The following is a 107124-nucleotide window of genomic DNA, read 5'->3' as shown; positions in this document are numbered from 1 at the left end:
TGTCGGGAAGGAAGCTAAATAATGCTCCAAACCTATGCTAAATTTTGGCGCGGAAAAACTGGAATGGCCATTTTCAAAGGGGTCCCTTGACCTCTGACCTCAAGATATGTGAATGAAAATGGGTTCTACGGGTACCCACAAGTCTCCCCTTCACAGACATGCCCACTTTATGATAATCACATGCAGTTTTTGGGAAAGTCATAGTCAAGTCAGCACACTGACAGCTGTTGTTGCCTGTTGGGTTTGAGTTTGCCATGTTATGATTTGAGCATATTTGTTTATGCTAAATGCAGTACCTGTGAGGGTTTCTGGACATTATTTGTCATTGTTTTGTGTTGTTAATTGATTTCCAATAATAAATATATTCATACATTTGCATAAAGCAAGCATATTTGCCCACTATTATGTTGATAAGAGTATTAAATACTTGAGAAATCTCCCTTTAACGTATATTTTGAACAGATAAAAAATGTGCGATTAATTTGCAATTAATCACAATTAACTATGGACAATCATGCGATTAATCACAATTAAATATTTGAATCGATTGACAGCCCTAATAATAATAATAATAATAATAATAAACAGTGCAGTCAAGTAAACTTTGCAGAGTTCACCTCACCACACGTGTATTTTGTGTCAAAACACTGTTATACAGTAGCAGTAGCATTCAGACCAAAACATTTCAAGAACCATGCATTATCATGGCTCAAATAAAATTTGAGTCCAATCTTTTTTTTTTTTACCAAAACTTAATTGAATTCTTCAAGTTAATAATTACTAATGTGCAAAATGTGTGTATGCTTTTATTCCGGAAAGCTCTTTTGCTCTGAAAATCCAGACCGGAAGTTGGACATTGTTTACAAACAGAAGCTGCTTCCAGTCGGCATCTCCAAGTTAGCTCGTCGAGTGGAGCTAAACCTTATTTTCCATTACTTAATTGGACTTTTTTTCTGACAAAAACAGCCACCAAGGAGCCTTCTGCAACAACAACACAACAACAAGTTATCCTGAAGAGAGTTGTAGGCTTATAGTCTCTGTTTTTGTGTCTATAGTTAGCTCTAGTTAGCTGTAATGTCTCTCCATCTAGCCTGCTGTTAATGTCAAGTTGTTAGCTGAAGTTTGTCACACCTGGGTTGTGTGTCATGCTCCTCGGCCGCTTCTTGTTGAGCCCGATCAAATCGACGTGTTTACAAGAGTTTTGTTTACTGAGGGTTTCTGCTGTCATTGAGCTGTCATCACTTCAGAGGCTGCATACCAAAACTACTAGCAGTCTCTGTGGACACGTCAGCACCTTGAAGACATCTGCACACCTGTTCCCACTTAAGGTAATGCAATGAAGTGCTGTCCTCACCAATGATGGTGATTGTGACCTAGTTAAGGCAAGGCAGCTTTATTTGTAGAGCACATTTCAGCAACAGGGCAATTCAAAGTGCTTTACATAAACATTCAAAAACATTGCTAAAAACAAGCTAAAAATAAAAGCTAGGATTGAAGCTAAAATAGAAATATAACACACAAGAGTAAAAGCTCTAGTGCAGTATAAGATCACACGTTTAAGAGAAAAAATGTCATGATATTATGATAATAAAGTCATAAGTACAAGAAAAAAAAGTTGTAATATGAGAATAAAGTAATAAGGCAAGGCAGCTTTATTTGTAGAGCACATTTCAGCAACAGGTCAATTCAAAGTGCTTTACATAAACATTCAAGAACATTGAGACAAAGTGCAAAAAGAACATTAAGACATAATTAAAACAGTTATAAAAACATTAAAGATTAGAAAATAAAAACAAGCTAAAAATGAAAGCTGGGATAGAAGCTAAAATAGAAATATAACACACAAGAGTAAAAGCTATAGTGCAGTATATAAGATTATTATCTGGTTTAAATCTGTTTTTTTGATTTAAAAGAACTCAGACTTGGAGTTGGTCCTGCAGGTTTCTGGGAGCTTGTTCCAAATATTTGGTGCATAATAGAATAGAAAGCTTTATTGTCATTATATTAAATACAACGAGAGTCAGTGTAGAGATCTCGGAACTGGACTGATATGATCCACTTACTTGGTCTTAGTGAGGACTCTAGCAGCAACAGGTTCTGAATCAGCTGCAGCTGTCTGATCCATTTTTTAGGAAGACCAGTAAAGACGCCGTTACAGCAGTCAAGTCGGCTGAAGATAAATGCATGGACTAGTTTTTCCAAATCCTGCTGAGACATCAGTCCTCTAATTCTTGCTATATTCTTCAGGTGATAGAAGGCTGTGTCCTAGTTAACACCATTCCTCTCTGTTTTTCAGGCACAGTCCTGTCTGTATCAGGTAACAGCGTGTGATATGCAATCGGCCAGTATCTCCTATGGCAAAGAAACCACTGCGGTTGCCTCAGATGATGATGAGGAGGAGGAGGAGGGTGGTGGTGGTAAAGGTGTGTTTGAAGATAAGGAGTTGAAGAAGAAGATGATTCCAGGTCGGGTGGATGCAGGCACCATGGAGGTCCAACAAGACACTGGAGCCTCCACAACAGTGTCAGGTGAGTACATCTGACTGGCTGAGATGCCGACTAACGTGCTCCACAGACAGACTCAGGAAAGGAGGACGGTCTGTAGGACAGATAATAATGCACACAGTGCACTTTCATAGACTAAGCTACTGGAGTTACCCTGCACTATACTCATTTTTAACAGTCTCTTCTGCACTATATTCACTTTTTTAATAGTCGTGTATCACAGCTGTTACCCTGCACTATATTCAGTTTTAACAGTTTTCTTCATCTCCTTGTATTTTTATATCTGGTATATTTTTTTGTACTTTGTACTACTAACTTTTTTACTGCCTTTTTACTAACATGTTTCGCACCATGGAACTGTGATGCTGGAAACTTGAATTTCCTTTGGGATCAATAAAGTTACTATCTATCTATCTATCTATCTATCTATCTATCTATCTATCTATCTATCTATCTATCTATCTATCTATCTATCTATCTATCTATCTATCTATCTAACTAACACAGTGCCACTTTGTACCAGATGGATGGATGGAGGTCACACTAGTGATGGGCGGATGAAGCCTCTTATGAAGCTTTGGGGGTTTGCTTTCTAATTGTGCTGCAAATAAAGATTTGACAGTGCAGTGACATCTGGTGGTTTGCAAAACTTATAGCAGCCTGTCAAGACTGGGGTCTCTACAAACACCTTTCTGATTATAATAATTGATGTACAAATAAAAGTCCAGGAAACCTCCATGCTTTAATTAAATCAATAAATGCATAATTAATGAATAAATGCATTGCCCGAAAAAGTCAACATATAAAATATGTTAATGTTCCTTATTGGTTTAGTTTAAGCCCAGCGTCCACAGTGGACATCTCATATGAGTTGTGTGATGTGATTAGAGATTGTTACTTTATGACCTGGCATCATGTGGGATCATTCCCATACATATGTATTCAATTATTCTCCTCTCTTCTTATCCACACTAATGTGCCTGTCACATAGTTTAGCTGCAACATTTTTCAAAACTCAATAAACCAATGAGGCGCCTTCTGAAGATCCAGTGACATTTGAAGCTTCGGACATCATCAGACACGTGATATTCCTCATTTGACACAAGCTCCGGCACTATGTATTGAAACAGTGTGCTTCACGGGAGTGAAACAAAGTTCAGAGCTTCGGTATCATCCACCCATCTGGCCTACAGGATGGCACTTGCTGCTCATATGGCACCAAAACAAAATTTCAGGTGTACCAAGTCCAACAGCATGATAAACAGTAGTGACTGACTGGTGAACACATCTTTCTCATGGCTTGGCGGTTGAATTAAAAATAATAATAAAAACAGATCTTGTATTGTCTTTGCCAGCTCTTGAAAGTTATCAAAGATAATATTTTGACTTGAATAATGTTTGAATATAGCTTAACAGACAGCAGTTTAAAATGTTTATTATGGTGCTCCAACCAATATTTTCCTATTTCAAGTATAGCTCGTACAACTCACACTAACTCCCTCTGTCTCTGAGAATCAGCATCATAGATGCCATCTTAACTCCTTAAGTGTCTTTTTCCACCTTGTCACTACGCAACATTTGGCACGCCTGCATGACCAAACGAAGCACAGTCAATAGCATGGACTTTATGTTTACATCAACTGTTAAAACTCCCCAATAAAATGTCCTAATATGTAGCTACCAAATTCACAACATTTATGTATGCTTGTTTGCAATTCAAAAGAGAATTTGTACCTCCAACAGTCACGTCATGATTTAGTTTAATGTTTTAACCAATTAAATCACTTAAAATGTTTAATATATTGCTCTATCTTATAGTCAACCATTTCCAAAAGCTTTAGTGAAGCATGCTGACTGTATAGTTGTCTTCTTGGTGATATCAATATTTTAAGGGAACAGCCACGTGTGACAAGTAAGGAGGTTTACTGTGTTCCTGAACCATGTCCTGTGTAGCCCATGTGTAAGAGAGCTCTCCTTTTGTGTGTATTTGTGCTCCTACATAAAGAACAGTATGTGTGTTTGTAGTGCTGTAATGTATTTATTTTCTTGGCAGCTCAAGCAGGATCAAGTGAGAAGACGACGAAGAGGAAAATGAGGAGGGAGAGGAGGAAATCGATGATGAAGCAACTCAAGTCAGCTGATACTTTGGAGAATTTAATGTCAGAGCTTCCGTTTTCTCTGACCAGCTCCACCACATGGAAAGAGCTAGGATGTGTGTATATTCTACTAATAATATACAATAATATCAAATTACAACTTTTATTTAAAAAAAAAATATATATATAATATACCTTCTCTCTAGTCTCCGGCCCAGAGTCGACCCAGAAGAAGAGAAAGAGGAAGAGAGGAGACTGCGGAGGGCGAGTCGACAGTGAAGAGGACGCAGAGAAGAAGAAGAAAAAGAAAGAGATCCAACGACCCAACTACTTTATCTCCATCCCCATCACTAACACACAGGTAAGGAACCGCTGTACTATTCACTTACTTGTGTACTTTAAGGATCACACTGAAGTTTGTGCACATTGTAGCCCATTTATTACAAAATTGCAGATACTTCTAATCATATAAAAAGGTTTGCCGGCTAATTTACAGTCGATCAACATATCAATGCATGGCTTATTGTTTCAACAAGTAGCAAATTCACAATATCATTCATGTTTGCTTGTTTGCAATTCAAATAACTGATCAGAAGACTTTCCAAAACAATCTGTGTCTCCATCTATCATCATTTTATATGTGAGGGATTATCTGTATTTTAAGCACGTTTCAAGTCTTTCAAGTTCATCTCCAGACTACTAAAATAAATGGAAATTTGTGGCTGCTGGAAGGTTGTAAAACAGCATTTCAAAAGTCCAAAGCAGTAGGCAGTAAATTGAGAAAGATTTGTAGTAAATGGGTTAAAATATACAAAACCACAGCTTTCAGGGAAAAAACCCTGGGGGGGGGGTTCGGTTAAAGATAGGGTCGGTAATCCTGAGAAACCAGCAAGAGTATGCTACATTTTAAAAATTTGATTTATTGCTTGCTGTCAGGATTTAATGAGAATTTCAACACATATAACAAAACATGTTTTTGAAGAAGATTACCAACTCTAGCTTTAACTATAGTATAGAGGAGATAGGAGAACCTGTTTGAATTATCCGTTAGTAGAGAAGACTTTAATCTGTTCTCTCCAGACTATTGATGAATTTCGTGTTTGACAGTTGCTCATGGTCAGTGTAGCTCAATCCATAATCGGAAAAAAACATTCAAGATTAAATTACCTGACATGATGAGTGACACTGAAATCTAAATGGTTATTGACCAAAAAGCTCCTCTGAATGATCATCATGTTCATCATCTATTGACGCCTTATCTGTGATGTTGAACCGTCCTCCTTTCAATCTTTCCCCGCCCATTCCAAGCTAGTGCTCGGAAAGAGAGGAGTGGTGGGGAAGGACGAGAGAGAACAAGCGTTTACTGTATGTGACAGCGTCTGCTGGCTGCTGCTGTTGATTGACCATAAATGTATCCAATGACAGATCAGTTCGGCCGTGACCGACGTCCAAGAGGCGGTGCTTCAGCAGGAGCCCCGATTGGCCAAAGCCATGATTCCAGTCCCAACTCTCCACATCACGCTATTAGTCACTCATCTCGCCAGTCAGGAGCAAGTAGACCTGTGAGTGGATGCACATGCACACATGAACACAAACAAACTCAGCATACACACATTATATTGAACTGTCTAACTGAAGAGGAAAATGTACCCTGTAATTTGCATGAATCATGCTTTATGAAGAGCCTTCGGTTTTACTGATTTTTCAAGTCAGCTGAGATGAAACCGTGTGTACCACATTGCTTAGGATTAGAGTATATACAGTATATATATATCAATTCATTCATTCATTGTACATTCTAATCAAAGATACAGGCATGACAGGATGAGTGCCGATTGAAGAATCAAATTTACAGTTATAGTTATTTCTTAAGATAAGCTTGGAGGTCTGAGATAGGATAGGCCGGGTTCCCGCGGATCCTTAAAGTCTTAAAAGGAATTGAATTCATTAATCTAAAAATAAGCCTTAATTGGTATTACAATGTTTTAAATCAATCTTTCAAAAGTCTTACAAATGGAAAAGAGACATGGGGAGTAGGATTTAATGAATCTTTTTTTCTCTGACATTGCAATTTAAAATGTGACACTGTGACAAAACACCAATCATACCAGTCAAATGAGCGAGTAGGAGACTCACAATGTTCCCGAGCTCCGAAATTGCCTTCACGGAAGATAGGATTGTTCCTGTCTTTGAACCTTAAGTGAAAACAGAACAAGCAGTTAGGATATTTTTCTGTAACGAGGCCAGTGTGCTGTACACTGTATTTCTGTAGTGACTGACCGTTATGGCTAATCTGTGATTTAGGATGGAGTAGAATAAAATCTCTCCTCTGTCCTGGTTTCTCCATTTTCCTGATTGCTCTCCCAGGATATAACACACACACACACACACACACACACACACACACTACAGCATAAATACTGAACTTCAATCAAACAGAGTACCCCGCAAATTAGTTTACTGCCACAATCAGATTCTCTCCTGCTATCCCATTCAGTCTCTGTGACGCTGTACATTATCACAACATCAGATAGGCAGACAAGGTCTCGCTCGTGTTTGTTGTGTTAATGAGTTTGCAGACTGAAGTTGCTGCTTGAAGACGGGGACGCAGAGTTCTGCAGTGACTAATTACCAGCATGTCACGTCTTGTCTTATCTCTTCCTCTCAGCACTTCCAGGAAAACTGGTTGACACGAGGCCTATAAATGTTTGAGATTCCAATAATGAAACGCTGTCGAAGGAGGACAGCGCCTGAGGCTTTGATTCCAATTAATAATCAGAATAAGACGTCAATCAGAATAAAATGTCTCCTTTTAAACTCTCTCATTCTGACATAAACGTCACCCCTTTCCATTGCAATATCAAAAGATGTGTCATGTGAATGGTCATATTGTCCCACTTAAGTTAATCATCACATTGTTTTCATTTGTAATGGTAGAATGGCCCATATAATGACAGGCATTGCTAACCAAACTAGTGTCATCAAAGAGGGAAAATTCTACCAATTTGTAGTACTAGTGCGGGGCCCCAGAAGTTCTGCTTGCAGCGTTGTTGAGAACCGCAGTATGGCTGTTTGTAGCCGCCAAGTGTGAAGTTGATTGGATGAACGGAGATATGTGAAGGACAGTCATACATACACAGACAGATAATACTTCCTTTATAGTTAGATGATGCTGTTACAGCACCACCTATTGGCCAAATGGCCATGGTCATTCAGACAACATATTTACACATGTCCACCAAATGTGGTCACAATAGTACAAAGTGTTCACGAGATATGATATTTTGCCCGCAGCATTTGATCTAACTTTGAGAGCCAGCTACAGCAAAACTGTATGGAGCATCAAAAATCCCAGAAATGTTCTGCACCAAATTTGGTGATAATTGCACAAAATTAGTAGAAGTAGTAGCAAAAAATCTGGTTTGGACAAAATTCTAAATGGGGTCCAAGCCCCAAAAGATCACAGGTGGTGCGCCAGGATTTGTCTGCTCTGAGGTCATCAAAATTAGAATTGCTCATGTACTGTATAACTAAAATCATAATAACACACATACTGGATAATTTATACAAAAGTCTGTACATAAAACTATTTTAAAAGATATATATGTTTTGCTACTTGGTAGCAAAATCTAACAAAACATTGTTTAGTTTTTCAAAAACAAAATTTTCACTGCGGTCTAAAAACCTATTTGCTCTCCCGCTTGACGCACGCAAAGGGAGGCCCGCACCTGTATTAATGGAGCAGTCTAGCAGCAATCTAACAAAACCATAAATTACATTTATTTAACCACAATAACAAAAGATCTATAGCTCTAACGCTATTATAGTAAATTATTCGCTTGGCGAATCCGTCAAGACGTCATCACTTTATTTATATTGATGAAACTGACGAGTTCTATTCATTAAAGAAAGTTGATTTAATAAAAAACGACTAACTCATTTAATACACTTTATTAAAAGTGATGATTTAGTTTGAGGATTTGTAATTTTTTTTCAGGGTGATGATGTTAGGGGGGCTCAGCCTTTCTTAGATACAAGTAGGGGGGTGCTTCAAGGAAAATAGGTTGGGAACCACTGGCCTAGACTCAAATGGGCGTGGCTTACATAGATGGATTCGTCTGGACCCACAAAATCCTGGGAAAAATATTTATTTTCTGAGACTTGAGGTTCAAAAGCTACAGGCCAAATCGTAAAGTTAATTGTTATAGTGTTATAGCACCACTATCTGACCAAATTGCACCACATTCGTCATTGCACTCCCTTAGGTCTCCAGGAATACACCCGCCAAGTTGATCAGATGAGCGGATCTCAAGATACGTGAATGACAGACAGACTGAGATAGATAAATAGATAGATTTTAGGTGAACTAAAAGAAATATGAAAAACTATTTCCCACACTGAATATGTGCTTTCATATTCTGAAGTTGTATCATTTCATGACCAGTGACACAACTCAATGCAGCTCTGGAACGTGTCGGCCATGTTATGCGATGATACTGATGCTTAATCTGCATCAAGTAGAAGATTGTGTCATTACTAATCACTAGATTCTGTCGTTATGTAATATGAGAGGGAGGGAGAGAGAGGATTAAGTTGTGAATTGGTGTGTGTGTGTTTGTGTATGTGTGTTGTGTATTTATTGATGTGTGTATTTCCTTATAGGGCGGCAACCGTGCTGGCTCAGGTCAAGCCGCTATTGGCCGAGCTGCTGGGTGGGCGGGACCTGGTGCTGCCCTTCTCAGGGATCGGTCATTTCAGGAAGGAGGTGGTGTTTGTTGGGCTGGCCCCCGGACAACACAGACACACTCTGGACAGTTTGTCAGGTCGGTGATAAACGTTTAACCTTCTTCTTCTGTCCTCCTTCAACACTTCTGTCCTGTCTGTCACTGGTATATATTGAATGTTGTTCATCATGTAGTGCTTCTTGTGCTGTATTTCACTAGGGGATACATCTCATTAGAGGATGTTAATGTGATACAGCGTGTCTCTGTGGAGGGAGGTCTGAACTTGGGGTCAGCTGAGGAGCCCTGCAGCTGGTTGGAGGATTTGTTGTCTTTCTTAAGGACACTGTAGTGGGATGGATGCTATGGGAGGTCTCATTAAACGACTTCCTTTAGGAGATCATAGGCTATATTCTGGGTGTTGTTATTGGTAAACAGAGTGGGCTAACTCTCACACTGTAACATTCAAAGTTCATGTGAGAGAGGAGCGGCATGGGAAGCAGAATTATTTGACCTGTCATTAGACCCTGCACTACATGGAGTGTGCATTTGATTAAAAATTAAACACAACAAGAACATATTGTGTGTGGACGGATGTAAGCTCTAGTTCTTGAACTACACTTTCACTGATTTGATCTTCAATGCAACCACATTCACATGCTCTTAAAACCATATAAGTGGATTTGGTCAAATAATATGGTGTTTGTGTGTGTACCTGCATACTGTCACGCATCTGGGGCTGTGCGTGTGATAGAGTATATAGATATTATATCGATATCGTGATATGAGACTTGATATCGTCTTCCGTTTTCAATATCATAATACTTCAAAGGTGTTGTCTTTTCCTGCTGCATTACAATAAAGTGATCTGTTCTAGCTGTTTTTTTATTTGCCTTTACCCACTTAGTCATTATATACACATTACTGATGGCTATTTATCAAAAAATCTCATTGTGTAAATATTTTGTGAAAGCACCAATAGTCAATCCTACAATATCATCGCAATATCGATATTAAAGTATTTGGTAAAAAAATATAGTGATATTTGATTTTCTCCATATCGCTCAGCTTCTATAGCGTGTGATATGTCTTCATTCATTTTATTACATCCGTCATTTTGCATCTGTGTACATGCGCGGGGGGTGTATGCAGAAGCATTTGCGTGTGTGTTTTTGTGTTGTGCCTCTGGCAAAAACACTAAGCCAACATTTCTAAGAGGATTCTCCGCTCTTGCAACACCAACCCACACCAACACACACACACACACACACACACACACACACACACACACACACACACATAATTGCTTAATAAGAAATATGCAGGGATTTGTAAAAGTAGACACATGCATTTTTGCACACTCACACAACAGGAAATTTCCTAGCCGCTCAGCCAGTGTATTAACCGCTCAGGGCAGAGCAAATACTTCTTTTGGCATATTAGTGACGGCCCAGCTGAGACAAATCCCAAAAGGCATTTCATCTCGGGGCTTGATTTAAATGGAAAATGCGGAAAATTCGTCTTTTAAAGAGAGAGCTACAGGGGCCGAGGATGTACATAATTGCCTCAGCTATCAGGGTTTGTTTACTCTTAAAAAGCTATCCACTGGAATTGTACACAACTTTTTTTTGTAAATAGAGGCAGGCCATGTTGTTACTCTTGGAAAAGCAAAATAAGGATAAGGCAGGAAGTCAGACTCTCCTGTCTTCTCGTCTGCTCCCTCCACCGCTGTTATTGATTATATACTAACCTTTCTCTCCCTGTAGCGCTCCTCTTCTAAAAATACCTCCATGGTTTCCCTCTAAAGCTCATCAGCTGGTGTGTGTGCGTCTTCGTCTATGTGTGTGTATGTCCTTGCAGGTTGTCTACTGTATGTGTTCATGCCCTTGTTTATATGATACGTTCAAATGATATCCGAGTAAAAAGCTTTTTTTCCATCCTCTGAAACACATTATCTATGTCTGCACTATTTCCATTAAGGCTTTTACAAATCCATAAAGGGGATTTGAGAGGGTTCATTGGGAGGAAGTGGATGTACAGCATGCTCATGATGACGTTGTGGGTTTGAATCCGTCCCTCCTGTCTGTATATGTATTTTGCATTATGTGTCAAATGACGTGAAAACTGACGTTCCTTCTTTAACCTCATCAATAAAACGGATGCTCGTATAACTTTCGGTGTTGTGTACATGTGTTGCAGAGTTGTTGCGGAGTCGTTTTGAGGAGCAGGGTCTTCTGCAAGAAGGCAACCGTGGGTTTGAACCCCACCTCACCATTATGAAGCTGTCCAGAGCGTCAAAACTACGATCTCAGGTACACACACATGTCCGCTTACACATATACACACACACATTCTGAGTATTTATATAGTGTGTAGAGATGCTCAATCTATTAGTATACTACATGTTTCAATATCGACGTGATTATCAGTCCAACATACCTTTTTACTGCCAATATCTTCTACAAGTATGACAAATTGGCAGCACAATTGAAATATCATGTCAGAGAAGCCTAATGCTGCATTCACACCGAACACGAGGCAAATTTTCACCCCACGTACGTTACTCACGTGAGTTTGACCGCGGGATCATTTGTGGTCAATTGCGTCACTCGTGCTAGATGCGCCGGAGAGGAGGAGGGGTACATGTACATGTTGTGGAAGTCCCAGATACGTCGGAAAACCAAACGGCGTCGTGTCTCGGTTCATGACATCATCCGGAGGCTCTCGGTGAATTTCACTGAGCTGCATTCATTCTTGTATCTAGCAAGCCACATTTCGGCTGAATTAGTCTGGTTTGCTACGGCGGTATGAACCCACAAATTTACAAATTGTGCCGTGATTTAATTGCAATAAATGGATCATAGGATGCCGCAATAACTACACAATAATGCCGATTTGTAAAAAGTCTGAATTCATGCTTTGTCAAGTCCGTCCGCAAGATGACAAGCAAGCAACTCTTAAAATGCTTGTTTTCTGAACGGAGTTCGGATCGATCGGCGCTAAGCTATGCCAACAATGTAGCTTCTCCATCAACACTCAACACAACATCATCTAGGCATAAATACAGCAGCGACGTTATTGTTTATACCATAGACAGTCTATGGTTCATACACAGAGTTTTGTCAGGTCTCTGTAGCCCACAGAGGCTACAATATTGTTTTCTCCATTTTTGATTCAACTACGTCAGGACGGCAGTGACGACTAGAAGAGAATCAAAACGCTGATAGACTTTCGCGACAGAGCGTCACGCAAATTTCTTGCTCGAGTTGAAATATTTCAACTCGTTAATTTCGCGTATTTGCATCGCCCGGCGAGAACTCTCGTCTGTTCGCCTCTTCGCATTGACTTTGTATGTAATCGCGCCGCACAAAAGGTTTGCTTCGCGTTTTGGTGTGAACGCAGCATAACACATTAGGTACTAAGACTTAACTTTCTAGTGTAAGGGAAATACAGAGTGTCCCTCCACACGTGGATGTCAAAAGCATCATCTAACCTAAAGTTCTTGCATTGTGCAAATGTAAAAACATTTAATTGACTATAGAACCAAGTGGTGATTAAGTCACCATACAAATAAACAACAATATTAACAATTGCAGTTGATAAATAAATAAAAACATAAAGTTGCACTGCCACAGCATGCTTTTATTTTTAATGGATAATGTCAACATAGATTTGCGTTGTATTACTCACTACAATTATGCTTTCACATGCAGTCCCAAGTAGCTTTCTTGTAACAACTTACTTTGACAGAACTGCCAAACAGCCGCAATGTTACTCTTTTTATTCCCCTCACCTTCCTCTCAGTGGCTGTAAAATGTCATCAAAAAGTTAGATGACAAATCTAAGGTGGGAATAACACGTCTGCTGTGGTATTTTAAAAGAAAACTAAATGGATATAATTGTATAGTTTATTCGGGATTAGAGGGAGAAAACCCAGGAGTAAGAGAATAATAAATGAGTGATTGGGGGAGTGGGTATGAAATATATAAAGATAATAAATATGAGGGTGAGGGGGGGGAAAGACAGAAAGATAAGCAGAGATGAGCGGTGGTCCGGAGGGGAGACACAGAGGAAGGACAGCATCTATCTTTTTTTCCTTTGACACCTGATGACATCGTATCCTGACTGGCGTCTGCCGGGCGGCATCCTTGTCCTCCCTCAGTCCGTGTGTGTTTATTTGTCAAGAAGGAATGTCCTAAAAAGTCTGATACATGACATAAACAATATTTTCCTGGAGCGCCTTGGTAGCTGAGAGGTTACAGCGTATGTCATATACGGTAACTGCAACATCCAGGGTTCGATTCCGGCCTTGGGACCTTCGTTACATGACGTATCCCACCTTCTCTTTCTCGCATTTCTACACTGTCCTCTGTCGTATAAAGGCAAAAATGCTCCAAATATACCTTTTAACAAACCAAATAAAATTATATTTTCACTAGGGCTGCCCCCTCTTAATTCATTAGTCGACTAATCGGTCATTTTGGTCTTAGTTGACTTAGATTTCTTTAGTCAATTTGTTGGGTTTTTTTATGCTTTTTTCATGTTGAATGATTTATTTCCAAGAAACCTATGAACACATCTCTGATAAACACGAGATTTAAAGTGGTGCTTTTGTGTGATTCTTTGTGGAGAAACTCAGTTTTACAGATCTGTCGATTAAATCAACTAATCGATTAGTCGACAAAATCGCATGAATGTTAGTCGACTAAGAAATTCTTTTGTGGAGGACAGCTCTAATTTTCCCTTTGTGTCTCTCAGGGTATAAAGCGTGTGGACCCAGCCCTCTACTCGACCTATACAAACAAGTAGGTGCTTTTTTTTAATATAACAATTCAGGCAACCAACGCTGAGTGGCACATTGTGTAATGTTTTGTGTCCATGCAGTATGCTTACTGTAGATGTAAGCATGACATTTTAGTTAATATAGAGTAACAGGAAAGATCTACTACACTGTTTGCACAAACACTTTTTAATCAGTTTTGTAACTCACTGGTGTTTAAAAATTGTTCAAGACCCTTTGCACTTTAAATGTACATCACTTATTTGCGCAGCACCATAATGCATAATGCTTTGTTTCCAGTTTTGTAGTGTTTTAGGATAAACATTGGTCAAGTATGCTTAGCCACGGAGCTTAATTCGATTGTCACTTTTAATTCGAGTGATCATTGCTGTCGAGTGGATGCACTGACTGACATCGGCCTTCGCTGTCTGCTGGAGGCGTCGACACTCTCCTCTCTGTCTCACACTTTCTCACTGTCACTTTGCCTGTCTCACTGCAACACTCAGGTTTTTTGGCGATCAGACAGTTGAGCGGGTGGATCTTTGTTCCATGTTGAAAAAGAAGCAACAAGACGGATATTACCACACTGAGACTTCACTACAACTTGGTTAGTATGCACACACACACACACACACACACACACACACACACACACACACAGAGCCTTATTGTGTTTGTACTGTGTATTTGGCTATCAGGTGCAATATTGAGCCACCAGAGGGCGCTCTGTGCTCACATACAGGACAATGATGAGTTTCTCTTCATAGCTGATTTTGGCTATGGGGGATAATTAGTTGCTGCAATTTTTAGCGCTGCCAATGATGTTGGATGAGAGATGATATATATCTCAAAGTTGTATAAATTTGCAACTGACTTTGGAAAGGTTGTTCAATATTTTCATAACATAGCTGGTGGTGTGTCAGATTTTTGAGTATGTTTATGTTGAGGAGGCAAACTGGCCGAATCAAACACCATGGTGGATACTCAAGAGCTCATTTCCATTTAAGTCATGGCTGCCCAGTTTAGACATTCCCAGCCTGCCAGTTCTTTCACAAGTTGGCAGCGTTGTAGAGTAGCAGCTCTATAATGGCGGCTGAATGAATGCAGTGCTGATGGGCCTGAAGATGCTGCAGCAATCGTGCATTTCCTGAGGTGTAGTAGGGAAACGTGGAGGAATTGGTTCACTTTTTGTTACAATTTGATATCGTTACTGCCCCACAGGAGGCACTGTTGACCACTGTGGGACTTGGGTTGAAGCCAGACAGGCAGTATCGATGTGCTCCTAATGTCTATCAGGTGCTGGAGGCTTGTAACTGCACACTGGAGCTAACAGAGCATTTTATCACTAAAAAGGAAGATGATTGGTTTTATGAATGTATCAGTTTTGTATGTCAACAGATAAAAAACAATTTGTCTGAATCAGATTTTGAGCAGCGTCTCATCCAGTTTTGCCACAGCGAAATCGACAGTCCTCACGGGGATGTGAGATGCAACAAGTGCTGGTGCTTTGTGACCGTTGTATGCCAAGATCGATTGGCAGTGATAATTGCCAAAGCAATGTCTACTGTTTCCTAATGAGAAGTGTCTGGACGAGATGCAAAAATCACTGTTTGGAATATCATTTAATCATTAAAACTGCTTTGTTATGATTCAAAGAGGCATGCTGGGAAGAGACGTAAGTAGAATTTTTGAAGATAAGAAGGATGCATTGTTGATTTCTGAGGCTGCACAGTAACCGAATATATTAAAACCTAATGAGTCTCTGCTCCCAGTAAAATAACATATTACTGTGGAAATAGCTGACTAGTAGTGTATTGGAGGCACAAGTGGTGGCTTTTTCACGGTCTGTTATGCAGGAGTGTTTTGTAAAAGTGTTGGATGACAGGAACAACGCTATAAACTATTAGCTAACGCGGTCTTTGGTTACATTCAAACCCTGTCAGCCGACAGACAAACCACAACGAAAACGATTTTTATGCTACTTTTAGCCAAAAGAAAGCTTGTTTTATGCTATTATGGCTTGAAATTGAAATACCTTTGTAATATTTATTTTAAAAGGTGCAATGTGTAACATCTGGCCAGAATTGTTGTTTAAAACATTCAAAAATTGGACATTATCACCAGGATGTGGAGAGGTTACAGTGTTGACATTATGTCAAAGACATCTATGTATCGTGCTGCAGAGATATCTACTGAAATGAGCAAAAACAATTGATAAAACTTCTTCAATTGCGAAAAAAGGTTTTTATGCTTGCTTGAGGTGTTTTTTGCCTTTGTGGAAAAAATAGACGATGCACTAAATGTGTTATGGAAACACACTTTGTCGAATAAATTCTGACGTAGCGAACATTTAATTAGCGCCAACTTCTGACCAAACTACGCTGTAGCAGAGAAGCCGAGTTTATTCACTCAAAACCAGTCGATGGAAAAACGTCTAATTCACATTTCTTTTTTTTTGCGATATTTCAAAAGTTTTACTTTAAATTTGCTTAACAGTTGAATGGAAACACAGCTACCGTAGCGTCCAGTCTGCCCTCAGTCCAACATGAGAGGACGAAGAGGTAGAGCTGTCCCAAGGGCTTGTCAGTCACATTGAAGGTAAAGGCTCCGCTTTGATAGTTGGTTTATTGAATTAAATCCAAGGTTGCAGAAATGTGAAAACGTTTTGTATTTTCATTTCGTCCGTCCCCACCAGCAGGAGACTAGTTCCCCGGGAGGTGACGGGCCTTCAGTTAGCAGTTAGCAGTTAGCTCGCATTCAGTCAGTGCAAACCCCAGTGCCGGGGCTCTGTTCGAATTTTGTGTATTCTTACCCTGCTATTAGTAGTTGTTTTTTTTATATAGCCATTGACTGTAAATTCAGATTGTAGGACCCAGTAGAGGTGAAATGCTGCCCCCTATATTTGTTTGCGGCCGGATTTCAGACACATTGCATCTTTAATGCAGCAGTATCAAAGGAAAAAAAGGTATGGTTTATGCGGATTTGTCTTTCAGGATCACCAATATCCACACAAACATGAATAAATCATCACACTGTTACCGTGGGTTACCATGGAGTTAACAGGATTAGAGTATACCTCCAAGTACACATAAGCTACTTGACAGGGACTCCCTAATTCCCACTGTGAAGTAGCTTCTCTGATTGCCATGTGTGTGTGTGTGAGAGAGGCTGTCAGCATGGGTGGAACTAGGCTGTCACAATGTTTTGTGGATCACTGGGCTGTCTGTGAGAAACAAAGAGTGACAGTGTGTGTGGGGGAGTGAGCGACAGAGCAGGGGGATGTTTACCTCACACTTCTCATCATCTAAAAGCTTGTGTTTTTGTCAAGTGTTTTTCACAACAATACATACATATTTATAAATGCACAAAAGGTAAAGCTGAGCTCTGCATCCGGTTCTCTGATATTATAGTGCTCTGTGTACAGCACAGTGTTGCTGTATATTATAATGCTTGCTGTCTTCGAGTGAAGTGGTAGGAATTAAGTGTCTGTGTTATTTCTTCTTTTAAAATGTACACAGTGTCTGTATAAAGAGTTTATGAAATTCATAATCTTGGGGGAGAAGAAAGACTTCAACCATTTTGCCAATATTTTGGTCTGGTATAACCAGTAGCTTATGATAGCTAATGTTTACAACCTTACATAGATATTGTTGTGTAACTGACTTTACCGAGTCAGTTTGATAACTTTGTAGACCCTGCTGCAGTAAAATGAGAGGTTTTCTGAAGGGAGTCTGGCAGCTGCAGATCTTTACGAAACACTACCACTTTTGTCCACAGGGGCCGCCAGAATCAACACAAAATGAAAGTTCCTTGTACTGTAGTAGCTTTAAAACTCAAAACTAACTTTTTGCACCCTGATTTCTGGATCGAAAACACTCACTTGGTGTTTCCGAGAGAGAAGTTTGTGCTTTTTTAAATTGAGTTCTTCATTAAGATATTTCTTGGAGTCAGCATTTAGTGACCATCAAAGGAACTGCAGCTTAAAGCTTCGGTTATGCTTTCCGCAAGGACGGTCGCAAGGACATGAGCTGATGTGGAATCGTGACGAGGAAACGTTTGGATCTTTCAGAATCTGTGGGTGTTTCTCCTCGTGGGGAAACCGCCATTCTCAAAGCTCCTCAAGTTCTGCATTTTCTCCGCCCATCCTTATCCGCATAGATAGAAACATTTGAATGTGCATGAATCTGCAAAAACTTGCTGCAAGGAACCCCGCGCGAAGGGCTGTATCTGTTGTAGTGACGTCACTATGGCCACGCGGACACCCGTGACCCTCACGGATGCGTCAAGCATAAATCACGCTTCAGGCACATGGTGGTTGCTGAACTTGTCATCAGGTTGTAGTTGATGTGAAATAAGAAAATAAGCTCCTCCGAGGCGTTGGCATGCACACACAGCATGTCACTAAAGCGATACAGGATAGATAGAGTCTTAGAGGTGTTATGCACACAGGTGCAGTGGCCACAGTGTCGGAGCACAATTTTGCCTACATGACACAGAAATCTATATGGAGAGGCGAGGCTAGGTGAAAAAAAACACATTTTTCATGAATGGAAAACTGCAGCTTCATGGAAGGTAGGAAGACTCATTAATCAATCTAAAAAATCCTATGTTTTAAGAATGGTAGAGCTGTAAATGAATGTAGTATAAAGCCATGATGAGCAGTACCTTAGCTGCCAGCACTCAGCAGTCTTATTGCTCAATTTAGACAATGATGCAGCACAGATTTATCAAACTGTGAAAGTAATATTTCTTGGTTATTTATTGACTGGTTCATCCTCCTCTACTTCCCTGTTCCTCACACTGAGGTTCAGTGGGTTTTTCTGGTGGTGATCAGTGGTTAGTGTCTGATTATGTGTGTATATGTTAATCCCATAATCCACAGTACAACATAATCCGCAACAGAGCCGGTGATACGCGACCCAACAGGGTGCGATTGTGCGTGGGGATGGGGGAGGGGCCAGGATATATGAACAGTGACTGGATGGAGAAAAAAACAAGAAGGGAGTTATCATTGGATATATGTGTGATCGTCTCATTTAAATTATAATCCTTAAAATTTCAATACTGGTGGATTTGGCGACACCCTTGGCTACCATGGTAACGGCAAGTGTGGTTTAATACTACAGGTCCCAGAGTTCCGGTGGTAGCAAACACTCCTACAATAGAAGAGCAACTGGTGTGTCCGTCTACTGCTCAGCCAAGCTAATTCATGTTGTTTTAACATGAACAGCAAAGTGCAAAAAGCAGAAAGGGAGGTTGATATCTGTAAAATTAAATTACAAACAGTAACCCTGGATTACATGCTACTTACATTTCCTATGACTCCCTCACGCATAGAAAAGTCATTTCAGTCCAGTGCTGAAATGGCGGACTCCGCCACTAACATTGAAAACTACTAGAGAGGTAATAGCGGTGTAACGATACACCGATCTGGATCGATATATCAATTCAATGATCAACAATCCAATATCATTGGTTCAAAGTGAAAATATCGATACATATCATCATCTTTAAGACATACTTTTTTTTTTTTTTTTTTAATTCACACTTTATATTTTTTTTATTAAAAAGAATAGGTCGTTTTTCATTTGAATAACTGTAAGAGGTCAGTAATAAAATTGTTTGGGAGTTGATATAACCGGAACTGATTGTGTTAAATGGACAAATGATATCTCATATCGATTGCAGGCCCCTGAATTGAATCAAATCAAAATGGTATTGTGGCAGACTTTGTAATATCAGCGTGGCCGTTCGGAGCGCATGGCCACCAGGGAAGTGAAGAAGAAGCTTGGTTATAACATTAGTATATCCAGCATCCAGCAGCAGAAGTGAACTGCGGTCAATGAGCCGCGGCCTGTAAAGGTGCGGACTACATGCTCGACTCACCAAGTGTACAAAGGACACACAGACAGACAGTGATTCCTTGCTTTATAGTTAAATGTGGTGAACTTGTTAGCAAACATTTCGTTTCATTCATTTGGAGTCGTGTTTCTGGCCACCTGGCGAATGTTAGTCCAATATTCACTCTCTTTTTGCTCCGTTTTTGGTCTCCACCAACTCCTGAGGGAAACATCTGGCTCTTAAGCTGCTAAATGCTCCACTATGTTCAGCAGCTAGTGTGCGTCTGTTTGCTGTTTTGATGCTGAGCAGGTAGTACTCAGTTTAGAGCAGCCGGCTGCTTCTGAGAACAACGCTATGAAAGTGAACCGAAACACTTGAGCTGCGAGCCAGACAGCTAAACTATGAGCTGAAACTGAGCTATAAAGCTTCGCAAAGCCACGCTGTGGTTGTGAATTACGATTACAACTGTTGACACATGTTGTTCTCCTTTTTCTCGCTCTCTCCTCTGTTCTATATACTTAAGAAAGAAACAGGATGAAGTATTGTGTTGCCACTTCTGTTTAGACAGATGGAGGAACGATTATAACTCAGAACAAAAGCACACACTTAAGTCTCGTCTCATTATCCGCCGACTGCTTTGTTGAATGTTAATGTAAGCAAAAGAAGGGAGGTAATTAAAGAAGGGCGTGTTTGTGTGATAAATAAAAGGTCTGTTGTGTGGTGACAAGTCTCCTCGTCACTCAACATGTCACTTCAGAAGGAACTTGTTGGGGAAAAAAGTGAGTAATGTTTAAACTACTTTCAGTTAGCCTGAAAATCTGTTTTCTGTGAATAGCCAGTAGGTCGTTGAAAGGCCAAAAAAAATGTTGAGAGAGGAATTTGAAAATGTCGAGGCATTAGTAAAACCCCCTGACTTGTTTGTGTCCTTACATGCACACACAAATGGTCAGTGTGACATTTCCAGCTGAAGGTGGAGATAATACTCTCTCATTAGGCCCGTAGGTGTAGCTCCTGTCATGGCCTTTGGTATTTAACCCACTCACCGCTTTACATACAGAAACATTTATACATCCATAAATATATGCCTTAGAGACGCAAACACACACCGACACAAATACCCAGCACTCAGGAAGCATGCGCACATGGACAGATGAAGGTGGTTTGTTGCTCTGTGACCTTTTGGTATTTGATTCAGATAAAGTCACTCACTTCTGTACAGACTGTGCTGCTTGGCTTTTTCCCTCTAAAAACGAGTGTTTGGCAGCGCTCGTTTTCCAGTCGCCAGCCATGAGTGCCAGATGACGCAATTTGTTTATTTGCATGCAAGTGGGCTAATTTATTTCTGGAGAAATATTACACAGAAAAACGGCAGCATTTGAAACACCAATTTGTTACGAGTTCTTGGTTGTTTAACAGTATTTAGGGATTATTGAGGCCTTCAATGTAAAATGTAAAAACTCGTAGACACTGTTTGGAGATGGTTGGATTTGTTCAGAGTAAATATACACCAGAGCACTGTAAATGGGCTTAAAATGTAAACCGTAATATTGATTAAAATACTGTCAGGGGACATCATCTTGTTTCCTAATTTGAACTGTATGACATGTGAACCATGAACCTGCATGGATGGTTTTGTAGGGAGCTTTTTATTTTTTGTACCCCCATAGATGTACTCTGTTTGCATTATTATAATAATACGAAAAAGTAATTGCTTTGCTTTTGATATAGAAAGAAACATGGCAGGGGTGAAAATTGGATTAAATTGACAAAATTAATCCGATTAATACATTTCTGTGTGAAAAAATGGCACTGTAGTTTAACTGTTAATTATTTCCTGGGACTCAGCAGCTCATTTGCATTTTATCCCCTTTTTTCTTTTCACTTTGTATGAACAACGGCACGTCAATGTTATATGAGGACCTCTTTTACTGTAAACGGCAGTGATCGGTGTCCTCTTTCAGCAGGAAGTCCAACTTTTGGGTGCATTGGGACACAATTTGGTAAAAAACAAAAACGGCCAGCATGACATGTAAATATACTGTATACAGTGTATATGTACAGTATACTCTTATTGCTTTAAGCCATCCCTCATAGAAACATTGCCACATCACTACTGGGTCTGCTTCTAATAATTAATTAGACTCTCATTCCTCTTTCTTTCCCCTCCAACTTCTCTCTAATTAATTACAGTGAGAGGACGTGAATAAGGCCTTTGTTGTAGTATTGCAAATATCCATTTTGTACCACAGAGGCGTTACCAAAGTTTGTTTGGTGATGGCTGCACAGCATTTTAACACGCTTGAGCCTGAAGTACTTTCACAATTGAAGAAAGTGCTCTTTGAGATGAAGAAATATTAATGGTAACAGGCAGAGAGCTATTATAGAAATTAAAAAGGCTTGATTAAATGTGCATTGCAACAATAAGAACTCTCACTTGTTGGCCTGACGTAGGGTGTCCTGTATTCACGTCAAATTGTTGACTGTAATTACGAGTCTGAAAAAAACGGGCTTCCAGCTTTTAATTCAGAGTCAGAGATATTTCCCACTTAGTGAAAAGAACAAAGGTGTTAACAAACAGTTGGAAAATGTCTGCAAAGCCTCCATCACTGGAATGTACACTTGCTGCACTAATACAACTGATTAAGCTAAATTTAAAAAGAAAATATACACAGTTTGTTTGGTTTCACTTGTGAATAAACTGCTCAAAGTACATAACACTGTCAAAGTAACTAATTTAGGCTATTTAAATTATGTGATTACGAGGCTAGCATTGGGGGAAACCATATGTGATACAATACCATTAATGCAACGTTTTCCTGTCTTTCCCATTCTGACTCTCGAGTGAATGTTGTATTAAATTAAAACTTCTCACACTTTGACTGTGTTGGGAAAGTTGTTTCCCATAATGCCACAGTCAGACCTTGCGAAATCAGCCTGATAATGGGCCGACACAAGTGACATTTGCTTGTTTTATCCCCTGTCATGTGCCATAGTCAGTGGGCAACTCTGGGGTCTGAAAAGTGAAGCCAATGCTGAAGTGCCTTAAACTTGCATTCTTTCTAACAGCCAGCAGGGGGCGATTCCTCTGGTTGCAAAAAGAAGTCTGATTATATAGAAGTCTATGAGAAAATGAGCCTACTTCTCACTTGATTTATTACCTCAGTAAACATTGTAAACATGAGTTTATGATCTCAATCGCTAGTTTCAAGTCTTCTTCAATACAGCATGATGTTCATTTAGTAAATTATGGTAATAATATACCATAAAGCAGGGTATGCTTTAGGGCGTGGCTACCTTATGATTGACAGGTCGCTACCACGGCATTGTCCCAGTCTGGAACTTTAACCTTTTCACAGTGTGTTTTCAGTTCATGAAAGTTAATTTTAACCTTTTTGGTCGCCTAAAAATTTCTCATTCAGTGTTTGTACTTAGCTCCACCCTCTTGTGTCACTTCTGGTTGCAAATAACTAAGATGGCAACGGCCAAAACACCGAACTCGAGGCTTCAAAACGGCAGTCCACAAACCAATGGGTGACGTCACAGTGACTACGTCCACTTCTTACATACAGTCTATGGCCATAATGGAAGACAACCACCACAGCATCCGCGACGCAAAGACAAAAATGTCATGTAGTCTGATCCTGGCATTACACATCGCACTTGAGAATTAGGTGGAGGCAGCAACAACATCTGTAGGGTTGTAAAGAGGTCTCGATAGCAACAAGGCCCTGCTGCTAGTGCTTTTTAAATATTGGAAAAGCAAGAACAGCAAAGCCTGTGCATAGTAGTCTAGCGTCTTATCTCATGTTGGTATCTAAATCTACATTGAGTGCAGCAAACAATAAGCACCCGACAACATAGTGCTTGCAGTCGTGAACGTTAGGAGGATAGAAAACAGACTGGAATGAGATACGGCAGCTGTGTAGCAAGAAGGGACAGAATGGAAAAGGTCAGAGAAGGAGGAGAAAATAAAATGACAGCGACTGAGCAGAGAGGAGGATGGGAGGAGATCGAAGAGAATAGAGCAAGGAATGAGTGAGATTAAACAAGAGTGATGAATGAGTATGGGGAGAGAGAGGAGAGGAGAATAGGCTAGCAGAAGCAGTAGGATTAAACCGATAGAGAAGACGAGACAAGCAGATATAGGATGGCCAGACAAATGGCGAGAGAACACTGAGAGTCTGAGCGAAGGTGACATTAAACAGACGACGAGCGAATTGAAGTTTGATATTAAAGGGAGGGCCAAAGAGGCCGACGTGGGTCAAGACAGACGGAGGAAGATTGGATAAAGGTCCAGAAAGGGAGAATTGTCCCTCAGGTTTTCTCTCTCAGATGTGATGAGAATAAACCGAAACCCACTACAATATTTTCCTCCATCCGTTTCTCTGTCTGGCTAAACTTGTTATTCCAGTGTTGATCATTTTGAACATTTATTTAGGCGAGTTCTGTCAAACATTTTAATAGAAACTAATTATCCGGGACGGTAATTTGTTTTGCTGCAGGGCATGAAATCTGTAACTTCGAAAAACAACCAGCTGTATTAGGAAACTTGATGTCGAAACATGTTGTTTTTTTTCTTCATATTTGTACGTCTTCATGATAAAATGTGAAAACTAGAACTTAAATAATTCTAAAATTATCATAGTTTACTCTTTTCTGATTCAGATCCAATTGGAGGCTACAGTATGTAAATACAGACAACCTCAAGATGTGGGAGAAATACAAACCCACAGCAGTCAACATAACAGAAACATTCCACAGCCCTAAACTGTGTGATTGATTCAGAAAGGCTTTAACAACCTGAACAGCCGGGGTGAGCAAATAGAAATACCACAGAGCAGTAACATTCACTAACTAACTGAATGGTTAGATTGTTTGCTGGAGTGTGAGACAACGCTAGCGGGAGCAGGAATGCTTGTTCACTAAATCGATTCAACGCATTAAACCAGTGAACGGCATACCAAAGCCTGTGGTTTTCACTGCGTGTGTGTGTGAGAGAGATAGACAGAGGCTGAGAGGGATGTGTTCATTTAAAGAAGAAAACAGGCTTTTACATGATCATTTTCCCTCCCAAAGCTACAACATCTTCAAAGCATGAAGATTGATACACCAATGTAACTTACAAAATAATGTTTCCTTTGAACAGACGTAGGATATCTTAGTAACGTCACATGCATAACCCAACAGAAAAGAGGAATGTTGACCGAGGTTTGTTCCAAGCTTGCTCAACTGTTCGGAGCAAAAAGGGACGGTACTTATGAAGGCTTAATTCAAAATGTAATTGGAAAAACTCACCTGTTGCTGAACCCCCTTCAAAATACCAACAATTGAACCACCACATTGTGTACTACAATGTTTGTTTACCAAGCCCATTTGGATTTGTGTGATGCATATAAATAATCTTTTTCTTTATAAGTGTCCTATAATTTGTAGGATGAAAATCCTGCCAAATGGCGAGCCTTCTACTCTTGGCGGATTAGCAATCATAATGACTTTCAGTGTGTATATAGTGGTGATGATGGATAGATAGACAAGCCTTGGTTTGATTTGTGTCCATTTGGAATACTTAAATACACGACCAGGTATTGAAACCAGTACTAAAATGAATATCAATAGCAAAAGTAGACAGTGACTGCTGGACATCTTGTGTGTGGCTACAAGTGCTTACTTGTTGTCGATACCCATGGTCATGTCTGAAAAAAAGTCTAGAAATGCTAAAATGGCAGGCATGTCACACACATAACACACACACACACACACACACACACACACACACACAGGTGCTTATTTTTGTGCTTGCACATCATGTTGTTGTGTGCGTGTGCATTCCTTGTTTTTGTTACATATGTATAAAACAGTAAGCCATAATCAGAGCCGACTGAAGTCCCTGATATCTGCAGCATGCAGTTGTCTTATTCTCTTTGTGTGCATAACCTATCTTGTGACAAAGTGCTGAGGCACCATGAGTCGACCTTCAGCGGAACAAAGTCAACACTGTTGCAGTGTTTTCTTCAGCCGTCTCCTAATCTCTCTCTCTCTCTCTCTCTCTCTCTCTCTCTCTCTCTCTCTCTCTCTCTCTCTGCATTGTGAGGCCTTTTAATTAAAGTGTGCTTCTGAATGTGGCTCTTAAACATGGACTCACAAACTTACACATTACACCATAGCAGCGGTTTTATAGTTGAACTTGCGGTTAAGAAATGTGCACAAGAGAGTTAAAATACCCACAAATGACATGTTGTTTATTTGGGGTGTAAATCACAAGTTTCATCACAATATGATAATATATTTATTCTTTGGACAGCGATACGTCATTTGCTGATATCACAGTCTTCCACGATACAATTTGATTCAATTCAGGGGTCTGCGATCAATATGAGAGGATATATTCCCATTTAACACAATCAGCTACGTTTATATCAACTCATAAAAGCAACTAAAATATGATTTGACAATTTTATTGCTGGGCTCTGTAGATAGGAGGTGCACTTCAACGGGAACGGTAACAGAAACGTGCCTTGGGAATTTCAAAATAAAGGCGTGTCTTAAAGATGACGGTACGTACCGATGTTTTTCGCTTTGCATCGATGCTATTTGATCGCCGGTCATTGAAGTGATATGTCGATCCGCATCGATGTATCGTTACACCCTTATTGTGTATAGAGGCCTGGTACCTGCTTCTGATTAATGGGTTTGGATAATAAAATTAACCTGATTTGTACCAACCATTAAAAAGCACAAATAAATTAGCTTATGCGTATGCAGGGGTGATTGGTTCATGTACACATGTGGGAATAGTAAAACTGACGCTCGATAGCAATTTGGCCTCGTCAATGACAACACTTAAGCACCACAAATAGCGGTCATCACAGCTATGTGTGTGTGTGTGTATGTGTGTGCGTGTGAAAAGTGGCAGCTGTGAGCTGAATGCTGCTGTTGGAGACAGGCCTCCACTGTCTACTCACCCAGCTGAGCTCAGTGCATAATGCACTACAATGTTTGTGCTTGTGCGTGTCTTTATTTGCTTTAACATCTCCCTCACTCTTCACGCTCACATCCCCTTATCCCCCCCCACCCCCCTGTTTGTAATCCTCCATTTTCCCTTGAGAGTGGTTGAGATTTGTATTTCTTAACTAGGCGTCCTCTTGGGGGTTGTACACATGCAGCTACAAAGACGCGTCCCTGGAGCTGGTGGAGATTCATAGTTTTACTCAAGGACTCATCAGCAGAGCTGCTGAAGGTGGATGTGGTGAGGGCTTGAACCTTCTGGTTGAAAATGAGTCTCTTGTCACCTTTCTACCTGCATTCCTCATCATTTCATATAGTGCAGCACATTGAAACAGAATAAGTAGTAAATGATATGTTGTTTTTCTTCATATTGATATCAGTTGTTCCAACATTTACTCACATTGGGATTATAGACAGACCAATAGAGGGTTTTTTGAGGCCAATATAGATCTTGATTGATTGCTTTGATTTGAGACAGTCTGATAATCTGATAGTGATATATTTTTATTTTACGGGTTGGGTAATTTTCTTTACACAACCCATAACAAATAAACATTTTTGATGAGGTTCCCTTGAATTATTTTATTTTATTTATTTATTTTTAACAATTGCAATCAAAAGAATATACTGGGCAGAACATTTTATGGTTGAAAAATAATGGCGACATTGTTTCCAAACATGTCTTTGGGACATTGCTGTACTACATTTATCAGCTGACATATATGATGATCTATATATATATACCGGACAGTGTGTGTGTCTTGGCTAGAATGTGAATGCGGAGCTGAGTAGTAACAAGTTGCGTTTTCATAGTTATATGTGCTTGAGTAACTTTATTGAATAAATTGTACTTAAGGGAAGACACAAAAACATTGTTTTTCATACAATGGTCAATTTTGAGATATTGGGCTATTTTGCTTCCATAACATGTCTTCTTTCAGACTAGTGGAAAGAAAACATCCAAAATACACATTCAGGTGTTTATTTTACTACTTTGTCTCTTTACGTCTGTAGATTTCTTCTAAATTCACCAAAAGTAAGCATTAGATAATGTCTTATTTGCCTCACTTTCACAAAACTTGTAATACAAAAAATTATTGTCTTAATGTTAGTAATCAACTGGGGAGATTTCATGGTGATATCTATTGGTTACATTTTGTAACCCTATATCTTTAAATGCCGTTTTCTCAAAATTAGGTTTTTCTCATACTCTGAGCCTGAAATCTCCACTTCAGTTGCACTTACATACACCAACCTTTCCAGTTTCATTCCTATCTATATTCTGAAGGTTTTTTACTGAGGGGTTTGTTAATATATAATTCATAGCCTGATTTATATAATAAAAAGGAATTTTCTTTATGGCCATTGACAGTATTTTCTGATTTATGGAGTGATACAAAGAGATATCCAAAATCCCCTCCGTAAAAACCTTTGTTCCTATAATGTTCAGATTTCTGTTCTAGAAATGTATGCAAATTAGTGCATATTTAATAAGATAATTCCTCATTTGCATATTTAAACATAACATTTCAGAAAAGTTGTAATACAAAAAAATAATTTCCTAATTGTAAGTAATCAATTGGGGAAGTTTCATAGTGGCATCTTTTATGTATTATTTATTATTTTTACCCCATTCACCTAGGGTGTCTTCCCTTATAATTGTAGTATTTTAATGCAGCATACTTTTCGCTCACAAACACAACAAATACTCTATTTTACCCCCTTATATTGATCTAAACTCTTGCTACTTTTTTTTTTTTTTTAAATCAATGCAGACTTAGAGACTGATAGTCTCTTTTGGCTCTTAGCCACCATCATGACTCCATTTCACCAATAGTAGAATAATGGATGAAGCTCAGCATATTTTTCTTTTGCTCTCCTCTGTCAATAAAGCTTTCAATCAGAGCTTGCAACTCATGTTGCCAGACTGAACCGAGCTCCGACTGTGAGCGCTCGCTTGAGGCTATTACATCAGAGTGCGGTGCTGACGCTGAGCTGACAGAGAGCAGGAAAGTCAGTCTTTTCAGACACCACAACATATATTACATCAAAATTGCTTAGCTGCTTTCATTATGCAAATAACCAAGTGATACTTCCAACGTTGTGCAGCGGGATTAAGCATCGATTGAGGTATGATAAAACATATAAACAATAATGGGAAAAAGTGCTCATGACGAGTCAATTATGGCTTTACAGAGTCAATGTCTGCACTAAAACACTGAATTATTCACTGTTTACTCACAACATTGAGCTGTTTCCAGTGTGTGGAGGCTTTTTTTTCAGTTGCCGTAAATAGACCAAACAAGTATCGACAAATGAATGGCATCAGCCCTCATTCTGATCCATAGACTGTTTATAAAAATGGACGACGCTTCCTCCCACTGTACAAAAGTGAAGCCAAAATATCCCGTATACAGGAGCTGCCATCTTGAGATTTTGACGTCATTTGGAGCCAGAGTTTGCGCGGTAGTGATCGGGGGGGCTGGAGCCGCGGTATCGAGGTCCCGCCCACACACTTACCCGAGCCAATCACGAGCCGAGCACGGCCGCATCTTGTTAGCGTGAGCCACCTAGCTGCTACGTTAGCCCCACGGTAGCTGTTTGGCTAGAAAGACACAACAACTAACCATAACATCCCTATAACTATATTTATCGTGAAATTGACACATGTTCTATTACACAGACTCGTGACGATCATGGAAAGTTAAAGTTACATCTCCTCTCTCGTACTTTTCCCGAGCCTCTGGCTGCGTGACTACTTCACTCAGAGCAGCTGTCAATCATGACGTTTCACCCCCTTTTTATAGCATCAAATAACTAATTAAAACCAAACTTATAAGAAAAATGAACACTTGAACAAACATCAGCGTGATAAGAACTACCTAAAATGACAGAAACCATCTTTGGGAAAAATGTATTTGGCGTGTACTTTGATTTTTTACTTTAGCCCATGTCCCATCCACTAACACTGAGGAGGCGGGCTTTATGACCTATACTGCAGCCAGCCACCAGGGGGTGATCGAGATGTTTTGGCTTCACTTTTGGGGAGCTGTCATGTTGTCCATCTTTATATACAGTCCATGCTCTGATCCTGATGTTGGGCTTGGGAATCCCTTATTTTAGGGCATCAAAGGCAACACTAGATTTAGCTCAGGATGGTCTATCAACAGATGATAGACAACACTATCAAATTGATATTCTTATAAATGCACTTAAAATAATTAAAGCTTTGTCTGTTCAAATCCCCAAGTTATATAATGTAGTTTACAATGATATAAACATAAAGGAAAACAAGCAAATATTTTGGCGTTTTAGTTTGATAAATGACTTAAATGGTTAATTATTAAGTGTTGCCGAAGAATTTTCTGTCAGTCTAGAATAATAACCTATAAAGAAATAGCGTTTTTCATTATAATTGTCTTCATTTCAGGCTTTGACAGCAAACTAATAAGTCAGACACACTCCTGTGGTTAGAGGAGTATTAGTCATTATGCAAGCGATTTAAAAGAAGCCAGAGCTCATTCAAGGCAGGTGAACTTAAAGGAAATAACAGCCTGAACCGGCCCGACACAATCGGGTCAGGCTCAGTTTAGGTTCAGGATGTGAATACCACACTGGAGTATCTATTATTCATTACATTTGCAGAATTTTTTTTTTTTTTTGAATGCCTGCAGCGTACAAGATAATATGAAATATACTGAATCTAAATGTGGCATGCTGACAATGTGTGTCTATATTCCCTTGACCCTCATTTCTTATCCATCTTTACCCCCGACCACCGTCTTAACTGTAATCCATACTTAACCTTCGAATTGACCTCTTATTAATTTGGAATTTTAATAGTGTTTTTTTTCCTATTCTTTGGGGATATTTGGCTGCCGTAAAATACCATTATAGGTCTCATAAATAACACAGATGCATGCAGTAGCAGGCAGCAGCTGCCGGCTATTCTACTACCATTATTCAAGCTACGCTGACGAGGGGGGGTGGAGCCTGCAGGCCCCCCCTCCTCCCCCTCTACACACACACACACACACACACACACACACACACAGTAGTGTCTGCTGTCTCCCCATATATACCGCTCCCTTTTCCTCTTCCACACACTTGCCACACTGGTAAGCATGCTCACTCTGTCTCTATCCTGAATATACAGTTACTGAAGCTTGCTCATGCAACAGACCCCTCCTACTCTGTCCCCTTCCAGCCACACACACACACACACACACGCACACACACACACATGTACACACACATGAAATGCACACACGTATTTTCTACCTTATACATACCCCTCCTCCTCTTTCCCCACTTCAAACATATGAACAAATTACACTCATTTTGTCTTTTTGTCTCCCACACACGCACACACACACACACGCGCGCACACACACACGCACACACACACACGCGCACACACACACACACACACACACACGCACACACACACACACACACACACACTCCAGCTCTCCCATTCTCTCTCTCTCTCTCTCTCTCTCCCTGATACTCACACCCCTCCTCCCTGTGTGTCAGTGCAAAGTAGAGCGAGAGCAAGGAGCCACTCGTTTCATTTTTTCCCTCGTCTGCTGACTTGCTCGGTCTTCTTCGGGCTGCACGGAGGGAAAGGGAGTTTTTTTTTTTGTTTTTTGTCGCCTCCATCCTCACCGGGTCCGTTTGTCCTTCGAGGGAGGGGGGAGAAAGAGAGTGACACAGAAGGGGAGACGGAGAGACAAAAGAGTGGGAGAGACAGAGGGAAGAAGCAGGACCCTCGCTCCCATCAACCTGTCTTAGAACAAGGGGAAGAGGATAAAAGAGAGGGGGTAACAGCGGGGGAGAGGGGGAATAGGAGGAGAGGGAAGGAGGCGCCATGGGTCAACTGTGCTGCTTCCCGTTCTCCCAAGCGGAGGAGAAAATCAGTAAGTGTGTCCCGCTCCTGTCTCCATGCGTGGGTGTGCATTGTTGAATCGGATTGATGGACTCAGTAGTGCTGTCTGTGGAGAGGGACTGTGTGCATGTAGTGTAGGAATATACTGTACACTGTGTGTGTGTGTCGCTCTGTGTCAGCTGCATAATGTGTGTGCACACAGCCATGATCGCCTTTGACCTACAGATGGTCAAGGAGTATTCGTGTGACCGTGCACTTCCCTTTGTGTGCTGTTTAGTATTTCATATATATGTGTATTTGTAGAGTCCTATTCCAGCTGTGTAACTCATCTCTCATTGCTAAGTGGCACTGTCCGGCTTATGATTCATGAGCTTCTGCAACGAGGTGAATTAGTTGCTTTGATAGGAGTCATCTTACTGCGCTTATCAGCTGTCAGTACTAAACTTAAAGTATGATCTTAAACCTTATACTACTTAGCCTCCAGGCAACACAAACTTTTTTTTATAAAAATATACAATTGCATTAGTTTTGAATAAGGCTGTCAATCGATTAAAATATTTCGTCACGACTAATCCCATGATTGTCCATGAATTAATCGCAAATTAATCACACATATTTTATCTGTTCAAAATTAACCTTAAAGGGAGATTTGTCAAGTATTTAATACTCTTATCAACATGGGAGTGTGCTGACTCGACTATGACTTGCCCCAAACTGCATGTGATTATCATAAAGTGGGCATGTCTGTAAAGGGATGACTCGTGGGTACCCATAGAACCCATTTTCATTCACATATCGTGAGGTCGGAGGTCAAGGGACTGCTTTGAAAATAGCCATGATAGTTTTTCCTCGCCAAAATGTATGGTTGGTACCAGTAGATTCCTTAAGTTTTTGTAGTTTCATATGATACCTTCTCTTTAGCTTTAAAACTGAGCCCGCTACAACCTCCGAAAGATAGAATGCGTTAAAGAAATTAGTGGCGTTAAAATGATTTTGCGTTAACGCGTTATCGCGTTAACTTTGAAAGCCCTAGTGGAAACATATATTCTTTTCTTTTCATGTCTGTTCTAAACATTGCTAAAAGATCCTACTTAGCAGAGTAGCGTGAAACTGTATTGCTTCAGCATTTACAGTAAATGGCCTGAAAGTTATAAGATTTGTTCCAGACATGTTTTAAGACAAATAATCTGCGTTCAGTAATCATTTAATTACATCTACTCCTTCTCATCATTCACAAATATTGTTCATTTTAACCGTTGAACTACTGGACACAAGATGTTTCCTACTTTACTGAAAAGTCCATTCACGGTGTTTGTGTGCTGGAAGCTTAAAGTTTCCACATCATCACACTTGAGTTTCATATTGGACCATGATTGATTGGCTTCCAAACTAGTCATGATGTCACAAAATCCTACTCATACGAACACGTCTTAAACTCAGATTTAAAGCAAGCAAAGAGAAACTTTCCTTCAGCAGTTGAATGTGAAAACAGCCTTCTGGTCTCAAACACAGTGAAGCTCAAACATCAAACAAGTGAAGCGACGATAAGCAAAACACATGTTTGAGCGGAGGGGGACTTTAAAATGACTTGTAAACACACCACTCTCCTTTGGTACATGACCATGTGGCTCAGATTATCCAGATATCCCCACATCTCTACAACCACTGCTTTTTTCTGGATGAGTGTCGTTCGAGCACTGATGTTATCTAACACTTGTTGTTACACAACATCAGCGCTCAGTTAAAGGAACATTTAAATGGATACATAAAAGACCAAATTAAAGGCAAAGTGAATTTTCCAAAAGATGACAGCATTATCTGGCTGCTCTGCTTCAGCTCACATGAAGTGAGATGAGCTCTAGAGGATAATTACTGATGCAGCTTGTGGTTTGATTACAGCTATAAAAAGTCATCTCTCTCTCTCATTGTTCTGTAGCAGCTGAAGTGTGGCTTAATCTGGGTTTTGGGTGAATGTACAGTGTTGGAGGAGTAGAACTAGACTTACTACTCTGATATTATGGTAAAGAAAAAAAAGGTGCACAGTCTCTTTACAGAAATTAAGAATTTGTTTTGCATCCGTACGTGTACTAACCCAGGCTGTTCTAATACACCATTCGTAGCTTTACCTACAAAAAGTAATGCACTGTAATTTGTATATATCCCATGAAATCAATTTGTATGTAATCCATGTAATCACGAACCAGGAAGTATAAAGAGTGACAAACGATGCATAAGGAGGAGATCGGGGTGGATGGGGGGGTCAAAAAACACCAGACTTTTGCCCAGGAGACCGGTGTTTGTACCCCGTGTGAAACTGAAATCAACGTTGATTTATTTTTCATGTAACTTCCGTACGTAAGTTACGCCACTTCCGGAGTTATTTTAACCCAAACCACAATCTTCTTAAACCTTACTAAGTAGTTTTGTTGCCTAAACCTAACCAAGTCGTTTCCTGTGAAGACTGAGGTTTATTTTGAAAAGACTGTATGCATGTGACAAGCGGAAATTACACGTGTTGCTGGCCATTCGTAGAAAACGCCCGAAAAATGAGGAATAACTTTTCGTACGGTATCAATAAGTGGTTTGTTTATGCAGAACCATCTGAGAAGCTGTCATTGGAAACCGTTTGGAAAAGGGCAGGCACTTTCATAAAATACTTGGCAGCCGATTGGATGACCCATCTGTCAATCAAACTCTTGCCGAAGCCACTCGGGAGGAGAGCGAGAACATCTTTTCCGTCGAGAAAAGCCTTCTGTGCCGTTCTTTGCTCTTCTTTTTTGAAGAAATACTCTCCAGTTCTGATAAAACTGATGCTATCGTATCGTAGCCTCTTCAGGAGCCTCCGTTGTTGTTTTGAATGAATAGTCGCCTCAGTGTGTCGTTGTGTCACGCACGCATAAACGTCGCCTGTAGCTGCCAATAACTCCTCACGGGACGCTGATTGGTCCGATCGCTGGCTGGCCAGATTACTGCCGCATTACTTGAAGCCTGACGAGATGGATTTTCATGTGATATGTGATCCCGCGATTCTCGCAAGATCTCGTAACATCCCGAGGATCCAGCTTCCGTGCGAGGTAATAAGTGTGCAGTAAGTTAGAACAATTTAATCATTTTCATTACTGGCAACGTATCCTATTATTACAGTATCAGACTGACATGTTGAATGCTGCTGCTGTTTTTTTAAGAGTAGATTAGCTTTGGTGAAAGGGAAGGCTTCGGCTGTTGGGCAAGAATTCAGTTTCCCCCTGTAGTGTCTGGGGGAGTAAATTGGATTAGTTGTGTGTCCCAGTTTTCATTCTAGTGCAATGAAATTGATCTCACTAAGATACTTAAACCAAAAAAAATAAACTGTCCCCCATCCAACTGCCAGGAAACTTTTTTAAGAAGAGACACACCAGGTGAATAGGATAAAAAATGTAACTCATAAATATCACCATAACTTCCCCAGTTGATTACTTACAGGAAGACAAACTTTTGGTGAATTTAGGATAAATCTACAGACGTAAATCGACAAAGTAGTTCCACTACTCTGAAAGTTATAGAAGCAAAATAGCCCAAAATCTCAAAATGAACCAGTGCATGAAAAAGAGGTTTTTGCCTGTAGCGTCGCCCCTTAATTCAAACAAACTAAATACACGCACATTTTTCATATTATTCTCCTAAAGGTATAAAAGTACAGTTTCTTCATATTATCACTGCTGCAGACCTGTTGGTTGGATCAATGATTAAACAGTGAGACAAAGTAATAAAATGATCCACTGCACAGTGTGTGTTTGCATGCTGTAAATAAGATCTCCATCATGCTTATCATCCTGTCATAAACGCAGACTTTGACACTGGCTGTAATGGTGATTCTGAAAATAGGTGTTGTGTGTGTGTGTGTGTGGGCGCATGTGTGCTATTTTCTAGCTCTGTACTGGTAAAGACAGAAATATTAAACTGGGCTACACATAACTGTGCGCGCTCTCTTCCTGCTTTTCCTCTCTGTTTCTCTTCTTCCTTCCTGTGTTTCCCCCTATGTGTCCCTCTCTCTCTCTCTCTCTCTCTCTCTCTCTCTCTCTATATCTCTCGCCGCTTGCAGCTGCATTGCTATAAACAGTCGAGCCACTGTGCCCTACTTCTGAGTGGAGAGAAACGGAGGGGAAAAGGGGGAAAGAGTGATGCAGGGAATGAAGACTAATGAGGGGAAAAGTAGGGAATGGGCTTTAAGAGAAATGATGATATAGAGACAAAGACAGAGGAGAGGGAGATGGACAGAGAGGGTGAGTGTGTGTGTAGGTCAGCTGCTACCCCTGTGATGTGGTGACAGTCACCCGGGTGAGCACAGCAAGACACGTGTGTGTGTGTGTGTGTGTGTGTGTGTGTGACGAGGTGTCACAGTGGTGTTAGCAGTCGCTGCACGCACATAACTGACACATCCAAGAACTTTATATGCACGGGAATATTACAGTTTAAATGAACTTTGTTACTCGAGGCAAAAAGAAGTTGGCGGACAGTTATAGGGAAACGGTACAGAAAATAAAAAATATGTTTTTATTATCCAAATATATGACAAACTAGTTGAAGATTGGATGACAAGTTGTGGGATTGATCTTTGAAAAGGTGTTTGGTTATATGAGAAGGCTAAAGTCAGGTAGCGGTAGTTTGGAAGGTAGTGTGTTTGCCAAGAAATTATGCTTCTCATTAATCTGTAAATGTATTTTTTTTTTAGATTAATTGTTAAGTCTATAAAATGTATAAAAAAAAAAAAGAAGTAAAAAATTGCCTAACTAAAAAATCCAAAGATATTCAATTTAAAACACATAAAAGCGGAAACCAAAGAATAGTTGCCATTTTTGTTTGATTAAATGATTACTCAGTTGTTGTTTTTTGCTGCTGGTTGAGTTTCTGTTGATTGATTGATTAATAGCAGAATTGTTTTAGCTTTTTTTCTTTCAACAGTTGAGGAGTGCCCAGAGAATAAATAAATGACCACATGAGGGTCTGGTCTGCATCAAAATCTAATCAGTTTCAAATGTAATGGAAATATGTTAATCAAATAAGAGATTTCCTAGCAAATATCAGCCAAATGAAGTAGCAAACTGGACTCAGTACATTATAATTAGTGCTGTCAAAGTTACCTAAGGAATCCTTTGGTACCAAGTCTGGTCTTACTAAAACTTGTGCTACATTTTGACGAGGACAAACTGTTCTTGGCCTTTCAAAGGGGTCCCTTGACCTCTGACCTCCAGATATGTGAATGTAAATGGGTACCCACGAGTCTCCCCTTTACAAACATGCCCACTTTATGATAATCACATGCAGTTTTGGGGCAAGTCATAGTCAAGTCAGCACACTGACACACTGACAGCTGTTGTTGCCTGTTGGGCTGCAGTTTGCCATGTTATGATTTGAGCATATTTTTTATGCTAAATGCAGCACCTGTGAGGGTTTATGGACAATATTTGTCATTGTTTTGTGTTGTTAATTGATGTCCAATAATAAATATATACATACATTTGCATAAGGCAAGCATATTTGTCAACTCCCATGTCGATGAGAGTATTAAATACCTGACAAATCTCCCTTTTTAGATACATTTTGAACAGATAAAAAATGTGTGATTAATTTGTGATTAATCACGATTAACTATGGACAATCATGCGATTAATCGCGATTCAATATTTTTTATTGACAGCCCTAATAATAATGATTCTGTTTCCATCATAAAGCTGCATGAAAAGGTCCAGTCAGTGTTGTGTCTTGCCTCTGTCATCACTTTTATAGTGAAGCACTCCTCACATTACCTCAGTCAGTAGGTTCAGAGTGAACTGAACAGATTTTAATCATTTTTCACTGAAGTAGTACTCTTATTACTTTTTTGCTAATGCACATGGATACCATGTTGCTATTTGCGATCACCACTCCTTTCATAGCAGTGGCTTGGTTTGTGCTTAACCTTTATTGCCACTCTTATCACCGTGTATTTTGCCCTTCTAATACCAGTGAGATAAAGGCAGCTTTACCCCTCACGGAGTGACACAGCTTGCCTGGAATAAGCGAAGGAAGGGTGGCTCAGCCTCCGGTTGGCCAGTGCACGAGCTGTTCACCTGCATTAACAGTGTGTAGCAACAGAACAGAAATGACCTTGATCCGACGGGGATATTTATTTTTCTTTTGACTGTCGAGGTTTGCGCAACCGTGATATCACAAGATATAAATTGTTAAAAATGGAAGCTACATGTGTGTGTGTTTGTGAAAGGCACACAGAAGAGAGAGAGAGCGATGCACAAAGAAAGAGAGCGCAGCAGAGACCACATGTGAGGAAGAGGGGGAGAAAGATGAGAACAGAACAGGGTGGAGGAGGAGGAGGAGGAGGAGGGAGCAGAGCGAGAGGAAGAGATGCATGCAGCACTGCTTAATTCATCCCTTTTTCTCCCATTCAGTCTTCCTTTCATGCTTCCCTCCCTGTGTTCATTATTTATCCTTTTATTACCATAGTCTCCTTTTTAAAGAAATATGCAAACACTGAAATATTCACATTCTTTGTTCATGCTCTATAATTCCAGAGGTCTTTGTGTTTCTGTATACGTGTGAGTCTGACAGCCAGCTAGAGCTCAGTGAGCTGGGTCACTGAGCAGAAAAAAAAACCTCACTGCTTTCGCCACAAGTCGGGTCCTGACACAATTTACGGCACGCATGCCTTGAAGCTTGGCCAGGGGGGAATAAGGGACTGTGGACTTGTTACGCGAAGACAAATTGAAACAGCGCTGTGTCTGCTTTTTAAAAGCTCCAATCAATAAGAGACTTCTTCAATGCTTCTCCCCACTGTTTTATTGTGCCACGGTCTGACTGGATCACAGCCAGTGTCTCTGTTTGGCCGGACGCTGTTCAAGCCAGACATGTTTCACAATGAGGCCAGACGCAGCCAGCGCTCTTTATGAAGACATCCAGCACATAATGAAGCTGCAGTAGTTAGCATTCATGTATTGAAGTGATAAAAACGGAGCCAGTTTGGCGTCGGCGACACAGGGGCGATGCTAAGAGGGGGAGAGGCATGTGATTCCTTGTGTTGCTTTGATTTTCTGAAATGATAAAGAGATGAAAAACCCCACTGACCTCCTTTACAGAAACCACACTGTATCACCTTAAGTCACAGTGGGGCTGAGCTGATAGAGCCAAGTCATGCCTTGTTATGCTTTCTTGTAAGTTAGCTAACAGACTAGGTTGTGATCCTTTGTGCTGTGACACCAGGCTAGAGGAGCGGAAGATGTCAAATCAAAGCGTGGTTTGTTATTTAGCCTGTTGTCCAGTCACGCTAGAAAGGTCGGGCTGCTCGTTTGATCCACTCGGTCAAGCTGCGTCCACAGGCGACACACCTGTCCAGCCGCTTTAATGTCTGCGTCCACTTCCACACCTCCGAGCCAAATGTTAAAGAGAGAGAGACTGTGCCACAGTTTGTTTTCTTGAATTGAAAGAAGCAATACTGAAACTATTATTTTTAGACATTTTAGGCGTGCATGGCTGTAAGGAATGGCAGCGGTCCAAGAAATCCAGAAATATCTCAACATCTATTTGATGGGTTGCCTTGAAATTTTGTACATTTAATATTTAAATGTAATTAATCACATGATTGTCCATAGTTAATTGTGATTAATCACAAATTAATCACACATTTTTTTTTACATCTGTTCAAAATGTACCTTAAAGGGAGATTTGTCAAGTATTTAATACTCTTATCAACATGGGAGTGGGCAAATGTGCTCGCTTTATGCAAATGTATGTATATATTCATTACTGGAAATCAGTTAACAACACAAAACAATGACAAATATTGTCCAGAAACCCTCACAGGTACTGCATTTAGCATAAAAGATAAGGTCAAATCATAACATGGAAAACTCAATCCAAACAGGGCAACAACAGCTGTCAGTGTGTCAGTGTGCTGACTTGACTATGACTTGCCCCAAACTGCATGTGATTATCATAAAGTACTCAGATTTATCCAAATGTTTTAGGAAAGTACAGACTGTCCTAATTTAGATACATTTGTTATCATATTCGCATCCGCACTATTTCAAAACATTATAATCACCAGTAACTCTTTTAATGAATCTTCCACTCGGAGGCAGGGCGGAAGGTGTGGGTCACAAAGGGGAGTGAAGGCTAAATCAAGATACGGTGTGGGTCACAAAAGGGAGGGAAGGCTAAATCAAGATTATAAAGAATGATGTAGTGAGGGAGCTCTCTGTCTTTGTACACTGACTTGTCTTGCTGTATGGACCCAAATGCATTTGCTTAATAAATGGTATTTGCTTCTTAACTGAATGACCAGAGACTGTTTATTAAATAATTTCTCTAACACCCGTTATTATCGCGTTAACTTTGACAGCCATTCCCATATCTTGAGGTCAGAGGTCAAGGGACCCCTTTGAAAATGGCCATGCCAGTTTTTCCTCAACAAAATTTTGCATAAGTTTTAGCATTAATTAGACGCCTTCGCGAAAAGCAAGTATGACATGGTTGGTACCAATAGATTCTTTGGGTTTTTTGTGTTTCATATGATGCCAGTATCTTCACTCTAGCTTTAAAACTGAGATATAAGATATGTTGTACTTCTCGGACTGCACTAGTATGCACGATTTCACTGAAATTGCAATCACAAATGATTATCTTTTCTTATTCTCTAGTGTCTTCTTATATCTGGCATGCTGCTGTGTCTTCATGTTCAGGTCAGAAAGACGGTTTCAACCAAAAAACAACTTTCATTATTACTGAATTTCTTTACTCTGTTGATTCTCTGTCAGTATGATATGAAGGCACACTCTCAGGTAGCACATCACCCTCCAATGTCTTCAGAGTGAAAGTGATGAGGATGACGAAGAGTTTAGGAGGAACTGGAGCTGCGTGTGAAATAGCGCAAGTGTGAAAACGGAGCTTTGATGTTGTTCGCCGTCTCAGTGGGGGAATTAATCGGCCGTGAAATTGTTGATCAGTGCGCTGGTGAAGAGGAACGGACTCACACGCGTCTGGGCACCAACACCCTGAATCCCATTGTTCTGGCACAAAGGCGAGATTGTCGAGAAATGTAATTATTGTCCTCTGTTGTAGAAATTTGAAGAAAAAAAAAAGCAGGCTCATTATGCCACGTTTTAGGGAATGTTGAGTCGATTACAGAGCTGCAGGATTTTACTCCTTGTGCTACAAGCCATTTGATGAGGACGGTGTAGGTCTATCAGCTTACTCTCCAGTCGAAGGATTCAGCTGGTTTATTGATCTGACTTTCTACCTCTAGCCGGATGTTTAATTAAGTGGATTAATCTCCATTAAGTGCACTTCCAAGCACAACAATATTCTGAAGTTGTTCTGCATTTAGGTGCAATTGTGTTTGCATTTAAACAGCACATCATCTTATTTCTCTAATACAAAGGTTCTCAGTCTTTTTTCAGGCAAGGACCCCTTACAAGATAGAGAATATACCCTTCATGTTATGTGTATTGGAATAATTTGACGTAGTCTGTTTTTTATACTTGTATAGTCTTAGTTATGTGAAAGAACAACACAAGAGAAATATATTAGAAAGATATTAGACATGTATTAAACATATTTGTAGATTCCAATATAGATTTGTTAGATTAGAACGTAATCTATGAACTATTATAGATTTAGAGATTAAAATATTATCTGTTGAACTGAAGTCTTTTGTTAAAAAAAAAAGTGCACCTATTATGCTCATTTTCAGGTTCATACTTGTATTTTGGGTTTCTACTAGAACATGTTTACATGCTTTAATGTTCAAAAAACACTTTACTCTTCTCATACCGCCTGGTCTACCGAACCAAACTCTTCGGACTCCGCTCCAGCTCCACTCTAACTAGCTTTGTGTGATTGTTTGAGGGCGTTCCAGCCGCTTAGCAGGTATTATGCAAACATGTTACTTGGTGACATCATCACGTCAAGCAAGGGACAAGGGACTTCAAGCAAGGCGTTTCAGGCAGTTCAGGAGCAGTGTTTCTCCCTTTGGCCTGGACTTTTGGCTTTGTAACTTTGCAGACCTTTTACATCAGCAAAAAAACTATAAAACACACTAAAGAAAAGGGAAAAAGCACAAACGTGTAATAGGTCCTCTTTAGATTAATGAAATCTGAAAATTTCACGGACCCCCTGGCAGAGTGCCATGGACCCCACTTTGAGAATCACTGCTCTAATAAACCCAAAGTACCTGTTGTTCAGTGATGTACACGTCTGTTTTCCTGATCTCTATGCGGTTGGTTTCTTTGTTAATAATGTAATGTTTATTCATAATAATCCATAAAGCCTGTAACCTGAGTATGAGCTATCTGGGAATACAGTGTGAATATAAATGTTGAACTGGGCTGCAGTCCCGTATCTCGTGACTGAGAGTCTCTGGTATTTCCTCAGGAAACCGCTCCACCATCAGTAGTCTTTACCACAGCCCCTGCATATCCCCACCATCCTCGAATTTTACTTTTTTTCCAAGGTTCGTTCTTCCTTATTTCTCCTCCTCATCAGGCCCTCCCTCTCTGTCCTCAAATACACTCCCTTATTTATTTTTTTTCCACTTTCCTTTTCATTTTCCTGCATCGAACTTCCATTAAGGAGGTCTCCGTGTTGCGCACACACGCCTTCCTCTTCCTCACATCACATACTGTACTGTACTCTTCCTCCTCCTCTCTGCCCCCCCTTTTCCGGCTCTCTCCTCCTCTTCATCTGCCCATTACTCTGTCTTATGCCTTATCCTCATCCTCGTATATGCTGCATTCATTTTGCTGCTTAAACCGCTGTTAGAGCTTTCAGGAAATCAGTTCATTTAGCGTAAGAGGAAATGAGTCATAGCAGCAGATTATTAGGCTGGGTGTAAACAGAATCAGTTAGGCTGCTGCATCCAGTGAATTTGATTCAGGTCTTTAATTGGATTATTATGGGTCCTTTTGACACTGCATGTAGATGTGAAGTGCTTGCGTATGGGTAACATCAACAGACAAGCTACCTCAGCTGGAACTGAACATTATAAAGTGCTCCCTCCATTATGGAAAATACAAAAGTATCAAAAGCGGCTGGCTAGGATTTTTGGCAGACTTCAGCAGAATGTCAGCTCCGATCCAACCAGGAAGAGGACTCTATTAGTTATCTGGAGGAGGAACAAGATAAATAAGTGTGTGAGGGAGTTTGAAGTAATAGTGTTAAAAGGTTCTTACATAGCACAACATCAATCACAGCAGAGCAGTGCCCGTGACAAGAGAGCAGAGCCAAGTGAAGCAGAGCAGAGTGGTGACGCTGGGAATGAAATAAAAAACAAAGCAGACACGCAGCAGTTGTCACTTGACATTGCACAGTCTATCAGCTCGCTGACAGTACAGTCATAATCCCAAACTCAGCGTCTGTACTCCAACAACCTTTTTGCCCGAGTGGCTACAAAAACCTGGAGACACAGATGGAGGAAGTAAGACTGTGAAAGAGGAGCAAAGTGGAAGGAGAACATAAGTTTAAAGCCATGCTGGCAGCAGAGTATTGAAGCAAAGAGACAAACTCGGATGTTTTTTTTGCTGCTGCCACCATTTTGGACTGAAAACGATTATTATATTTATAATATTATATTGTTCAACACAGGCTATTTTGGTAGAATATGACAATAGAATAGAAATAATTTACTTTTGTATGGCACTTTTTAGGCGGACGTTTTAGTCGCGTCCCGTAGTCGCTTTCAGTCCAAAATGGCGTCAGCGTAGCTTTGCTGCTGGGCGCTGATATGGCAATGGAACAAACTATTGACTTTCACTTCTTGGCCATATATACATTCTTTGCTGGCAGCACTGGCGCCTTGAGCTAAATGCTAACATCAGCATGGTAACATGCTCGTAATGACAATGCTAACAATTGGACATAGTCAACTATAGCAAAAGGGTAAAATTAGGGTTGCAATTAATGATTATTAACTCATTGATGAATCAACTTATCATTTCACTACTATCTAGCTAACACTGACTTATTAGTTTTGCAGGCATTTAGTCATAAAACCAATATTTTGTTTGTTATTTCTTACGATCAATTAATCATGTAACTTGGTCCTCATCTATCCTCTGTTTCCAGCTTCTTGCTGCTTTTCTGAATTGAAACAAAGACCCCTCTCCATTTTTGTCTTGTAGATGGTTAGACGGCCAAGCCGACTTGTTTTGTTTCCAGTTCACAACCTCTACTTCTTCCTCTACTCTGTTTACTGGTGCATTACAGCCATGCGTTGTTCTACAGCACCAACTTCTGACCAAACTACGCTGTAGCTGATTTTATTCGCTCCAAACTAGTTGATGAATTTCCTTGACAATTGAATGGAAACACAGCTGTTGTAGGTTGAATATGTTTGGTTCTTGGAGACTTAATTGGACAAAACAAGACAATTGAAGACATCGTGGTTTCTGAAAAATAGTGATATTCTTTTTTTACTATTTTCTGCCGTTTTATAGACCAAACAGCTTATTGATAAATTGAGGAAATAATCTGATTAAACAATACGTAAAATTATCATTAGTTGCAGGCCTACAGTAGTTGAGATATTTCAGTCTGGGCCAAAGTGGTAGACCAAGCTACAGACTTAGAGCCATGACGCTAGCATGGCTAAAAACTTAAGAGAGTAATGAAAACACAAGCTGGCATGCGATTGCTGCTATTGCTAATCTCATTTCCACTATAGGTTTAACCAGAATCTACTAATTGGCTTGGTTTGCACTATATGGGTTAAAGGGTTCAATCTGGCTGCGAATGTATGTAACACCACAGTGAAAGAGGCAGAGACTGAGACTTTAATGCTATGCATACTGATGAAAAAAGGAATGCATATTATAATTCTGCACCTTTAAATATTAATGCTGAGGGTTTTCAGCAACATTTGTTCCGCTGTTCTTGGCTTTTCATTTTCTTATGTCAAATACACAGCTATAGCTTTTAGAGGGGGGGGAAAGGTATCAGCGCCCAGAGCGAGACGTATAAAGTGATATTTGAAAACAGGCCTTGAGGCACGCCAGTCAATAAATATGGGAATGATGAACCTGTAAGAGAGACGCAGCGGTGCGAAGAAGAAAGACTCAGATGCAGAGGAAGAGACAAAAAGGTTGAAGGAGAAGGAAAAAGTCAAACAGATGTGAGAGCAGAGCGCACTTCAAGATTAGAGATCATGAATCCTGCCAGAAAACTGATGTAAGTCAGTACAACCTCCCGTGTTGTTAAAAGTTGAAGTGCCTGTCTGGTTCTTATCCCATCACCATGACAACGCTGCCAGCAAAAAAAGTAGAGAGAGAGAGAGAGAGAGAGAGAGAGAGAGAGAGAGAGAGAGAGAGAGAGAGAGAGAGAGAGAGAGAGAGAGAGAGAGAGAGAGAGAGAGAGAGAGAGAGAGAGAGAGAGAGAGAGAGAGAGAGAGAGAGAGAGAGAGAGAGAGAGAGAGAGAGAGAGAGAGAGAGAGAGAGAGAGAGAGAGAGAGAGAGAGAGAGAGAGAGAGAGAGAGAGAGAGAGAGAGAGAGAGAGAGAGAGAGAGAGAGAGAGAGAGAGAGAGAGAGAGAGAGAGAGAGAGAGAGAGAGTGGTTAGGAAAAGTAAAGAGGTAGCATAGAAATGGAGGGAGTATGAAAGATGAAGAGAAAGAGTAGAGGAGTTCGAGAGCGAGGATATAAGCTTTGAGAAATTTTGTGCGATGCTGTAGAACATGCATATATGTGTGAGTGTGTGTGTGTGTGTGTGTGTGTGTGAGAAAGAGATATCCTTGTGCCTGTCAGCCATGTTGCCGTGGAATCGGTCTATCCACAGTGAAAAAGGCTTATCTGTGTCTCTGTTAGTGTGTGTATCAGGTACAGAGGGCAGATTTACTGCCATCATAAAGGCCTTCATTTTGTCAGGCCTAGATGGAATAGGCAGATAGAAAAACTCATTCTCACAAACACACACCCTTTAAAAAGATACAGACCTTTGACAAGCATGCAGAAGGAAGTTTATGTAGGGTCAAAATTACGGTGGTGTCTTTATACTATGACAGTTTTCCTAAATTTAGATTTAAAAAGTCGCAATATCCTGCCTTGCTTACAGTATCGCTATATATTAAATCGTTAACCCCTGTATCATGATACGTATCGTATTGCCAGACTCTTGCCAATACACAGCTCTAATCCGAATAAGAACGAGGAGACGAAATGAGGGATTTAGTCCTCATGTGTCGTTAATATTCCCATATTAAAATCAGCCATAAGTACATTTTCTAAAGCGTCTAAAGATGTTTGTTCGTGTTTGCATTTCTTCCACCTTTGGAATAAAAAGTTCTAGCACCTAACAAAGAGTTTTTTTCATTGCACAAGTTATTTATTACTTGTGTAATAAATGCCGCTGTCTGTCTGTCATCCCTCGCCTCACACCCAGCCCCAGAAAGTGCACACCTGCGCCCTATTTATATACGCAGAGTCTTGCAGCTTTTGGCAGTATGACAGTATATGAGTGGACTTGGATATTTCTTCAGCGTATTTGTGCATCCATTTTAGTCCTCCTGTAGCCCACGGGTCCAAACCTTATCCTTTAAAAAATCCTGCTGTCTTGCACTAAAGAGTATCTCCCTTGTGTTAACAGACAAAGAGGCTTTCATGGCTGTACTGCTTCCTGAGTGCATGAAATCCACGAGTTAGCAAAATATCAGTTTTTTTGTGTGTCTTTTATTTAATATTTCATGTTTGTGTTTCAGATTTAAACCCACTCCAGGCCAAACGCTCAAGTATGTGTCCTTCCTTACATCATATGTCTAGGTTCATTCAAAACCTAATCTTCATCTGATTACAGGCTCAAATTGCATAATGTAATGAAATTGCTCAGATCATCTAACAATCAAATTCACGATGATTACCGTGATTATATTGATTACAAAAAGATAATCCAAATGATCACCTGGAGCATATGTAATCCAGAAATTATGATGAATCGTCATCATCAGTCGTTACTCAAGCTGGAAAAGCAATCCCTTCACATCTGGTGTGTTGCTCCACAGCATTTTATAAACTGCACTGGTCCAAAAAAATAACAATCACATAAACAATCATATTTCTGATCAATAAAACTGGTAGCATTCACTTTCAGCTGGTATCATATTTCACATCTATAATCATTTAACCGCCCTCATTAGTGGAAATTCAGTTAACCTAAATGATCCAAGCAAAAGCGATCTTGTCTGGATTAAGGAGGCGGGACAGGAAGTGATTAAGGAGACTGTCCATTAACCGTGCCGCCAGAGTTTATGGCCTAGTGTTAGCGAGCGTCTCTCCCAACCCCCACTACATCGCTGTAGCTTCCTTGAACAAGGAAGTCTCTAAGGGACCCCTTCAAGGATTTTATTACAGAGATCAATACAGTATCACATGATTTCTACTATGATAAGAAATTGTATCCATAAGCCATCCATTGTGTCTACAGCCCGAAACATTTTAAATGCGACAGCGTTACTTGCTGATATTTGCCTTTCACATGTTTTAAGATTTGCATAGAGAGATTTTATTAAAGACATAAATAGCAGGGCTGAGGCCTTTACAACCCTTGGACTTCAGCATATGCACATACTGCTGTGCTGTCATCCTTATTAGAGTTCCCATTGCACTCAGACACTTTGTGGTGTGGATAAATCTACAACTCCGTCACAAGAAAGTCTTCGTTACGTATGACAATGTAAAACCATATAAAGCCACAGATCGTTCTGTGGTACTGATTAAATAATCAAACCCGCGTTCAGTTCAGTGTGTTTATTTTTAAATGCAGCCTACAGTACACATACAGTATCTCGACAGCATTCACAGAGAGATTCTACACCACAGTTTAACCAGCGTGCATCTTTGTTTTAAATGTTTTCTTCAAATTGCCTCCCACTGGAAAGCAGATAAAGCAACATCAAAAGAAGATTGTTCTGTGTGATCAGCAGCTGATTACAACTGCTGGTTACACAGACCAGGAGCCAATCATAAATAATGAGCTGCAAGTAGTCGGCACGACCGACAATTCTTCAAATGATGAGAGGTGCATGCTGGGTCCATGCCCCCAACGCAATTCTTTAATCACTGAGGTTTGTGACTGTGCGTGCAAAACTATAAAGACCGGTGCGAAAAACTATACAGGGCACTTATACATAGACTCAGTTTAGGCGTGGCATTAACATGCAATCTGTATCTGGATATCCTATCTCGATATGGAGAAACACATGTTAATGCAGGTGTACATGCACCGCAGAACACGTTGCGATCGGATCGGCCAGATCACATCTGGAGGTGGTCAGGCTCGCATTGTGATCGAATCTCAGCCAGGTGTAGATACAATCCGTACAGCGTGACCAAATCCGTCCAGCATTTTGAAAGGTCACCTCACTCCGCCTCTTCCTGCTAGATTAAGATACCCAGCAAAAGCTTAGGGGGGTCGTAGCTCAGTGGGTAGAGTTGTCGAACCAGAAGGTTGGCGGTTTGATCCCCGGCTCCTTCTGTCGTCATGTCGAAGTGTCCTTGAGTGAGATAAATGCAGAGGTCAAATTTCATGTATGTACATACATGACGATTCTAATAAAGTTTAAAGGAACAGTGTGTACAATTTAGGGGGATCTATTGGCAGAAATGGAATATAATATTAATAAGTGTGTTTTCTTTAGTGTGTAATCACCTGATAATAAGAATCGTTGTGTTTTCGTTACCTTATAATGAGCCGTTTATATCTACATAGGGAGCGGGTCCCCTCTCTACGGAGTCCGCCATGTTTCAACAGTAGCCCTGAACGGACAAACCAAACTCTGTTAACTTTTCCTGCTTGGGCCGAAGTTGATATCATTACTTGCTCCCGTCGCCGCTACTCTCTCTCTCTTGCTTCACTACTCACTTCCCACGTGTAAACACACACTCTACACACTGGCTCTGCTCCAAATGACCTACGCCACTCTTACAACAACTGGTTCTAGAGAGGGCCATTCGCGTTTTCACGTCAGCCACCGTAGCTCTCCAACATGCTTTGCCACACTGGAGAGGCTTCAGTTGGTTGCAATCTCCTCACCTCACCGCTAGATACCACCAGATCCTACACACTGGACCTTTAAGTTTAAGTAAAAGCTACAAGTAGTAGCCATAGCTAGCAAGTCTTCCCTCACAAAAAGTGATTCGAAATGGAATGCATTTCATTGCTTGCCTCAACCTGGGACACGCCACGTTTGTTTTACAAATCCACAAACCCCCTAAAAACAATTTGTATATTGACATTCAATTACAATGCTGGCAGAATCAAGATAACATGAACACAAAGTCCATGGATTGGATGTCATTATCCAGATAATGTATCCAGATACATGTTAATATCAGGTGTAAATAATGTAAATGACTCTTAAACGGTCTGATAGCGCCGGAAGCACCAGTTTCAGTTGACTCAGCTTAAGTAGAAATGGCCATTAGTGGCCTATTAGTTCCACATACTAGTGTCTACGGTTTACTAAGAAAGGCAGATTTAGAATAAATTCCGTCTGCTGCAGTCCTGAGGGCAAAAAGCCCTCATCAAACAGCGGTCAGAGGTGTGAGTCACTCAAACTGACAAGCAGGCTGCAGGCAATCAAACAGCATATCAGTGCAACAGCAGCAGGGCTTCTCAGAACAGCACAGCTCAATAAACCATGAGTTAGATGCACTGTACTACAACAGAACACCATGTTAGCTTCAAAAATTTAGCAGAAAAATAAGAAAGTGAAGCTGATGGGAGCACACGGTGAAAATAATTGGATGAGCGAAGAGTGTTCATATGCTGCCCAGTGTGACGAATCCTACTTTCTGTTTGTCATGCTGTTAGCAGGCTGAATATGTGGCATAAATAACACAAATCCATGGATACATAATGCATGTGTCAACAACAGTACAAGCTGGTAGGGATGGTGAAAATGCTGCGGTAACAGTGACTGGAATGTATTCCAGCGGCTTGTATTGTTAATCTCAAACCAGCAGAATAGCTGGAGGATAAAAGGTAGAAAATATATATATAAAATGTCCACAGCATGGATGTGCCAATAATAGACTGAGATCAATGCAGAGAATGTGCACACCTTATTAAATTCATACCCAGCAGTGGTATACCTGGTACTGGTTAGATGTGTCGTGTATGTGTTCATACATAAACAGAAAATAATTGCTTGCTTTATGCAAATGTATGTATATATTAATTATTGTAAATCAATAAACAACACAAAACAATGACAAATATTGTCCAGAAACCCTCACAGGTACTGCATTTACCATAAAAAAATATGCTCAAATCATAACATGGCAAACTCAAACCCAACAGGCAACAACAGCTGTCAGTGTGTCAGTGTGCTGACTTGACTATGACTTGCCCCAATCTGCATGTGATTATCATAAAGTGAGCATGTCTGTAAAGGGGAGACTCGTATGCATTATTCAACCTCCTTCGCGACAAGATAGTATAACATGGTTGGTACCAATGGATTCCGTAGGTTTTATAGTTTCATGATGCATTATCATCGCGTTAACTTGGACAGCCCTAATGCATATATTAATAATAAACTAATAAAACAGCCAACATTAAGAGTAACACCAGGTTGGTAATAAAACTACAACAGAATATAAAAAAAAAATACATTACTATTTATGGATATGATTCTGACCTCAACAAACCTTTCTCCTCCTCCTTCGCTGTCTCACTCCTACTGTATGAACCGTCTCCTTCTATAATGAATAATGGAGCACCACACTGCTTTCAAATGTTAACAAGCCTATGGGCCCTGTGGGATTCTGCGGTGTTGAAGATAAGCTTGGGGATTTTTCTCTTGGCCTTGGTAATCAAATGTTGAGGTGGGTATAGGGTGTTTTTTGAACCACTGCAGTAATCTGTGTGTGCTCGTGTGTGTTTGTGTGTGTGTGTGTGTGTGTGTCAGTCAGGCAGATTGGATGGTTGAGTGATTCTCCATTACTCTCCGTCTGAATGGCTGCTTAGTGCAGACTGTCCATCTTCCAGCCTGCCTGCCTTAAATGTCTTTCTACATGAATTATTGACTTACTGCCCATCTTACTTTTTTTTCCTAACTGGCTTTATGTCCGTCAGACTCCTCCTCTATCTCGCTGTCTTTTTGTGTGCCATTTTATCTGTAGCAAAAGCAAATCCAACTGTGTGTCAAAGAGCTTTCAATCACTCCCAGGATGTAGATTAAAGCCAACATGCATGTATAGAAGAGCTGACAGATGGTCTTTTACCTCATCTGTTATTATCAACTCTACTTGTCACATCTTGTGTCACATCCAATCTATTGTTGCTGGATTCAGTCTATGATGAGTCGGCTCATTTATCGTTGTCAGATTAATAGTTATTTTCTGTATTTATTTTGAACATACTGGAATGAGAATGAAATCAGCCCTGGTATCATATGAAAAGACACCCAAACACCACGGGAGGCTTCGAGTTACACTCAAATTCATTGTTGCGTTTATGTCTTTCAATGTCACTATAGTTGAGATTTTGTATGTCTCACATGTCTCAGAAATATCAACGGTGTCACTTGTAGTGATGAACCCACAAAGAATTATCAACCGACTCTGCAGTATTCCTCAGCTCTAGAGAGCGTTTTAGTGTCTTGCAGCTCATTGTTGTGGTTTTGTGGCCCGCAACTTTACTGTTTTGCTTCTCTCTCGCTGCTCTCATCAGCGTCATTTTGAGGAGAAAAGCTCTGATAAACCAACTGTATGCTACCTGTCCAGCACCAAACAGCAGACCGACAAAGTTAGCGACTAGCTGTTGAACATAGGGGAGCATTTAGCAGCTCAAGAGCCCGATATTTCCCTCAGGAGCTGGTGGAGACCAAAAACAGAGCAAAAAGAGAGTGAAAGTTGGACCTACATCTGTCAGGTGGGCCAGAAACACAACTGATAATGTCATTTTATTTTGCTTGTTCTACCCAGGTGGGCGTCGCCGGTCTGAGCCCGACGAGGCGGAGCTACTGAGGGTGAGCAGGCGATTGGTCGAGGACGCCGTCAATCGCGCCATGCAACAGTACAAACAAGAAACACTTCAAAACGGGGGAGGGCCTAACGCCACGGCTCTGCAGCCCCCTGGAAACACTGAAGAGACTGCAACAAAGACGGACACTACAGCTAACTTCACGACAGACAACAGGAAGTGACATCATCAGGACTGAGGTACAAAGACTGTAAAACCAGCCGCCCAGAAAACATCAGCCAGGCCTGGCTAACCAGGAGAAGAGTCAGTAAGCCCTGGGCACAAAGCCTGAACAAGCCAACTAGTCAGCTCTGACTAGATAACCCAGCTAGCCAACCACAACGGCTAGCCAGTCATGCTAGCTACCTGCCCAACTGACCTAGCGTGACACACTGCTAGTTAAATAGATAATGTAGCTTGAGTTCAGCGCTCGGTGACCGTCCCAACAGGCCAGCTAGCTAAAGCCTGTTAGTCAACTCACTACATATAACAGCAAGGACATCGGCCCTCGCTCCTCACTCAGCTGCGGGTCTCTGCGTTTGCACATCAAGCCCAGAAAACATATGTGAAGCACTCCTCTAGAGACGCACATGCACATGTTAAGGTTTCGCTTTGACCTGCCACTCAAACTGCCCTTTTAGAACACGATGAATCATGTTTTGTAGATTGTTTGGTTTACCATCACCTGCACTTAAAATGTGACTTAATATCCTCAATTTCCCCGATGAAAAAAACGTCTTTCTCTTCTCTCACTTCATTGTTTCAGGTGAAGAAATGATTTTACTTTCCTTTTTAGCGTATGTTTCTCTTGAAAGATCAGTGCCGTCTTCATTGACAAAAGATTACACGTCTGCTCGTCTTTGTGGCCGAAGGGGAAATGCGAGAAAGAGTGCAAGTTGTATTTTGCCGCGAGTCTGGGTTCAAAGCACTTACAATTCAATTTCAGGAAACTTCCAGCATTTAAGTTCTCTGTCTGCATACCACACCGCATTTTTGTCTTTATTCTAAGGTGTTTATAGAAAGTGATCTGGCCCCAGCTGCGCTTTAAGTATTATATATTACTGTTGAATTAACCAAGTGTGTCCGGCCGAGGCAGCACCGAGACAATCATCAATTTAAGGTCAGTGATAAGCTCTGAAATTCACATTTTCAAACAGAAACTAAGTGATACCAGCTCTTTGAAACCCAATCTGGACTCCTCTGTTGGGTCCACCGACACTGTGGGAGCATACAGACTGGTATCCCTGTGTCACATTATTTTATCTCCACTAATGTACAACTACTAAACTAACTAAAGTACAAAGGATGAATTGGAGATACTTAATTGCTTATGCTAAAGATAAAAAATAACACTCCAAAAATACACTACAAGTTGCCAAGAAAGCATTTTTACTCCATTAATGCCAAAAACATCCATTAATAACCTGGGTGCTTGTCTCAATTAAATCTACGTGACATGATATTATTACTATTACACACAGGCATTCATTTCATAACTCCGCTTCCTGCCTGATCATATATAAATGTAATTATTTTTTTGTTAACACATTGTCAGTTTTGTTCTGTGAAATGATTTTGAAGCAGCAGCAAAAATGCACAGATTCATAAATTGTGTGGCGATAAACACGGACTGTTGCCTCGCTGATTGAGGCTCAGCGTTCATTAGGAGTACTCACGTTGATCGGAGGAGCTTTTATTCTGTAGTACTGTACATGTGAGAGCATTTACAGCCAAGTTTTTCAGATGGTGATGCTGGTGTCGGGGAGGTTAACTCAGACAATCGCTGCTGTCAGCTGAAAACCCTCCGGCTTTTGATTTGAATAAAATTGGCCTTTTCGTGCTCTGCATTTGACCCCACAGCTCATGGAATTCATTCAGAAACACACGGTGTGAAATTAAGGGGGATTTTCTGAATTTCTTTTTTTTTTAAACTTGATTTCCTGGAGATGAGGTTTTTCGACTGACAGCAAGACGATGATGATAAAGTTATGATAAAAGTGATTGCTTTACTCTGACATTAAATGTGTTATTTTATCCATTCTAACTATTATTTATAATGCTTTGCTGTCCCTGTTAGAGAAATGAATTTCATGTGACAAGCTGAAAAGATGTTTAATTTAAAAATGAGAAAAAGCATTCAGTTTGCATTTAAAGGTGAAAAAAAGCACAAAATTATTTTTAGTTTTTTTTAGTTTTTGGTTTCACTTTTTAAAAAGAGCAGGTAAACATGTACATGCTGTTAAATCACCTCTGTTCAAAGTGGCCTTAAGTCACTAAAACAAGTAGATTTTTGTGCTTAAGGTGACAATGCGTGGCTAACATCTTAGCCAGTGCGGGTGATGATGGCTCGTTTTGCTGTGAGATTTGCCAAAGTCTCTTAAATGTAATCCTGTGGCTAAAGAGTTGGATTCTTGAGTTAAATGTAAAAAAACGTCCACCATGACACACAATTCATGTCATTTCTATTAAAAGATAAATCAATTCCTGAGACAGACAACAGTGAGTCAGTTTGCCAGCTCAGATTTTCAGCCCATGTGAGGTTTAGTTCCCTCCAGTGCAAACAGGTGTGAGCTGGAAAATGTGCTCTCATCCCTGTGAAATCCACTTAAATCCTGTCACTGTGGGCTCATTGCAACGCCAATAAAGAAAGGTGAATTCTGTCTTAAGGTGGACTTTGATCGTTTTCGTTTTGATCTTTTATTGTCACCGGATCCTTAATCTCCTTAAAATCCCCTTTAATACACAAGTTGTCCTGTTGGCCTGTATGGTTAGTCCGTTTATCTGTCGCTGAGAGCATATGTGTGTGTTTCAGTGTGTGTGTGCGTGTGTGTGAGTGTGAGTGAGTTCACACAACGACGGTAGGATGTTTGATCAGCGGTTCCCCAGAGAAATTCTTGTCTCTATCAATCATGACAACTCAGAGCTGTGTGTTTGTGTGCGAGTGTGAACGTCTGTACAAATGTGTCTTTTCTGTTTGTCTTTCCATTTGTCCGTGTGTACGTCTGACCGCGTGGGTGTCTCGGTTGTACTGTGTTGTATATCTTGTTCTGCCATATTTGAACAATAAAACAGGATATGAGATTCAAAACCAATATCCCTCTCTTCGTCTCCTGATTTCCATCTGGATGGACGTGGAGGTCCACAGTGGTTACAGATTGTCTGATGTGTGTAGTATCTAACATTGTTTTATAGGGCTTTTTAATAAGTGGATTTGTGTGAAACTTCATAAATGTCATATCCATTTTGCTGGAAATGCAGGTAGTAAATTCACTAGGCTGTTTTTAAAAGCAAATGTTTTATGGTGGTTCGTAATTTTAACATACTTTAATGTCAATGCCAGAGAGAGTGCACATTCTGAGTATCCCGTTTTTTTAGTCTATTTAATCAGGGATTTTTAACACGATTTTCAAGAATTTAAAACCCTCTGCTCCTTTTAAAAAGTAACGTTTCCATTTTTTTCACACTTTTCAGCATCTCAACTGTGCATGCCATATTTTAGAGTAAAATGTTTTGTCTTTCGGTAATTTAAAACCAATGTTTACCCGTAGATATATATATTAGTCTTTTATTTCTAATTGGTTGATGCAAACTCCTTCCTCCATATTTACCCTAGGGGTTGGTAAAGATTTTCGAAAAAATTTTTGTTATATTAGTTGAAATTTTTATTGCATCCTGAAAACAATCAATAAATCAAATGCTCTGACTAAAAAAGCGAATACCAGACGGCAGTAAAACATCCGCCTACAAAGTGCCGTATAAAAATTAAATAAAATTATTTCTATTCTATTGTCAGAATTTTAAGGTTTCTACCAAAATGGCCTGTGTTGAACAATAAAAGTATTATAAATATGCGTAGGCCTACTATTGTAACTATTTACTTACTTACTTATTTATTTATTAAACTTTTTTGCCCGGCCGCTTCCCAGAGGAGCATAAGGATGGACATAAATGGAAGTTTTGAGAGCAATCTCAAACTTTTTCATGGATGTTCAAAATAGATGTCCAATAGACCACAGACCATGGATGTATAAGATGTTGTGTCCTGTGCTTTTGCCCTGTGTGTTACTAAATAGCCTACAACTACATTAATTAAAAAATCTAGTTTGCTCCTGCGAGTTTCTCAAGATCACCATCCATCAACTGCAACCGTTTATCCCGTTAGGGGTCGCAGAGGGGCTGGAGCCGATCCCAGTTGACAATGGGCGAAGGCGGGGTACACCCTGGACAGGTCGCCAGCCCATCATAGAGACAGACAACCATTCACACTTACGGGCAATTTAGAGTCAACAATTAACCTAACCAGCATGTCTTTGGACTGTGGGAGGAAGCCGGAGTACCCGGAGAAAACCCATGCTGACACGGGGAGAACATGCAAACTCCACACAGAAGGGCCCCAAGCCAGATTTGAACCTGTGACCCTCAGTGCTGGTGAATCCACCACGTGTTGCTGTTGTAGTAGGTTACAGGTAATTCCACCTCACACAGGTGATTTCACTCTGCCTGATTAGACATGTGTTGATTGACACCTCCTTCGCTTTCCTGTTGTCTTTGTTGCACATGTTGTTGCGGTGGGACAAACTCCTGAAGGACTTGTCACCTGTTGTTTTCCCTGTCTGTGGGTAATTGGCTTCACAGGAATGCTAAAAGGAGGACAGTGTCACATGAAGCTCCCAGCATGGACAGCATCATAAAGCAGGGAGGAGGTGAGTTAATGATCCTGGACTGGTGCAGTCAGTGTATTGTCTGTCTGGCAATGTCATGACTCCTAATGGCCTGCAGGGAGGCAGATAGGTGGACAGTGAGTGATGAATGAGTGAGTTTTTATTTTGACAAATATTAATGACCTTCCTCTTCCTTGTGCTGACATTTAGGAGGTTTAAAGCAGAAGTGATGAAGGCAGCCTCACAGCTGCACCAGCAGTACTGAGACTCACGGTAAGTAAACATACAACACACACACACATGCAAGTAAAGGGCACAGTGTTGCTATTCTTGCATCTTTCCTTGAGCTTTCTTCCCACATCAAGATCACCTTTTAAATACATGCAGAAAAAGTCAGAGTGAACTGTGTGAAACGAGGTCGTGGTGGGTGTTACTAACGTGAAACCACCGCCAGCTCTTTTATTTCACAGCTTCCCTCATAAAGTGAGAATCTGTTGAATCACGTAGAGCAATGCTGCACGTCTTGATGCCGTGCTTTAGTCATCAGCTGACCTGTGTGTGATATAGTGCCGTGATGGGCGCAGATTCTGAGTGATTCATGTAGAAATTAACAGCTTTCCAACTGTGACTTGTCAAAGGCAGAGTGATGTAACCAGAGCTGAGGGTGGACAGAGGGCACATTTGTAATCACCTGTCCAATATAATTGAAATGATCTGAGGATGGATGGCGTCGTCATCTCGCCGCTTGTCCTCTTGGAATTTGCTCTCTGAGTCACATCTCTCGGTTAATGTGGATGCCACAACAACCATAAAGATTACGTCACAGAGTTTTTATCAAAGACTACACCCCACTCGGGAAGATATAGGGTAGGATTACCTGCATTTTGGGCGTAGATTTATCACTTTTGCTAAGGAGGCTTTGTCTTCATCAGTTTGTCTCTTTGTCTGTACCTTCTCAGGAAGCATATCTCAAAAAAGTGTATTGAAATTTAGAGGGCTGATAGACTTTAAGCCAAGAAACAGTTACATTTACAGCAGTTGATGAATGTCATCTTATCAATAGGAGACTAATGGAGATAGGAGACATTCTCCCAACTCTAAATATGAAAAAAAAAGTGTTTTCAGGGCTGATAAATCAATTAGTGTGTTATAATTTCATTGCATAATGCATTTTTTGACAATTACTTTCTGCAATGTCAGTTTTATGGTTGACACTGCAATCGTCTTGCTGTAAAATATGAATTTGTCGCTACAGAAATCATCAATTAGAGCATCTTATGCGAGTTGTTAGCCCTTCATACCTGCTGTGTCCCATCATGAATGGGAGACATTAATGTGACTGTGTGCTGAATATTCATAAAGCCCATTTGTTTGTTCTTCGGAGAGAAAACTGTGAATTAGAAAAAGTATTTATTAGCAGAATATTTCGGTTGTTTACTGTCTATTTAAACCTTGAATGTTTTATTGTAAGAGCTTCCCCTGAACGCCAGCAGGCAGAGTATGTCACCTCCAACATCAAACATCACAGTGGTTAGTGTGTGAAAATCATCCAAAAATGAGGAAGTCAGAGCACACTCAAAGGAGCCCTCTGCCGATTTTACACATGAAAGGTCAGTTTATTGCTATGCAGCCTGGGAAAACAGCTGTATAATGCCATCTGTCGTCTGGCGGAATAATCTTCATAAAGTCATCAGGGTCATCTCAATTTACCAAGCAGGAGGACACGATTGAGTTGCATTGTGGGAAGTGTAGGATCCAGGGTTTTGGGTGTGTGAGTCTATCTAGGGAGAACTTATTTCTATTTTATAGATTACTTACAACAAACCAGTTGTGTAGTTATTTATTTTTTGTAAGTAAACACTGCTGATAGTCCAGAAGCAGATTTTGGTTAGCTGTCAAAATTCAGACCAACTAATGTGATTATTTTAAACTTTTTTTTTTGGCATTTTTTTGGATAAATCAATGTTAAAATAAATAAATACAAGACATGGCCAGCGTCCACATACAACCGCGTGCCTCTGATGTCATGTGTTGTACAGTGTTGTGTATGCATGTTGGTGTGTGTTTGTGCGTTCGCTCTCAGAAGCCCACAGGGTTGTTCTCTGCTTTTTGCTCCGAAAGACAAAATATCCTCCTCTTTTTTCTTTTTACCCTCTTTTTTCTCTTTCTATTTTAGTCTCAGTTCCATCTGGCACCATCTGCTTTTGTGAGAGTTATGTGTGTGTGTGTGTGTGTGTGTGTGTGTGTGTGTGTGTGAAAAACAAAGTGAGTGAGTAGACTCTATATTCTGCATTATGCATGTCTGGCTTGTCCAGCTTATACCACACATATCACCTCAAGGATCTCACTCTTTTCTCCCATAAGTGCCGAATCTGCAGAACACATAGCCTACTTTAATAATAATAAAGCATGACAATCATCTCACTGAGGCTGTGGGCTGAAAGCTGGCAATTATCACAATAACAATTTTAAGAAATTGAAGGGCAGGCAGAGGGAGGAGGAGGGAGAGCCGTCCGTTGTGTTGAAGAGCCTCGGCTGCGAGGTGACTCAAACATGACTGGAATATGAACAAGCTAACCCTCCCTCCCTCCGCTCACCCACATACAGATACACAGAATCTATTAGGAAGAACGATGCTCGCGCTCTCTCATTCACCAGGGAAAGTACAAATTACAGCTCTCTCTTGTTTTAACGCCAGTAGGAACCCACATTATTCACAAATGAAAAATATGTGTATTTAGGTCCTCAGCTGATATATAATACTGTAATTAGAATCTGAGTGATACTTTTTTTTGGAGTAATATGTGTTTCTCAATTGAGGAATGTCTAATAAATGTGTATTTTAACCCTGAAGTAAACACTAATAGAGTGAAAGGTGAGAGAACTTTCCAAAACTCATGTTTTGACACTGATTACTTCTTGTGTTTTTCCTGTGCAATAGACCACCCTTAGATATAAATGGACCACTACATAACCATATGTATTTGTCTCTGTACTACAGTATAACCAACAATGGAATGTGTTAAAATACAATTTTGAAGTAGGTGTACTTTCCATTTTATGCTACTTTATACTTCAAATTTACTACATTTCAGAGGCAAATACTGTATTGTACTTTTTACATTTATTTATAGCTACATCTACAGTATATTTACTAGTTAGATGATTATTTTAGATTAGCATAAAGACTGGAAGCAGGGGGGAAACAGCTTAAATCTTGCCTTCCAGCAGCCTTACATTTTAAGTGACAACAAAGTCACTGGTGCTGGTTGTGCTGGTATGCAGATTTTGTTGGTCATGGCTAGAATGTTTCATGCAAAATGTTGAAACTCTCGCGAGATTGTTCAGGTTAGGCATTGACCTTGAATGGTTTAAGTTAGAATAGGTCATCGGGCAGCGAGCCTTGCGAGAGTTTTGGCGAGTTTCTGCAATTTGCAGGTTACCTTCTAGACACTGATTTTTGTTACCTTCAGCCAGAGCCACAGTTTAGCTGTAAAATGAGAAAGTTTGTGACGCAGCCGCCATTGTAAAAATCTGTTGAAGGAACACCAAGTTCTGGTCACATGACCGGAGCACCACCAATAGGAACGATCTCTCAATGAAACGACCTGTGATCGATTTTTTTAAAAGCCTGAAAACAGAGCCATGAGGAGGTGCAGAAGTCTAGTTTTCTCTCAGAACACTTGAATTACAATGTGCTGAAAGGTTATTATGGAATTTGCTCCTAATGATGCCAAAAATATACTGCCTACTGCCACTTTAACTAGCATTAATCAAGACAAATGTATGTTACTACAGATAAGGTGTTGGCCTCGCAGCCTGCAGCTGTGATTAAACTACTCTGTCACCTCACTTACTGCACAGCATTCAGTCAACCATGGGTTGTGTTTGACAAACTGTAATAACACTTTCTAAAAGCCATTTTCTGCTAATTTGCTGTGATAAACACCTGCTGTCAGCAGGTCTGAAATACAAGCACTGATTCATGGTTTGCTAGCCATGCTTTAAATAATATATGGCTACAATGGCCAAGAAAGCAGTGGTAGTTAGAAATATTTTTTACTGTCTGAGTTCCCTGATGCTCCTTGATTGACTTTCTGGGAGGGGTTATCACAGCAGAGGTGGTGTGGTCTATCAGACTTTGGAGTATATCTTGTTAAACTGTAACTAACCACCGAGGACAAATTAGGGGCTTCAGCCGCATCACAATTTAAAGGTACAGTGTGTAGGATTTGGCGGCATCTAGTGGTGTGGTTGAAGATTGCAACCAACTGAGTACCTCTCCGCTCACTTCTCCCTTTCCAAGACTGGTAACATGAGCCAACGGGTGCAAATTTGTGGTAATGCCGCTAGCCTCACACAGAGGCAATCCTCACCATAATAACGCTACTTTAGGAGCAACGGAAGTCAGACGGCAGCTGGCGGCACCACGGTTTTGCACTCTGCAGCTCACATTACCGCAGCTTCACAAGTGTTTCGGTGAACTACCATGGCCTTCAGGTAATGTAAAAACGCGCAAGGCTCTCTCTAGAGTCTCTCTAGAGCCAGTGTTTGGTTTGTCTGTTCTGGGCTACTGTAGAAACATGGCGGAGCAACATGGCGGACTCTGTGAAGAGGACCCGCTCCCTATGTAGATATGAAGGACTCATTCTAAGCTAACGAAAACACAACGATTCTTAGTTTCAGGTGATTATACACTAATGAAAACAGTTATGAATATTATATTCCATTTCTGCTAATGGAGCCCCCCGAAATGTTACGCATTGTTCCTTTAAGTTCCAGTTTTAGTGATGACACAGTTGCAGCTGGTGCAGTTTCCTCTCCATACAGCCTTGTAATCAGCCCATTTTCAGTGGACCAACACAAACACATTATACATCAGCAGTCGATTATACGTACATACACAATAAATTAAACATAAAAAAAGCACATCAGTGGGTCAAAGTACACAGACGTGGGCATTGACAAGAAGCGTTTCCACCCAGCAGTGGGAAAAGGTTGTTGTTGAAGCAGATTGTGGGAGTAAAGGAGAGAACAGGGTGAGAGGGGTCAGGCGTTGGTCTCTTTGTCTGAGCTGTTGTTTGAACGTGAGGATGCTCTCAGTGGCGGCTTTATAACAGGAGGAAGTTTTCACTGGGTTTTTTTTTTTTCTCTGAGGGAAGTGTTTGCGAGGCTTTTCCTCAGGCGTGATGGGTTCATTAGAGTGAGTTGTGTTTGTGTGTGCCAAGAAATGTGCGATGGTTATTTGTTTTCTACGGATGAACAGATATAGATTTTTGTGTCTGGGTTCAGTGTACATGCACCTGACACTTGGAAGCAGTAGATTTTCTCTTTCTTAACTTAGCAAGATATTAGGCAGTAGGATCCAGCCCACATTCATGTCCATATCAAAACTGCTGACACATTCTGTCAGATTGCACTGATGAGCTTCTCCAACTATGTAGTAAGATAAGAGTTTCATTGTATCAAACCCTTTTATTTGATACTATTTATGGCCTGCAGTTTTTCAATAATTGAAGGTTATAGCTCATATGGAATAGTTTGCATTACTACTGAGTCCGCCTTTCCTACTGCTCAGGGTTGAAATTGCGTACCTCCACGTACAAGGGATTCACAGGGAAACGATGCATGCATGAATTTAACATATGCTGAATATAATTACATTCACATATTTAACGTAATGTGGAAGACAACTTTAGATTGAGTTCATTATGATTGAATTGAAAATTCTTAACCGACCCTCGTTAACCAATTATTACACGTTAACTGACCATATTTGTGCCTCGCGCCAGCTGCAGTGTATGAGCACAACAGACAACTGAGTCCCCAGTTCACCCGTCCGGGAGCGTTGACTTAGCAGCCACGCTGCTGCATGTCGTGTCGCGGACATGCAGCCACTTTCCCAGTAAAAGTCACCACCGCACATTTAGTTCAGTTTAGCAGGTTGTCAGCTGTGTGTCTGCCCGGCTTAACGATAGCGATTGTCCAACAAACAGTGTGTGTATTTGTGCTACATTAGCAGCTCTAACATTGCCGGTGTCTTCTTGCTCGCCGCCGCCGTACACATACAGTCTGTCAGCGCGACGTAACTCTAACGAGTGTCCGTGTGTGTGGCGGTTGTTGGTGGTGTTATAGCTGTGAAGGTAAGTGTAGCAGTGTGTGTACATTTTATTTGTTGGTGAATAAATGCTACGAAACTACAACTCCTCCGCCCAAGCGAGCTGGAGAGACCGGGAGAGACTGGAGCCGACTTCCTGTCGGTTAATGGTTAAACGGTTAATTATTAACATCCCTATTATGATGCTATTGTCGCGCCCTGGTGGCCGAGGGGTAAAGGCCGACCACGAACCGCAACGTCCCCAATTCACATCCTACCTTTGTTGCATGTTTCTCCCCTCATTTCCTGTCACCTGTCAACTGTCACTATTAAAAAAAATGTTACCCGATCGAGAAAAGGTTGACTGTCCTTTTAAGTTCTCTTGAAACAATATTATGGTTTGTTTGACTTCACTGGAATCAGATAAATAAGTTGCCTCTGTTGCGTTTTTGACAACGTAGCCGCTCAAGGAGTGTTTGCTTCTGTCAGTGGTCAATACATGTGTCATTTTGAATGTAACTCTGGGACCGCCGTATTAAACACTCTGTTACCATCAGTAACCACAGGTTTGGCGAAATCAACCAGGACTGAAATCTGAAGGATTATAAATGAAATTAATTATTGTTTGTGTTCTTAAAAGCAGAAGACGCTTTAATGTAGTCATCTAACTGTTGTAGGTTAGAGGACAGAAAAAACGCAACATCTGCGTACAAATACAAACTACACCAATTATGGCCTTTTTCTAATTAATATCTGTTTAGATTGGATAATTAGTCTGTATGCAAACACAGTGAGAAAAACCAGACTCCGTGCAGTTGGTTATTGAACCACAAGAACAGATTAAAGGACCGTAATGAAGGTTTAGTTTCAGCCCATTAACTACAAATCGAGTATACTTAACATTACGCTATTTTTTTTTCTACCGTCAGTACAGCTTTGGTTTCAGTTCATGTCAGTACAACATTAAGATCAACTTGCAGATATAATCCATCAAAGTGAACATATAGATGCCTTTATTTTTATAAAGGCAACTAATTAAAGTGGCAGTAGGCAGTACAATTTTGGCATCATTGGGCAAAAATTCCATAATAACCTTTCAGCATATTGTAATTCAATTGTTCTGAGAGACTTCTGCACCTCCTCATGGCTCTGTTTTAAGGCTTTAGAAAATCTAGCCCGTGATGGGAGACATTGACCAATCACAGCTCATTTCATTGAGAGAGCGTTCCTATTGGTTGCTTGTTTGTGGTGTGTGTAAATAATAAATAAATAACTATTTATGTAACACCGCTTAAAACACACCGTTACACACAAATAAAACATCGAACAATGAGAGAAACCAAAGAATAATTACAATACGAAACACAGAACAATGAGAGACAGACCAAACTAAGACACACAAAAACATACTGTATGTGGATGAGGCCTATAAAAAAAAGCTTGCTTAGAAAGATGGGTTTTTAGAAGCTGCTTAAAGCAGTCCAAAGATTCAGCAGCTCTGACAGATTGGGGGAGGTGATTCAAGAGGTTCGGGGCTAGGATAGAAAAAGGCCCGATCACCTTTTGATTTGCACTTGGAGCGGGGGATGGATAAAAGACCGAGATTTGAAGATCGGAGTGGTCGAGAGGTAGAATAAGGAACAATGAGATCATCAGATCATCAGATTTGACTGAGGCAGGTGTAGAGGGAATTACAATAGTCTAGACGGGTAAAAATGAAAGTGTGACTTAATAGTTCAATATCCTTGGAAGACGAGATGCATCTGATTTTTGCAATGTTCCTTTGCTGGAGAAAACATGATTGGTACAAGTTTAGTAACATGATGGTCAAAAGTCACATACCAGTCAATGATGGTACCAAGATTCTTAGCGGTAAGAGACAGCCAGTCTTTGTGTGTGTGTGCATGGTCATTGTTGCTTCGTGTGGTTGTGCACAGTCATTATTTATCGGAAGATGGTGACATACAAAAAGGAAGCAGAGGATTTATTGACGGCTTGCTTTTGTGTCTTGTCCTCTCTCAAAGGTTTTAGTCTCTAACTAAGATTTATGTTGACTCAGTGCTAATAAATGCTGCAATTTACACTGCAGGGAAATGTCACCAGCAAATTGCTCTGTGAACATCCTGTGTGTGTGTGTGTGTGTGTGTGTGTGTGTGTGTGAGACCAGGCATGTCTATGGGTGACTGGGTGTGTGAGTGTGAGTGCATGTGTGAATGAGCTGCAGACACGCAGATACTGGAAGCAAAGAAAATCCGTTGTTTGATCACGTTAATTTGTTTTTTTGTGTAAATGAAGCCTTAAAAGCATCTTGAGTCGCGCTACATTTCCGTCACTGTATAACGCAGGCGTGAAAGATTGGATCTGAAATTATATTTGCTTTCACGCTCTGCTTTGCTTCAATCAGGGAATAAAAGTCACAGATTTATAAAAAAAGCTGCTCAAAGATTTCATCCCTATTAGCGAAACACACACACACTTGCAAATGTACCCAAACATTCCCACCCACGCAGCACATAACGCATTAGCAAATATCAGCTGCTGTCTGGCTGTTAGACTCTGTAGAAGAAACTTCCAAAGCCACAAATGGGCAAAGTGCAACCACAACCGAGTGTTTACCAGAGTCCAGGCTGCTTCACACACTCAGACACCAGCTGCACTGAGGCTCCAACGGACTCAAACCTCTATTCTCAACAGACTAACATGATGTAGAATACGTTCGAGCAGAGTACATGTCACATCAAGGTGTTTTGTTTTTTTATTTGCACATACACACACATACACAAACACACACACACATGCTGCTAAGCAGGTGGGATTCCTTCAAAGTGAATTGAAAATGGTTTATAGTCACAGAAATTAGTCACCAGCACTTAGTCGAGTGAGCTCTGACTAAGCACTGAAAATAAAACACTTTGAATTTACTTTTAGTAGTGTGTTAGTGTGTGTTAGTGTGTGTGTGTCAAGATGGAAATGCAGTGTGATGATTAAGGCCCTGGTCATTGTCAGTCCTAGACAAAAATAAATCGTTCGTTTTATTCTTGAATCATTATTCTACTGTAGTCGCCCCTTCAGATTCCTTATCGGGAACAGCATCTTCAGCAGCATCGGTTCACTGATAACTGCACAAAGTTATTCTGTGTGTAATTGGTTTAAAGGGTTTTGGAAATCCGCAGCTCTAATCAGCTGGAGACACACTGCTGGCAATCAGCGATCTGCACAGAACAGTTTCAACTAGAACACAGCTGCAAAGCGCATTTGCATGGAAATTATATATTTCTGTTGCTGTGCTGACTAGAATATTTAGTGTTTGCAGAGTCAAAAACAGTACAAATGAATCTGTAATAGTGCCGCTTGAGATTTATTGAAATTGTGATGTGGTCATACATGAACACACATTATTCTGCAAGTTTTGTTTTTTTTCCCATGAGAGACTTCTGTATTTAGTTTTTTTTTTTTTTCGAAGCTTCCTCTCATGTGACGACAGTTGTGGGGTTGTTACTTCTATTGCTGGCACTGTGAGAACAGTTTTCGAGTGTTAAACTCTTTTAGAATATATAGGTAATAACATTTGTTTCTGATCTTTATAATTGTTGCTTATTTAATCATGAATATTTAATGTGATACAGGATTTGAGACAACGTTTTCTGGGGCTTCAATGTAAAATACAAATAATAGAAGAAGACAGAGGGGTGTTTATCATGTGATCGAATCTATTCTTGTTTCCCCTCATTAGGTTCATCTTTTTAATATGTGTTGAGCACTGTCTGTGAACATACAGCGCTCCTGGAAGAGTAACACTCTGAATAAAATCTTCCACTGGGGCTCTATAAGATCATTTGATTGCAGTGAAACAACTTAAACAACCTGATGCTGCTCTCTTTGTTCTTGTCCATCTGTCTTCGTCCTCCACAGAGAAAATGGTAGTACTAATTACTCTGACAATTATGTCAGTAATTGCTTCCTCTCTGGCATCATTACGCTCCATACTGCATTCTCCAAACACACACACACACATACACACACACTCACACATACACTCACACATACTCTCGTCTGCTAGATTTTTAAGATGAATCCAATCTTGACCTCATTTTGATTCAACACCAAGGGCAACACCTGCTTCTGTCACTTTGGTCAATCTATCACTACTCTCCGCGTTTTCTGCCCTTCCCTTCTCACCTGTTTTTCTCTCATCACCCACTCATCCTCTTCTTCCGCCTCTCAGCTCCTGGTCAAAGAAATAAGATCGTCAGACGAGATTCAGGATGATGAGGTTAGGAGATCATCACGCTCTCACACACACACGGATAAACTTAAAGTCAGACAGGCAGGCACACCGGATGCACCTGGTTACCATGGTAACCCCCTCTGTGTCTGTGTTTGTTTAGTTCAGAGCTTCCCATTCAGCAAAAGTTAATGTGAAGGAAGGGCGGAGGAAAGACTTGAGTGTGCATACTTGTTTGCGACTGCGATATTGAGTTTACAAGACAGTGTGCATGTGTGAGTGTGAGTGTGGGGGAAATAAACTAAAAGGGAAAAGATGCTATATCTCTTTATATAGGGAAATCTTTCACGACTGTAACTTTGGCATAAAACCAACTAGTTAAATATATAACTTTTTAATAGAACAATATCTTCTAAAAGTAGCAGAAAGATGAATATTCTTTATTCTTTTTTTAATAAAGTGATGACTTACATATATGACCAATTGCTTATTGATAAGGTCACAGCAAACTCTAAATATAACTGAGAGCACGGTTTTGGTGTTCACCTAGTAGACTAGACTTGGAGAAAGTTTGTGACCCGGCAGCCTTGTTGAGATCAGTTGAGGAAATACCAAGCACCGCCCACCAGCCGGAGCACACTTTCTCATTTTACAGCTCAACAGTACACTACAAGATGTTTCTGAAAACACTTGAGGTGAGAAATAGGCATTACAGTAACAGAATATTGATTCATATTTGATCAGCGCTGCCTAGTTTGACCGTTTCATCAGAGTTTGTGAGTGATTGACAGCTGCCTCCGTTGAATGAACAGCCAATAGGAACGCTCTCTCTCTCTCTCTGAAATGACCTGTGATTGGTCAAAGTCTCCCGTCACGGGCTTGATGTTTTTAAAGCCTGAAAACAGAGCCATGAGGAGGTGCAGAAGTCTAGTTTTCTCTCAGAACACTTGAGTTACAATATGCTGAAAGGTTATTAGGGAATTGTTGCCCAATGATGCCAAAAACATTCTGCCTCCTGCAGGTTTAACAGATATTTATTTAAATGAAAATTTTCAAGATTGCCACTTTAAATTAGCAGGTAATATTTACCATGTTACCCATCATAGTTTAGCATGATAGCATGCTTAGCTCTAAACATAATGTGCAGCTGAGGCTGATGGGAATGCCATTAGTTTTGCAGGTATTTAGTCATAAACCAAAGTATTGGTCAAACTGAAATGACCTGATGATAGCACTAGCTGAAATGTCATAGGATCTTCAAGTTATTAGAATTTATCCTCTAGGGATCTGGAATATCTGCAGCAAATTTCACGACGATCCATCCAATAGTTGTTGAGACATTCCCCCTCTGAACCAAAAATGTCAACCTCATGGTGTTGCTGGAGGAAAAATCAGGGATCATCAAAGAAGACCGTAGGATAATACATCCTCTGGGAATCATGAATGTCTCTACAAACTTTGATGGGAATATCTATAATAGTTGTTGAGAGATGACATCCATAGAGCCCAAAAAATGCCTATGGATTAGTTTTAGTGTATACCACATGTCTTCCAATCCTGCATGTTTGGCTTGACGCATGTTGTGGGAGAAAAACCTTCAGCTGAGCCAGATGTCTTCAGGCTCCCTACCACACGCAGACTGAACCCAGAGTAAAAACACGCATACATTTAATCAATCCAGTACATTTTTTTTGTTTTCTAAATAAAAAAGAGTGGAGAAAAAAACAGAACACTAAAATTAAGACCGGTTCTGGGACTGACACTTGAAGAACAGTGAAGACGAGGAGGTTCAAGTTATAGGAATATCCACGTTCGATACAAGATGACACATTCACACCGTATACCAGTCCATCTACAGCACCTATAAGCCTTATATACCATGCCATGCTATATATAAACCCGGGCTGCCCACGCAACGCTAGGCGAGCTGAAACAGAAACACACATATGGACCATGCTGTGATGTGAAAACTCCCCGTGCATCCGCATCCCACAAGGCCTACGTGTTGCCACATTACATTTAGGGATGGAGTTTAATGGGTGAGCCACAGGCCCAGCAGCACACCAGATGACCTACATCTCAGCTGGGCCTTATAGAGAGATCATGCAATGACTCACACAAGCAGAAAGAAGAAAGGGATTAAACGCCCAGAGTACATGGCGTTAGTTGTGATGTGATTAAGTCACAGTTGACCTAGTATACATGAAACTTTAATGAAGAGGAATAATTATATTAAGCTCCCATATCCTGAAAACTGAAATCAATATATCTCTACATAAAGCCGCTCTCCTCTGAAGCCACAAACAAGGACGGGTAAGAGTTAAATTTGCACTGTCATCACGATGGAATTCACAAGAGATGTTCAGGTCTCTAATGTACTTAAGTAACAGCTTGCATAATGTTCATGTAATTCAGTTACGGCCGACCCGGTGAAAATGTAATGTAATTGGGAGTGGATGAGTAGGAATGATTGATTATCAGTCTTAACATTATTGTTTTTCTTCTACGTATTTCATCAGGATTCAAATACTGTGCTCGAGGGAATAAGAACAGCCTTCAACATGAGACGATGAAGGGCTAAGAGAGACTTCAACCTCACTAAGGATCTTCCCAAGTAAGACTTGATAATGAAGGTACGAGGGTAGAGGATCGCCCTCAACCTAAATTAGTCTTGAGTCTAAAACTGCATGATTGATGGAGTTAAAACAACTTAAATCTGCAATGATTGATTTTTTTTGGGCTACTACGGGGAAGCGGAAACAAGTTGTGAACACAACATTGACATATAACTTAAACCTTGTTAGAATCTTCATATACATACATACATGAAATTTGACCTCTGCATATAACCCATCCTAAGCATTTAGGAGCATTGGGCTGCTGTAAAGCGCCCAAGGAGCAACTTGGGATTCAGTGTCTCTCTCAAAGACACTTCAATATGCAGAGAAAAGGAGTCAGGGATCGAAACGCCAACCTTGTGGTTTAAAGGACATGTTCAACATGCTCAACCCACTGAGTTACAGCTGCGATTAAAGTTGATTTGCCGAGCTTGTTAGAAAACTTTATATATAAAGTATAATTACACATCCAGCAGTTATGGAGCAAAATTATCATTCATTTGGAGTTCAGTTTCTGGCTACCTGGCAAATACATGTCCAATATTCACATGCTATACTGTGAGTTTTTTTTACTTTTCTTTCAACATACTATACTGTGTCTTTTTTCAACATAATATACAATGACTTTTTTATTTTATCGACAAACTATACTGTGACCTTTTTTTTCCCCCAAAAAAATTACTTTTTTATTTTTCGACATAATACACTATGACTTTTTTCAACAAACTATAATATCACTTTTTTATGACTTTTTTTTTTACATACTATACTATGAATATTTTTCGACGTACTATTATGACGTACTATTATGACTTTTTTTTATTTTTTCAACATACTATTACTTTTTTTTTTACATACTTTACCGTGACTTTTTAAAAAAGAAAATGCTGACATACTATGACTTTTATTCAACATACTCTAATATGACTTTTATTTTTTCGACATACTATATGGAAAATGTCATGGTATATAGTATGTCGAAAGATTTCATTGAAAAAAAGTCATAGTATGTCGAAAAATGTCATGTCATGAGTTTTGAGGGCTAACTTCAAACAAAGAAGTCAAATATAATAACAAACACTACATCAGTGTATCTGGTCAGATAGCTCAGTGTGTAGATATCTGCTTGGGATACTGGAGGTTGTGGGTTCGATCCTTATCTGACACAGTTTGTTTTCAGGTCTAACTTCTAATGACGAAGTCAAATATACAAAGAGAACAGTCCTGAGTGTGTGTGGCATTGGTGGCTTGGTTGCTAAGTTGCCAGTTCTGGCTGCGGCAGAGCAGGGTTCAATCCCCACCCTCACATCGATGCCCGGTGCCCGACAGAGAGATACAGCTGGGGGTTATGCAACAGAAATTAATTTGGTTTTACTGCTACTACGCTGGGATGCATCATCAGTGATGTTGTATGTGTTCAGGGAACTCTAGTTGTTGTCCAAGATCCACTCTCAGCTGCCAGTATGGGGCTGTGGACAGTCGGCATTATCTGTGGTAGGGAATGGGGCTTCTCTCCAGCCTTGAGGAACGGGATGGTTTTCTTCCTGGGGTGGTGTTTGCTGGACTGAATGGCTGTGGTGACTGTTTCCACAACTGCCTTGAGCACCTGGTTGTGGAAGGAATCCTCTACCAGTATAAATAAAGGGTTAGTTTTCTTTATATAATATTATTTATACTGTGTTTTCTGTTGCATAACCCCCCGGTTGTATCTCTCTGAAACCCTGGGAGGAGACGCTCGTCTCACTCCACTGTCGGGTACCGGGCATCGATGTGAGCGTGGGGATCGAACCCTGCTCTGCTGCAGCCAGAACCGGGAACTTAGCAACCAAGCCACCAATGCCACACACACTTGTGACTGTTCTCTTCGTATATTTGACTTCGTCATTAGAAGTTAGACCTGAAAACAGACTGTGCCACATAAGGATTGAACCCACAACCTCCAGTATCCCAACCAGGTAACTAACACACTGAGCTATCTGAGCAGACACACTGATGTGGTGTTTCTTCTTCTATTTTACTTTTTCATTTGAAGTCAGCCCTCAAAAATCACTGTCACATAGGGATCATACCCTCAACCTCCAGTAATCCAACCATATACTGTATCTACCACCATGAGCTATCTCACAAGATATAGTATGGCATAGTATATATGTCAAAAAAATGAAAAAAAGTAATATTATAGTATGTTAAAAAATGAAAATAAATAATAGTGTAGTATGTAGAAAAAAGTCAGAATGTATGTTAAAAAAATTACGACAGCACAGTCTCCTTTACTCTCTACAAGCCCTGCTTTCAGCTGCTTCCATCAGTAGAGGGGACACTGTGTCCTCACCCATCTGTGGCCTCACCCGTTAGCTGCTTGCAGCATTAAAAAAAGGTCATACTATAGTAATATTCACAAAACAAATATTTAGTATAGTATGTCAGAAAAAGTCATTGTAGAGTATGTCATTAAAATGTTATAAAAAAAGTCACTATACTATGTTATGAAAACGTCATAGTACATATAGTATGTTGTTAAACGGTCATTTAAAAAATCATACTATAGTATGTCATTAAAAAAAAGTCAGTACAGGACGTCATTCAAATGACAAAAAGGTCATTGTATAGTATATGTTAAAAGTCATAAACAAGTCATAGTATAGTATGTCATTAAAACATTATAGTATGTAATAAAAAGGCATAGTACATATATGTTGTAAATAGGTCATTAAAAAGTCACATGTCACAAAAACATAATAAAGAAGTCATAGTATAGTACAGCCTCCACTGTACTCTTCATGTAGTGCTAATTAGCAAATGTTATCATGCTAACACACTAAACCAAGCTGCTGAAAATTATAAACATGCATGTTGATGCATTATCTCAAAGACATCTGACATTCCAACAGGTTTGGTAAAAATAACCAGTTTTGAATAGTGATTATATTTGGTAGAATGAGACTGAAAAACATCATCAATGCCTCAATTCTCCCACTTTTCTGTAACACCTAAAGGCACCGCTTTAATTATGATTTGATTTACTGACCCAACAAATATACCCCCAGGATTTGGAATCAAGTCTTCCTCTCACCATTAGTTTCATTGCCAATTGTCAAATGGCAAAAATCCCAGATCCCAACTCGCCGCCAAGATCCTAAGTGTTCTTGGCTCAAAGCTGTGCTTTCCACCAAATATAATGGATATCTGTTCAGATGTTTTAGAGATATCCCCTCTGGCAGAAAGACAATCCAATGGGGCCACTAGGGTCTGAAACGTCTCTCTCACTGCTCCAGTCATAAAAGGTAGACTGAAGGCAACCGTAAATGTCTGACTCCCCCTACTGGTGTCAAGCTACTGTGTTATTGTATATCACAGCAGCTTAACTCAGTGTTCTCTGAGTGTGAGAGATGAGTGGTTAGCCGGCTAGGCAACACGAACAAAATAGCATTTTGAAAACGAGCCAACAAAAGACAACCGTGTTTAAAAATATACATAGATTTAGGGTTGATTAATTCAAAGACGGGACAGGTGCTTTGCAAAATGTGAACATGGAATGACGAAGACTGTGCAGAAAATATATGAAATCGTGTGGAATGATTAAACATCCATTGAAAAAAAACAACATACATTATCCTGGGACTCGTTCGCCGTCGATTCACTAGTGGACACACTAGTGGTAGAAAGAAGCATCAATAAAAAACTGAACCCAGATTACCAAAATCTTTTTTTATTGAACTGATAATTATGTACAATATAAAAATTGACTACAAACAGAGCCATGGTATTAACAAGAAATGTATCTTTGTGACACTCCTGAAAGCAGCAGATACACAGAGCTGAGCTGCCGGTTACTGTGCGGGTTAATAGAGATGCCTGTTCTCAGAATTCACTACATGTTTTGCTAGAGATCCTTCATTTCCGAGATAAATAAATCAGTACCTCTGACTTTTGTCAAAGTGATTCATTATGAAATCTGGGATTTTTCACTTTGGGACAAGTGGAGAACTGAAAACTCAGAAACAAAATGTTTAGGTCTGCGATGTGGTTAGGGCTGTGCAATTAATCAAATTTCAAACGCGATTTTTGGCTTCCAACGATTACGAAAACAAGATAATCGACATAAAACGATTATTGTGGCGCATTCCGTTTCGCAATGACGCTCTTGTTCTCTCTCGTGTTATAAATCCAGCGCTCCTCTTTCCTTTACAACGGTGTGCTTTCAGGAATGACCGCTCTGTGTGGGAGGATTCCCTCGTGCGCTGGCTGGCCCTTGCCGGGTGTATGTCCCCCGTAGTGGTGCGGCGCTACCGGCTCTAAGTCGACTTGGACACAGTTTTGAGATCTGGGGTATGACACCTGCGCAGTGTAACTGGAGCTGCAGTCGTGCGCTGCTATTGGCTCAATTGCAGCGAGTGCAGATCGGATTTTACTGCGCATGTGTTGTATCCTAAAGATATGACGGGTGACATCTCCTCTTTTCATCCTCTAATGAAATACCCTAAATGCATGTTTCCAAAATCGATGTGTAAAATAATCGTGATCTTAGTATTGACCAAAGTAATCGTAATCGTTTTTGCCATAGTCGAGCAGCCCTAGATTTGGTTATGTTTGTAAAAGTCCATAGTGATTGTACCTGTGTTTGTGTTCATCTACATAGGTGTGTGTGCGTGCTGTGTGGAGGGCGAGGAGACGGCGACAGAGGACAATAACAGTGCGGAGGCGGGGGGCTGAGGGGTGGAGGAGGAGGCGGAGGAAGCGGAGACAGCGGCGGCAGCTGATGACGAAGTCTCCGTCAGGCTGCTGTGTGTGACGAAGCGCAGTCGCAGCTTCATGGCCGGACGCAAAGTCATGATGATTTTCTCCACCTGGAGAGAAAGAGGAAAAGATGGAGAACAGACATGAATACACAGATGTAGACAGATTGATTACCGCGTCAAAATGTATCACATGCGGACAACATCAATACCCGTAGTATGTGGCAGGGCATCCAGGCTGTCACAAACTACAAGGGAGACAAGTATACTGACACCAACCCTCCCAGACACACTTGATGCTTTTTACGCCCGCTTTGACAACCCCCCATCTGGACACTTCACCAGCACTACCATGCGGCTCAGGGGAGAGCGTACTACAGGTGACAGACGCACAGGTTCTCAGGGCTCTGCAGCAGCTTAACACCCAAAAGGCAACAGGGAGTGTCACTTAGAGTTTTGAAAGCTTGTGCTGCTGAGCTGCCAGAGGTGTATACAGACACTTTTAACACTCAGTCATTGTACTGGTTCCCAAAAAGCCACATACGACCTGCATGAACAACTTCCGTCCAGTGGTGCTCACATCCGTCGCCATGAAGTACCTAGAAAAACTGGCCCTGCCCTAGACTCTTTTCCCTCTACACTCACGACTGCCAGTCTACCCATAAACTCAAGCTACATTTTCAAATTCGCAGATGAGACAATCGCCTATGGGGAGGAAAACAGTCTTGTCCTCAACACTGACAAGACCAAGGAGCTAATCCTGGATTTCAGCAAGAAAAAGCTCCAACTGTGCAACCTCTGTGGATTAACGGTGCTGACACCTCAGCCACTGTCAAGAAGGCACAGCTACGGCTATATTTCATCATGTCCCTGAAGAAAGCTGGAAGCCTGAGCTGTCAGTGTCTTCCCTAAGGCCCACAGAGGTCTTGTGGAGAGCGTCCTCATCAGTGGTATAACTTGTGTGGAAACACAACACTAAAGGAGAGGGAAAGCTCTCCAGAGGACTAGTAAAACAGCAGAGAGGATCATAAGAACACAGCTCTCCTCCATAGACACTGTTTAAGTGGAGAAGCTCCAGACACCCGCTACGACACCATCAACCAGAGCATCAGAGCAAAAAGGAAGCACTTTCTATTTATTATAAAGTGCATATTTTATTGTGTTTATCATATTTCAGAGAGCCGCACAAGAATTCCAAAGCCCTTGTACACTGTACCTGAGCAAATGGCAAATAAACGTTTTGAATCTTCCATTATGTAACATCACAGTTTGAATCGCGTCGCCCAAAATATAACACCTATAGCTCGAGTTAAGACTGTTCTAAGTGTTCAATGGCGGCTTTGTCTATTAAATTAATTACTTGAAAAGTTAATTAAAGTACACTTGTCTAAGCCTCGAGCTACAACAGAGCTACAGTTTCATCTCCTCTAATTAACTCTGGTGTCAGGTCTGGACACTAGCGGGGAGCTGTCTTGCTGCACAGGAGGTGACAGATTCAAGCTAAAAATGGAAAAGGAGAACACATGATTGTCTCCTGAGGAGCTGCTAGTTCACAGATGTGACTTTAGTTGAAGTCTGGGTGACGAAGGTCTCCAATCATCTCCAGTCGTTTTTACTTTTTTGTTGAATTGAAAAAAAACACAAAATAAAAAACACACTCACCTGCTCCTTCACGCTGTCTCCAGTGTACATGTATTTAATGTGATAGAGGAAGTCACAGATTGGGTCCATGTAGCTGAGATGCTGGCACTGTTGGTCCACCGCCTGCAGCATCTCGTAGAAGGCCACGCCAATCTGAAACGCACAAATATAAGGATATATCAAAAAGAAAAACTAACGTTAAAGGGAACCTTACTGTGCATCGTTTTTATGGGTTTTAATTAGGGCTGTCAATCAATTAAAATATTAAATCGCAATTAATCGCACATTTTGTATCTGTTCAAAATGTCGAGCAATTAATACTCTTATCAGCATGGGAGTGGGCAAATATGCTGCTTTATGCAAATGTATGTATATATTTATTATTGGAAATCAATTAACACAAAACAATGACACATATTGTCCAGAAACCCTCACAGGTACTGCATTTAGCATCAGAAATATGCTCAACTCATAACATGGCAAACTGCAGCCCAACAGGCAACAACAGCTGTCAGTGTGTCAGTGTGCTGACTTGACTATGACTTGCCCCAAACTGCATGTGATTATCATAAAGTGGGCATGTCTGTAAAGGGGAGACTCGTGGGTACCCATAGAACCCATTTACATTCACACATCTTGAGATCAGAGGTCAAGGGACCCCTTTGAAAATGGCCATGGCAGTTTTTCCTTGCTGAAATTTAGCACAAGTTTGGAGCGTTATTTAACCTCCTTGGTTACAAGCTAGTATGAAGGTTGGTAGCAATGGATTCATTAGGTTTTCTGGTTTCATATGATACCAGTATCTTCACTTCAATGCGTTAAAGAAATAAGTGCCGTTACAACAAATTTGCGTTAACGCATTATTATTGCGTTAACTTTGACAGCCTTAGTTTTAATCATAATTATTGCTCTCGTCATCTATGATTAGACGTTTGTGTGTACCTCCAACATGCATCGTGTCCTCTCCTGCTGGAAGCGCTGCAGGAACGGCCCCACCAGGTGATACACGTAGAGTAACTGGAACTCTGTCTGGACGACGGGCTTCAGCGTCTCCGACAGGAATCTACAGACACAAATGGCAACCACGAATGATGTGTGTGGGCTAAAGAGCATAAAGAAGGATGAGAGGGTCGGTAGTAATAAGACCGAGACTTGAGGAAGACTTCCTTACTTGGGAATCAGAGACAGCTGTCCGATGGATGAGTGATGCCACACGGCGTGTGCTAACGCTAACACGTAGCTGCAGTTCATTTCGCTGTAGCTCTGGTGGCAGGCTGTGAAGTCCAGCAAGGCGAAGGGATAACCCGCCCACTCCGTCTCCGAGGTCAGCGCCGGAGAGCCGATCACAGACACGATGCGGTCGTGGAGGACGATCCAGTAGGGCTCCTGGAAGAAGAGGGGAGATGGTGAACAAACTCTGTGTGAATTCATCAAATAGTTAAGGACTGTGATGAGTGGTTTTTTTCTTACAGGAAGTGCGGTTATCACAAGTCCAATGGCATTCATCCAAGCTGTGATGTTCTCTCTGGGAACCAGGGGTTGGCTGGAAGGTGAAAGAAAACATCAATCATTCACATCCAACTCAAAATAACCTTTATCGTTACAAAAAAGACGTAATTTTCATCAGTCGGAGCCATTAACTGCCTAAAAGCTAATGTACCTCTTCAACACGACATTGAGCAGAGCGTTGCCGACGTCTTTTCCCGGCACGGCCAAAGCCATCAGCTCCACGCAGGTGACGTGCAGGGCGTGGGCGGCGGGGTTGGGGAACTCATTGAACCTCCAGTCACAGGTGGGGAAGGGACCGGGTGACTTGCCAGCCATGGGTGAGAGAGAGTTAGGGAGGATAAAACTCGCAGTGGCATGAACGTGTGATGTGACCCTGTATTAATTACATGCTTATAGTCTCTGTCTACCAATCCATGAGACACTCCAAACAGCCACTTCCATCTTATTTTCTTTTTGTTTTAACAGCTACATTGGCTGCAATAAAATGACCTGAGATTCAATTAAAAGTACTTTCTATCTGTCCTCAAAGAGGCATGAAGGTAAATGTATTATTCAGGTGCCCCAGAGGCCCCATGATGTTTATTAGTCAGTATCAGGGTCAAGTTAGAGAGAACAGTGATGGATCCATCTACCAACAGGGGGAGATTAATGAAGGATATTGTCCACCAGGCGTCCGATCAGCTTGCAGTAGTAGGTGTCGTCAGGGATCCACACGTTGTCCTCTCTGGCGTTCATGCCAAACTTCAGATAGGTTTCACTAAGGCACCATCCTGGGGTACGGTTGTCCTACAAAAAATGCCACACAGATGTATGGTTTTAATCAATAATACACCTTACAAGATGTTACATAATGAGGTATTGTCTTGTGTGTGTGTCTTCCTTCATCTCCCTCTGCTCACCTTCAGTGAAGACATGATGGCGTGCACCAGTTTTCTCTTCAGGTTGGTTCGGTCTCTCAGATGTCGCTCGTAGTAGTGGAGTGTGTTGTACAGGTAGGTGACTGGGCGGTCTGCACACAAACACAGCAGAAAATACACATCAGTGTGCAAAAAAACCCGATGGTCTGAATATTTCATTCCCATCCCAGGAGATGGCCCTTCTTTCCCTTTTTTCCATCCATGTAATTTACTGCTATTGCTCTTTTTCCTCATTCTAAACCTGCTTTGTCTTTCATCCACACAGTCTTCTTACATTTAAGTAGGGCTGTCAATTGATCACAATATTTAATCGCATGATTGTCCATAGTTAATCATGATTAATCGCAAATTATTTCACATTTTTTATCTGTTCAAAATGTACCTTAAAGGGAGATTTGTCAAGAATTTAATACTCTTATCAACATGGGAGTGGACAAATATGCACGTTTTATGCAAATGTGTGTATATATTTATTATTGGAAGTCAGTTAACACAAAACAATGACAAATATTGTCCAGAAACCCTCACAGGTACTGCATTTAGCATTAAAAATATGCTCAAATCATAACATGGCAAACTCAAGGCCAACAGGCAACAACAGCTGTCAGTGTGCATGTGATTATCATAAAGTGGGCATGTATGCAAAGGGGAGACTCGTGGGTACCCAAAGAACCCATTTTCATTCACATATCTTGAGGTCAGAGGTCAAGGGACCCCTTTGAAAATGGCCATGACTGGCCTATATCCTCCTTCGCGACAAGCTAGTATGACAGAGTTTGTACCAATGGATTCCTTAGGTTTTCTAGTTTTACATGATGCCAGTATCTTCTTCTAGCTTTAAAACTGAGCCCGTTACAAACTCTGAGAGATCGATTGTGTTAATGCATTAAAGAAATTAGTGGCGTTAAAACAAATTTGCGTGAACGCCTTATCGCGTTACCTTTGACAGCCCTACTTTTAAGACAACCTTACTCACCGTGGAACTTGTACAGCCCTCCCAGATGGTCCAGCAGCGTTTCCAGAGACTTGGAAACAGGAAGAAGCTCTAGGAAGCGGTGGATGACGATGTCAAAGACGGGCAGGAAGCGCAGGCACACGTTGCCAAAGTAGATGGGCAGGTACTGAGGCTGGAGTTGCATGGGAGGGTTGACTTGGTCCGCAAGTCCCTCAAAGTACAGCTTCTCTGGGTATTTCTGGTAAAGGAACAACAAACACTGTTGACTTCAGACCTGGGTTTCTCTCTTCATTTTACTGTTTTATGCTGATCTGAATCAGATGGATCTTCTGTGGTGAGGATGTGACATTACTTTTTTAACAGTTTTGGGTACCTTGTGGTAGCTCATGTGCTTGTTGTGCCAGTCACTCTGCAGCCAGTGCTCAGGAGCGTTCTCCTTGACAAAATCGTTGACTCGGTTCCTGAAGTCGTTGGGCTTCAACAGCAGCAGCTGGATTATAAAGTAGCAAACCTGAGCCTCGTTGCCCTCGTGGCTACGCATCGCCTGGACGCAGAGGAGAAGAGAAGTGAGACACACAGACCTTTGTCATATAGTGTATATATATATTTCTTTATATGAAAATGTCTCCTCACCAGACACAGAATGAGTCTGTCCAGGGTGACGATGTTGTATTTCCAGACCATGTCGTTGAGTATTTCGATGCACTTGTTGAGCTGCTGTCCGCCGGCCGACGTGGAGAACTCGTAGACGAGGAAGTCGGCAAACGTTCGCACGTGAGCCACCAGTGCACGAGCCCCGATACGCTCCAAGACCCTGAGGGACACAAAATGAGGCTGCAGTCAACTCATCATCCCAATACAACGAACTCCCGCTGGATCAATTAGCCACAGATGTTGTTTGGAGACTTGGGAACGTCCCCCCCCTCCTCGGGCCAATTAGTGTACAAAATGCCAGAACATCAGTGGTGAGGTGCAGCGTTACCACATGCTTCATCAAAACACACTCTGTGGTGACACTGAATGTAACACGTGGGAAAAAAAGTGATGGGAACTTGCACTGTGCTATGTATTTGTAATTAATTTAAGTCAATTTACAGAGATTTGCTTTTAATTTCACATTTTAATATATTTTTTTTGTTGGTTAATAAATAAAAAAATCACAAAGTACACTTTTCAATGTGTGTGCCTGTGACTGTATATAATAAATACATATTTGTGTGGATTCTGTGAAAGTGTATCTGTAGAGACACAAAATAATGACTCCAAACCTGAAGCCTATCTGGTTAATGTGGTCCGTCTCCAGCAGCATCTTCCACAGCAGACAGAGGAACAGTGGGGGTGAGCCCTGCATGGAGAAGTGAGTAATGATGTCGTTCTCGTTGGCCATGGATTTCCACTTCCTGTACTCCTCTTCCACGTTCTTCTTCAGGTTGAATCGAGACTCCTGAGGAACATTGTTCTGTTTGAAGAACGCCTGAGAGGAAGAGAGAGAGAGGTGGGAGTCATTACAAAATGATTAATGCATCAGAGATTATATAAAACTGGATTCATGCTTAAGTGATCATAGTGCACCTGTAGTGGAGCAGGGAAGCAGGACAGTGTGTGTGAGGCCCAGTTATGAGGCGTGAAGTTCATGATTGTCTGGAGGATGTCTTTACACCAAGTCCCATGGATGGAGTCGGACCCTGTGAAAAAATCTACACACAAACGCAAAGCAGGTTATTTAAAAATATATATATGGAAAACAGGGTCAATTACATTTACAGGTATGGTAAGGAGGGAAAGACACAAACCAACAAAAGAAAAATACAGAGAGAGCAGCAAATAGACCTCAAGAAAGCAAAGATCTAAAGAGGTAAATGTAGAGTAAGCGCTACCTGTGACGTGTGTGGCTCTGGCCAGAGTGAGGATCAAGGCCCGGTTCAGCTCTTCAGACTCCGCTGACAGAACCGTCTTTGGGTCGTTGAGGAAGCGGGTGAACTGGGGCTGAACCTCTGAACTCCCCAAAGCTGTGATCAACCGCAGAGCTGTGCTCTCAACACTGGGGACAGAGACACAAAGACAGCAAGATAGATGACAAGAGAGAGAGACTATTATCATTCTTGTGATTCTGCTTTTGTATTTTCTAAACTATCTTCAGTGGAGGTGGGAACAATGAAAACAACACATGTACAATGTTATTAGGGATGTCAATCAATTCAAATATTTAATTGCAATTAATCAAATGATTGTTCATAGTTAATCGTGATTAATCGCACATTTTGTATCTGTTCAAAATGTAGAATATATGTTCACATTACCACAGATGCAGCTGGTTCTGGTTGGTCTGGGGCACAGCAGCCAGACTGTGAAGATGACTCAGCAGCTGGACTCGGTAGTGCGGCTGGATGTGGTGCATCCTGTAGCTGAACATCTCCAGTAATGTGTGCAGGATTCCCCAAGCGTGAGACTTAAATACGTTAGGCAGCAACTGGCCTGAACAGACAGAGGGATTATTATTAATATGTATTCAAATTGCGTCTGCTGGCGTGGAGAGACAAATTTGTGTTAAACACAAATGATCTGAGCCAGTCTGCTCAAAATGCAGCAAGGTGGACGAGCAGTGAAGACTGAATATAAATCGGACTAGGACATGCTGGAAGAGTGATAACGCTCTGTACTGTGACAGTCAACGATTATCCTTCAGGGAACATAAAGATGAGATACTGAAGTGAGGTACGCAAATTACACTTTCTGCATCTGAAGTTAACAACTTTTCACAACGCAGCTGTGAATTCAAATGTTTCTGTAACTTACTGATGAATCCTTTGATGCCCAGCGACTCGATCTCCATGTAGACCAGCAGTCTGCTGTATGTTTCTACCAGCGCGGGTGCCAGGGCGTTGCTGGATTTGGCTTGGGCCAACTTTATTACCCGAGTGGCGATACTGTGGATCAGACTGGAGGCAGGCAGGAGAGGGACAAAGAGACAGTTAAATGCATTTTAATAAATTATCTGTGTAGCTCTCTGTACAATTCACCATCTATCCATCTTAAAATCATACATTTTTTTCATCTGTACATCCTTCGCTTTCCCTTACCTCATCTTTGCATGCACTGTGAGTGAATCCAGCAGGTTCATGGGCAGCGGGGTGACAGACCCTGACGCCATACAGTTGGTGCCGGGTAGGTTGATCCTCATAGATCCGTTTCCGTAGATGGTCTCTACCAGGACGCCCATCGGCAGAGTGAAGCACTCCGAGTTGGTGCTGTAGGCGTTACACAGCAGAGCGATCTTGTAGTCGGACATGCAGAGAGTCTTGTTACGCAGCGACTGCTGGAGAAACCTAACAGACAGGAGGGAAGGAGGGAAGCAGGAACGTGATATATATGTTTGCTAGGGTTATATTTAACTATTACCTAGGTAAAGTATTTTGGTGTACACTTGAGGTATTTATTGATGTAAAGCACATCATTTCAAGGTCCAGTATCTTAAAGATACGTACTCATGGTGTAGTTTCAGAGAGTGTGGTATGGGTATCTGTAGTTTGGAGTTGTCGTTCTGGGCTTTGCGGTTGAGGTGGATCCAGATGCAGGTCATGGCAAAAGAATGAGTCGACTGAGGCTTGTTAATGTCTGGAACTGGGATGCACTGGAGGGGGAGAGAAAACACAGATTAGTCTGATGGTACTGCCTATGAAGTGGTTACATATAGAACAAATTGCAATCACTAGCACTACCACTTCTACTACTGCTACCACAACTTCTACCACGACTTTTACCACGACTGCTGCACTGCAGCCAACAAAAACACTCAAATCGGGCACTGGTAATAATGATTGCAGTAAACAAAAATCATTTCTTGGCAGATGTGTACCTCTTTTTCTGGGTAAAGCAGGTCAAAGAGCTTCATGACAGGCAGGAAGTCGGCTAAGGCGTTCTTCTGAATGCTTCCTGATATGAACTGCAGCAAGACCCACATCAGGTGGTCTCTCCCTTTAATGAGTCCTCTGCATGCAAGCTATAGAGAGGGAAAGACAAGAACACGGGTCACATCAGTTGATACCCGTTTTATCAATTAAACACCCACTCTTGAATACTTTTGTATTTGCCTTGTAAATTTTGCTTCATTTAGTTTTTACCTACATTTCTCAGGAGCCACAAAGACCAGAGAGCTGGTATTAACTTGCTGGCAGAGGCTTATACATTTGTCTTTAATGGATCCCGACATTATGTTTTTGAAATGTATGTTCTTAAGCTGAATTCCAGTTGCTTGATTTCCTATTAGCAGTTACCGTTTGTGGATGTGATATTCAAATTCTCCTGCCTTTAAGGCAAAGGCTAAACAATGGCTGCTAGATGGTATTACCTTATAGAATGAGGATGTCTTAAATGTCTTGTAAAATGTCTTATGATTCTTAGTTTTTTTTTATGTTTTATTTCTTATTTCATTGCATATTGAGCTAAAGTCATGCAGTTGTTATCTTCTATATGATGTCTTTTTGTAGGTGTCTGTGATACTTTTCACTTGTTTGCTTTCTGACCAAAACATTTTATTCCATGACAAAGTTTATTATGTTGTATTTTATAAATACATGTAAGAATACTGTCAATAAATCAAATCAAGCCAAAATCCAATTACCCATTATTAGGATGGTTAACTCTTCCTCCCTCTGCTATCTCCCCTCCTCTTACCTTTTGATGTAACGACAGCACCATGTGAGGGAAGCTTGCAAACTGAAACAACACAAAGAAGATGAGCTGGGAGGAGAGGTGCTGCCACAGCAGCTGGCTAGTTCCTCCGATGTCGGCGTCAAAGTGCTCCTCGGTCTCGGAGCGCTCCATGGCGTACACTACGAGGTCCACCAGCTGCTCCTCCAGCACTGGGCAACGCTGCTTCTGCTGACGGGGGAGGACGGGAGTGTTAAAGGATAAAGGAAATAGTGGGCAGGAGAGAGAGGAAGTTAAACAGAGAGAGGGAGAGTAAGGTGTCCGAGGACAGAAAGAGACAGAAGAGAAAAAGGGGTGAGAGAGACGTGAAAAGACAGAGGGAAAGGAAGGGAGAAGAAAGACAGACAGAGGGAGGGAGAGAATGTGGGAGACACCATCGTTAAATTACTTTACATACACAACATCTTCATGTTATAATAGATGCTCCAACAATTGTTAGACATTGACTTATAAAACCTTTTCCCATCCCTTCTTCCATGCAGGACGGCATCTCCTTCCTGCCTCTGTCAGCTGGGTAAACTTTACTGTGGCCCCTTTTCCACATTTACCTTTATCCCCAAATGTTCTGGTAATTTTCCTGTGATGTTATTATATAGGAACAGCTGCTAAACTTAAGTGTCCACATGGCTCCAGTAATTTGCCAAGTTGTAATTTGGACCCAGTAAGAGTTTTGTCAAATCTCCTGCTACAGCTCCAGTGCACGCAAAAGGTTGCAGCAATCTTACGTGAAGGTTTTACGTGGAGTGAACCAATCACAAAAGAAGGTTTGTGTGCTTGTGGGTAGCACACGGCAGTCAATTAGCACTGAACTCACAAGCTAATCCGGACAAGTAAATATAAACATGGACATTTTGAGAAGGTAATTGGTTTTTAGAACATCCTGCCAAAGGACTGCAGTTGATAATTAGCAGCTAACATCGCCACACTTGCATGTTGATTAATGTGCATGGCCCGTATCAATAAAGGAAATTAGATTAAAATTATGTAAATACTGTTAATGTAAACATACTGTAACAAAAGTAAAACTGAGCTTGACCAGAAGTAGCTTGCCTTACACTGGACATGGCACCATTAAACCAATAATGGATTGAAGCATTGGGCTATCCACAGAACTGAAATGCTGAGTTGCATGAAAAACATTCTTAGTACCCGACATTAAGGACATAATTTCATGCCAAAACAAGACACTGGTCTTGTCATTTGTTAAATTTTTCAAAGATCTGGAAATATTAAAAACTACTAATATTTAGGGTTGTAAGAAAATATCAATACACATGAGTATCGTGATAGTATTTTGTTCAATGCTGTATCGATTCTCCTTGCATGCAGTATAAATCTTTTATTTTTGCCTATTCTAAATTGGTGTATTTCTGGGTGTGTATACTATGACAGTTTTCCTAAAAAAATAAATAAATAAATTGCAATATATCACCCTGCTTACAGTATCGCAGTAAATTGCAATATATTGAATCGTCCTGTATCATGATTTGTATCGTATCGCCAGATTTTTGCAAATACACAGCCCTACTAGTACTGACATTGTCCTATTAACCCCAGGGTGGGCACCTTAACTTCACCCACCAGACAGGCAGAAGGAGTGTGGATCTCTGCAGTGGCTACCACTGTAGGTCTTAACACAGCCTTTTCTCACACAACTGGGATACAACATAGCAAGGAACTAAACGGCACAGCACAGAGCAGCACAATATGACACAGAACAGCACCAAACCAAACAGTGCAACACGTTCCTGCATGCAGGCTATCGGGTTTGGGAAGGTTCAAGGTGGGGAGGTGGTGTGATTGGGAGGAAGAAGAGGAGCTGTGAGGCTGCTGACCGTCACTTCTCTTCCTCTGTCACCAAACACACACGCACGCACGCACGCACATGCTCACACAGGAAGAGAGAGGGCAAGAGAAAATCAAAGAAAAAGAGAGAGAAAGAGAGAAAGATCCACAGGCATATCTTCTGTCTACTGTACAGAGAAATCAGCCCAATGGCTTACCAAGTTACATCCCAAAGCCAGTGTCCTAGCAACAGTAAAACCATACCAGTGGCTGGTCTATAATCCACTTCCTCTACAAACATACCAGGCTCAACCAATGGCAAACGGATGTGTATCTACATGTCAAGGTAACTGTCTCTCAACCCACGTTTTTCCCAATAGGTATCTATCTGCCACTGATAGTGATCACAAATGGTTAACTGTTAAACTAAGTTAGCAATTCAGACTCTGTGTTTTGAAGTGTCATACTGTTTGCTAAAGGGATCACTGACCATCGTGGGTTGAAATGCTGCTCTCAGTAGTCTTTTCTGTCAATTTCATCTAGCTTATGTAGGGCTGCAACTAACAATTTTCATTGTCGATTAATCTGTTGATTATTTTCTAGATTAATCAATTTAGTTGTTTGGTCTTTAAAACGTCAGAAAATGGTGATAAATGTCGATCAGTATTTCCCAAAGCCCTCATCAGTCATTTTGATCATTTAGTGATCGGCATATAAAAGTCTAGTTTAAAACACATGAGCAGGGAAGCTGTTGCTTGTAGTTCAATATGCACTGCAGCTCAGTACCGTTAATCAAGAATGTAAAACTACGATGGACAAGGTACAAACTGGAGGAAAAATAAAATAAAAATCAACCACGCGTCAACCAATGAACATCACACAACACAGGTCGGAGTTCACTCGTCCACTCAGACAGCCAATCAGAATCACTCATCAGCCGACCTGGGCAAAACACTGATCAAAACACTAAAAACTAAAAATGAGCGTAGGGAGCACACACTTTGTCATGTCTTCTATTTTTTTTTTAAGCTGCCTATGCACATGCAATTGAAATTTGTATGCTGCTATCCCAGTGAACTTAATAATTACAAAAAATATCACTCCATCTCTAAACTGGAAAGTCAAGAGGTACTCTTTGGAGAATACATACGTTTATAAAGGAATGGAAAGTGAAGTTAGCAGAGCATGAACGTTACCAATTATAAGCTCCACTCATTTAAGAAGCCTTTATCATTTTCGCAAAAGCAATTAATTGACTGGACGCCACAAGTTGCATAGGAATACGGTTCACTAATATACTGCAGCATCAAAGCATCAATTAGTTAGCTTAGACTGGAAGTAGAAGACATGACAATGAGAAAATCATTAAGATCCACCAACTCTCAATGCCTACCTAAAAAATAAATACATTGATCATGATAAATTGACCTGATGTAGCAGTAGAGCTGGTCTTCCTGTTATTACTTGAATTGCAAAGCATAATAAACTATATCGTGGTACGAGTCAAGACCACTATTTAGTCTAAATAGGGTAGTTTTGCCCAGGTCAGACCAACAGGAAGCAGCATGAGGTCAGACACGAGAGGACCTCGCTAACAACAGGCAAGGACCAGACTACATTCACACATGCAGTGCAGCAGGACTTGAAATGTCAACAGCAGGGTTTGAATCAGAAATACTTAATGTCAGCTTTTTAGCTGGAACCACAGACACGGCTGGAACTAAAAACACTGTTTTCTGGTGACCAAAACTCCACTGCAGAGTCTTTAACTGTCTCAGTCTGGAATAAAAATCTGTATGATGAGCGTCAGTTAGCTCAGTTGACTTGAAATTAAGTCAACTGAGAAATTAAATCTTAAATGATCGATGTATGGAAATTGGGCTGCAGCACGGCAAATATACATAAGAATATAGGGAATGATATAGAAAAATACTAAAGGATAGATGAGAGAATATTAAACATTACAATAAACAATTCCAATGTTGCAAAAACATTACTGAGTATAAATTTAAGCAGTAAAACATTGACAGAGCTGACTTACTATTCCTGCTCTATGAGCATTTGTGGTGACCAGTAATTAATGATTTATTTTCCCTTTACAAAAGCCTGCACTATTATAATAAGACAGGAATTGTATTTTGGGAGGGATTACTTATTTTGCTCAGAATATTGTCTAATATATAAATACTGATTATCAGAAACACTACTCTATTAATTGAACAAGCAATCCATGGTTGATGATCCATAAACATCGATCAACCTGCTGCTGCTTTATGTACCTGCCCAGTATATATTTGGCCACATCTGTCTCTTTCTACTGAGTATCTCTCTATGAAGCCCTGCTGTGACCATCTCAAGCTCTGTAGCATTTCTCTCCACTCCATCTCAAGTTTTCTTCTTTTTTTTATTTGTCCAGTTTCCCATTTCTATGACATCAGCGTGCCTAAAAAAAAAAAAGCTAAGCGTCCAATGGGCTGGTTAGTTGGTAGGTCGGGGTGACCAGGAAGAGGAACAACGACATACCTGGGCAATGTTCAGAGTCTAGAGAGCGCATGGCAAGAGAGATAGACAAACACAACACACAACCAGAGGACAAAAGAGAGAGAAACAAAGGAAGAAGGAGAAAGAAACAAGAGAGGGGAAAAAAGGAGAGACAGAGAGAGAGAAAGTGGTGACTAAGGAGCTAGGTTGTTCACTGTCCGTTCAGCACAGTTAGCGTCAACTCAGCCAATTCAAACAGACACACTGGATTCTGGGTTATTTGTTCATATTCAAAATATGAGGGGAAAAAAAAATCAGAGCTCTGGTCAGTGTTGATTATTGCTTTGTGTTAGCAGCGGCAACAGTCTGAGAGCTGGTCAAACTGTGTCTATGGTGCTCAGTGAGCTGGGCTGAGTTGAAACTGCATGAAACCAACAGGGAAAACTAACACCAGTGCATTATGGGTCAAGCTCACTGCATTGGCTTGCTTTTTACATATGGTCTTACATAGCTGTGTTACCAGGGCAACAAGGGAGGAGAGGGGTGTCAAAAGAGAAAAAGGTGGGGAGGAAATTAAAAAGGGGAAAAAGAAAGGAAACAAACAGAAAGAGCAGAAGAAGAGGAATAAGTCAAGGAGAAAAAAAGAACAACAGACGAGGAGCAGAAGAGAGGAAAAAAAGAAGGAGAACAAGGAAGTAGGAGGAAGAAGGGAGCAGAGCTCTGAGTGGGGTGGCCAAAATTAAAAAGAAAGGGGAGAGTCGATAAAGATAGTCAAAGGAAAAGTGAGGGCAGGTGGAGGGCCTGGTATAGAAGCAACAAAGCAGAAGTAGAAGAAAAGGTTGTCATACCTGCTTGTTGAGTCCTAACATGTTGCACACCATTTCTCTTGAATATGGCTGTTCTAAAACGTAGCGCAGCAAGCCCGTCTGCGGCTCAAACAGGTCCTACACACAAAAAACATACAATTCATTACTGCTTATGTGTACCTGTGTGTGTGTGTGTGTGTGTGTGTGTGTGTGTGTGTGTGTGTGTGTGTGTGTGTATGTGTGTGTGTGTGTGTGTGTGTGTGTGTAAATGCTTGTGTGGTGCTATGTTAATATGATACCTTGTCAAATGGCAGTATGCCTCTCAGAGGGAAGCGGAGAGTAGTGGGGTCTAATTTCCAGGAGTTACAGATGGCTCCGCTGTTATTCACCACTGGTAACAAGCTGCACCGACCTGCGGACACATTCACACATGGAATGACTAAACAGGCGCACTACTGCACATACATCGCATGAGTTGCATTATGTACTTCACTCAAAGACTATAAGGGGCTATGACCGCCAAAGAGTTTTTTTCCTGGGGCCAGCGTATTTTTTTTGCTTTGAAATGGGAACGCTGCATATTTACGCTATGGTAAAAACGCCAGCAGCAGGAGGAGGCGCCGAGCGTCTATTCTGCGCCGATCGCAGCACGTTTGGAGTTTTTTTTTTCAGGTTGCCGACAGTTGAAAAATGTTCACCTTTGGGTAAAACGCTGCACTCGTCACTGTCACATTTTACCCTGCCGTCCAATCACAGTGGAGGAAGGGGGGGACAAATAGCCTTCCACAAAGGCGTGATCAAACGTTTTTTATTATTATAAGTATGTTGTGGTCTTATTGTATATGTTATGCTCTTGTTTTTACTGTGGACTTTATGTTGACCACTGGACCAAACTAATTTCCCCATGTGGGATAATAAAGTTGATCTAAATCTGAACCGATCGTACTCCCCGAGATGTATGCTCGCCCACAAAATCTCATGAACCCACATAGATCGGCAGGTCCGTCCTCTCTCCCTACATGCTCCAGCTTTCCCTTCATCCAGAGCAAGGGCCAGAGAAACTACTCTAGCTTGTGCCGACATGTTTACTTCAGTAGATATTCGGTATCATAGCAACCAGATGAAACCAAAGCGTCTACGATGAAAAATCGCTGCGCCTCCAAAGCGCTCTCAAGTGCTCCCAACTTAGCATTTACAGAAGAGCGCCTGGTGTTTTCAGCTGGGGAAAAAAACACTTTGGTGGACCCCTAAGTCATAAATCTGTGGCATGCAATGTGGCATACAAGTAAGTGTTGAGTTAGCCACAGAGTGCTCAATAGAAACCACCTAAATCTCTATTTGTGTCTCTTTATAGTTGTACATAATCAGCTTTTCCCTCCTTTATATCATATTCAACTTTTTCACCTTTAGTTCATATTCTGGTTTCAAAAAGGAATGGACTTCGTTAAAGCTTCGGCAAAGCATGAAGAAGAGTTTGCCAAAAACAAGAACCCTTGAGAACAACAAAACTAAAAAAACTTGATATCTTTTTGATCAATATTTTGGGGGTGTGGGTGTGTATTTGTGTCTCTTACCACAGATAGAGTTGATTCTGGCTGTGGGTCTGAAACTGTTCTCAAAGTCTGATATCGAACTGCCTAAAAGCTACAAAAGAGAGACCGAATGAAAGAGAGAAAATAAAATAGAAACATTTGTTAGATACACATGACAAAGCTGCACACATACACACACGTACACAAGAAACTCACACTTACCCAGTGTGATAGCTGTCCCTCTGGATACAGTTTTCTGATTTCTGCGATGGCAAAGTAGGCTGGCAGTAGGCAGGCATTTCTGTCTAGGATGTACTCCACCACCTGGAGTACACACAGAGTAAGAAATTAAAGCAATAGATTTGAGAAGTTTTCAGATAATTATTCAAACAAGTGAAAATTAGAAAGAAATCACAAATAAGTGAAAGAACCTCTCTGGCGGCCAGAAGCTGTTGGACTATAGCTGAGCTGACAGTGATGGGAATGGATTGAATTTTATCCAGGACAGCTTTCAACAGGTCTCGAACACCCTGAAACAAACACATTTTACATGAAAACATATCCTGTGATGGAAGATTTCAACTTCAACAACTGTCTGTTAAGAAAAGATGACAAACGCGTTAGTCAGAGTACTGTAGACCACAAGAGGATGTTATTTATTTTATTTAATTTGTATTCATTTTAAGAGCTTCTTATGATTGAGATTGTTGATGAATTGTCTCAGCTGTACTTATGTGTGTGTGTGTGTGTGTGTGTGTGTGTGTGTGTGTGTGTGTGTGTGTGTGAGACCTTGTAGTCCACCCCTCCAATGATCTTGCGAATCAGTTTGAAAGTCAACGCCCACAGCTGAGTCCTCTCCCATTCCAAACTGTCCGAGCTTATCAGAGCTACACACACCATCCTTCGGACAGACAAAGAGATTCATCAGATGGGCGATTAAGACAAATAACTGACATAATAGATAAGAGACAGTGCACATAATGTGTTTGTGATATGTCACAGCTTTAAACAGATTAACATGTTAATGAAACTTTATGTATCATATAAATGAAAAGTAATACTTTCAATTATGGTATTATTATAAACCATATGGATGATTAATCTATTCTAATTATATTTTAAGGCAAGAGCTGACAGTGATATTGCAGCCTATAAAAAATAAATAAAGCATAAGCAAATTAACTGGATAACACGGGACTCTGTCAAGCCCAGACTGTAAATTCATGCATGCTGTAGGCCTTTGTAAGTGTGTATAGCCCCGTTTCCACCAAGAAGTTCCTGGTAACTTAAGTCCAGGGACTACTTTTCATGGAACTAAAGCCGGCTTTCCACCAAAAGTTCCTGGGACTTTTTAGTCCCCATCACTACTTTTAAGGAACTAAAAGGTTCCTTCAGCCCACTGTTGTCTATGTTTCCACCGCAGTCTAAAGACCTGTGAAGATTACTCTCTGTCTTTATTTTAATGAGTCAGGAGGCCAGCAGCAGAGCCTAACTTTACTTTCAAGTTTATCAAACAAAGAGAAATGCTCTAAAATGGCCCTAAATCGAAACTAGAGTACTTCCTTGTTTATGAATGAAGCAGTACACGAGTTCAAGCCGTTGAAGCAGTGGTGCTGTGTGTGCGTTTCACCAATCAGCAACGGTCATCCCTGCAAACTCAACCCCGAAAGTTCATGTAGTTTCCGAAAGTACTACCCCTCGACCAGGGCCATTTTTGTGGGTAAAAAGGCCCCGGAAAATGTCCCCGGAACTTAATGTAGACCCTGGTCCCTGCGGGCGAAATGCAATGAGTTCCTCAAAATGTTCCTAGTTCAGGGGGAAGTTCCTATGGTGGAAATGGGGCTTATGAGTGTGCGTGTGCGTGTGTGTGTGTGTGTGTGTGTGTGTGTGTGTGTGTGTGTGTGTGTGAGTGTGTGTGTACCTGGGAGGTAACAGACTGGTCTCCACAGCCATTGCTAAACAGTCGTGAAGGAAGGAAATCCTTTTGGGACTGTGCTGGCTGTGTATAAACCGCACTATCCACTGCACGCACTGTTCATGAGACTCCTGCAGAAAGACATGGAGGGAATTGAAGACATCCAGCCGATCATTCATTAATTCATGTGCAAGCACGTATCTGTCTCTGTGTGATTAGACACCTGTGGTAGTGTCCCCCAGTATTGTCTGAAGGCTCCCAGACAACTGATCAGTTTGGTCCGCTCATCCTCTGGAGTGTCCATGAACATCCTAAAACACAACACAACTGATATTTTAGCCTGCAGAATTTCATTTTACAATCACACTTTAACATATTCGGTTTTGTTTTTTCTGCTAAGCCATAAAGTATGTAACAAATCAACATTACACCTTCTACTGTACAACTAGTCAGACCTGAGGCCTGTACTACGAAGCAGGATTTGGAGTTAGCGAGGTAACTTCAGGTTTAACCCTTCAGGGTTTTCAGTCCTACGATGGTGGTTCACTTCTTACTGGGTAAATCGCCATGGTAACTTATGCTGACACTTAACCTGCTCTGGAGCAGTGATAAGAGGTCAATTTGTATAAAAGCATCGCCTACTGACCGATCGTATGATCACACAAATACAAAGAGGTTTAAGTCATAATCCATGCTAAAAACAACACAGTTTAAACTGACATATGCAGAAAGGACAGCTGGTTTTATGCTGTCGGGGACGCAGCTGAAAGAAGGCTGGAATAGTCACACATGCCACCTCATTACCATAGGGCATAATGAAGTGTGATCTACTCCATTCTATTCTGAAAGCTTTTTATAATATCAACGCCCCATTTAGACAACTATATCTGACTTTCGAGTATTCCGTTAAATTAATAAATCTGTTAATTTACGCATTCACACATCTGCATTTTTTTTCTTTTGCCAGCTGTCCTTCCTACATTTGGCAGCTTCAACTGTGTTAATTTTAGTCTGGAATATGTGTTTAACTTCTTCGTATTTGTCTAATATTATAGTTTGCTCTTGGTTTGTAAAATGTGCCGCTCTGCTGACAGTAGACTTATCCATGTTTGTGATTGGTCAGATGCTGCAAACACCATCTCTTTTATGTAAACTCGCTCATGGCCCGATTGAGAAACCCTGGGTTAATTTACTGAGTTGATAACCACCGTCGTTAGTGGGATCACGTTAGGGTTAGTCACCCTGGGTATGTTGAACTCGCTTCAAAGCACAGGCCTCTGCTTTAACCACACAATAACAAAACAACAGGAAATGTGAGCGGAGCCATCTTACCCAGCAAAGGCCTCTTCTATCATCTCAGTTTTCTGAGGAGAGGAGGAGGAAAATTAAATTGAGAAAATATTATGTGGGAGGAAATAAAACATTTTATTTTCTTAAATCCCTCTTCTGTTGTTTGATCTAACAGCTTTCCACTTCTTTCTTAATAATAGTAATCACAATAACGGTCTTCTCTGTTGCCTCAGTACACACAGACGTCAGGTGTCAGAATTTGCTAAACCTGATATTGGTAGAGATTAAGGTGAGTATATGTTATTCAGACATAGCTGTAAATCCTACTTTCTTTGTCTAACTTTAGTGTCCTGTTGTACTGCAGCACAGCCTGGCTCAATAGTATATCTGTAAAACTTAAAACTAAACTAAAATCTGTGCGAAGATCATTGGCCAACCTGTGAAAGAGCCTCCTTTTAAGCAGCTCACAACAAGAGTATGCTCAGACTTGCCAACAGCATCTCTTCTGATCCCTTACATGTTTTAAATGGTGAATATCAACTTCTGCCCTCCAAGAAGCGATTCAGAGTCCCTACATTTAACCTGCATCAGGCTAAAGAAAGCTTTTGTCCTTCAGTCCATCCTGTTGCTATATAATAATCAATGTGCTGCTAAAGACATGTAAATCCAGAGGACAGATGGTCATTTTGTAATGGGTTATGTATGAATAATTGTGGTGTGTTTAGTTTTTTGTCTGATGGGTCTTACTTGTCTGTCTGTCTATGGTAACAGTGTGTCTATTGTATGTGTACTTTCTCTCAAACTGAGCTAACTATGGATACAAAATGAATTTCAGTGCAAAATTATTGTATTTCCTCTCTCTCAATGCTTCTTATCACTGCCATATGGTAATTAACCCAAAGACAAACTTGTACTTTTGAAGCAACGTCATTACTATTAAAGTCACAAAACATTCCCCAATTATAAAAGTAGGTAATCCATAACTATGAGGTACATTGTAAACGTGAATATGCAAGTATGCTTATTAGAAACAAGTGCAATGAGTGAATAAAGTCCACAATGCAGAAAGTGTAAAAGCATCCAGTTGTTTTGAAATGTTACATTAGAAAAGGTTTCAATGTTTGATGTTCATAAATGTATGTTTATCTATATAATGCAGCTGTGTTTAGCTCTCTAGCGTTATCTGTGTTGTTGTTGTTGTTAGTTATTCATCTGCAGTTTCAGGAGTGAACATATAAAGGAAGCGGCTAATGCTACATGCTAACTAACTGACTATCTGATGTTAATAAATGTAAATAAATTACCACAACATCCTCAAAGATGCTCTGCAGCTGCGTCTCCATCGACAGCGCCATGTTTGCATCAAAAAAGTGACACTTTTTTAGCGAAACATCACAAAAATGAATCAGTTTCTCCTTCCAGGAGGCGCAGACGATGCTAGCAACAAGCTAAATGCTACAACGCGCCGCGAGACGTGCAACCTCATAAACAATCCGGAGACACAAGCTGCACAGTTCCGCTTCATTTTGTTTATCATGATGTGGAGCATAAACCCCAATTCCTCTGTAATTATAAATGATAGACTTCACTAATGTACCATACTGCTTACAGTCGTTATGTCTTTTTTTAAATCTATATTTGGTTAAGTATGTCCTACTTACTACTCAGGTGTAATTCATACTGTGCAATATCATTTTCCACTTGTGCAATTGTGTTAATAGTCTGTTTATTGTCAAAACTGTATATACTGCTCCTTTTTTTTTTTATACTTCCTTCTATTTAAATGGTTCATATTTTGTTACACTTTGTTTAGCTCTTTTTTTTACTGTGTTAGCTGATGCATCTTGTTTTTGCACTATCCCCTTTGCTGCTGTACACTGCAAATTTCCCCACTGCGGGACTAATAAAGGAATATCTTATCTTATCTTATCTTACTCTAATGTAGGCCGATTTTAATTCGACATGTGAAAGACATGATGCACACAAGTACTTTTATGTACATATACTCAGATACTTTATGTATCTCAGATACGTCGTAATATTACGAGAAAAAAGTTGTAATATTATGAGAATAAAGTCATAACTTTACGAGAAAAAAAGTCGTAATATTATGAGAATAAAGTCATAACTTTACGAGAAAAAAATAAAATAGCACGTAAAATTACTACTTGATAATATTATGACTTTATTCTTGAAATCTCAGATTTATTTTTTCCCTCAATATGGCCCCAATACTCTGTCGTACCATCGTACCATAGATTTACAACAAGGATAAATAAAAATGGAAATGTAAACAAAAAATAGTTGTTCATTTCCATTTTTATAAATCCACAGGGAGCCACTGAGAGGAGCTAAAGATCAGACCCCTGGTCTATACAGTACTATATAGTACACTATACTATTACATAACTAGGCAACACACACACACACACACACACCTGCTCAGGTGTAATGTGCACAAACAAGTGAGGTCACATTCCTTCCTCATACACGGAAACACAAGTAGGTGTTTATTGTAGTTGTCGTGGTTGAGGTTTTTACCACTCGTCGGTCATCGATAGCCAACCATCCAACAAGTAATCCGCTCTTATTCATTTCCTCCTTGTTTTTTTAGCTGATTTCTTTTAAGCGTGTGGAGGAATATCGGGCCACTGACAGGTGTTCAGCCGGTGGAGGTGACAGATAGGCCGGTGGAGGAGCTGAGCAGCTGCCGGAGGGCTGGAGATGCTGCTGTTTCTTGTGAAATTGAAAAAAACATGAGCGCTCCATGTCCATGCAGAGATGTGGACAGTGTTGATTCTTCTTCTGAACGTGGGAGGTCTGCGATGTATAGGTATGACTGCATCAAACATTATTAGTACTATAGTTGTTTTTCATGTTATTTTCTTTCTTTACCAATTATTTACATTAAAAGCCAATCCCCATGATTACACTGTAAACAATTGCTGTTAATTTACAGCAGGATTTCAACAGTGTTAACCTGTTATTGCTAAAAAAAACAGTGTTTTACTGTTAATACAAAAGAAAACCTGTTAAATTACGCTCATAGGTCGTTTTTTAACTGAACTATAATACATTCTTAAAAAACAGCACTTTACTGCTGATCAACTGTCTAAAGTATCATCAGTAACAGTTTCATGCAGTATTTTTTTAATTCTGGGACCTGATCTGCACATGTGAGGCTTGTACATTGTACATGATTGGACAATCAGTGAATTAGCTTTATTGTTCTTCACTCACATGTTGTTCTGGTTTGCATTCTGTGCTTGTAGCCAGATATAGACAGACATTTTTGGGAAAAGTGTCAACAAGTCTATTATAGCCTTTTTCCTAACAAGTGCCTTTAATTTTATTTAGTGTGACTATTCCTATGTCTGTAACCTGCTAAGTCTATTCATCTAGGCACACAATAATGTTTATTAAAATGTATGTAAAAAATACAACCTAAAAAGTGCATTAAAACAAATCAGTAAGATAATGTAAAAGACAGGTGAAAAACAGCTATATAATGTATCTTTAAACAGTAAATTAACTGTAAAATACTGTGAAATTAATTTACAAAAACAGTTCAAACTGTATTTTTTTCATTAACAGTACAAAGCTGTAAATTTCAGCAACAGTATAATAATGTTAATTTTACAGTAACATAAAGGCAACCCTGCTGCCAGTTCTGTACTGTTTATTTACGCGGAAATTCTTAACAGTGTAGGCTACTTTTTATGCTTCGACATCAAGTGAAATGTTGTGCAGATTCAGTAAATCATTGACTGTTCTGAATCTCACTGTGGAGCAGATCTGATTTATTAGGGCTATCTTATTTGTCCAGGTAGTTTTATGATGTTGACCCAATTTAAATAGGCAATCATGATACAAACTGTTTCATTATTACAACCTGCACTGGAACCATTATGCAAATATTATTAGCAAACAAATTAATTTAAGGTTAACTTGTGATCTTTGGGTTGTAGCAGGCTCACTTTTAAGGCTAGAGTGAAGATAATGGCATCAACTAGAAAACATAAGGAATCCATTGGTATCATGTCAAACTTGCTTGTCGCAAAGGAAGCTAAATAATGCTTCAAACTTACGATTGGCCAAGAAAAACTGTCATGGCCATTTTCAAAGGGGTCCCTTAACCTCTGACCTCCAGATGTGTGAATGTAAATGGGTTCTATGTACCCACGAGTCTCCCCTTTACAGACATGCCCACTTTATGATAATCACATGCAGTTTGGGGCAAGTCATAGTCAAGTCAGCACACTGACACACTGACAGCTGTTGTAACCTGTTGGGCTTGAGTTTGTCATGTTATGAATTGAGATTTGAGATTTTGATTTTGATATTTTTTAATGCTAAATGCAGTACCTGTGAGGGGTTCTGGACAATATTTATCATTGTTTTGCATATTTGTCCACTCCACCACGAGTATTAAATACTTGACAAATCTCCCTTTAAGGTACATTTTGAACAGATAAAAAAATTTGCAATTAATTTGCGATTAATCGTGATTAGCTATGGACAATCATGCAATTAATCACTATTAAACATTTTAATCGATTGACAGCCCTATTAGCACACACTGACAGCTGTTGTTGCCTGTTGGGCTTGAGTTTGCCATGTTGTGATTCGAGCATGTTTTATGCTAAATGCAGTACCTGTGAGGGTTTCTCGACAATATCTGTCATTGTTTTGTGTTGTTAATTGATTTCAAGTTATAAATATTTACATACATTTGCATAAACCAAGCCGATTTGCCCACTCTCATGTTGATAAGAGTATTAAATACTTGACAAATCTCAGAACACCCCCTTATGCAAATATTATTAGCAAACAAATTAGTTATGCTGTCTTCTAAGCCCATAAGCATAGTTGCATATGACACAATAATACAAACCTAATTTATTCATATTAAGTAAACATCAAGTATCAAAATAGCAACATACATGCACACACTTTTCAAGGCTCTGATTAACTTCCCTGTACATGCCTTGTCCATGTCTGTAACCTACGACCTGGATACTACTAACTTTAATCAATGTGTGGCCTGTGCACAAAGAGTTTAATGAACTCAGGTTTTCTTTTTTTATAATGTCATGTGCATAGAAAAATTCAGTTAGTTCAATTCTAATACTTTGGTTATATTGTATTGTGTTTTATGAGCAGCCAGTAGTATCACAGCACAACAGTGTGAAATATCATATACTTTTGTGGTACCATAAATGCAAGAGGAAGTGGGTTAAAGGTTAGTCAACCACCCTGCGAAAAAATCTGCTCCGAAAATAACATTGTATTATGTAACCAGAAACTAGAATGACAAAGATGAGTTCGTAATAAATGTGACACTCATCATTCTCAATGTCTTTGTCCTCAGTCTCCTCCTCTCCTCCCAGCCCAACCAACGTGATCTTCTCTTCAGTCGATCTGAGGAATGTGCTGCAATGGTTCCCAGGAAGTGGCACACCGGATAATACACACTTTACAGTGCAGTATGCCATGTAAGAAAAGATTTAGAGTTTAAATTAAAAAAGAAATTGAATATAAAATGTGTTTATTCAACAAAAGTGGCCCTGAAGACAAAGTTATTGACTTCAAGTTGCAAATACTTTAAAGTGGCAGTAGGCAAAATGTTTTTGGCATCATTGGGCAAAAATCCCATAATAACCTTTAAGCATATTTTAATTCAAGTGTTCTGAGAGAAAACTAGACTTCTGCACCTCCTCATGGCTCTGTTTTCAGGCTTTAGAAAATCTATCCTGTGACGGGAGACTTTGTCCAATCACAGGTCATTTCAGAGAGAAAGCGTCATTTTTACAGTTAAACAATAAACTACAAAATGTTTCTGAAAACATTTGAGGTGAGAAATAGGCATTACAGTTTTATAAAAATAACTTTTTTTTAAATTATTTTTACTCAAATTCTGCTGCTTTAAGTTATTTCCTTTTTGGTGCATTACTGTAACTACACTGGACTTTACCTGGTTAAAGTATTTATACAGGCCTTTCTTCAGCAAGTCTAAAAGGAATTTACAGGCAAGAAGAAGCAGGAGAAAAGGGAGGAAGAAAGAAACAAAAGAAAAACGTAACTAGATCTAACAAACAGCATTGTGTTCCTTGCTTGCGGGGGAATTGCACAAGGAAAGGAGTGTGTTTTGATGTCACTCCCTCCATTATATTGTCATCCTCTGATCTGTGTGGATCTACTGTGTCTTTCCCAGCTACGGGGACAGTGTTGCGGGCAGCAAAGGGAAACGGGTGAACTGGAGGACGGTGCGGCACTGTACAGAAATGGCGCGGAGCTGGTGTGATCTGAGCGATGAGACGTGGGATCTGGAGCAGGGATACCATGCCAGGGTTCGTGCTGTGAGCCAGAGAGAGTTCTCCAAATGGGCCTTGACACGGAGGAGATTCGATCCGAAGACGGACAGTAAGTTTAAGTGACCCTCTGTCGGAGACATAAATACTAACAAACACACAGGGGGAGGCCGGTAACTTAGTCGACATTTTGACTTTAAATATTTAAAAAGTACCCAAAACTAAATATTTTGGTCCATCTGTGCAGCTAGTTTTGGCCCTCCACTGGTTTCCGTGGAAATAGAGGATAACAAAGCCATAATCAACCTGAAGGGGCCAATGAAATATCAGCCTAACAACCACACCCCAGCGGAAGTTTCCATGGCAACAATATATCGCCAGATGACTTACAACCTCTCCATCTACAATACCCATCGCGAACAGACGGTGAGTAAAAACATATACAGTAGCTTGTCCCACCCTTCTTGCACAGACAGACTGCTAAATCAAGCACACCTGAAGTTCTCTAGACTAATCTGTGTGTGTTTGTGTGTATGTTTGTAGCACCATGTCCCAGTGGCCTCCAGTTTGTACAAATATCGCCTGATGGATTATGATACAAAATACTGCTTCTCTGCAAAGTCAAGATTGCTCTCCATGCCCGCCCAATGCCAGTCGTCATCATGGCAATGCATAACCACGCCTCAAGGTACAACCACATCACACTTGTTTGTGTATGTGAGAGAGAATATTTTGCACCCTGTTTGACGGGTAGAAAGGAATGTGACTAGACATGATATAGACGTCAGAGATGTCTTTTATTGATTTAATGACTTGGAACATTGCCAAAATTAAAGGGAAAAAAATGTTTTTAGCTTGATAACATGCAACATGCGTTTTAGATTTTATACAATGACTTCTGATATGGTTCAGTGTTCACATAGTATTTCCTATATGTACCTTTATACACAGTATTTGTGTGACATGTCCTTTATTCCCGTCTCCCTCCAGACCCTTTGTTTGGCCAGCTGCAGAACGTGGTTGTGGGTATTGTTGTTTCAACTGTGTGCATGTGTATGATGGTCGTGGTTGGCTATTTTCTCTATCGCTACCTGACGGGGAAAGGACGGAAGAGCCCATATATACTGGTAATGCAAACACACTTTTACACACTTTTACACACACTGGCAACTGAACTAAATTTTCTTAATTTTTATCTTTAAAGTAATGAAAACTTGTGTCAATGGATTAAAGGGGCACTCCACTGATTTTACACGTGAAGACCATAGACTGTATATAAAGATGGATGACATGACAGCTCCCCAAAAGTGAAGCCAAAACACCTTGATCGCCCCCTGGTGGTTGGCTGCAGTGTAGGTTATAAACCCCGCCCCCTCCATGTTAGCGGATGGGACATGGGCCAAACTAAAAAGTCAAAGTACACGTCAAATACATTTTTCCCAAAGATGGTTTCTATCATTTTAGATAGTTCTTATCACGCTGATGTTTGTTCAAGTGTTCATTTTTCTGATAAGTTTGGTTTTAATTAGTTATATGATGCTATAAAAAAGGGGGTGAGACGTCATGATTGACAGCTGCTCTGCGTGGAGCCATAACCATCATGAGTCTGTGCAATGTGTTAGTTAGATCATAAATGTAGTTATAGAGATATTGTGGTTAGTTGTTGTGTCTTTCTAGCCAAACAGCTACCGTGGTGCTAACTTAGCAGCTAGGTGGCTCACGCCAGCAAGCTGCGGCCGTACTCTGCTCGATTGGCTCGGGCGGGTGTGTGGGCGGGACCTTGATACCGTGGCTCCAGCCGTCCGATCACTACTGCGCAGCCTCTGGCTCCAAATGACGTCAAAAACTCTAGATGGCAGCTCCCGTATCCGGGATATTTTGGCTTCACTTTTGTACATTGGGAGGAAGTGGAGACGCGTCGTCCATCTTTATATACAGTTTATGATGAAGATCAGTTTACTTGTCATGACAGCTATAAAATGTCTTCTGTGGCTCTGGAGGAGCTTTGTCAAGTCAAGAAAATATCAGCCTGGATATGGCTGTGGGGATTGAAATATATGGGGCCTTTACCATGCAGGGACTGTCTAACACAAGAGGTGCATAATAGGGAAAGTTCGATGTAGTACTATCATTTGGCATCTCACAATATCAATAATGTGATGTTTATTTAAAAACTGTTTCAAAAGCTAATGGTCAATGTTTTAATACCACATACCCTTCAACCTCCAGGACCCTCCTGCTTTTCATCAACCTGTTCTGACGTTCCCCCCTGAGAATCCCAACCTCCTTGTCATCACCATCATCAAAGAGATACAACCAGGGAGCGGCAAATATGACCCCGCATTCCCCAAGCGGCCGCAACACGTCCCTCTAGGATACGCCTGCCAGAGGCCCGAAACACCGCCAGAGCCCGAGGAACACTGGGACGATTTGTCTGTCGACTACGGGTTTGTTGGCGCGGCTCCTAAAATCACTTTCGGAGGAGAAGATTGGAGTGATACGAAAGGTGAACACCAGAAATGTGCAGCAAGAGACAGTTACGAGAGGAAAGAGTGGAGAGTCAAGGATGCCCGCACCGCTGGACACACACAGACAGAGATGAGCACACTTATACAAGCGCGTGCATGGTCACCGCCGGCATTACTGACCCAAATTCAGGCACCGTTACTGTCTTTTCAGGGAGCTTTGGGAGAGGTGGATGGAGAGGGGGAGGAGGAGGAGGATAGAGAGTTTCCAGGTATATTTATAAGCACAACACCAAAAACTGGCCTCTTCCGTATTCCTTTAAATCCGGGGGAAGAGATGGATGGAAAGGTGACAGTAAGAACAGATGAAGAGATAGATGGAGGAGTGGAGGAAAGAAGTGAAAATGAGGAAGTACCCCTTCTTTCTACTTATGCCACTCAGAACACCACATACAAGCCTACCTCCCACTCTGACCAATCGGATTTCTTACCAGACGACTATGGGGTTCTGAGAGTGGCTACAGCACATGCAATAGAGGAAGATGAGGGGGAAGAGAAAGAGGAGGGAGCTATTTGTATTAATTGGGATCCCCAGACCAGGAAACTAGTGTTGCCAGGGATGGCGTTGGAGTTCAATAGGGAGGGAGGGTTGGATGGAGAGAAAGGGATGATGGGAGGAGAGAAGGAGGAGGAGGTGAATTCGCTGGAGGGCGAGCTGAGGTTGGAAAATGTGTTTGTAAGACAAGGGTCCGAGGAAGAGAGAGAGATGGAGAGAGGTGGGGGAGCAGGGTGGGAGACGGATGATTTTTTGACCAGATGGAATTTGGTAATCTCGATGGACGAGTAGATGATATTCATCAATATATTTAGCCCATTATTACAACAAAAAGCTCTTATAATGTACACTTAAATTCAATAGCATGACCAATCAGTTTGATTTAGGATACACTAGGGATATACCGATCCAACTTTTTCAGTCACGATACCGATTAGTACTGTAGTTGGGTTACTTTTATACCTGTGAATGTTGCTGTTTTATTATTATTATTATTATTATTATCATCATCATAATTTATGGTTTATCTGATCACACTAATGTGAATACTTACTAATCACACTGTGTTAAACTCTGAATGGACTTATCTGTGTTCACTTTAGTTTTAATCAAAGTCAAAGTACCTCTTAGAGATAACCGTCATCCTGTAGCAAAGTATTCTTCCTGATTAAACGCTGCGTGATGTCAGCCATGTACACCATTTACACCATGTACACCACAGCGTTAGATCTCAACCCAACAAAGCACTAATGGACTGATCTGGACCGGTGTCCGGCACCAAATTATAGATTTCTTTTTTGTAGACAGATTGCAAAATCTTTGTGGGTTCTGGTGATTTAACGGTAGTACGAAACCCGACAGAGAAACTTTATTTTGGCGTTTACTATTGTAGTATATTCTACTTTATGTGACCACAGTTTACGACTGTACATATCTGTGTTTACTTGGTCTTACTGTCTAGCAGTAGTAGTTGTGGGTAGTTTCAGGTCTGTTCCTGTTTTAGTCCCAGGATCATAATTCCTAATTTTTTCAGTAATTGATTGCAGCATCACTTTTAACACAAACCCACCATTGCTGAATATGTTATATGAAGGAAATACTGATGTTCAGAGGAACAAGACAGTATCTATCTTTGTGATTAATGTGTTCATATATGAAGTCAAAGCTATAGCACTTTACTGTTTAATCTTTTTTTAAGCTGCCTAACCTGCAGTATGTGTCAATATTATCTGTGGCTTTGTACTAAAAAAAGGTTATTTTGAAATCATCATTTTATTTCTTTTCTTCAAATAAATTACTGTTTACAGTGCGATGCTCCAGCATTATCACTCTGTCTTCTTCTCTAGTTTTGTTTCTGTATGCTACGTTTACTTTTGTTTTGAGCTGAGAAGATATTTTATGCGTCTCATCTACAAGTTATGCGACCGGCACTTCTGCATTCCATCGACACAGGATGAATGAATCACATGCACTTAAGTCCCTTTGTTTGTTTATTCAGAAGAATGTCACATTAATTATGTTTCATTATGTAACAACGGAGGAGCGCTTTACACTCTTTCGTCAATGCTGTTCTTCTCTCTGATCTTTTTGTTTGCCATTCAGCCCGCATGAAGTTCAAAATGTTATATGAAGGAAGCTTTGATTCTGACTGTTTTTACTTTGGGGAATTTCTGGCTGTGAATTACTTTAAAATCTCTTCCTGTACACTGGAAACCTGCGTGTATCCAAAGTAAGGGGAACTTATGAAACTCTACAAGCATATTTAGGGTCAGATTCATGTATTTACACAACTCAGGTCATCTCAGATGTGATATGTTTAAATGGTTTTACTCGGGGAAAGAAGTCAGTGATATGTTGTTAATAGTTTTGTATGACAGAATTATTATGTATTCAAAGAAATAATAATAAAGTGACCTCGTTAACTATTCTGTTCTGCTATGTTTTTAACAGTACTCTTACCAGTTTTTACATATTCCCAGGAAGAATCTAGTTTCAAAATATTCACACACGTGAGGAAATAGATGGTTAAACTTTAACTTTCATTCCTGAAACACCTGCTTTGTCTACAAGATGAAACAAGAGAGTGAACAGAGACATCTGCTGGTCATATTGTAAACACCCATGATGATATTTTCTGTAAAAGCAAGAGCAAGGACACTTTTTTCACATTAAAATAAATTGAATGTACTATATATATATTTTTTTTTACAAATGTGATGTGTAATCATAAACTGTATAATGCATCTTTAGAGCCATATTAGTTTTCAAACTGAGCACCGCCAGGGCTCCTTGTATCACATCTACAGCATTTGACACTGCTACTCACATGACAGTATACCATACATACAGCATAACGGCTTAACTACAACGCAGAAAGATCTGTATGGCAGCCAGTATTTCCAGGTGGGATCTAAACTTTATCAAATGTAGCAAGGGGCAGTGGTGGAAGAAGCATTTGGATATTTAAAATTATCCAAATGCTTATATATTTTAAAAGTAGCAATACCGCAATGTAGAAATATTTCTGTAAAAGTTCAATTCCTGCATTGAAAATCTTAAGTATGTATGCATAGGTAAAAGTACTTGTTATGCAGATAAATGGCCCCTGAGAGTGTTATGAATATGTCACGTTAATGGACTGCTATTTGCTAATAATTAATGTTAATAATAATAATTAAGTATTAATGTTTATGTAGCATTTTCTGTTGTGGTAAGTTGAGGTGAAGCTAATGCTACCTATACTGTCGGGTGGTCTTTGCATAATATGTTTAAGTCATGTTTTATGTGTAAAATCTTAATCTTCAAAGAAACTGGTAACTGTCAAATGCAGTAAAGTAAAAAGTACAATATCTGCCTCTGAAATTTAAGGAATTAGAAGTAAAAAGTTGCACAAAATGGAAATACTCAACTAAAGTACAAGCACTTACGTAAACATGGGCTACTTAATTACTGACCAGCAGTGGTGGAAGAAGTACTCAGATCTTTTACTTTAATAAAATAAGTATACAGCAGTGCAGAAATACTCTCTTACAAGTAAAAGACCAAGCATTCAAAAAAGTACAAATGTATTAGAATCAAGTAAAAGTACTCATTATGTAGCATGATTTCAGAATCATATATTTATAGTTAGTAATGTATTAATGTGTAACCTACATCACTGTCATAGTGGAGCTGGTACTAAGTTACTTCTGCTGGTTATCTTAAAGTGGCAGTAGGCAGAATATTTTTGGCATCATTGGGCAAAAATTCCATAATAACCTTTCAGCATATTGTAATTAAAGTGGTTTGAGAGGAAACTAGACTTCTGCACCTCCTCATGGCTCTGTTTTCAGGCTTTAAAAAAATCTAGCCGGTGAAGGTAGACTTTGACCGATCACAGGTCATTTCAGAGAGAGAGCGTTCCTGTTGGCTTTGCTCCGGTCAGGTGACCAGTACTTCACAATGGCTGCCGTGTCACAAACCTTCTCTTTTAACAGCTAAACAGTACGCTAAAAGAGGATTCTGAAAACATTTGAGGTGAGAAATAGGCGTAACATAATATTGATTCATATTTGATCAACGCTGCCTAGTTTGACCGTTTGGTCGGAGTTCGCGAGTGATTGACAGCTGCCTCTCATAGACAGTAGACGGACAGCAGACCTCAGATCAGCTCTGACTGGTTGTTTACTTCTGGTCTGTGAAATCTTGCAGATGCCATTAGGAGCACCGGAGGACACAGATGCAAATGATTTTTTCAGGTTACATGTACTACTGTCACGTTTTATAAAAATAACTTTTTTTAAATCATATTTAATCTAGGCCTATAATAATTAATAATATTCTATTAGTTGATTTAAAGGGACTATTTGTAACTTCTTACACGTATAAATCAATCCGGGTCGGTGTCCAATGCGCTCTCGCGTTAGGCTACGCTGTTCAGACTCAGACTCCTACACAAACTACACGGAAGCACCAAAACCGCAAAGTTATATCTAGTGAAGCTCGTCTTGCTAAACAGTGTTGGCCGCGGTCGGAGGACACGGGGGAGACCGTAGCTTTGGTCTCCAGGGCCGGAGTCTCTGCTGTACTCTGCTCCGCTGCTCCTCTGCCTGCCTGCCTTCACTC

At 40.5% G+C, this 107124-nt stretch overlaps 3 protein-coding genes and 2 long non-coding RNA genes across 9 annotated transcripts; 4 read left to right on the top strand and 1 right to left on the bottom strand.

Annotated features, from left to right (window-relative positions):
* The first annotated feature begins 830 nt into the window (after positions 1–830).
* On the top strand, positions 831–54902 carry akap7 (A-kinase anchoring protein 7). 2 transcript variants are annotated; one of them, XM_074614822.1, is made up of 11 exons: positions 831–1328; positions 2297–2528; positions 4558–4716; positions 4807–4961; positions 6026–6162; positions 9263–9423; positions 11521–11633; positions 14080–14126; positions 14608–14708; positions 46547–46576; positions 51774–54902. In XM_074614822.1, the coding sequence occupies exons 1-11, from the start codon at positions 1146–1148 to the stop codon at positions 51992–51994; spliced, it is 1539 nt and encodes a 512-aa protein (XP_074470923.1). In that variant the 5' UTR covers positions 831–1145; the 3' UTR covers positions 51995–54902. The 2 variants fall into 2 exon arrangements, with proteins under 2 accessions (XP_074470923.1, XP_074470924.1); XM_074614823.1 differs by lacking the exon at positions 46547–46576 and having other exon boundaries at positions 833–1328.
* Positions 34351–40929, top strand: LOC141755717 (uncharacterized). Its single transcript, XR_012591325.1, has 2 exons — positions 34351–34923; positions 40622–40929. It is a non-coding gene; the product is annotated as an uncharacterized LOC141755717 (long non-coding RNA).
* Positions 54903–55615: 713 nt separating the features above from the next.
* Positions 55616–70088, top strand: LOC141755709 (uncharacterized). The gene is made up of 3 exons (XR_012591324.1): positions 55616–56513; positions 56682–56744; positions 69313–70088. It is a non-coding gene; the product is annotated as an uncharacterized LOC141755709 (long non-coding RNA).
* Positions 70089–73891: 3803 nt separating this feature from the next.
* med23 (mediator complex subunit 23) lies at positions 73892–95174 on the bottom strand. Of its 4 annotated transcripts, none has more exons than XM_074614812.1 (31): positions 94993–95174; positions 93731–93762; positions 92622–92709; positions 92405–92529; positions 91273–91384; positions 90915–91013; positions 90706–90807; positions 90526–90595; positions 89251–89363; positions 88994–89089; positions 88188–88205; positions 83844–84050; positions 83026–83169; positions 82655–82800; positions 82250–82495; positions 81966–82108; positions 81470–81644; positions 81047–81210; positions 80742–80866; positions 80438–80643; positions 79803–79983; positions 79543–79713; positions 79191–79407; positions 78197–78306; positions 77957–78083; positions 77449–77614; positions 77259–77331; positions 76960–77174; positions 76731–76851; positions 75810–75941; positions 73892–74258 (listed from the first exon to the last, which is right to left on the bottom strand). In XM_074614812.1, exons 1-31 carry the CDS (start codon positions 95041–95043, stop codon positions 74043–74045), a joined length of 4191 nt encoding a protein of 1396 aa, XP_074470913.1. In that variant the 5' UTR covers positions 95044–95174; the 3' UTR covers positions 73892–74042. The 4 variants fall into 4 exon arrangements, with proteins under 4 accessions (XP_074470913.1, XP_074470914.1, XP_074470915.1 ...); XM_074614813.1 differs by having other exon boundaries at positions 83844–84047; XM_074614814.1 differs by lacking the exon at positions 88188–88205.
* Positions 95175–96384: 1210 nt separating this feature from the next.
* On the top strand, positions 96385–104273 carry il20ra (interleukin 20 receptor, alpha). Its single transcript, XM_074615890.1, has 7 exons — positions 96385–96521; positions 99060–99183; positions 99903–100111; positions 100247–100425; positions 100543–100687; positions 100990–101126; positions 102229–104273. Exons 1-7 carry the CDS (start codon positions 96470–96472, stop codon positions 103309–103311), a joined length of 1929 nt encoding a protein of 642 aa, XP_074471991.1. The 5' UTR covers positions 96385–96469; the 3' UTR covers positions 103312–104273.
* Positions 104274–107124: the final 2851 nt, after the last annotated feature.

This window comes from Sebastes fasciatus, chromosome 18 (genome assembly GCF_043250625.1).
Source record: "Sebastes fasciatus isolate fSebFas1 chromosome 18, fSebFas1.pri, whole genome shotgun sequence".
NCBI classification, from domain to species: domain Eukaryota; kingdom Metazoa; phylum Chordata; class Actinopteri; order Perciformes; family Sebastidae; genus Sebastes; species Sebastes fasciatus.
Note: the sequence above shows the minus strand (reverse complement) of the source record. Positions and strands in the feature narration are given on the sequence as shown.

Excerpts from the sequence above, each read along its gene's own strand:
- akap7 (XM_074614822.1), top strand. The coding sequence starts at position 1,146 with ATGCTCCTCGGCCGCTTCTTGTTGAGCCCGATCAAATCGACGTGTTTA. Across the intron at positions 1,329-2,296 it reads CACACCTGTTCCCACTTAAG|GCACAGTCCTGTCTGTATCA; the intron begins GTAATGCAATGA and ends TCTGTTTTTCAG. Across the intron at positions 9,424-11,520 it reads CACTCTGGACAGTTTGTCAG|AGTTGTTGCGGAGTCGTTTT; the intron begins GTCGGTGATAAA and ends CATGTGTTGCAG.
- il20ra (XM_074615890.1), top strand. The coding sequence starts at position 96,470 with ATGTGGACAGTGTTGATTCTTCTTCTGAACGTGGGAGGTCTGCGATGT. Across the intron at positions 100,112-100,246 it reads ATTCGATCCGAAGACGGACA|CTAGTTTTGGCCCTCCACTG; the intron begins GTAAGTTTAAGT and ends CCATCTGTGCAG. Across the intron at positions 100,688-100,989 it reads ATGCATAACCACGCCTCAAG|ACCCTTTGTTTGGCCAGCTG; the intron begins GTACAACCACAT and ends GTCTCCCTCCAG.
- med23 (XM_074614812.1), bottom strand. The coding sequence starts at position 95,043 with ATGGCGCTGTCGATGGAGACGCAGCTGCAGAGCATCTTTGAGGATGTT. Across the intron at positions 79,408-79,542 it reads AGCACATGAGCTACCACAAG|AAATACCCAGAGAAGCTGTA; the intron begins GTACCCAAAACT and ends TTCCTTTACCAG. Across the intron at positions 77,332-77,448 it reads CTCAATGTCGTGTTGAAGAG|CCAACCCCTGGTTCCCAGAG; the intron begins GTACATTAGCTT and ends TTCACCTTCCAG.